Genomic DNA, 121,896 nt, shown 5'->3' with positions numbered 1-121,896 from the left:
TATAGATTCTTGCCGATCAAGGTCAAAATTATACAAATTTTGATATCGATAGAGTGTACATCCCTCTGCGAAATAAAACGTAGCATAGGATTTACAAAACACTAAATTAAACCAAGTATCAAAGTTCATTTTAAACAAACGACATCGCATGCATGTATTACCATTGGCTTATCGTCAACGCAGTCGAAAATAACCCAGCACTTTGTGAACTTAAGACTGACCCATCAATTCTGTTAATGACTAATGTTAGCTGATTAATGGCACTTTGACATTACAATGATAATCAAAATTCAGAACTGAAGAAATCGTCTTTGATCCTTTCGAACATTATTAAATCATCTTGAGCTCCGCAGTGTGATTAGGACACCGAAAAGGGTCAGATCTGAGGTTATATGCATACTATACACCGATTTGGGAATTACTTTATGGAGAAACACTATTTAATTAAAAAAATCGTATTGTGACTAGAACAAAAAATATTCGGAATTTTATTTGAATGGAAAAGACATCAAAAATTTGATTATGAATGTGTATGTATCAAAATGAAACTTGTATACCTTGAAAGGATTTTTATCAAAAATCATCAACCCTCCTTACCAAAAGGTAAATTCTATACCAAATCAGAGTTAGTAAAAAAAATTTAGCCGTATATAATAAGGGGTCACTCAGAAAACAAACTGTCAACGTAATGAAAAAATGAAAAGAACAGGTCCCCAAAATATTAAAAAAAAATCGAGTACCAAGTAATACTAATTCCATCGCAACACTGGCTAAAATCTAGCTCCTCAGAAATGGTAGGCAGCACCGGCTTCATGCAAGAGTACGAGTGACCCTGCTTCAATGTTTATTCAAGTACAAATGCAGCTATTGCGTCATATGTATGGAAAACATTAAATGATCGAGGTAAAGATAATTAGAATGCATCCGCGTTCATCTGTGACATAGATATTTAATTTCGGATTACCAGTTTGTAATGGCACCCGTTAAACTTATATATACTCCATAACAGGTGCCGTTGAAATTTGCGACATTATAACTCGAATTTTGGGATGTTTTTGAGTGATAATCATTTTTCTAGCCTTTTAACGAGGTTTCCGTTTTTTTTTTAAGTATAACAAATTTACCTGCTTATCTTCACTGAACACCTTAATTCACCCATAGTTTTTTTGCCTCCGTTTTGATCAATCTTTGGTTGTCTATGTAGTGTTTTGTGGCAATTAAAATATCAGCTTTATGTCGAACAATGTACATAATTTGAATGGAATCTTCATATTTATTAGAATATAACAACGTCAACTGCACATACAATAGCAGCTCATGTTAGAATAACAAATAGGACTTGTGTAAACTCAGGGGCAGCCAGTTGTGCGGGTTATAAACTAAAAATAGGATACACGAGGTAAATATTAGAGGCAGTGATACAACATTTCAAATGTGTACCATATGTTTTAGAAACATGATTAAACTGAACTTTTTGATGGCATTTTCCCAAATGCATTGTATTCGTTTACATAAAGAAATTTTCCTCAAATTATTTTAATGAAAAGGAAAAACATATGCAAAGGCGGTCAAACATTGTCAGAGGATTAATACTAGTACGTAATTATCAATGTTAGTTTGCATTAAAGGTCACCAAAGTTCATCTAAGACTAAATAAAGAAAATAAAAACAAGATAATCGCATGGCAAGATGGTAAATGAAACTTTTAATATCATTTTTTTTAAATTTATTTTCATCAATATAAAAACGAAGAGATGTGAGACGGTTAACTATTATCACGAGTTTTTGGTGGGGTTCGTGTTGCTCAGTATTGAGTTTTCTATGTTATGTTTGGTGTACCTTTGTTTGTGTGGTTTTATTTTAACCATGGCGTTGTCAATTGAAGAAAAAGGAGATATGGTATGATTGCCGATAAGACAACCGCCAACCAAATGAAGTGGAAAAACCATACCATATGGTCGACTAAAAAAGGGCCAAACATGATAAGTATGAAACAATTCAATCGAAAGAAGCTCCAACTGTCTTATTATAACAACACTATTTACGAAAAAAAGTATGACAGGCATGAACCAGCAGCAACCACTGAACTACAGTTTCCTGTCTGAAGAACATGCACATAAACAATGTGGCGGGGTTAGCATGTCTGTGAGCATAAATCCCTACATCTAACCATAGACAGTGGTGTAACAGTACAACATCAGAACAAACAATATCAATTGAAATAGGCTTAACTCGCCAGATGAACAAATAGAAATACATCTAACAAAAATACAAAGTTGACGTGTACGGGTATCTATACATCCTAAAACAAAGACAATAAGTATAGTTCAGAGAGTAAATGCCGTTATTGACAGCTACTTCAAAGCCAATACTTATGAAAAGAACATTTTGTATCGAAGGTAGTTAACGTTCGATTTATAAATATGAATGTTCCTCTGGTATCTTTGCCCTATCTTTTTCCGACAAATACCATCCGACAACCACTGCATAATAATACACTTTAAACAAACGTTAGTCATCTTGATAATGTTCTACCAATTAAAGGTACCTAAATGCAATAAATGAATGTCAAAACAGGAGAGGTTAAGCAGAAAAAAAAATCTTTTTTAAATTACTACATCATCACTTTAATCATAACTATGTTTTTTCTGTACCAAGACAGGAATATGACAGTTGTTGTCGTTCTTTTTTTATATGTTTTGTCATTTGAATTTTGCCATAATTAGAGTCTTTCCGACTTGATTTTCCTGAGTTCAGTATTTTTATAATTTTACTTTTTTCTATATATTCATTTATGAATTAAGAAACATTATTTCAGAGTAATTACTCCCCTTTATCTTCAACTACAGTTTCCCCAGTTTTTATGAGGCCAATCTGGATAACAATGTATGCGTAATCACCCCAAAAACAGATTGCCACCAAGCAAGCAAGCAGACCTCTTACTTTCGTATCACATGCAATTAAAAAGCTATCTCTAAAAAGTCTTTATTTTATTATGTTAATTATGTACAGCAACGGAAAATAGAAAATTATAGCTTTCATAAAAGGTAAAAACCCAATAAACGTGCTATCTTACTATATATCTCCATAACTAGGAGCTGTTTTTTTCAGAGCGAGACTGACAATTGCAAGTCTTTGATGTGCGTTTCTTTTAGCAGAATAATATCACTGTACAGGAACTACTATATTTGAGGTTTTTTTCTGATGTTATTTTTTGTCGTTCTATTGAAATCAATTGGTGTGTAATATAACAAAATGTTTTAACAGCAACCTAGGACTTTTCATTTCTATTTTGTTAGGGTGAAAGGATGTGCCATTTTAACAGGCTCAATATCTGCATTTGCACAAAATAATAACGAAGAGAAATTCTGGTTGTCTTCAAAGAATACCACAACCTTTACTACCATTCCTAAAAATGTATGTAATGACGCATTTTTTGAAAATTATTATATATATACTATTGTATACATATATGCTCTACAAAAGAACACTTTCAAAATAGCTTAGAAAACGTGATGAATAAATTGTTGACTTTGTAACCTGGGTTACATTTTGCCAATAGTCGTAAGCTGTGGACAGGAACGACGACATACACTGAAGCATGAATTTTTCATTTTTACCAGAAACTCAATTTTTTTAATTTTCGTTTGGATTTTCGCGATGATATCACAGCTGATACATAAAATTAGCTCTAAAGTTATCTCATAACACACTACAATAAAGTTTTAATATGTGATGACCATTTTTTACTGTGACAATTATAAACTGGTTAATGACATACAAGTGACATTAATTTTGAACTTATTGAATTCTTTTTGCAATATATTTTCCCACACTAATAAGAAATCTGTTTTTTTTTCTGTCAATGATGATGATTCTATCTGGAAATTAGTAAAATTGGTTAGCCTATTTAAAAAATGTAATAATCTTGTTTATTTCTCTTTAATAATGCCACATCAATAACTATAACATCAACTAAAGCTGGTTACTTCTTTTTTAAACATATTGTCTTGACAGGATACGTACAAACAGGTCAATTGCAATACATGACAAGTATGCACAGAACATAATTATAAAAGCTAATCAATTTATTAAACAAGAAACACACTTTATCCCTTTTAATCTGTATGCACGATGTTAGTTTTAAACACATTATTTTCCTGTCTCTGATAGGTGTGCGATAACACGTTCCTTGGTATTTTGTAGACTTTAAATGAACGTTTAATTGTTGTTGTATTTGACAATTTAAACCAGTTGAAAGCAACATCATGTGAAAACCTTAGGCGACGACACGTACAAGGAAACATGACTAAGATTCATACAGATGCTTATAATGTTGGTTCGGCTATATACAGGTATGTTAAACTAAATCTCCATTGGAAGTAGTTATGCATGATTTATTAAGTGTGAAAACATAATAAGTCTAAACACCATACATGAGTGTTTCGCATGAAGTTTAAATGTAGCGAAAGTGGATAATGCTGACTATCACACGTAAGTAATTTCGATTTCATTAAAATATCCTCACAGCCCTTCTTGAACGTTGTTTTGATTTAGAAGCACATGTCTCTGTTAATCTTATTTTTTAACGCAACTTAAATAATCAAAAGTTATTACAGAAAGTAGGCCACGAGAGTGAAAGACCGCCAATTTTTTTTAATTTATCTAAGTAAAAATTATAAGTCACCAAGGAAGATAAAAACTGGCAAACGATACCAGGTAGATGATTATTTATACGCCAAACGCACGTTTAGTCTACATACTTGTCATTCGTGGTGCTCGAAAAGTTTTCTATGTCATAGGTAAACTTTCAAATAACTCAAATTTTCATCAAATTTACGTTTCAACACAATTTCATAATAGAAAAATGCAAACAATGCTTCAATACCTTTATATTTATAACGGACATTCGTTTCAATGCGATCTATCGATTGATTTTTTTGTTTGACAAAAAGACAAAAAAGTGGGACGCATATACATGTTACCTTTTGTTCTATGGATTGCTTCTCTGTCTTGACTCGCAATAATTTCAAATTACAATGAAACTAATCTAATCGTTATTTCTGTAAAAATTTCAGTTTTGATATCGAAATAATAACAGTTTGTTCCTCTATGCTTTGCACTGGGCTCAGATGCAATCATTGTGGTAAGTTAAACACACTTCAAAACTAATTAGATTAATGTAAGGGGGATACTTTCAAATATTCACAACATTTTTAGCAAAACAATTCATAATAAAATTATGCGTTAAGATGTAAGATAATTGGACATGAAACAACAATGCTGTATTATTATATAGTTTTCACGTTCGAAAATCATATTGCAAAAAAATTACAAAATTGAAAGTGAGAGAAAAAAGTTTGAACGAAAGAGGTAACAGAAAAGTGTTTGTTTTATATTTTGCTGCCATTTTGATATATCAAAAAGGATTTAAAAAAAAGCGTTATAAAAATCAGGAGTTATGATTAATTATTCTATAAAAGAAAAAGAGTCCATAAATATATTCAGCATGTTATTAATCATCTTTTTCTTGTGCCAGTACTATGAAATATTATTGTTCATTTGTCTATTGAATGGAACACTTATAGTTATTCTAATTGATAATGGTATATTTGATTAAGGATATTTCAAAATCAATAGTTGCCAGTTTTGTCGAAATATAAGAATATGCAATGGTTAAAAACAATTTGTGGCACTTGATATATAATCAATTCTAGTGTGAATTACAAAAACAACATTCAAGTCTGGAGCAAATATCGAAAAGACTTGTAAGTAATTCAAGAAAGTAATTCAACAAGTATCTGTTTTGAAAATGTAGGTTAATACAAATAGTAATGTTGAGATAACATGTAACATTCTTCACTACAATGGCAACACTATACCAATGTCAATATATAATTATATGATTTAGAGATACAAACACACAATCCAATCTTCGAAAAACCATTAGGCACACACATGATGTGATGTTGTCATCAACTCATATCTCTTATTATATAAATATCATATTATCTGTTAAAACTAAAGCTGGATATCTAAAAGATCTTCACGTATCTCTGATGGTTCAAAAGTTGTTGTATCAGTCAAATCTAACACGAAAAGAATGCAAAACAAATTTCTAATTTGGATTTACAGTTATTATTAGATGCTTTTAATATAAATAAATTTAAGATGCCAAAAGTGATTTTCAATTGTACTTACAGTGACAACAACTACGCAAACTTCCCAACCAATTCTTTCAACAACGTCGATGACATTAACACAGCCGACGACGAAACAAAAAATACATGTGAAAACGATATCCACGACAGCTATAATTGAAACAACAAACACATCACCAGTATGTTTTTTTAAAAGATAAACAAATAAGCCACAGCATGAAGTTCAGAAAGCACAGCGATTTCGATATATTTTAATGAGACGAATGTTAACTATGATTATATACAAATTTTGTTTTTATTGATTTTGTTGATTTGTTTCAAAGTTACTCGCATTTGCGATTTTGTAAGGCATTTGGGAGGTGTACGTATGGTTATAGGTTGCATTTCTGTAAATATTGACAATGCAATTTCCAATAAGAACTCCTTTTACGGCTAAAACTGTACCACTTTTACTATGAAGTTTTGAATCTTATCCTAGAATTGAAAGTTCATATGCACAACAATTGTTTTCATAGGTCAAAATATAGGGCTGTGCGCCGCATATTTTCAACGTTTATATGCCCTGAACTTCTCGGAGTTTAAACTAGCACTCATTTTCTTAACTACCACTGCTCCGAATGAAAAGGTACCACAAATTTCAATGTAAATAATATGCACATGTTTATTTACTGGTTACACTCCCAAGTTATATCTCTGTGAGATTGAACACAGAGAGCATAACTGGGAACCAGTATGTAAACAAAACTAATTTTCTATGAATATTCAAGATACAGACATTCATTCAAAGAGAAAACTCTCTAAAATCAGTTTTTCTCACATTAATACTCGTTTATCAGAATTATAGTCTTCATAAAATCACTGCGTATACTCTAAGTCTTTCTTTACTTTACACTTTATATCCCCTCCCCTGTTTCAATTGTTTAAAGAATTTGAAAACAAACCTTTTTTATTTATTGCCAGCCTACCCTATTTGCATATTTTCTGATAAAAAAATGCCGAATACCTGCTTAAAACTGTTTTGATAACATATTGACAGCATATCAGAATACTATAAAATGTAATTTTTAGCAGTCAATCATTACAAAATTCAAAATTATATAAGTATCCAATCCAGCCTCTGTCTCCATTCCACATTTTACTGTATGCCTATTTGTCAATTAAAAAACACATTTTCTACCTCAAATGGTAAATTTATAATTCTTGTCACCACAGTATCATCGTTAACCATATATCTGACACAAATTAGTAAATATATATACTAGAAATGTTCAAACAAAGCCATATTTGCAATAGTTGTACCATATTTGCGGCATATTTTCAACGTTTATATGCCCCGAGCTTCTCAGAGTTTAAACTAACACTAATTTCTTAACTACCACTACCTCGAATGGAAGGTAACCACAGATTTCAATGTTAACAATATGCATATGTTTATTTACTGGTTACATTCCCAAGTAATGTCTCTGTGAGATGGAACACAGAAAGCATAACTGGGAATGTAATATATGCAATATTAGTTTTTTATGAATATTCAAGACCTCCCCAAAAGAGTTGTGTTTTGAGAAACAACTGTATTCACAAAGTGCAACCTATACCATGTTCTGACTCGTAGGGTCCGCAAACTGGAATTTGTTTGTGTTCGTTCAGTTGTTGCTCTGTCTACTTTTCATATCGTTAATATGTAACCGTTGTTGAAACGTCAAAACTTTTAGGTGAAGTGACATATAGAACCATAGAAATACACAAATATAGCAAACTATCAACTTTTGATAAACTCAAAATAACAAAAATACAGGCAACAGAAGCAAACTCAAATCGGGAAGTCACTTATCAAATGGTTAGATTAGAAGCTAAAACACATCAAACAAATGGAAAACAACTGTCATATTCCGGACTTTGTACAGATATTTCCTGTGTAAACGTGAATGACGAGGATATAAATTGATTTGTGGTATATAGGTCAAAATTGACGGTCGCTATTACTGAAAAAAAATATATTCAAACAAACAATTCTGAATGAAATTTTAAGCTTAACTTGTTTTATTGAAATTTATTTCTAATTGTGCCTGATGTTCATATGATGAAATCATAATCTTTCAGTCAGTTTAATTGAAGTCTGGAGCTGGCATGTCAGTTAACTGCTAGTAGTCTGTTGTTATTTATGTATTATAGTCATTTTGTTTATTTTCTTTGGTTACATCTTCAGACATCAGACTCGGACTTCTCTTGATCTGAATTTAAGTGTGCGTATTGTTATGCGTTTACTTTTCTACATTGGCTAGAGGTATAGAAGGAGGGTTGAGATCTCACAAACATGTTTAACCCCACCGCATTTTTGCGCCTGTCCCAAGTCAGAAGCCTCTGGCCTTTCTTAGTCTTGTACTATTTTAATTTTAGTTTCTTGTGTACAATTTGGAAATTAGAATGGCGTTCATTGTCACTAAACTAGTATGTATTTGTTAAGGGGCCAGCTGAAGGACGCCTCCGGGTGCGGGAATTTCTAATTACATTGAAGACCTGTTGGTGACCTTCTGCTGTTGTTTTTCTATGGTCGGGTTGTTATCTCTTTGACACATTCCCCATTCCCCATTTCTGTTCCCAATTTCAATTTAACGATCAAAGAAAAGGGAAGAAATTTAGTATATTTTGAGTCAATCTATTGGTTATGATTTATTACATATTACATATGTAATTTTTTTCGTTGTTTTGAAATCTTATCTAATTGATCCTAAATACTCTTCAACCACGTTCTTTTGTTGATGAAACACGTGTTCGGCTTGTAAAAATGTATTCCTAGTTTCTATGGCGACTTTATTTACAACCACATGTTCGATGCCATTGATAGCGCATATTTCTCCCTAGGGATATCACCAACCCAATAGTCAACTCTCCTGTGTTAACATGCATTATCATTATTATGGTAAAACCCATAAATTGACTGTTTACAATAAAAAAAAAATATAATAAGGATTTCCTTCTGCAGCAATTGATCACCTTGGCTTTTGATTTTGCCATTTGATAGGAAGTTTTTCGTTTTGAATTTACCTTGGAGTTTGGCGTAATTGTTTTTTATTCACATTGTCTATGGAAAGTTTATTTACAACCACCGGGTCGGTTGATAGCTCAGGCTTCTTCCCAGTGTTTTCACCAGTCCACTAGCACTTCTGTGTTTTCATTGTTTGATAAACTTAGGTTTTTCTCCCAAAGGAAAAGGTTTTCTTCCGCAGGAACAGATTAAAACTGAGCTTTTGGTTTTGCCATCTAACAAGGGAACTTTGCGTTTTAAATTTTCCTTCGAGTTCGGTATATCGTTTGTTTAACTTTTTTAAACAACCATTTAGAATTTTGTGTAATCAATGCACTTCAACTTACTTACCTAATTTGGCCTTTTTTTACTTGTTTTTATATTTCTGTCACTTATATGAGTCTTTTGAAGACTTAACTCCAGTATGCAGTACAAAATTTATTTATGGTTTCTAAGATACGTTTGTTTACAACAACTAGGTCGATGAAACGATCGATGTAGGTTTCCTCTTCGAGGGTTTCAGTAGATCAGTAGTTGCACAATTTTGACACGAACTATTGATTTCGACCCCAGTATTACCTTAGCTGTATTTGGCAAAATGTTACGGAATTTTGGGTCATAAACGCTCTTCAAGATTATTTTCATTTTTGTCGTTCAATTTGAAAATAACTTGCATTATTTATGATGAGTTTAATTACAAACACAGGTTCGATTTACTGCCGGTAGATGTTACCTCTACGAGGGTACTCTGAACGTAGTTTTGACAGGAATTATCATTCGTATGGTCATAGTTATAAATAATAGTAACCAAAGTAATTGATTACCTTAATGAACTGAATTTGACGAATTATTACAGACTTTTGGACCACCAACGCCATTCAGTTTCTTTTTTTTAGGGGGGAGGGGGTTAAGTATGTTTTATTCGAGCGTCACTAATGAGCAGCCCTTACGTGTCTAATGTAGATGAAACTGGTATACAAAAAAATCTGATCTCGAAACGTATGATGAGTTGACGAGAAGCTGACAGCAAAGTTTATTTTGTAGGTATAAGGTATTATCAAAGCTGATTAAATAGATTACAATTACAGAAATACAACGTGTAGTGTGTTGGTTCCTGCAATAAATCCCCTTTACAGTACTTTTGTTCTCCTGTTTTAGTCATGTGAACTGAATTTCCTATTAGTTGATTAGTCATGCATGATAAGTTTGGTTGATGATTTACTACTACTTTTGATAGTTTTTCATCAATATTTTTGCGTTTGTTGGAGATATTTTGTCAATGTGCAGTTCGGGAAATATCGGTTAACTAACTTCTCTTATTTCAACTGAACTCACGCTAATAATCAAAAATTAAAAGGCTTTATATATTGTTTATGATTAGAAAGAAGATGAAAACATCACGACTGCAAATATCGCATTAATAGCTGTGATAATAGCTCTGCTATTGGTGTTACTAATATTTTTATACAAATGGTAAGTTTTCTGTTATTATTTTTACATCGATGTGTGCACAAAGCAGAAATAATAGGTAAAATTGTCAAAATCGGGGTACAGCAGTCATCACCGTGTCACAATCTCAATCAGAACAAAAACAAACAAATAGTTAACAAAGAAGCACAAAAAGCAATTATCACATTTAAAAACCACATTCATTGCTTACTCATTGTTTTTTTTTTTAAATCAACCTATAAAGGATTGAAATATTAAAGTCCTGAGACTGAGTGGCTAGGTTCACATCAAATCTGGTGTAGAATTGCGTGTTTTACGTTTGACGTTTTTTGTTGATCAAAGTATTTTCAAAGTTATAATAGAACAATAACATAATGGCATTATAATAGAACAATAACGCAATGGTGGGATGTTTAAATTACAGAGCCACGTAAAAAGAAACACCAAAAGTCACACGTACAAAGTTCACCAGCAAACATGAAAGATAATACATACAACTGATTGACGGGATGCATAAGTACCGAGACACGTCAAATGGATATAACCAAAAACAAACTAAACAGTAAAAGTAATATTAATAATAAAACAAAGACAAATAAAAGAACAATATAACACGTTATAATATGATAAACAGCGTCAGTACTCAGAATATATACACCAAGACCCACATCTATAATTTATGAAGTTGATACGGTATATTTATCAAAAATGTCTTGGTACCTTCTGATGAACTGTTTACGAAAAGGACGAGCCGTTATTTGACATACCCTCAAATAACTAATTATACATAAAACTAAAAAGCCTTTTTCTACGCAGCAACACTGTTTCAAGGAAAAAATATATTAAATATTCCAATCACCATTTGGCAGATATAAAAATATGCTGATGACACATTTTTCTAAAATTCTAAATTTTACAACGGGAATAATGAAGTCACATCTTTTGCCATAAAATAATTTATCTTCTGAGGTTTGAATATGCAGTTTGAAATGTAAAGCATACACATCTGATGTTGTGGCATCTTAGTTAGAAAAAATGTAAACGCGAAAGATAAAAAACAAATAAAGCAACACGTTACATTTCGTGGGTTCAAAATGCTTTTCTGGATTAACGTTATCAGGACCACACAACATCGAATACTTGAAAGACAGAGATGTTAAAGAACCAAAATAGTTGAAGAGCTATATAGGCAAAAATGATATAAAATATAGTCCAAGGCATCTATGGTCAACTATTGCTTCATCGTAGTAAATGAAGTTTATAAATACTTATATTCTGTGTTTATTATACTAGTTGGTGTATTAGAGAAAATGATAAAGGGGTTTAAAATTCTTACAGGTGGAATGGAAAAAACAAAGTCGACGATCATAAAATAAGTTCGACCATAAATAAAGAATCGACAGAAAATAATGGACGAAAACAAACAAACAAACCAAATAATGATGAGAAAAAAGAACGTGAATATAAAGAGAATTCGGATTTAGGAAATAATGAAGTTGTTTCATCTAAACCCAATTCAGATAAACAAACAGGTAAAATCGTTGGAAACCCCAAAGAACTTAATGCTGATAATAATAAAATTCAAAGTGAAAAAGCCAACAACTCAAGAAAAACTAATAGAAATAAACGCCGTAAAACAGATAATGAATTTGAAACAAATGAGGACGAGAAGACAAAAAGACAACGAAACAAAAAAAGAAACAAAAAGGACGAAAAAGCTAATCACATGGACAAATGTGCTACAGTGAAAGAGATAAATGCGAATCATTCACATAATGAAAAACACAATAAAAGAGACGAAAACGGTAGTCACATCCACAAATGTGGAACGGAAAACGAAAGAAAGGAAAACCATTCTTATAAGGATAATCAAAAACAAACTGAGCCCTTTTGTAACAAGGAATACTCATCTGAAAAATGTGAAGCCACTCCTGATGACAAAAATAATGCCATAAGAAACAGCAGGATTCACACTGCCAGGGATTCGCGTGAAGCTGCTATCAGAAAAATAGAAATGAAAAATACTGATTCCGAGATTACTAGACCGAAATCTGCGCAAGACTCGAAGTATCCAGATAAAGGAAGTCTTGAATCACATGAAAACAACCAAAATCAAACTGCGCCCCCAAAATCACAAGTACAGACCCTTATAATGGTAGGTGAAGCTTGCTGACTTATGACATAAAAGTAAAAGAACATAAATATTTCATTAAGAAATAAGTTTGTACACTTATGTTTTGCTGTTTGCATATGTTTTATTTTACTAGCTTCATGCTCCTCAGATACAGTTAATACTAATGTATAAGATTTTTTAGATGTGCATATAATACGAATTCGATTGTTCCAAGAATCATATCTTACATGTCTGCTTAGTGCCGTTCACGACCCTCTAAATATTAGTGGGAACAACGACAAAAATATCTTGTGATATACCAAAAAAAATATATTGTCCAATCCTGGACTAAATCTTTCAGCTTCAGATATGCGTCAACGAATGTTTTGACTTGCTACTAAGCTTCTTTAAGATCAAGAATAGCATTTGAATAAAACTTCGATTTTTGTTTTTGTTTTTTAATAATTTACCTGATATTACGTATATTTCATATAACATCATTGTTCTCAATACAACTCTTGGAATCCAAAACGCATCAATTTTTGTATAAAGGATTCAGTCAATTTACGTTGATGATGAACATACTCAAATGTCTGTTTTTAAAAGTAAACATACTTCGTTGCTAAATATTTATCAGTAAACCAGTGGTAAAGCTGTCATTTCGAAATATGTCGAGTTTTTTTTTTATTATTAAACCTCGTCCTACGGAAAAATACCTGCGACAGACTTTTCTGACGTCAACATTGCAGAATGTAAAAAAATGAAAGAGTTTGAACCTTTTGAATTCGATAAACAATTATTTTATTTTTTTACAAATGAACAGTATATATTGAAATACAAATGTCCACGTTCAAAGTGACAAAAACATTGATTGCATCATTAATTGAGTGTGGATGTGGAGTGTAGAATAAATAACTGGACAAAGAAAGATTTTCATGGGATCATGAAGGAAAATTAGAGGAAAAAACATTCCCAATCTTTATCGGAGTCTGGGTTGGAATCTACCTTGAAAAAAGGTTTTATTTTGTATACAAATTCACTAGTTCAGTAAAGGAATGCATTCCACCTTGTTGTTTTCTGTTTTACAAAATGCAAGAGTCATGGAGGAAGATGCGAATGAATGAATGTTATTTAACCTTCTCTTGAATCTTTAGTAATGGAAAACACAATAAAAAAACACAAACGTAAGAATAATTCTAATAAGTTGTATGATGTATGTTGAAATAAAACATCAGGGATTAGTTTAATTGTTTTCCCTTCTAATCTTTTAATTGTGCAACCATTATAAGAATATACAGAACTTTAATGTACCTTTACATCATATTCTTTAGAAGCTTTATATAAACATGTTTATAAATATGAAATATTAAGATCAAACCACACTTTTAAACCTGTATTTCCTTCTTGTATATACAATTTGTATACATTTAAGTAATCTCTATCACTAGTTCGTAGTCATTCATTTGAATTTATCTTCTTTGACAAAGAGGAAGACGTGGTCTTTAATCTAAAATAGAAAACTGACACATTAATTAAGTGAATATATATGTACAAAAATAAAGATAAGATATCGAATGAGATATCCAAACCTCATTAAACGAAGAAAAAATTGTTTTAGTTTATGCACGAAAATTAACCCCGAAATACGATAAAAACAAACTAGTCCACAAAACACTACATATAAGGATATAGGAATCCTATCAAAACTGGTTTACAGTGATGGTTTGAAGTTCCTGCTCTATCATTGGCAGAGAGTAATATAAAAACATACGCCTATATTAACGTTTTACTAAATATAAAACAACTATACGAAACTGAAGAAAATATAAGTGCACAAAACAATGGTGTCTGATGTTTTCTATCTATTAGAATTTGATTTATAAGACTTTCAATACTGAATTCATTTGCAAGAACACGTTTCTGAAATTAATACGATGTACCTACCTTGAAGATGCCAATCTACTAAGGGGTTAGTACTTCAATTGTATAATATATGATTTTGTCACTGAACCAGCTGACATTACTAAATACAATTTCATCTGCAAACAATTAAAAATTATTTGAATTAGAGAATAATATGTCAGTGAAAATTAAAAGCAATGATGATCGATGCATGAAGAAATTTTGGCAATTGTACCCAATGAATAACAAAAAGAGTGAAATAACAAAATTACTGTACTCCAAGGAAAATGCCAAACGGAAAGTCTCTAATCGAATGGCAAAATCAAAAGCTGATCCATATCAAACGAATGGATAACAACCAGGAATCGAAATTAGCGCTGGTCCGGTGGTCTGGGACCAGTATAATGTGCGTCGGACGCAATAGATTTTGTCAGCTGGTGGTCCGGCGGACCAGTAGAAATTTGTCATAAAAATCACCGATTGCATTGCAATCTCCGTTTGTTTACAAAACAATTTACCTGTGATATCAATTACACGGTACTGGGGGTGTATTACAATTGATCTAGCTGCGGAACCGCCGGACAAAAAATTTCTCTCTTGTACTACATTTGCATCAAATTCCATTATACTGACAACGATGCGGGTCAAAGAAACGCGTATTGTCACTGTTACGTCATATTATATTTTGGGGAAATTATCTATTTTAAACCCATACATTCTTTATGAGACAATTATTATAAAAAATTAAGGGGTACTCAACACTTTGACTAAAATAGATCTTGCTCGTTTAATTTTCTTAAAGTTTTGACAAAAGATTAACTTTGACCTATTTACAAAAATATGAACATTTCTAGAAATTTGAACCGCTCATTTTACAGGAATAATTTGGTTGACCCATATTGCAGTTTGTCAAACACTAATTTTGATCGTTTAAAAGCTTAATTTCTCCAAACTAACAGTATAAGATTAAAACACTCAGCTGGTTAACTCCTGTAGGTGTTCTGTATTCACTTAATATGATTGTGTACAAACTACTAAAAAAATAATGTTTTTTGTATGTTTAATGCAAAGTAAAAGATTAAAAAAAGGTGAGTTCAATTAAAATCATGATACAAATAAACTCATTATGGAAGTTAAAGAGCATTGAGGACCAAAATTCCTAAATATTTCGCCAAATACAGCTAAGGTTATCTATTCCTGAGGTAGAAAAGCCTTAGTATTTCAAAAATTCAAACGCTTTGTAAACAGTTAATTTATAATATGAACATATCAATGATTATTAATGTCAGCACAGAAGTGCTGACTACTGGACTGGTGATACCATCGGGGCATTGAAACTCCACAAGCAGTGACATCGACCCAGTGGTTGTAAATAAAGTCATCATAGGTACCAGGATTACATTTTGTATAAACGCCAGACAAAAGAGTTTTTTCAGTGAAAATTTAACATATATATTGTTTTACTTTTATGAAGTATAATGAATTAAGTCTTAATAGTTTACTTACAAACACCGGTTTTGTCACAGGTTAGAAAGCCATCTTCTGTAATCGTATGACTGTTGACTTTTGACAAGGATTTCACTGCTTCTTTTTTACAATCTTGTTTGTAGAAAACTCCAAACTCAATGTCATGATTTTGAGTCATAAACTCCCATCTGTAAAAAAGTATGCCATGTTTATTGGTAATGAGAAGAGGTACCCGAAGTGTAGGTAATAAATAACGATGAAAAATCTATTCGAAATGTAAAAGTTATGATTGGTTTAATCTTATTTATATTACATAGTTAAGTCTAGGACGAAAAAAAGAACCAACAATGACTTTAACATTTATTTTCTATTCAGTGGTTTGACCTGGATGCATCAACTAAATGTCTATTGCAAAACTTTCGTACAAATTAAATACAAATTATTACCCCGACATTATGAAGAATAATTATATTACTATCCTAACTACATCCATAATACCATGGTTATGAAAATACCTTCAAGATATTCAATGTATTTGATACACTATCTGCTCATATCGCAAATCTTGTATTGTCAAGCAATTATGTATAATTGTACAATATGATAATCAAACAACAAAATAGGCAAAACTTTATTCACAATCGCAAAAAAGCAAAAAGTCGTATCGGGTCCTTTTATATCTGAATATGTGGTATAGGTTTTGCTCATTGTTGAAGGCGCTAAGGTTACCTATAGTTTTTAATTTCTTTGTAATTTTGTCTCTTAGTAGATTGTTTCATTTGGCAGTCATTTTACACATCTTCTTTTTGATATCAAACACTCTTCAATAGCATACTTAGGTATTGTTTATTTTTCATAAAGAAGTCATTTCTAAAAACCAAAAATATAAAAAGCATAGATGCTTGGCAAGTGGTACATTTTTCCATTATCTCTATCCTAGACATTTCATAAGAGATTACCGAAATAATTATTTTGACAACCTGTCCTTCTTTTGTATAGATCTTGTCATTTACCTGAGCGCACTACCTGGAACATCAACGATATATTCTTTTGACAATTTGTCCCCCTTTGGAATAGTAGCATTTTCCATACGATCAATGTAATCTGTGTTCAATGTGTAATATTCCTCTGGAACTGTTCCCCCTTGGCATATCTGTATGAATTATAGATAAACAGTACTTTTTACATTTTTCATTCGATAAGGCACAAAATTCCAATCACTTTAACAATACGGTATTTAGTTGGGTTTGTGTCGCTCAGTCTTTATTTTTCTGTAGAGTATTTTTTTAGGCTGCAGTTTGTTTTTGGTCTCTTTTCGAATATTGTCATGTCTTTTACGATGTATGAGTTTGTTAGCTTCCGTCTCTCTTTACAACCATCCTAATGGGTACTAGGCATTTAGCAATAAGTTTAATGGGTGTCATGCTAGTATACTGTTTTTATTATTTCATTACTATCATGTTTATTTTGTGAGCCATTTAGGTAAATCTTTAATTCAGAGTTCATTAAAATTTATCAGTCATTTCATATATGAGAATTTTGAAAAGTATACTTTTTAAAACTGTAGCAAATCAATACAAACACATTTGGTAGAAACATCATCAACGGCCAATAGTTTGTGCATTCTTCAAATGAGACATGTCAATACAATTTTGTTTTGTCGTCACCTGTCAACGGATTTTGCATAACGATCAAAATATTCGTGACCGTTTTCATTAAATATCGATTTATGCTAAAAGACATACGATATTAAAATGGGGGAGGGTGGTAGTTGGTAAAGTAGACATTAAACAGCGGTGTACTACTATTGCCTTTTTAAGACACAAATTAAAATTTACTATCAATAAATGCATATAACGACATTACTCAGAGAAGATTATTTCAAGAAGATCTTTACTATATATATTTCTGATTTGGTCAAGTAAAAATTCATGTTTTTAGAGGAAAGGCATGTTGAATTACGGTTTAGAATTAGGAACATTTTTAAATACGGTACCATTGTTAACCTGGTATTAAATAAAGAAGAAACCGAATACCTTTTATGGCTCAATGATATTCATTGCACCTAATTTCGACTACCATGTGTTGTTTCCCTTTAGAAATATACCTCTACGCTTATTCCGGTTAAATATTTAAAAGTGATTTTTTAAAAATAGATAAAAAAGGATAAACAGCAAATGTCTTCTTTATTTTCTATAACCTGAGATGTTATTGATTGACGATTAGTTAGGTTAAGGCCTAGTTTTTAATAAAATTTCAGATTCGACAAGAAGAATCACATAAGGTTACACGTAACACATAGGGAAAAGTAAAAGCACAAAAGTACTGAACATAGAGGAAAATCTAATCGGAAAGTCCATAATGACGCGGCAACATCAAATACCAAAAACAAATGGACAAGAACTGTCACATTCCTTACTTTGTACAAGCATTTTCAATCGTAGAAAATGATGGAATGTAATTACATTGCATGCACATTTCCATCAATTTCCATCAGGCTTTGTTAATGTTCAATCGTAACATGTAAAAAGGTACTAACCTTTGATGCACACCTCGGGTTACCATCAGGATCTGTTAAGGTTCCACCATAACACATCGGAAGGTACTCGTCATCAATATACTTCCTCAGTGTTTCCTGATAGTTTCCTGGAAAATTGATATTCCAGATATAGTTTTCAAGGCGACGTGTTCCCTCAGGTACATGAAATCAAGCATGATTTTAATAAATCAAACATAATCTCCGATGGGTGTACTGTAAAGCACTTGAAGATTGGCACTGCCATTTTTTTTTAAAATTTTGTTCAATTATGATTTAATAGATTAGTTTGTACTGAGATTTAATCTTGACAAAGACTAAACCTAGATTATTGAATTCAGACACATCATCAACATAATAAGTCAACTTTCTCACATACCTTAACAATCTTGAAATCCGCGTGGTATATATTAAATTATGTGTTCTTCTGAATGTAGCAATTTCATATTTCTTTTAATAAAATATAAATCAAAAACCATATTTAATGTATACATTTTTGCACTTACCACCAATAATTTCAATTTTGTTTTTAGTATCTTTGCTAATCAACGGTTTACAAAGCTTGTATAAGATAGGAAAGATCCCAGGAGCTGAAATACAAACATTCAATTTATATTTAAAACTGTGACTGGCTCAGTTTATGAGTGGAAATATCACTGGAGCTGAAATATTCACATACAATTTGTTTGTGATACTGTGACTTAGTGCATGTAATAGTATAGGCAATATCTCTGGAGCTAGAATATTCAGTAACCAGGTTCTAATATTCTTGCTGTGATAGGCACAATAATAAGATATAAAAGATCCCTGGCGTTGAAGTATTAAGATAAATAAATGTTTGATACGGTGAATGGATCAGCGATAGGATATGAAAGAAACCGGATCCGACATTTTGAGATACAATTAATTTTTGAATTTGTTAATGGCTCAGAAATCGGTTAGGATGTATCCTAGAGCTGAAACAGTCACATACAGTTCACTTACTTTAATAAGGATGTTATTCGATTATCTACCAAGCCACAGCCCCATTTGATATATATATATTCTTACATGTACTTTTACAAATTGAAATCAAACTCCTAAAGAATGTCGGCTGGACAATGAGGCCCAGTTTTCAGTGTTGTTATGAGTTATCTTTAATATGGTCATAATTATGACTTAACTGTTCAAAAATAAAAAGGATTTAAATTCATAGGAATAAGTTATCTTAACTGTATTTACCAAAATAATTCGGAATTTTGGGTACTTCAACTTCATACTTTATTTAGCTTTTTTGATACTTTTTTTCTAACGAACGTCATTGATTAGTCTTTTGTAGACGAAGTGCGTATTTGACGTACAAATATTAAGTCTGGTGTACAAGATACGTTCATTTATAGTATTATTTTTAATGTGCTTATTTAAAGTATCGCATTTGGTGTTATTAAGATATATTAATGTTCCTATTAATAACCAGTTTTGTATGATGATTTATTAAGTTATTTCATTACACGAATAATTAACATGTAAAACATGACACCTAATGATACCTTTCACACATGTAATGACTTATTGACAAGGTTTTCTGTCTGTGAGGTTGTCAAAGAATGTCTTCAAATCGGACAGAAGTGAATATAATCTCATAACAATCAACTAAATTTAAAAAAATACACTTTTTAAAGACTAATTCATATGTGAATAGATATTAGTAATTATTGGTCCTCAGTGATTACCTTTTAAACTTTTTTTGTTCGAGCATCACTGATGAGTCTTTTGTAGACGAAACGTGCGTCTAGCTCAAATAAAAAAAAATCAATCATGGTATCTATGATGAATTTAGCTATTCATTAGTGCTAATACTGATACATTTGTATCTGTTTTTAATGTTTGGAATTTATTTCCTGATTAAGTTAATTTAATCTATTCTATCATGCACATTTACCATTTATGACCAGCAGCCGTTTGAGCATCTCTGGATAATTGTCTTCTAAAATCTTCACCATGTGTAAGTACATCTGTATACCTACAATACAAGAACATGGTCCTTAGACTCTGAATTACTTGAGCATACAGCCAAATCCCCAAATGTTTACATGCAATATAGAAATATGCTAACCAAATTTCCCCCGGTACGACGTGGCGTATCTCCACAGTGAAGGGATATCCCTTTGGCAGATAATTCATACTTTATTTGGCTTTATATTTCAGTCAAATAATTTTATTTCTTCGCAATAATTTAAAGAAAAACTAATGAATTGTTTACCTGGGGTCCATAGCATGTGCCTTCCAACACCTTCCATGTCAAATATAACAGTAAGTCCATCAATTCTGGTACCAGTCTAACAATAAACCAATGAAAATTAAATGTAACCACAATGTCATCCAATCGTGCTTACGATCTAAAATATAGCATAGACAAAGCATAATAAGTGTTAGTAGGTAATCCTACGTTGGCTGTTTAAAGTCCTGTTGTTGATTTGACAGGAACTTTAAAGAAGAAAATAAAACAATTTGGATTTCAACTGTTTAATATGAAAAAGTTGGAACGAGAGAAGATACATTGAATAATTACAATGACAAAGGAAAGCTTCTAAAATGAGAATATTTGATTTAAGGCTATCCTTTTTTCAGAATGGGTTGCGTATACTACAGTTCTAACCGTTTTTCTAGTTTAGCCTATTTCCATGAGTTGGTCATATATCCACATCTTTTGGACCCTAATGCATGGTTGCCCTATTAACGATAATTCTTCGTATCTTTATATAAATATACAAAAATTCAAACCTGCTACCCATCTTAGAGTAATGAGTCGGCAAACTTGTTCCATCCATAAATATTCAGAATGTCTTCAAATGTATGAAATACTGGAGGGGTCTAGATAAATTTGTTCCTTTATTTGCTCTCTATTGTTAGTCCACACAGCCCCTGTTTGCATGTTGTATTGAAACACCACTGTCCCAGAATTAATCGGAGGGTAAGCCATTTCAAACATATTTAAACCCGTCGCATTATATTTATGCCTATCCTAAGGCAGGATCTTGTAGCTCAATAGTTGTTGATGGTTTTCATCTGTCATATTTGTTTTTCGTAAATGCATTGTTTAAACTGTGCCTTTTTCTCGTTTGAATTGTGTCACAATTGTCATGTCATGCATTTTATATACTAGTATCACCAATTGTGTCACCATTTTCATAGCATGTCTTTTATAGCTGTCGTTTCGATTTTAGTTTTCTGTTCGTTTTAATAATATTAGCCTTAGGGATGTCATTTGAATTCTATAGTGGATAAGTGCGTCATTGGCAATCAAACCACATCTTCCTATGTATACTTATAAATGTGTATTGTATGTTTCCAATGACCATTAATTGGGGATATAACTTTATAACTGTGATAACGAACGCATACCTGTTCTGACCGTTTCTTCCAGTCTTCTATATTAGCCTCGCAATGGAGAATTTTTGTCTTTTCAAGGTCAGATTTCTTTACCGAGTTCATTATACCTCTCATGTCAAGTCTTCCATAGAGTTCTACTCGTAATGTAGATCCATCTTTAGCTTGACCAACAAGACCACCAGCCAAATATTTATCAAGAACCTTATGAAAAAAACATTTTGCAATAATAGCACTTAATTTTACATCTATATTATGGAAATAGAACAACTTTCTTGGATAAATAAAAGAAGTATCCATCACAATATATTGTTTTTACCTTGATGAGTAGTGAGATTTATATCACTGAGCCGTTGTGTTTGGTTATACTTTTAAAAACACCAAAGAAAAGTATATCGTACTTTTATATAATCAGTAAAATAAGTGCAGTTTCCAGGAAATCTTTGCAGAAAATTATATGTTAATGGTACATAAGTCAGACTTATTTTAATGTTTTTTCTTGTTGTATAAGAAAACCCTAACAAAATGCATTATCTGTAAAAAAGGTCTTCTGGACAGACGGATGACAATATGATAACACATAATGAAAACTTCGTAAACCGTTTATCCGATTCACACACAAAAAAAAATATCCAATGATCGAGAAAAAATTATTATTTCCAATATATTTATTTAACAATGTTTTATTTTTTTAAATTTTATTCACTAATTCATTAATAATTTTAAACAATTACACATGTATGTCACAGAGTCCAGTTTGAAATTTACCCGTGCGAATTTTCATTTTTTTCTTACGGTTTTGTAAATCAAAGTCCCTTAGTGAATGATGCATGTGTAATTACGCTTTTCTACCAACCCCTTCATTATCTATGTATATAAAATTGTCTGTAGAGGATTATTTTGAGTTAACGTATCGTATCGTTCACCACATGAGTCAAATAATTCATGATCACACATTTCATATTTTTTTCAATGCATCAACACTGTAAATGGTCTAGATATGTTAAATAAAAAAAATATATTGTAAGCTGAGGTCACTTAAAAATTGCTATAAATGATATAAAGATTTACCTCAGGTAGTTTGTAGTCTCTTATAAGATCCTTCACATGATTCTTTTCCTTGTACGCCATGCTCTGTAGAAATGTAATTATTGATCTTTTAAGGAAATTATGAAATTATCACCTTGGAAACCAGTTGATATAGAAGCATTAAGTGAAACAAATCATTTCTTATATAATCATATACATCGCTTAGATTTTCAGTCGCTGTAAAATAAAGGTACAAAGTGACAATGTCAAAGTGACAAATATTAAATTTTCTAAAAACGTGTGACCAGTATGCCAATTGAGCAAACATATAACAATAATCCATCAAATATAATCTTTAATTTGAAAACAAAATCTACATGTTACAATAAAATCTTAAAAGAACAAAACATAACTCGACTTGCGCAAAATTGAGTACCCTGCTAGCTGACACAAACGGTGTAATAAGATGGTTCTAGATGGGTGGCGGTCCTCCATTTCATCCATTCCTAATATTTAGGGGCATTTTCTTTTTAAAGTTTATATATTTGTTTTAACTTTATATATTACGTGCATTTCTTTATTCTTGAATTTTTGGTGCATTTAGTGAATGGCTATTATCTATTTTGAATTTATTGAACCATAAAACTAATTTTTTGACTCTTCACATTGAATAATCCGCGAGGAGTCAATTATTAGTTTTATGGTTCAATAAAATCAAAATAAATTATTGCCATTCATTATAAATAAATTTCTATCAAACATTAGGCTCAAAGACCTTTTTATATTATTTACGCACATGTTGGCGTATGAATACACAACGTCAGAGTGGGCGTGTCTTCATCAAAATTGACAACATTGAAAATAAAACTAATAACTTTAACCAATCAGAATACAGTAAAAACACCAAATTCATTTATTTGTTTTTAACGTTATATATTATATCTGTTAAATATTTTAACAAATTACTTCTGATCACTATTGAATTTAACTGTTTTGTATGATTTCGTCATTGTTTTAGACCTTTATTTTGGTGTATGACACTTTTAACCTATTTCTTTTCTTTTCCATAGCTATTCAAGATACTTTTCCACTTCATTTTTCGTTAATTTCTTTTTTATTTCTTTTTTATTTTTCTCTATTAATTTTTTTTGCTATTAATCCCCATTTTGTAATACCCATAGAGACCCTCTTATATGCAGAGTTCAATAAAAAAATGACATGAAATATATCAGCAGTAATGTTTAACATGTTTAACAACCAAACTCTGTAATAGTAAAGACTTGTCTTTGTCATGAAGTAGTCATGATGAGAGAAAATATATATTTTTGTGATATTTATTTGATGATATAAGTCAGAGTTGGGTGAAAGTTTTATATATCAATAACATGTTACTTTTATGAAAATAATGTATTTTGAGCATATAAATGGTAACGAAAAACATAAAACTGTATCTTTGTCTCTCTTTTGATAGGATTCCAGAAAAGAAAAAAAACATAATGTTAACTTACATTTCGAAGCATTTTCTCAGCCTCGTCTATGTTATAACACCTTGCTAAATAAAACAAATAAAAACATAACCGAATGTACTTGTCAATTTTATAGCAATAAGTATTTCAAACAGTCCACGAATTACTAAGTTGTGTCCACGAGTTAATTATTCGTGGCCACGACTTACTTTTTCGTTGCCACGAGTATCTTATTCGTGGCCACGAATAACTAAGTCGTGGCCAAGACTTACATTTTTTTCTAGAGCATAGAATGACCCAAATAAGCTTTCATAGAAACGATACCAAAGAGGCTAATGAAAAACACAAGTTAAAGAAAAACGGACAATATTTAAACCAATATGAAAAAGATAGAAAGACAAACAGAGGTCCAGAATAACTCTTCTCAGAAAACTAAATGAAATATTGTTACGCCACGAACTGTCGTCTGTAACAAAAAAAAATCAAAATTAAATTAACAAATTATAGTGGTATCTGTAACACGTTCAACGAGGTGACTTCTACTTGCAATGTACCAAAAAATATTTCAACAGCTTTCATACAACCCTGTGTATAGAAAATAGACGGATGCAACGCAAGCCCTTTAATATTGTATAACATGGAAGAGATATACTCCATGAACCTTGTTACTGAAGTTTTAAGAAGTATATTGTCACCATCTTACGGTGTTTATATATCTCAACTTGTACGATTCGCTTTTGTATGTAAAAATGATTTAGATTTTAACGAGAGAAATTTATGTTTCACTGAGAAATTATTTCACCAGGGTTTTCGATATCACAAACTAGTCAAAACATTTACTAAATTTTATCATCGGTATAAGGACATCATTCGTAAATATAGATCAACATGCAGAATTCTTATGCATGTTATACGTTCAGGTATTTCACATCCATTTTTTTATGGAAATTATCTTTATAAAGCATAAAAATATCAGTATTCACCTCAGAAACTAACAAAACCTTTAAATACACTTATTAAGAAGAGATATAGTAACGATACTATTGGGAGGTCATTAAAGATTGCATATTTTGGCGTTTATATTGATTCACTTATACGGTCTTTGCATCGGAACTGAACACATTTATTAAAAAAAACAGTTGTTGGCATAATACGGGTTATGTTCTTCTCATATATGTTATGATGGTATGATATTAACCTCTAACGGGAAGGATTACGCCAGGTATTCATATGATGAAATCATAATCTTTCAAAAAGTTTAATTGAAGTCTGGAGCTGGCATGTCAGTTAACTGCTAGTAGTCTGTTGTTATTTATCATTTTGTTTATTCTCTTTGATTACATCTTCTGACATCAGACTCTGACTTCTCTTGGACTGAATTTTAATGTGCGTATTGTAGTGCATTTACTTTTCTACATTGGGTAGAGGTATAGGGGAGGGTTGATATTTCTTTAGGGGCCAGCTGAAGGACGCCTACGGATGCAGGAACTTCTCGCTATATTTAAGACCTGTTCATGACATTCTGCTGTTGTTTTTTCTATGGTCGGGTTGTTGTCTCTTTGACACATTCCCCATTTCCATCCTCAATTTTATTTGATGATAAATGAAAATTATAACTTAAAGGTAAATTGCAAGAAAATCCCTTTACTTGTAAAGTTGTGATAGTATGATTATAATCAATAAATCAGACACTTAATCAATTACTATTAATCTTCTTCCTGACATTTTATTGTCGGTATCTTTCATCTTGATAATTACATATCTACAATCACGCTAGGAATAAAAGACACACCTTACATTAATTTTATTCTGAGTTATCATATAGAATAAACAATCTTAAGTCCACAAAGGTTTCACCTTAAATTGTTCAAATTCGAGTGCGTTCTTTTTAGCCATGTGTTTGTTGTTTAATTGATACAAACAAAAGAAGAAATTCTGAATTTGATTCGTCACAACGTACATTGCATCATAGTGTAGAACATCTCGTCTTTTACGGGGTATGTTCGATTCATGGAGGATAGAAACTCATTTTAGGTCAAATATCAAGTTTTTAATGAGACCTGATCGCGCGAACTAGACGACTGGACATCTAATCGGATGCAACTTGTTGATATTTGAATTTGGTTGCACACTCACGTCAACAGGAAATAAAATTAAAACAAAAACACAAAAAAAAACTATGGGAATTTTTGTCTAGAATAATAAAAAAAAAGTATCTGAACATAGAAAAAAAGGACTTGATAAATGGATATTTAAATTGTTCATGTTAACTTTTATATACAAATTTAAAAAAACGTGATATTTTATTTCCTTTTGCTAGTATAACTTTAATTCCTGGAGGAGATTGTTGTTTCCTTGTTATGGAATATTAATTCTAGCTGGTTTGATATACCTCGCGTATTAAATAAGAGGTATTAGATTTCATATGAAAAGAATAAAACCAGTATATTGACATGAAATGTCTATTGTTAAAAATTGACTCCAAAAGACGTGTTTTGATTTTATTATGTTGTTAGCATACTATCTTTTTGCGTCTTATCGATACCACCTTTCATCTTAAAAACTTCTTCTCGGTGAACAAAATATATGGCTTAACATCTAGCCATCGTCATGAAGGACATAGGAATAATATGAAATATGGGTATATGTCATGGGGCAGCAATCAAACAACACAACAGAAAACAAGGATAACAACAAAAAAAGAAAAAAAACCATATACAATTGAAATATGACAAAAGACAATCCCTGACTATGTTTCTAACTTAGGAACGTCAAAGGAGATACTATAATAAAAGCTACTGGGATATTTAAATTCTGCTTTTCAGCAAAATGGTGGATACATTCACGAAACTTTATCTAACACTTCGAATATTGTTGCAGTTACAGCGAGTAATAATTATCCGTTAAGTGACATTCGATGTCTACATATGTCTTGGGATTACCTTAACTTTACAAAATTATTCGGACTTTAAAAATCAAAATACGCGATCATTTTAGCTAAACATAATTCAATTTAGTCACCTTATAATCTAACAAACTGACATTTGTTTCCAAAAACTAAAGAAAGGCCTCACCCTGTAGCCATTTTTGAAGTTCAAAATCATCAAATTCTGGGTTTAGTACATCGGACATTCTGGATCGAAGCTAAAATTTAAGACAAAGAAAATATCTTAACATCAACTTCAAATCCTCAACATATAACATATGAGTTTACTTGAGCATAATAATGATCGTGATTGTTGCGACACGTTTGGAATATTTATTTCTTATTTTCAAAATAAAGCTTTAGTCTTCGATAATAAAAAAAAATTCACGAAATCTTAATAAAAATGAATTCAGCTTAATTATTATGCAAAATGGTTTATTTAGTAAAAGTAAAATCTTACCACAGAAATTAACTCAGCCTTCGGATTTGTCATCGTGTATCATTCTGACATCTTCTTCAATTCCAAATCCTCTTACATACGGGTGCCACCATTAAGTGAAAATTATACTTCATAACACGAAAAAAATCAATGTAAGTATTGTGTAATACTTATTTACAGTTAAAATTAATAGAAAATAACCTTGATATTCATTGACAAAATGAAATGATTAATCGAGGAGATGTTTATTAATTTTAATCATTTCTTTTAATCACTATATTAATCTCGAAAAAAAATTGATGGCCAGTCTTCGAAATACAAGTACACCATTTTATTAATGAAACAAATAGGCAATGTCAATCAGATGTGTTGGCTTTACTTCCATTTAATTTGGACTTTTTATATTTCAAACTGAAATTTTCCGATCCTGCTTCTATCAAATAAAAGTGAAAACTTTGCGCTAAAGTTTATACTCGTATTATTGACATGTACTGTAGCAATAGCTAATTTAAAATATTTCCGTAAAATTCCATTGCCTTGTTTTGTAACTTCTCCCCGAAGCAGTTTGGTAAGCCTGTAAAGTCTTTTGATGACAAAATTGTACGTGGTGTATTCTTTCTTAATTTTCGGAACACGATTTATGAAATTTAAATGTGACGTCACTTTGGGCGTTGAATTGACTATGGCTAACAGGGCTGTGATTTTGTAATGTATTCGATTTTATTCTATAGCTAGTCACCAATTTAGTTTAATCATGTATATCTATTATATAGTAGTTTTATGAAATTTATTGTTTGGAAAACTAAGTATTATTCTTGATAACAATGGTGTTTTTTGTCCCATGCGGATAACCCTCGCCTCACAACTTTTTGGAACTTTTGGTCTTCCGCGATCTTCAACTTTGTAGTTGTTATGGCTTTCAAACTTTTTACATCTGAGCATAGTTTTGTGTGGACGTAGCGTTCGTCTAGCGTACACACATATTTTTTAACCTGTTACCTTTTGATGGCTATTTTTCGTTTGTTTCTCTTGACTATATTTTCTCCCATTTATCTGTTTATTTATTGTAACCCTGTCGTGTAATGTTGTCATTTTAATATTATATTTAAAACTGCCATTAAAGCGGGAGGTTTGGCAAGCCACAAAACCAGGTTCAACTCACCATTTTTTCATAAAATGCCCTGTACCAAGTCAGGAAAATGGCCAATGCTACATTACAGTTCATTTCTGTTTGTGTTACATTTCGGTGTTGTGTCTCTGTTGTCTCGTAGTTCTCTTATATTTGATACCTTTCCCTCAGTTTCCGTTTGTAACCTTGGTTTTTTTTCTATCGATTTTCAAATTTGCACAGTGGTATACTACTGCTGCCTTTATGTACGACATTTTAAAGCCGGAATCTTCCATGAGAGCTTCCTCCCACTGACTCAATGTCAAATGCTGGTTGATATTTACTCTCTGATCGTATCACTAGCCCAGGAAGCAAAACTTATATGCTTGCATGATATAGCATAGTTCACGACCTATTAAAAACCTACGACACAAAAGACAAGAGAAGATTTCAGATTACCTATTGTAAACTTACCATTTATATGATGCAACATTCCAGAATCGCGTGAACATAGAATGTATATATCTACATTGATACGATTTTTCAGAGTTTGAATTACCTATTATAATGACTTCTCTGATAGACAGTTGTTTGGTGTTTACAAGTTGTTCCAGTTGGTGAATATGCCGCTTTTAAAGGTAAACTGTAAACCTGTAACCATATCATTTGGCCATTGTTCTATTATAGTTCGTTTCTGTGTGTGTTACATTTTAACGGTGTGTTTCCGTTGTGTCCTTTGTTTTTCTTATTTTCAAGTGTAAATTCGCATAACTTTAAGACGTGTCACGGTACTTATCTATCCCAAATTCATGCAATTGATTTTGATGTTATATTTGTTATTCTCATAGGATTTTGTATAATGCTTATTCCGTTTCTGTGTGTGTTACATTTTAATGTTGTTTCGTTGTTCTCCTCTTTATTAAATGCGTTTCCCTCAGTTTTAGTTTGTTATCCCGATTTTGTTTGTTTTGTCCATGGATTTATGCGTTTTAAACAGCGGTATTCTACTGTTGCATTTATTTATAATATATCATGCAATCAAAAAAGTGTAGCTGTCATATTTTGATGTATATACTATTCATGTCTTGATGCCTTTGACTTTGATCGATTCTTTGGAACAATATTAATCCAGAAAATTCGGCTTTTTAACATAATTTCCAATTATAAACTACACAAAAGTCATATATATTTCAGTAATTGATTACAAATGCAGTCTTCTCGGAGGGATTTATGTAGGTATTTGAATTGTGTACATTTTTGGAAGTGTTTTTTTGATTGATGATCTCATTAAGAAATATTTAAAACTGTTCTTTACAGGTCAATATCAACTAAATAGTATCGCAAACATATAAATGTAATATACACAAGAGTTTGCAGCATAGAAAAAAAATGTTGTCTCTCAAGTATCAAAGTTTATCATAGAATTTTCCCTGAAAGACATATATATTCATAATCTGAAATTAGATCAGTGCACTAATTCACGTTCTATTGGTTCGATGTCAGTGTTATTGAGTGGATCAATTGTTGTCGTGGACCACTGTGTGTGTCCAAGATCGTAACCATTTACATGAACTGTTTGGCTATGGTGATTATTATTGTTTGTTTGAACTGGTTGCCATGGTATCCAAGCTGGAAAATTGGAAACGCTTTGAGGTTTTGTTCCTAGCATATGTTGCGTTTTGCTTCTTTGCTCTGGCTTTCCCAATGAATTTATAGAAATCAATTCCTTGTTGATTCCATTTTCTTTACCCCATTGATGATTTTTGTGATCATGGAATTTATGGCTATTAGCATGAATCTGATTGGTTTGATGCACTCCTGCATAATGATTATGAGTCTGGTCACTCCTGTTACTTTTGGTTGTGCGGTTTCTGTTTTGTTGGTTTTGATGGTGATCATATCTGGCAGTGTTACCGTTATTGTCTTGAACCCAATTTTCATTATGGTGCCCGTAGTCATTTTTATTCTGACTATTCCATGAATTCCCATGGTTATTGTGATTGCCATCATAATTATTGTGATTGCCATCATGATTATTCTGATTGCCATCATGATTATTCTGATTGCTATCATGATTATTGTTAGTGCCATGATAATTGTTGTTTCCATGGTTTTTGTTGGTGACATGATAATTGTTGGAATCGTAACCAATATGTGTTCCGTGATTTATACGTGTTCCGTGATTCATATTTGTTCCGTGATTCATATCTGTTCCGTGACCAATATTTGTTCCGTGACCAATATTTGTTCTCTGATTTATGTTTATTCCATGCCCAGTATTTGTTCCGTGATTTACGCTTGTTCCGTAATTTATTTTTGTTCCATGCCCAGTATTTGTTCCGTGATTTACGTTTGTTCCGTGAATAATGTTTGTTCCATGCCCAGTATTTGTTCCGTGATTTACGTTTGTTCCGTGAATAATGTTTGTTCCATGCCCAGTATTTGTTCCGTGATTCATATTTGAACCATGCCGCATGTTGCTACCATGATAATTGTTCATTGTATTCACATGATGATTGTTTCTATGATCCCTGAAGTTTTGAACCATGTGGTCCTTATGGTTGTGTCTGTTGTTCTGCTGCATCCAATTATTATTATTTCTTTGATTAGTATTTCCAGTTGATTGAATAATGCTATTAAATTCGTTGCTTATAATTGTATGATCCACTTGATTCATAATTTGTGGGGAACTGTTTGCATTGTTGTGACTTTTCCCTACACCTTTGATAAGTCCCCATACGTTAGTGTTTGAACCTATACTCTTTTTCGTTGGTATATTCAAACTTTTCCAAACATTGTAATTGTCCTGTTTATTAATAACAGAATTATCCACTTTCTTTGGGTTTGTCTCCTTTTTCTGTTTTATACCTATTGTATCCCATACGCTGTTGAGTTTGTTCTTTTCTTTGTTTGCTACTGGTTGCTTTGCTGTGTCTCTAAGTATGGCATTTGTATTTTTCGCAGTTTTCGTTTTAGCCATCTGACTTCGACTCTTTATGTCAGTTTTAGTATTAATCATCTCACTTCGACGTGGCGCGATCTCTTTATCCATTTTCATAGCATTGAAAGTAAAAATATCCTTACTTATAGTGGCAGTAAATTTTTCGTTTGGATGATCAGGAGAGGTGCAGGTGCACTGACAATCCATGGTTGCTACCTCCTTTATATATAATAAGCAGTTCACCAGAAAAATTATCACAAGAAACATAGTCAACACCTGAAAAGAAAACTACATTTGTATATAAAATTATCAAAGAAGAGTCTATTGGCACAATACATGTAATGGATAGATAGACATTAGCAAAATAGTCTATAGACACAATATATGTAATAGATAGAATGACATTACTAAAATAGTCTATAGACACAATATATTATAAGTTATATGGTTCTTTACTGACCCCCTACGGATCCATACAGGGTGAGTAAAATCCATAGTGGTTGAGGCCGGAGGCCGAGTCCCCTATGTATTTTATTCACCCTCTATGGATCCGTAGGGGGTGAGTAGTTAACCGTATAGCGAATTTATCGCACGCTAGACTTTTTCTGCTGCGTTTTGTTGTAAAATAAACAACAAAACACAACAACATTAATATATGACGTCACCATTACCGCGTCACGAACACCCTATGAAACTTACTAACCCCCTATGGTCTCATAGGGGATCACCACGTGACGGCGTTAAACCAATCACAACGTGATAATTTACCAGCGGTGCGATAAGTAATAGATTGAATGACATTACTAAAATAGTCCAATGGCACAATATATGTTATAGCTCTAACGACATCTAATTAACAAGACAGTCACTGAACACAATACATCAAATATCATTCACAGCCCCTTATAAATGCTGTCGATATGTTATAATTGTAAATATGCCTTTGTTAAATCTTGTTAACATGAAGACTGTTAATAGTTAAACTGCAAAATTGTTATTAAAATAGGGTATACAACGGACTTTTAGTTAGGATGGTTAAAATACCTATGCTTAAGCAAATGCATACATACGAAATGTAAACAAGCATAAAAAGGTATCATCAACCCTGTCTCAGTTTTCTAGAAAAGGCATAGTTTCTATGATTTAAAACATACTAATTCAAAATGGAATAAAAAAATCTCAGGCAAAGATTTCTTATTATGATTTTTTTTCTTTTTGTGTTCCTTCGGACGAACGAAATTTATAAGGGATTATTTTAAGTGGCGATTTTTTTTCATTCAAGTTAGTTTAAACAACTTCGTACTTTATTTGGACTTTTAAACTTTTTTGGATTCGAGCGACACTGATGAGGTTGTTGTAGACGAAACGCGCGTCTGGCGTAAATACCAAATTTAATCCTTGTATCTATGATGAGTTTATTTCCAGGGATATTTTATGATACTGCATACATAAAAAGATAACCAATGGTAATATTCTAACTGTATATAGATCTAATTAGGATTTCTTTCCATCATCACCTTTTTATTAGGAGCTACCAGATGATCGATGCAGATGTAATTTGTGTTATCTTGAATATAAAAAAAAGATGTGTTATGATTGCCAATGAGACAACTCTCCACAAGAGACCAAAGGAGATAGAAATCAACAACTATTCGTCACCGTACAGCATTCAACAATGAGCAAAACCCATATCACAAAGTCAGCTATATAAGTCCCCAAAATTACTGAGCACTATCAGCACTGTTGATATCAGTTGTAGTTTTTCATTAACAATTTATTAATACGAATATATATCACTTTCATTATATAAAGCATTTACTAAGTCAACATAATTATGACGTCTTGAAAGGGCATTGGACTATTTTAATGTCTAAGTTATTTATACTATCTTTTGGCAAAGTTCATGTTTCACGGTTTACAACCAGTGTATAATGATCAAACTATAAATATTTTTAATAACAGCATTACATTGGTTATTAGTAAATAAACTATTATTGTCATAACAAACATTAATAAGTTGTTTACTGTTTTATTCTCGTCACAAAAAACTATGTTATGTATTTTGATTTAATGAGTTGTATGTTGTCATTTATGACCGCGTAATATTAGTCCCGAAAAAAAACGATAACATAACTATTTCTTAGTTTTAGAATAATAGATTTGAAAGAAAACTTAAATTTGCAATCAGTAATTTAAAACAATGATGTTGAACAAAAGTTTGTATCGTCTCAGCTTTACCAATTATTTTATTGTAGTGCATTGGTATAGTATTTGCCGTTTTCCTTATTGGGAGAGATACGGTTCGTATGCTTAACAACTTTTACACCTTACAAAAATTTAAGCGTACTAAATTATATTCCTGGCACCTTTGATAACTAAGAACACTTTTCCACAATTATGTTCTCATGGTTTTGTATGATTTATTTTTTGTAAGTAACCAGGTTTGTCTCTTTGTTGGTGTATTAGCATTATGATACAAAGAGTGGATTAAATTTTCGTACTACAAAAGTTATCTTCTAGGACCACAATTTGCAAGTGTTGTTTTTTATTTATATTTTACCTACATTTTGATGTAATATTTGGTTTTATGGAACTTCTCGTTTTATATTTTTATTCCTGCAATTTTTGTGCTGTTTTCATATTTCTCATATTTCTCTTCACTAGTTAAATATCTTCTCAGCAAATGATTGATCGTAATTCAATTTTGATGCTATCTTTTGTTGATTTTTTCTGAATGTCATATTTTGACGTCACCTATAAAGAACGCATCTCTCTACAAATCTTTGAAATTTAGCTGTTTCGAGTGGAGAAATATCGTAACACACTTGTTGTAGCGATGGAATTTATATGTGCAAAACAATTTATTTCCAGCACTATTTAGAAGAACAAATATATTGTTTTATTTTATACCCGTAATAAAGTTCAGGTTAAACTCTTGTTGTCATGTGTTCCTTCTAATATATATCACTGACAATATATAGGCAGAAGTCTAGAACTCTTAAAATTAACGTTCATTGATACTGGCGAATTTCTTGTGAGAATTGCTATACTTTATGAAAGATAATTTAAACCTGTTGAAATATACAGGTTATTAACACGAAATTATTAAAGCTATAGATCGTCTTACTTCTGCCATACAACATAACATCCTCAGCTACCATTCATTCCAGCAAAATCATATGATTCGGTTATTCTGATGGTGACAATCATTAATACATTATGTAATAACATAAGTCAAAGGTACCGGCTCGAATGTTTAAAATTTAGTGTCATTAATGACTCATAATGCTGTGTTAAAATCAAAATGTACCGATATCATGCATATGGTGGTTATTTGTTGATTTTTCCTTTCCTTTTTATTTTTGAAGAAAAGAGGCTAAAGGTTTGAAAGGGACAATCAATATTCATTAGTTGAAAACCATGGAAAAGCATTTAGTAAAAAAAACACAAAAAGAAAAACACTAAATTTTGCCAAATAAAGGCAACAGTAGTATACCGCTGTTCGAAATTCATAAATCGATAAAATAACAAATCCGGGTTACAAACTACAACTGAGGGAAACACATCAAATATAAGAGAAGAACTACGACACAAAAGAAACACAATATTATAATGAAACACACAGAGAAATAAACTATAATATAACAATGGCCATTTTCCTGACTTCGTACAGAACATTTTTAGAAAAAATGTGAGTTGAAACTGGTTTTGTGGCATGCCAAACTCCCGCGTTTATGGCAATGTTAAATATTATATTAAATTGACAACATTACATGACAGGACTACAAAAAAATGGAAGAACATATAGGACAGCGAAAAACACACAAAGTGTCAAAAGAGCACACACTTTCATTAAACCTAAACCTCCCAAAGAGACACCATAGTTCACATTAATTGACTAATCATATTAGAAAAAACGTTTTTTTATCAATAATGATGTTTGTGGATTTTCAATATACTAATTTTACATGCTATAAGAGTACAGCAACATATTTCTATATAAGTCCGGTAAAAAAACTGAAATTTAAAATTTCTTAAAGAAAAAAACCTAATCTAAAATTTCCTTAATGATTATTACAATTATAGATCAAATAAAATTCTTACCACTTCACTTGCTCATAAGAACAAAACAACTTGCTTTATTGTTGTATTATTGAGACGAATAATTACTTGTTGATATGTCATATGAGTATAATGATTGGTCAATGTGACCAAATCAGCATACGATACGGAAGTGTAAACAGTTCACAGGTTTTAAAAATAACCTTCACCAGGGTCGGTCAAGACCAAACACTTGGGTATCAGAACTAAATCAAATGGATATAAACTAAACAGTAACAACACACTGACAACAAGGATAGAGTAATAAAGTTAATAAACGAGTACTTCATGTATAAGTATACTATATTCATCACAAAGGCCGGTTGTTCTAAATCGGAGGTGTCATGAATGTTCATAGATGGAGCTTTTTTAAAGTTTATTATCGTATATTTTATGTTGTAAACAAACTCTCCTGTTCATGATACTGATAAATCATTTACATAATGTCTCGTAAAATAAGTTTATATCTGAGTCGATGATCTTTATTTGTGATTGCCTTTTTTAGGCATTCGACATATGACTCATCTCATGCATTTTGGTAATGTAAATGGGAATTAAACAACTTGAAGCTTATTTTTATCCATCTGATGAGTGTAAAGCCCCTTTTCAACTTTAATACATTGTTCTTATGTTGTACTGTGATACCATTGTCCCAGGTTAGAGAAGGGTTTGGACACAGCTAAAATGTTTAACCCCGCCACATTCTTTATGTGTGTGCCTGTCACAAGTCAAAAGCCTGTAATTCAATTGTTCACGTTTGTTTATGTGTTACATATTAGTTTTTTGTTCAATATTTGAACATAAATTAGGCCGTTAATTTTCTCGTTTGAATTGTTTAACATTGTCATTTCGGGGCCTTGTATTGCTGACTATGCGGTATGGGCTTTGCTCATTCTTGAAGCACGTACGGTGACCTATATTTGTTGATTTCTGTGTCATTTTGGTCTCTTGTGCAGAGTTGCATCATTGGCAATTAAACCGCTATTTCATTTTTTTTTATATTAAGGGCATATCATTGTACAGTTGTCTTTTTAATACAATTATTCATATGTTTGATATTTCGTATGCATCACATGTTTGATATTTCGTATGCATCACATGTTTGATATTTCGTATGCATCATATGTTTTTTGATATTTCGTATGCATCACATGTTTGATATTTCATATGCATCACATGTTTAATATTTCGTATCCATCACATGTTTAATATTTCGTATTGCATAACAACACATTGACTAACTAACATATCCGAGCAAGTTACGTCATGATATTTTATACGAACAATTTCGACAGCAATTTATGATACATTCGTATTCATTATGATTATGATATTTGAGATGTTTGATACATCTTTAATCGATTATTTAAATGAATTTTCATAGAAATAGAAACTTGTTGATCGGATATTTCATGGTATGAATCATACTTTTATGGACTATAACTGTCTTTATTATGTTAGTTCCAAGTTGAATGATATTTCTCGAAATACTTTCTACTTAGAAATATTACTTTATATTGCAACTAGTTTTGATTATTTCCTTAATATTGTAACATATCTATATTTTGTGTCAATTTCATCACGGAACGCTTTCTCCACAATCAGGTATTGTATATGTATTAGTTCTGAATTGAATAAATGGTGTAAATCTTTTTGTTGCAATGATAGCATTTCTAATTACAAAGTCACTACATGAACGTCTGTTAGAGGGAAAAGATCTACGAATATAAATACCACCCAATGTAATATTAACTAGTAAATGATATTATTGACCAATCGTTAAATGTTATAGTTAATTCTCGTACTACACATTAATCAGATATGGACATTTAATCGACATTTTATACATGTGTTATAAACTCTTGTTATTAATATATAATATCTGTTAAATTTAATGTTTTCGCACCTATTGTTGACCGTGTAGATTGTTTTAGCAATAGTTGTCAGTTTAGCTTATTACCTATTTTTGTATAATGTATTCAACGTATACAGTTTTTCTTTATTAATTTCACGTTTAGTTGGTCCGGCATAAAAATAAGTCATTCTTGTTCTTCACACATAAAGGGCCCCCCATAAAGGCAGCAATAGTACACAACTGTTCAAATGTCATACATCGATTGAGAGAAAACTATTCAGGGTGTTTTGCGATTATAACATGTATTATATACCAAAAAAAAGACTATAAGAAATATAATCTTTAACTTAAGCGACGGAGATTTCCGAAGGAACATTCTTTGTTCTTGTGACTGTGAAAATTACTGGATTTGTTATTACATAGTTTTAACATTGTCAAAGACTCGTAGGTCGTTGTTTAGATAAGGAACCGAAATATCGTTTACCTTCTAAAATGTACTGCAAGGAAAATTGTTAAATCATCAACGAATTCTTATTATTGTTTTCAACCCCCGATTTTTGGTGGGGTCTTGTTCATGTTGTTGCTCAATCTTCAGTTTTGTATATTGTGTTTTGTAAAATGTCAGTTTTTTGGGTTGTTTTTTGTGCATGGCGTTGTATGTTCAATTTTTGACTTACGAGTCTGACTGTCCCTTTGGTATATTTGACACGCTTCCGTTATAAATAAGTCTGAAACTTGCAAAGAAATAGAAATGATAATAAATCTATCTAAATAACGACTAAAATCGGTCTAAGATCAGCTTTTCTGTAGGAAGTTGCAACAAGTAAAACTTATAGAGTTCGGTTCAAGGAAAGTTGATGAACGATGAAAACGCAACACACGGTACAACGTGTTCACATAAAGCCTACAACCAATATAAGGGAGCTCTTGATTGTAATGTGTAGTACCCTGATTCCTCCCGATGGACATACAAATATCGTCCACGGCCTTAGCCCAACAGGTAAGAGCCAATGTCAATGATATTCTCATCGGATTTTGTCTAATGCTTAGTTCGTTTTTGTGTGTGTTCCATTTAAATGTTGTGTCGTTGTTCTCCTCTTATATTTAATGCGTTTCCTCAGTTTTAGTTTCCAACCCGTATTTGTTTTTTTCTATCGATTTATGAGTTTCGAACAGCATTATACTACTGTTGCCTTTATTTACCCTACAAAATATTGTACATTCCTTGATACTTTCGTGTAGTACATCTTGTTGCAAATATTATGTTGTATACGGTTTAGTTGTATAAGTCTTAATATGATGAACAGTCCTTAAAATGGGGTGTACTTTGGAATAAATTGTTTTCTAAATGTTAGAAGTGTTAAGTCTTATGACTTGTGCTGGTAAAATAAAAGCGTGTACACTATACTGGCATCTGACCATTTGAATTATTTCATCTGGTAGATTATCTAGTGTAAATCTAATACATTTGTAATATATATAAAAGGTCAAAAGAGGGGTGTGTTCACATCATATTTTCTCCTTACAAAACAATGCAAACTGAAAAAATATGTCCATACCTGGTCTGGAATATCTATACTATAATTGATATAACGACTTATGAAAGAAACATATTCATATCACGGTGAAACATTTTGAAATATTCAGACACGACGATTTAATAACATGCATTGGTAAATGCAGATCGACTATATTAGCGATTTATTATAACGTATGCAATAATTAATAACGCCTGATCTATAAAATAGTTTTTGAATATACGGCTCATTTTGAGTGTGAATGTATCGTCATGTGAGCCAATTTTAATGTGAAAGGCTCCAAGCAAATGTGTAAACCACAATTCAAATTGAATGTCCATTTGAAGCTGAAAAATCTGTCTTCTGGGCATCTGGAATGTGAACTAGTGTTTTCGCACTTTAAGGACTTTTTCATTCAATGACCCAAAAAATGTAGACACTAAATAGTATAAGATGAAATGATCATATATTTGTGATATATGTTTTTCGACAAATAAATCTGCTTATGAATAAAACTTGCAGAAAGGTATGGTTTATACACTCAATATGGTAAATAAGTTAAGACACCTTACATAAAGATTACTTGTTTTAAGTGAATCGTTTTCCTTATACAGATTCCAATTAATAGTGCCCCTATTTTAACGAATGCACATTAAACTTATTTCAGTGAGAGGATTTACGTATAACTACAAATGACAATAAGCAAAATGCTTCAGTTCATAGCTTTACATCTGGTGATTTCATCCAACTTTGCCAATGGATTCCTGCTCAAAAATGAATCTGGTTTGGGAACTTTTTTTCAGCAAAACGGATGGCCTGATGGTTGGACAAAAATGATTTACACTGTTATCATTATAGCTTATAGAGACAAACGTGGACAACTGCAGAAGCTACATGCGAACAGTTCGGTGGTCACCTCGCGGTTATAGAAGACAACGATGAAGACAGTTTTATCGGTAGGTTTATCAAAAGGTCTCTTACATTGACAAAAAAAGATGCACAAGACTGGACATTTGATTATACCTGAATCGGTGCCTCCGATTTGGCAAAGGAGGGTAATTGGTTGCGGATAACGGACACAACACTCGGTATGTACACCAACTGGAGAGCACCAAGTCCTAATAATGGATTTGGACAGTTCGAGGAGGATTGTATGGACTGGAGTTTTGGAGGTTGGAACGACTTCCATTGTGCTTCTCGCTTGAATTTTGTTTGCGAAAAGAGGGCAATGGTAGACATTGACCCAATTTAGTTATTACAGTGAACCGAATATAGGCTTTATTTGATTAATCGATAATGGATATGATGGAAGTATTTCAAATGACGATTTACCTGAAAATAAACAAATAATTTAGTTTCCTTTAGAAATTTCGAAATATGTGATGATCACTTATTAGTAAAAAGATAATAAATTTAGTGGTTTTGCTTTCACACCTTCATTTTTAGCTCACCTGGCCTATAGGACCAAATGAGATTTTCTAATCTCTTGGCGTCTGTCGTCCGTCGTCGTCGCCCATCGTCAATAGTCGTCGGTAACTTTTACAAAAATCTTCTCCTCTGAAACTACTTAGCAGATTTAATCAAACTTGGCATAAACATCCTTAGGGTATCTTATTTAAAAACTGTGTTCGATTACCCTGCTAAAAATGAAAAAAAAGGGTAAAATTCAGTTTTGGGCTTATATCTCTGAAACCTAAGCGTTAAGAGCAAATCTGACGATTGGTAAACATGTTCATTAGGTTAAGATCTATCTGCCCTGAAATTTTCAGATGAATCAGACAATTTGTTATTGTGTTGCTGCCCCTGAATTGGTTATTTTATAGAAATTTGCATTTTTTTGTTGTTATCTTAAATATTATTATATAAAGAAACAAACAATATTAATGTTCAGCAAAATAAGATTTACAAATAAGTCAACATGACCAAGTTGTCAGTTGATTCCTCATGGAATAATTGCCCTTTATTGTCAATTTTTAACATTTTTTGTAATTTTTCTAAAGGTTTACAAAATATTTTCCTCCAAAACTAATGGGCTAGGATCATTATAGATAGATTATCGCGCGTTTCGTCTACGTAAGACTAATTAGTGAAGATCATATCAAAATGGCCAAATATTGCACAAAGTTGAAGAGCATTGAGGACCAAAAATTCCAAAAATTGTGCCAAATACGGCTAAGGAAATCTATGCCTGGGATAAAATAAAAAGCTTTAGTTTTTCGCTTTAGTCCTTTCTGAAATAGATCTAGCGATTGTTAATTTTGAAGATTTTTCTCATACGGTTAACTACTGACCCCCTATGGATATAACTAACCCTCTATGGATCCTTTGGAGTTCAGTAGCGAACCATATAACTTACATCGTATCGGTCGCTTCCGTTCATCATGCATTTTGGTCCGTGCATTTTTTGGCATCTCGATTAAAGCATCATTTTCAGATTGCAACGATCCTGCTGATTCGTAAAAATGTAGGAGTTCACTCATATACGAAGGTACAAGTCCATGCAAGGCTTTGAATGACTGAAGCAACAGTTTGTATTGGCATCGGAGTTAATATGGTAACCAATGAAGAGTCATAAGTGTTTGAGTTTTATGTTAAAACTTCTTTTCGCGGGTTAATAGTCTGGCAGCGGTGTTCAGAACACGCTGAAGTTTGGATAGATTCGAGGCATTCACACTATACATTCAATCTTTACCATAATCAAGTCAAAACATAACAAGAGAGCATACAAGAGGTTTTGCGAACGTCCTTCATTATATATGACCGAATCCGTTCTATATGTTACAGATCTGATTGAAACAGGATATGGTCAAATTCAGGAAATATGTTTTCGACTTATTTTCGTATGCAACCGGATGTGACGTTCTATGATTAAGTGGTAATACACCTACAGAAGACTTTTTTGTTGAATAAACTGAAAGTAACATTTTTTTCTTTGTAATACTGGTTATTTCGAGAATTCCTGTCAGCTTTTATCATAATTAATTCAATAGTTTGAGAAAAATCTAGTATAATGTTACACGAAATTTAAAAACGATTTGAGCAAAATTTCTGTGACATATGAAATCACTCAGGATAAATTGCGATAATCACGGTCAAGGTCGAGTGTAAATTTAAAACGAATCTATGGCTTCCATGACATTTCTTAATTTACGCCCCGTTTCAGAGGTGAACATAAAAAGCATCGATTTTAATGAATAGTCTGTTATTACTGCTTTAAAAACAAATCTACTAAAATATTTGTTAGGAAAAAGTTTCTATCATAACAGAAGAAAATATAAGGAGAACAAGTTCACCAAAACACTTAGTTTGGCTTGTTCTGTCTATTAATATGCATGGTATAACCTTATTGCAAAGATATTTTCTCATAAAATAAGTTTTGAAGGCTCAATCCACTCTGGATATTTCATTTTTTGTAATATTTCCCTTTAATAACAAGAATTTTGAACACATGAGAGTACTCGCAAGGTCAAATGTGTATGAATAGCTTCCATATTAGGTGTAATACCACCATTGATTTTCAACGATTTATAGTCTTTGTTAAATTTGCACTTTTCAAAAAATTAGGCAGAATTTATCTTTATTTAAAAAAAAAAGAATCACCTGATATGAGTAAAGTTTATCCTGTCCAGTACCATAGACAAAAGTTCACATAGTTCAATATAAGAAAAAAAATCATTGGAAGTTGACCAATCAAATATTTACCTCTTTTTCATCTATGTACAAGGTTAAGTTACCGTGGGATCTCAAGTTTCAAAAATATTTTATAGAAACACAAATAAAAAAGAAATAATGATAGTGCTTTGAAATATCCTAGATATATGTTTATGACCCAGAAATGCTTTTATGCGATGAAATGTAGGATTTATTACCTACAACTGCCAAATTCGAGGGAGTACTGTTTTCGACATAGTTTTGTATGTTACCTGATGTGACGTTCTATGCTTTAGTGGGTTTACACCTATAGAAAAAGCACATTAGCAAAAATGAAAGGCAAGAATACAAAAAATACTATATATCAATAACACGATAACGGGATGTAAAAGTACAGAGACAAGTCATATGTAACAAAGAAATACAAAAGGCATATAGGTTGCGCTTTGTAAATTCAGCAGTTTCGCAACCACGCCTCTTTTGGGGAGATATATACTACTCAGATATAACTAATTTTGATAACGTACTGGTTCCAAGTTATGATCTCGACGTAGCCACATAACTTGGTAATGTTACCAGTACATATTCATATCAGTCATATGGAACTCTGTGGAACTTCTAAAGTCAAGATAGGCGTAGTTTTATAAGTCATATGGTTTGCTATTACCCCCTATGGATCCACAGAGGCTAGGATAACACATAGGGAGTGAGGCCAAAGGCCGAATCTCCTACATAAAAAAAGAAGATGTGGTATGATTTCCAATAAGACAACTGTCCACATTGACAAAAATTACACATACTAGTACATTAACACCTACGGCCTTCAACAATGAGAAAAGCTCATACCGCATAGTCAGCTATAAAGGGCCGCGATAAGACAATGTAAAACAATTCAAACGAAAAAACTAATGATCTTATTCATATAAAAATATGAGCAAAAAAAAAATGTGTAACACATAAAACAAACGACAACCACTGAATTACAGGCTTTAGACAGAACATACTTAAATAATGTGGCGGGGTTAACATGTAAGCGGGATCCGAACCATCCCCCTAACCTGAGACAGTGGTATAACAGTACAACATAAGAACGAACTACAACAATCAGTTGAAAAAGGCTTAATTCATTAGATGAACAAAAATACAAGTTGACGTTTTTATTCACCTTCAATTGTCTGTAGGGGCTCAGTAGTGAACCGTATAACGAATATATCGCACGCGGAAATTTTCTGCTGCTTTTTGTAGAGAACTAATAAATAAAGCACAATCACATCCATGGACGACGTCACCATTAACAGTAGTTATGACGTCATGAACCCCGTATGCAATTTACTAACCCTCAACGGATCCATAGGGGGCGCTTTGTGACAGCGTTAAACAAAATTTACCTGCGTGCGATAAAGAATTTTAGTATAAGTTTAAACTCTTAGAAGTTTGGGGCATATAAACGTTGAAAATATGCCACACACCCCTATATTTTGACATTTGAAAAAATTTGAAGTGTTTAGGAACTTCACATTCTAGGATATTTTTTTTTTAAAACTTCATAGTAAAGTGAAATGTTTTAGCCGTAAAAGGAGTTCCTATGGGAAATTACACTGTAGATATTTACAGACATGCAACAAGGCACATTAGCTAACATGAAAGACACGAATACAAAAAAATGTAATTGTACAATAACAAGAATACACAGTCCTTAAACGAATCATGACAGAAATAGAAACTTGTAGATCAGATAGTTCAGGGAAAGTGTCATGTTTTTATGGAACATATCTGTCTTTATTATGTCAATTCCAAGTGGAATGCTGTTTCTGGAATATAATTTCTACTGGAAGAAATATTACTGTTTAATTCTTGGTAGAATAAATTGTATAAATCTGTTGTTCCTAAGTCTTTAAATGAACTTCTGTAAGGAGAATCACAAAATCATTAATAATGAATACCACCAATGCAATATCAATAAGTAAATCATACTATTGACCAATTGTAAAATATCATAGCCGATTTTCGAACCACACATCAATCAGATTTGGACATTAAATCGACATATCTTATATATGAACCCTTGTTATTAATATATAATAAAAGTTTTAATTCAATGTTTTCGCACCTATTGGTGACCGTGTAGATATTTATTCTATAAAATGTCAATTCAGATGGTTACCAATGTATGTATAAAGTATTCAACGTATACGGTTTTTCTTTATTGATGATAAGTTTGATTGGTCCTATATACCAAGGATAGTCATGTTCTATAAACTAGTTTGTTTGCGTACATACGTACTTTTATATTTTACAATAAAACTAAAACAATGAAAATGTATAGGCAAAGTTCCCATTTTATTTCAGTACGGTTAAAGGTAATGTTAGGATTGCTCAATCGTTTCTTTGTGTAGTGATTCGTGATGTTTGTTTGTTTGTAACCATCTTTTAACCATGGTGTTGACATATTTTCTAAAAAAGAAAAAAAGACAAACAGACAAATAATAGTACACAAGACACAACATAGAAAACTACAGACCAAGTTACACTAACCCCTCCAAAAAACTGTGTTATACGATAATGAACTGTTAATAATCAAAACGTGTTTAAAGAGACTAATTTCACTAGCCAGATTCCGATGTTTACATGCACACTGGTATTTATTTGTAGATAAAGTAAACTAGTTTATGAGTGACCCTATAGTATAAAACTAACATACTTATAACTGCTTTCTCCATAAGTAAATTGCCGTTTCAAAATACATGATAACTTGTGAAATGCGTCTGTGTATTACTCTAAACCTGATGGTTTTAATTGTTTTTGCCGAAGGCTTTTTGCTTCAAAATGGAACTGATCCAGGAACAGTTTTTCAACAGAATGGGTGTCCTTTTGGATGGACAAAATATTCACTTCATTGTTATTATTACAGTGTATCCCGGAAAACGTGGACGACCGCAGAAGATACATGTAAACAGTTTGGTGGTCATCTCGTGATTATTGAGGACAACGATGAAGACAGTTTTATCCAAAGTTTTCTGAATGTGTCGAAAACTTTTGCAAATGACTGGTCAAGTTCTTATACGTGGGCCGGAGCATCTGATTTGGCAGAAGAAGGTAATTGGTTATGGGTAACGGGTTCACCAGTCGGTGTGTTTACCAACTGGAGAGGACCAGGTCCAAATAACGGACATGGCAGTCATACCGAGGACTGTATGGACCTAAGTGGTGGAGGTTGGAATGATAATAACTGTGCTTCTCACTTGAGCTTTGTGTGTGAAATAAAAGCAAAAGTTGATTAAAACTGTAAATCAATTATCAATTATATGAATCTGTAATATGTTAGTATATAACTTAGTTGTGTTTATCTTTGCATCAAAAGTATTGCTTAAAATGTTCCAAAACTCGTGTTCTTATATCTGTATTGCGCTTAATAACTATCTATATCTTACACCGTACCAGTAGGCTATCAGAGATACAATTTTAACAATACGTCTATTATTGGCGACGATGAAATTCAAACAGACTCATCATAGCTACCAGGATTGAAATTTTGTATTTACGCCAGACGCGCGTTTTGTCTTCAAAAGACTCACCAGTGACGCTGGAATAAAAAAAAAGTAGAAGTAAAAGTAAAATAAAGTATGAAGGTGAAGAGCGTTGAGGACCAAACATTCGTAAAAGTTTTGCCAAATACATCTAAGGTAATACTAGTATATACCTGGGGTAGAAAAGAATGTAGTCTTTCGTTTTAAGATTGAACATTTAAAATGGTTCTTGTGGTTATACTGTTAATAGATACCATAGCATTGCATGAGTAAAGGCAACAGTAGTATACCACTGTTCAAAAGTCATAAATCGATTGAGAAAAAGCAACTCTGGGTTAAAAACTTATACCGAGTAAAATACATCAACTATAGAGGAAAACAATGGATCAACAAAAACACTGAAGTGCAAAAGAAAACCAAAAGCCAACATACTTAGGAATGACCTATTTGATAACAACTGCCATTTTCCTGACTTAGCACAGGACATTTTGACAGTATTACATGACAGGAATGCAGTACAAATAAATGCAAGATCATTCCGGACAGAAAAATAGATAAATACATAAATAATCATTAATAGTACTTTTATACATGTTAGCCAAAGAACAGCATTATAGAATAAAGAACTGTACGTCACACGAATATAAATGATATCTCATATCTAAATATATTTGGTGACTGTATTGAATGCATTTATCCTTGAATTAAACGATATATTAGATACAATTAATTTTGTCTCCTATCTTGACTAACATCTAGAAATTGACAATGAACGTTGGGTGAGAATTGTGAACTTTCCATTTCTATATACTAGTAAAAGAGGGACGAAAGATACCAAAGGGACAGTCAAACGCATAAATCTAAAACAAACTGACAACGCCATGGCTAAAAATGAAAAAAGACAAACAGAAAAACAATAGTACATATGACACAACATAGAAAACTAAAGAATAAACAACACGAACCCCACCAAAAACTAAGGGTGATCTCTGGTGCTCCGGAAGGGTAAGCAGATCCTGCTCCACATGCGGTAACAGTTTATCAACATCATCTGCATATGGATAATATATCTCCAAGTTGATGAAATATTACAGAGTTTTGGTTACATTTCATGATTTCCTTGAAAGAGAGTTTTTAATTTAAGATATCTATTGAACCAAAAGTTCCAAATGGTGGAGTTGAAATAATCCCTTCGGAAAATTTACGGTTGCCATCACTTGTTTTGGATGACCGTTTTGAAATGTCGGTTTCACAAATGATGACGGATATGTTACAATTGTTGTACGATTTTTTACCTACACGAACAACTTGATGTGAACCACATGTCAAGCCGGGTCTACTTGTGATCTGCTGGGTAGGTGTTGCGCAGTATTTTGTTTGTATACTCTGTTTTGGAAACTGTTGTTTGTTTTTTTTTGACGTGTTTCGTTTTCCCATCTGACTTTCACTTTATTTTTGACATACTATGGTAATGTCTGTTTTGGATCAATTTTGCAATTAAGAGCTTGTCTCACAGCAAGCCATGCAAAATAGGAAAAATCGTCCAGGAGGGTTTTTAAAACATTAACAGCTAAGTTTTTATGTCCTAAAAAGTGAAGAAATGTCTTTTAAAAAAGCTATATATGGTTGTTAGTTAGGGATCAATTTGACTCAAACTGAACTAACGATGTTAAAAAAAATTGTGTGTAGAATTATCCATGGAATTCCGAAATGAACACGTTCTGTCAAATGTACAAGTCTTCTGGGTTGGTTTTCAGTTGAAAGCATTATCAACAGATGTAAACTTTTATGTTTTGGGTAGACTGTATATGTTGAAGTTTTCTGCGTTACCAATACGAATAATGTTAAGTAGACTGATGGAATTCAAACCTAAACGCGTCCAGAACAACTTGGATTTATACCTGACATCTATAAAGCAGCCGTAAATACAACATTACAGACTACATTGTTTATTTTGCAAATACTGGTTCTTTCCCATCAAAAATCAAAAAAACTTTGGTCAGTTATTCATGTGGAGCAGGATCTGCTTACCCTTCCGGAGCACCCCTAGTTTTTGGTGGGGTTCGTGTTGTTTATTCTTTAGTTTTCTATGTTGTGTCATGTGTACTATTGTTTGTCTGTTTGTCTTTTTCATTTTTAGCCATGTCGTTGTCAGTTTGTTTTAGATTTATGAGTTTGACTGTCCCTTTGGTATCTTGTGTCCCTCTTTTATTGTAAATCGGAATAGAAATTCAAGAGAAGAAACATGGTGGTTTTACCGAATTTCATGCGATAATGACTTTCATATGTTTAGACACATTCATTCTGCAATCAAACCGTATAAAGCATGAACAATTGCGAAACAGTTTCCTGTACTTCATGTCTGCGTTAAATATGTGTTTGACTTGTGTTCTGTAGTACGTTATGAAGATGAACATTTACTTTGCGACAAATGTGGCAAGTCGGTGCTTTTATGGACAGTCTTTCAACACAACAATTATCTCATGTAATACCGCATATAAAAATGACGAATTAACTTTTTCTCTAAGACTCGTTTTCGTCCCTTGAAAAAGAAATCTGCAGAGATTTCTATAATCGATAGAAGGATGTGTTAAAAACGGAGTTATACAGAGAAAATACCCACGAAATTAAAACACAAACGAAAATTTTACCTCCATATAATATCACTTACATTTTTAGGAAACCACGTTATTAAATACAAATGAAATCTTATAGAAAGACAAAACCACGAAATGTAAACCCCACGAAAATTAATGTTTCTACAGTATATGCAAGTGCTGTTAATACTCAAAGGTAAATACAAAAGTAGGAAGTTCATACAAAAGAGGAACGAACGATACCAAAGGGACAGTCAAACTCATAGACCGAACAATAAACTAACAACGCCATGGCTAAAAATAAAAAGACAAACAAGAAAACTAAAGACTAAGTATACAAACTGATAAAATAAAATGTTATCAATTAATGGCACGAATAAAAAACAACTGTTATATTTCTGACTTAGTATATGCATTTCCCGAAGAAGATGGGGTTTTAAACTGGACCTGGCATCCAATATAGCGAAAACTCCAACTCCAACTTGTACGACATTTTTTTCATATTAACATCATAATCTGGGTATGAACCCGTTATCTTAGACAATTTACAAATACAAAAAGTATTCATCCAGAAATATTTGGCTCATGATAGCGGTTGTTATATATGTAAGACAAAATTTCCAGTTTTCACGTAAATCTGAATATCTTGTCTCCAGGGCATGTAGGATAATTATGTGTAATTCATGTCTTTCTCCAACGTGAGGGAAGCCATTATAGTTTAGGTATTTTCCACCTCGTGTGGAAAGTGCTTTTTGCACTTTAATTGTTTTTACCCCGATTATTCAAGTTATCAAGGCAAAATTTGGACGATCGATTATGAAGTATTACAAGATGACGCTCCGCAGGATTTCGTCGTCCTCTTTCGAAGTTATCTTCCTTTCATTAGTTTTGTTCTACGTGAGGTTCTACGTGATTTCTCTCTTAGAAGATGTCATTGCTTTATCTAAAAAAAAATAGGTAAATCTTGTCTTGAGGTATAACCATATGAGACTCCGAATGATTTCATTATTTTCTTTGAGAGTAGTATAGTTTTTAATTGCATTTTTCTTCCAAAGCATTACAGACAGAATAGATTTAAAATAATCAAGTGATCCTGAGTTAAATGGTGATAGTCCCATGTCTCGACTATTTCCTGTTCTCAAGTTTGGTATATACATCATTGTGACCTTTCTGGAAGATGGTGTTGTCGCATTAAAAAATCAAGAAGCAAACTAAAGTAGTCGAAGCATACAACCTACATAAGCAATTATTTGACATTGAACAATTGTGTTGTATGTGTATACCTAGAGTTATAATGTTGGTTAAACGTTTTACCTGTCGAATAGTTATCAAAGGTACCAGGATTATAATTTATTACGCCAGACGCGCGTTTCGTCTACATAAGACTCATCAGTGACGCTCATATTAAAATATTTATAAAGCCAAACAAGTAAAAAGTTGGTGAGCATTGTGAAACCAAAATTCCAAAAGGTAGTATATGCCTGGGATATGAAAATCCTTAATTTTTCGTAAAATTTAAAGTTTTGTAAACAGGAAATTTATAAAAATGACCACATTATTGATATTCATGTCAACACCGAAATGTTGACTACTGGGCTACTCAAATACGGACATAAACTTGAAATGATTATGACAAGTTTTAAGTGACCTGTTCAAATTCTAATGTTAAAGTTTACACTGTCATTCATTTGTAGTCAAGGCTCTTGTATGTCAATGCTAATGTCCATTTAGTACTGAAATAATAAATAGATTATCTCAGTGAGTAGATTGACGTCTATCGAGTTGAGAATATTTCAAAGATGTCTCTGTGTATTATCATAAATCTCGTGATTTTATTCACGCTTGCAAATGGATTCTTAATTCAAAATGGAACTGGTTCGGGAAGTATTTTCCAGTCGAATGGATGTCCTGACGGTTGGACAAGATACGATTTACATTGTTATAATTATAGTTCATCCAGAAAAACATGGACGACCGCAGAAAATACATGTGAACAGTTCGGTGGTCATCTAGTGGTTATAGAAGACAACGATGAAGACAGTTTTATCGGAAGGTTTATCGAAAGGTCTCTAAAATTATCAAACTATGCTGTTTACGACAGGACATTTAATTATACCTGGATCGGTGCTTCTGATATTGCAAAAGAGGGTAATTGGTTATGGGTAACAGGTAAACCAGTCGGTGTGTATACCAACTGGAGAGGACCAGGTCCAAATAACGGAAATAATGGCAGTCATACCGAGAATTGTATGGACTGGAGTTTTGGAGGTTGGAATGACAGTCACTGTGCTGGTCACTTGAACTTTGTGTGCGAAATAGAAAGTAACGGTATACCTTGAATTGAGACAAGAAATTCAAGAAAATTCGCTTCAACTTCATTATCCAATTGATAATAATAAGATTGTCAAAATAATATCTAGACTGAGAGTTGTCTCATTGGCACTCACACCACATCTTCCTATATCTATGAACGAAGACTTTTCTGTAAATACACAAACAATACCATTAATTAATTTGAAATTGATCAAGCTTCTACTACGGGGCGCCGAATGGGACTCTTGTGGTTTTGTACTCAAAATTCAATTTTGTACGGACAAAAGAGACTTTTGTTCAACAAAAATGAGTTCAGTTTAACAAAATTTGTATCATACTACAAATTTTAAATTTTGTCATACAAAATTATCTATCAGCGGACAAAAGTCACTTTTGTCATGACAAAATTCATTTTTGTTACACAGACTTGACTTTTGTTTCCTAATTTGAAAATTGAGCGACAAAAGTAAATTTTGTATTTAAATTAGTTTAGTTTGGTTTCTGTGAACTAATTTGCATACAAAATCGACTTTTGTTACACAAAAATGACTTTTGTTACACAAAATTGACTTTTGTTACACAAAATTGACTTTTGTTACACAAAATTGACTTTTGTTACACAAAAATTACTTTTGTTACACAAAATTGAGTTTTGTTACACAAAATTGACTTTTGTGAGACAAAATTGACAAAATTGACTTTTGTCTCAACAAAATTGACAAAATTGAATTTTGTCTCAACAAAATTGACAAAATCACAAAATTGAATTTTGTCTCAACAAAATTGACAAAATTGAATTTTGTCTCAACAAAATTAACAAAATTCAATTTTGTCTCAACAAAATTGACAAAATTGAATTTTGTCTCAACAAAATTAACAAAATTGAAATTTGTCTCAACAAAATTGAATTTTGTCTCAACAAAATTGAATTTTGTCTCAACAAAATTGAATTTTGTCTCAACAAAATTGATTTTTGTCTCACGAAAGTCAATTTTGTCTCACGAAAGTCAATTTTGTCTCATAAAAGTCAATTTTGTTGTTACAAAATGGAATTTTGTCATCACAAAAATGAATTTTGTCGTCACAAAATTGACTTTTGTCTCAACAAAATTGACAAAATTGACTTTTGTCTCAACAAAATTGACAAAATTGACTTTTGTCTCAACAAAATTAACAAAATTGACTTTTGTCTCAACAAAATTTACAAAATACACTTTTGTCTCAACAAAATTAACAAAATTGACTTTTGTCTCAACAAAAATGACTAAATTGAATTTTGTCTCAACAAAAATGACAAAATTGAATTTTGTCTCACAAAAGTTAATTTTGTTTCACAAAAGTCAATTTTGTCTCACAAAATTGAATCTTACCGTACACAATTGACTTTTGTGATTTAATTTCCATATCAGGTAACAAAAGTCAATTTTGTATGCAAATATGTTTATATTTGCATACCTTTAAGACAAAATTGACTTTTCTCATGACAAATATGAATTTTGCCTACAAAAATGAATTTTGTCTACAAAAATGAATTTTGTCTACACAAATGAATTTTGTCATCACAAAATTGAAGTTCTCACAAAACAAGTCTGTAGCACATAGTTTTGTAAGACAAAAATGATTTTGTTATGACAGAATTGAATTTTGTACAAAACCACAAGAGTCCCATTCGGCGCCCCGTATCTACACTCATGTCGTAAAAAAATAAGTTTATTGATTTAACCTATCCATATATTCGTTGGAGAATTTCTAAATTACAACGATTTTGCTTTTCTTCCATTGATTTTTAATGCATCATATCTCATTCGAGTAAGATTCTTACTAAAACATAAAAAAAAAACACGTGAAAGTACAACTGTGATCTTTATGAAGTGCAAAAGAAATGTTTCCGAATTTGATCAATTTATCAAAACACCATCGTTGAAATTAATGTCTCATCTGAATATGTTTTGAATATTCCCTATTGAAATATTTTTACTAAGTTTTGAGTCGTATTGAAGGAGAGGAGATAAATATTCAGCAGGAGAAACTTACATCATCATCGCAACTGATATTGTTTCGTTCTTTGTTCATGCCATTCCCGGTTTTTATTTCTTTGGTGATATATGATTTTTTAATGTGTTGTTATGGTGTCAACTATTTTATTCTCTAATAAAAGGCTTACTATTAAGATACGTCTTGTATTTCGATAACTGTTTTAGATTGTAGTACCAGCCTCTCAATGTGCATTCATTAATCCAAATGAGTTATAATAGTTATCAAAGGTACCAGGATAATAATTTAGTGCGCCAGATGCGCGTTTCGTATACATAAGACTCATCAGTGACGCTCTATATATGGGCGTAGTAATATGGGTTTAACCAGATCATATATCTGTGATCTTAAGATGTATGAATAAAGAGTTGTCTCGAATAAGTGGACATTACAAACTGCAGAAGAAAAAGCAATATTGAAAGATACATGCATTAAGTTTTATTTTAGAAAGCTTAAAAGTTGTTGGTCAGTTAAAGTTAAAGGTCTTCATATGTCAGTATAGGATGTAGTTCTGTTCCGATTAAGAAAGGTCGTAATATGTATCAATTTTACTTTAGTTACTTTACATTTTCTTAACATACCACAATAGCGTAGCTACATACAATTTTCAATTTTTATTATCGTATAAAGACCATTATGTCATTCAATATACTTGTATAGGATATCCTGCATTATCATGCTTTAACCAAATACATTCCGAAAAGATACCACTTGTGGAGTGCTTCACGAAAATTATTTCTAAATTATTAATACACATTTAATCAGCAATAAAACCATATTTTAGAGTTAATGTGAAACTACTTACGTTGAGGGGGGTGTTACTCATATTAAGAGTCTAAATGATCTGTTACAGTTCTTATAATCGAACTCCAATTTCATTTACAATAGTATGAAATAGTTAACTTATTTACCTTTCATTAAAAGATTCCACAATTTAAAAAGGTAACTTAGAAATAGGTTAACCAATTTTTTTCTAACAAATAATACCAAAGCCAAAGAGAGACAATTCATAATTAAATACTATTTATTGACCTCATATTTGTAAGGTTTGGCGAATGTGTTTTTTTCAAATTAGAATTGTCATGCAGGACCAACTGTGCTCCACATTTGGTGACTTCCTTCTGATTCATATGTGACAGACTGCACATCTTAACATGCATCAAGATGATCTAGAAACTGACAATGAGGGTCAGTTAAGGGGGTAGACCTGGTATATGGGAGACAACTCTTACAAATGTATTGAAAGTTATTAGTGCGTTTTACCATAACAGTAAATTAAACAGTGATCAAGCATTAATGTTGTTAACATTTGAGAATGATGCAGACAGATCTAGTAAGCTGTATATGTTTGACACCGCCAAACATTAAACTAAAGAACATTTTTGTTTAATGATGTGGATAAAAAGGTAGCTTTAAAGGCTTTCATTTTACAACATCTTTTCACAACACCTGAGATAAAACCTGTTCTTTTAGATTTGGTTGCTCATTCTTTGATATTTTTTTTGGTTTTTGTATACTGTTGTTTGTCCTTAGGTTACGTATAAATTTTTCAAGCTATGGCTTCGTCAGTATATTGTTGACTTTCGCATTTGAATGTCTCTTAGCAATTTTCGCCTCACTTTTGCATATATTCTGCAATGGAATGAAACACTCCTTGACTTTATCTGATATATTAAAATATACATGTTTTCAATACAAAAACATTGGACAATTAACAACGTTTTGTGGTATAGAACATTCAATTTATGTTGTGCCAAATGAGATTCAATTCAATTCCATATCATGCTTTTACAAGATTTGTGGTTTTCATTATGACAAAGCATAGCACAAGAAGTATGAAATTGATTTTTTCCTTTAGATTATTCAGTGTTTTCCGTACTGTGGCATACCATGAAAAGAATCTCAAAAATTAGATAGAAAAAAATCACAATCAACTCTACACGAAACTAGTCAAAAATGTAAAAGTTATTAAAAAAGTTAAATATTGAACCTGAGAAAATATTGGGATACTGCAAATCTCAAAACAGAGACCCATACATACTGTATCAAAAGTTCAAAGCAATGCCTTGTTTAGAAGTGAGTTGCTTTTTATTTAAGCCACGCATGAAAAACAGTGTCAAATTTTTAAATGGGGTTCAAATTTATACTGTAATCATCTTTCAATTTCCAATTGCTCTAATTTAATTTTTCAATTTTTTGTTGTTGTTTGTTGTGTTATTAGGAAAGTTAAAGATTTTTTTAGTTGCTTTTGTCATTTTTTTTTTAACTTTTTTTGTCATTATTACAAATCATGCCATTCATTTTTCCTGTTTGAATTGTTTAACTTTTTTTCGTGACATATGACTTTTAAAGTTCTCTACATATGTAATGGTGTAAGATCATTGTTGGATGCCTTAGAGTCCCTGTTGTTCCTAATTCATTGAGAGAAAGACAAAGTTTTTGCTTGTTTCTAAGTCATAATTGTTTTTTTTTATTAATTTGGTAAACATCAATCCAAATGTTTGCTTTTCTCGTTTAAATAGTTTCACATTTGTAATGCCATGGGCATTCACTAGCACTATATAGTTTGATTTACTCATTGTTGAATGCCTTACAGTGTGGTAGTTGTTCTTAACTTTAAAAAAAACCTTGTCTTTTTGTCTATGGTAAAATTGAGAATGGATATGGAGAATGTGTCAAAGAGACAACAACCCGACCATAGAACAGACAACAGCAGAAGGTCACCAATAGGTCTTCAATGCAGCTAGAAATTCCCGCACCCAGAGGCGTCCTTCAGCTAGCCCCTAAAATATATATACTAGTTCAGTGATAATGAACGCCATACTAAACTCCAAATTATACACAAGAAACCAAAATTGAAAATAATACATGACTTACAAAGGCCAGAGGCTCCTAACTTGGGACAGCGCAAAAATGCCATTGGGGTTATACATTTTTATGATATCTGAACCCTCCCCCTATACCTCTAGCCATTGTAGAAAAGTAAACACATAACAATACGCACATTTAAATTCAGTTAAAGAGAAGTCGGAGTCTGATGTCAGAAGATTAACAAATGAAAATAAACAAAATGACAATGATACATAAAAAACAACAGACTACTAGCAGTTAACTGACATGCCAACACCAGACTTCAATTAAACTGATTGAAAGATTATGTCTTCATCATACGAATATCAGGCACAAATAAGTAGTTGTTTCATAGCAATCATTCCACATCTTTTCCTTATAAAGTAAGGAATATGTTACAATTAAAGAGCATTATTGTTTGATAAAGCAAGTAATTTTCTCAATAATAGCACAGAAAAATGTTATATTTGAGGACTAAGTACATGAACATTTGGTGGTATTTACAAAAGGAAAGGGGTTCAAATTTGGTATTTAAATCTAAAAAAAACTTAATAGAAATTAGTGGAGGAATAATACAGGACAAAGGGAAAATATAGAAAAGACAGGAAAACAAAAAAAGAATCCATATTTAATACAATAAGCTTAGATCAAATGTAGATCAATCAGTTGATAGAACAACTATAGTTCTATGTTATAATGTTTACATTTTATGAATATCAATATGATAGAAATGTTGTTACAACAGATGTTTATTTTAGAGATAACTTTGTGTAGGATGAATGCACAGCAGCAGATGTTGACACTTTTCTATGCAACCAGCCCAACTTTATAAGTACTGTAATATCAGAAATTATAGCGAGCCTTTATTATTGGGATTTATTTATTTTTGTCTAAATTGCGATTTTCAATTTTTGCGATATTACAAAAAAATGTTTAATTCATAAACAAAAATATCAAAATGCGATTATATATAACCCTGTCACATTTTTGGAAATAATAAAAACATCACAATAATTTACGAATTTACAATACTCTATGCAATTTCCTCAAGTTTTTTTCTAATCTGATTTATCCCAGAAAAGCATGCATTTTAGATACAGTACACCACTAAACTACTGTTCAATATTTGTTTTTATTTCACATGAGAATACAAATTTGTTATTGTGGATCCATATAACTAATTTGTTTCTATATATAGATATAGGAAGATGTGGTATGAGTTCCAATGAGACAACTCTCCATCCAAGTTACACTTTATAAAAGTAAACCATTATAGGTCAAGGTATGGTTTTTAACACAGAGACTTGCCTCAAGTGTATTGTTGTTGTGTGAAGTACATACAGTCATTTATGATTTTAATTAGTTAGGAAATGAATTTCATTTTAGAAGGATTCCAATATGTTGTCTAATAATTAAAACTATGGATGCTTATGAAACATGTATGTAATGAAATTATTAAATAAAACATGTGTAAGTCATTACTTGCAAAGTTTAAATAATGTATTGAAATTACAGCTTCTATTCTTATAAGTTACGTCATTATGCATAAAGCTCATGTTTTAAATACAATACTAAATTCACAAAATATAGCAAATCATTGTAGCTAACTTGAAATCACTATGTGGTTGTTTACAATCTGTTTGGTTTGAATATATTCTGGTTACAGTCAGAATTTCATACTTATACACACATATAATGTATCCATAAAAACTGAGACATTGAGGTAATTTATATCTTTCAACAAGAGTTATGTATTTAGGTTTAAATTTCACCAATATAATAATGAGGTAATTTTAAATTGTGATTTCACAGTGACTAAATGATTTTCAAACAGAAAAAAAAACTCATAACTGACTACATGCATGATACAATATGTGAAAAAAAAGATAAGTGAATGACCATAATAAACAGTACTGGATCAGTTTTCATCCAAATAATAAATATTACTGACATTTAAATAATGAGACTGAATTTATAATTTTGTTACAGATAGTGGTCAACCAATGAACAAATCTAATAAATGCATTACTTCGATTGCAACCATAGTACATTTGCAGTAGAACAAAAACCTATGGATATAGGAGATGATGATACTCTTGATTTCTTTCCCATATTGTTATAGCAAGTAACCAAAACTAACCTGGTATCATAAACTAGATGAAAGAAAAAAGAAAGATTCTGATTTCTCTTTTAAGGTGGTACTCAACACTTTCACTAAAATTTTGGCTCGTTAAATTTTCATAAAATTTTGACAAATTATTTACTTTGACCCTTTTACAAAAATATCATCAAATTACACTGGTTATATATAGCAGTTTGACAAACACTAATTTTGATTATTGTGAAGCTTTATAATGCCTTCACAAGGTAACGTAATTAAGCGTTTAGCTGATATTACAGAGTAATCTCCCTGTAGTGTTAGGTACCACCTTTAAACTCATCAAACAAACCATGCTTATAATTTGGTAAACAAGACGTGTGTTTTGGCTTCATAAGATGCTCAAATTAAACACACTTTTTTTTTAAAATAAAAGCAATAAAAGTGACCAGCACAACTGTGTGTCAGATAATACAATAAGCATTTAATAAAATTGCTTGATTGGTTATTATCTTAGATTAAATATAACTCCAAATCTCTAATGCAAGATTCTGAATTTAAAATTAAATATGTAAAAATACAAAATGAAATCAACAGTTAAAATCATAAATAAACTTAAACTGAAAATTAATACAGGCTTTTTGGTCATATTAACTACCTTTTTTAATGCATGCAATTGCTAATATATTGACCAGAGTAATTATGATAATGCCCAGTATAGGTTACCAATATAGTATGTCTCCTTGGTTAATTGTTAATTAGTAACAACAAGCTATTTAAGAATATACATTTTGTAGTCCTGTTTGTGCACACAGAAATTCTTAAGGATGTTTGCACCTTTATTTTTTGAATTTTTGTCAGATTTTCGGAATCCTCTGGTTTTATCTATGCATTAACATTACAAAAATTTGCCCACTAACCCCTACTTATCTTTTCATATTTTATTACATATTGTTTAAAAGCCATATTTCCAAATCTTATGAAATCCTTGTTATTTTTTTTATAGTTTTTTTAAAGTTGCCAATGTTGAGTGAAAGAAAAATCTAGAGAGAATTATTTCCTGCCAAATTTTCAATGGTTCATAACTTGAAGACAAGCTCACGAACCCTCCATTTTTTCTGCTTTTTTAGTTTGTTTATTTACATACTATCAATTTATAACAGTCTTTTAAAAAGCTTGCTATTTTTAAACAGAGTAGCGAACATCCTTAAAATCACATGGTGTGAGTATGAGGCTTTTTTATTCACTTTACCATTAAAATAAACAAATTGAAGTTGTTTATAAAATCTAAGAAAGAATCAGAGTGAAAGCATGATACATAATACTATAAATTCAGAGTATTTTTGAAAACATAGCATTGTTAATCTCATTCAAATGCAAACTAAACATAAGAAAAGAACAATTAGTAAGAAAAAGAAGGAAAAAAAAACCTATACTAGCAGTTATCGTTTAATAATGCTATATAAATCAACACGTACATGGAAACTAACATTGAGAACGGAAACAGGTAATGTGTCAAAGAGACAACAACCTGACTGAAGAGCAAAAAACAACACAATATTGTGTAGAAAGTGATAGTATTAAAGAGACAGAGGCATTTTAAAGCACTATATTAATGTTTAAGCAGCAGCAAAAACAGGTATTGAGTATATTGTTATAAATATTTACATTATGACAACCTTACAAGTGCACATGTTAAAAGTATATCATTTATTTCGATGATATTTTTTTGCCTAACATCACTATGTCTTAAAACATCTGTATAACTTATCAACACTTATCATAAAATGAAAATATAAACTCAAGTTATCCAACAATCCAACATCTTGTTGGAATTAAATATTTTAGACCTCAAAAGATTTATCAATTTTAAACAAAATTTAAACTGACACTGTGACTTGCCCTGTTCGCTCTGATTAATACTACTGTTTTTGTTCATGAATCGAAGTGCCAACTTCTATACCAATTTATGTGGGTTTCCAAAAGAAGACCTTTTCAAATTTAACTTGAGATTTTTCTTAAAACTAGCTGATGCAAAAAGTTCTACATATCACTTATTCTTTAACTAGTTAATGAAACTAGAAAACCATTCATTCATATTACATGTGTTACATTATGTTACAAATTACAAAAAAAAGTATTTTTGGTATAAAAATCAAATCAAAACAAAAATGTCTAAGCACCATATACAATGATATAATCTAAGTTATAACATTTGACAAGAAAAACTTGACCTTAATAGTTAATAAATGTAATCTCTTCACAAATCTTGAATTGTTCTGTTTCTTTGCTGGTTAATTCAGTACACAAACGTATGGATCTGTTTTCTAGCTGACATGCTGGTTCTTGTCGTCCTGGTTTTTAAGCTACCGTTTGTGATTGGTGACTTTCTGAAAAATAAATGACATTGAAAATGAAGATGTGAATTATATAGCATCATCATTACATGTAGATACAATGTAAGAAAATATCTATAAACTAGTTTTATATGAACTCTCCATATCTTCTTGGGAATAAATTCAGACACTTTTTTAAATAATGTAAACTTTTTCTAAAGAAACAATCAGAATTTCAAAGGTACAAATTAAATGTAATCAAAATCAAACAATACCACTGAACTCTAACATGTCTAATGGTCATTTAACATTTTTAACAATTTTTGTTATCTGCTTTGTATATGTGGAGCAGAAACTGATTACGACTCTGAAACAACAGTTTGGTTTTTGTTGGATCACTAAATGTGATTAAAATACAGATTCTATGTCAAGGCAATGCATACATGAATCCTACAACCCCAAAAGGTCTTTAAAACAGAGAGAAGAAGGGGTCACTTTCATATACTTGTAAGAACAGCTTGACACATTTTTGTTACGATTTCTTTCTTCCCAATCTTTATTCTACATGTATGTAAAGTTTTTTTGTTAGCTGTTGTTTGTTGATGGTCATTTTCCTTGTTCTATCTAGGTACGGCATACAAAATCTTAGGAAGAACATGTCCTTTCTGTATGGGTTGGTATAACTCTCATGAAAACAAAGTTTACCATCTTGATGATCTAGAAGCACTGTCTAACAAACTTATTTTGATTCATTGCTATGTTTTACCCCTATACAGAACAAAATGGCAATACTGAGGCCTCATGAGATTGGTATCTCTGACTTTGGAACAAAACCTTACCTCCTAGAAGCTCTGTCTTGTAAAGTATTGGGTGTTAAGGCAGCGAGGGCTTTCATATTAGCTGTTAATGCTTCTACTTCTCTCTTTAGTCTGGTAGGGGTCTCAAACTGTTCCTGCCTACTGAAAATACATTTAAGATAAGAAAAGCACATAACTGTATGTCTTTACTTTTAAATTGTAAAACAAAAACAAAATTGAGCAATGAACACAATGTACTTGTTTTACATGTACAGCTGTCCTCAAACCTGAAACGGATCGGAAATAATCCATGTAACCTAGAAGATTAGAATATATTCATGAAAATGGTTATAACAAATGGACTGATGGTTTTAAGTTTTCAATTTTAGGGATGCCAATGTTCTTGCAGTTTAACGTTTAACAAAATGTTTAATATGTTAGAAAATTTTGAAAACTTACATGCACTTGTTGTTTTTTTTTTGTATTATTTTAAATACAATTCAACTTCATGTTCATTGTTGTTAATGTTCAACATTTTCAATTATGCCAAGTATGTCCTTTTTTTTTAAATGTATATAAACAAGATGAAAAAAACAAGATGAAAAAAACAAGATGAAAAAAACAAGAATGTGTCCCCAGTACACGAATGCCCCACTCGTACTACATGTATCATTTTTCTATGTTCAGTGGACCGTGAAATTGGGGTAAACCCTCTAATTTGGCATTAAAATTAAAAAGATCATATCATAGGGAACATGTATACTAAGTTCCAAGTCAATTGGACTTCAACTTCATCAAAAACTACCTTGACCAAAAACTTTAACCTGAAGCGGGACAGACGGACGCACAGACCAGAAAATATAATGCCCCTCTACTATTGTAAGTGGGGCATAATAATCATAGTACATGAACATCTATAAGTACAAAATGTATACATGTACAAGTATATATATGAATCTTCATATTTGAAAACCCAAGGATTTTTTGTTAATAATGGTAATTTCGAGATGTTTTGTATTAACAAACAGAACTCTGTGTATTTCTGTGTTTTTTATTTTCTATTCCACATTAGCTACATGTAGAGGTAAAGGGGAGGGTTAAGAACTTACAAAACATGTTTAACCTTGTCACATTTTGACACCTGTCCCCAGTCAGGAACTTCTGGCCTCTACATGTATTAATCTTGAATGTTTTGTTTTATTTTTGTCTTTTAACATGTTTTAAATTACGTACAGAAAGACGCTTTTTTTCCTCTTTGATAGGATAGTTATCCCTTTGACACATTCCCTGTTTCCATTTCCCATTTTATATATAATTGTTAAAGTTTGCTTTAAACACAGAGATACAAATGTATGTAAACTTACCATGCTCTAGACTGTGTGACTGTCTTGATTCCTTTGTGTTTCCTTGGTGTCTCAATGGTAAATGGCGAGTACATTTTAACATCTCTGTAAGCCATCTGATTGGCTGATTTCCCTGCACTCTGTGTTGTTTTCTTTGTCTTACGTAGAGGAGTTGTTGGTTTATCATCTCGTAACCTTTTCCTCTGTCGTGTTGATGATCGGAATTTCTAGTGTGAAAATAAAATGTAGAGTTATTATTATTATTTTTGATCTTTTACTGTAAATTCAGAAATTATTGCAATGTTTTCATTATTGTTTATTACATTGGTTGCAATGAATTACATTGATTTCCCAGTTAAATAAATCTGATAATTTCCCAGTTAAATAAATCTGATAATTTCACATGAGAAAAAAACGTGGTTATTTCACTCTCTGACGTCATACAACAATAGGCTTTGTCAAGACATATATACTTCGGATCAAAACAAATTGTGAATGCGTAGGAAAAAAATATAGTCATGATAGTTCCTGACAATGCCTGACATGTTTTACATTAATTTCATTAAAAATAGCCATTTGCCAATGTAATGGAAAGAATAATTTATTAAAGAATATGCACATTCGTGAATTAATGTATTGTTCAGTCACTCATTGAATATTTTAATTTTTCTATATAGATTTGAATTCTTCAATTAGTTATTCGATAAGTAATACGTACACAGCAGGCAAATGACAGGGCTTTTTATAATTGCAATAATAATAATTTAAACTTGCATTTTGATTATTTTCATATTAGTTAAACAAGGCTTTTCTCAATAACGCAAAAAAATATGGCATTTTAGTCTACAATGACAAAATCACAATAATAAATGCATGCATAATTTCTGAATTTACAGCATAAATACATGTACAATATTTACAATGATTTATAAGAAACAAAAAGCAAAGCAAGTATCAAGGAACTGTAATGTGAACAGTAATTCTAAATTCACTGTTAACTACTAAACAAAGAAGCAGGATAGCAGTAACTTTAATTTCAAAATAGGAGAAAAGATCCAGAACTATCATGATTATGAAAAGTAAACCTTTTTTACAAAAATTGACATGGTAGTTTCCTAATTAAGGTCTTTCCTCTATGCGAGGAAAGACCTTATTGTTTTTCTAATGTTGTTTTTTTTTTGTTTTTTTTTTCTTCCAGCATTTGTTTGGCACGCCCTCCTACCTCTTCTATTGGAGTTCTCAATACCAAATTTGAACTATCGATAGACCTTATCATGAACTGTTACCTGATGGACTTTTTTAGGATTTCATCACCCCCTTAAGAAGTTATCTCCCTTTTATTGATTTTTTTTCAACATGGCCCCCTCGTTGTTTTTAAAGATATCATGTCCACTTTTGGAGAAAAGGTACATATCATCATTATGTATTACCATATGAGGTTGAATAGGATTTCATCGTTCCCTATGAGAGTTATATCCCCTTGAAACAATTTATTCCCTTTGCATTTTTCTCAAAAAGTATTAGAGATAGAATCAATTTGAAAACGGCAACATGTACAAGAACAGATGGCAATGTTATTGAACATATACAATCATTTTGTTATTCACTCTTATAAGGAGTTATTCCCCTTGAAAAATTGTGAACTATTTTAGATTTTTTTATTTTCAGAACCGGAAGTCGTAGAGACTTGGGACTTTCACCAATAATCTTTAATTCATGTGACCTTCAATATGCACCCAAGGTCAAAGGTCACTGAGTGCAAAAAAAAAATACGCTGCAATATCAAGCCTACATATTAGGAAAACAATAAGACTTTGCTGCATACATACAGCGTATAAAACATTCCTCTCGACGAGCTCTACATTTTATAATAATATTATAAACCAAAAAATGTCCGACTGTCTGTTCAAAAGTTACAACGGGATGATTCTTAAAAATCTAGTATTTTGTGTATATCTTTTTTAAGGTAACAGATATCAACCTACTATATACTGCAAAGATGATCAGTAATTCAAGACCTTCAATTTGAGGTCAATGTTAGGTCATGATGCAATTTCACCTTGACCTTCGCATTATACTATGACCTTGACATTGTGATCTCTGAAAGGTCAAGTGGTCCTGAGTTGAATGGTGATAGTCCCATGTCTCTACGACTTCCGGTTCTCAAGTTTGGTATTGCATCATATATTTGATGATTAATTGTGACCTTGGTGAACTTTGAAATTGTCCCAATTCTTTTTCTATAATGTTGTCCTTCAACTGTAGATCATTTATCATTTAACAGATTTGAGATATCTATTGTCGTTATAGAGATAATGCAGTTTGAAGTTTTGCGAGCGGAGGCATGTATTTCTGAATCAACAAGAGCTTACCACTTAAAATGTTTTAGAAATTGAAGAGGTTAACATAGTTATACGTTTGACTAAATACCAAAAAAAATCCATGGAAAAAAACACAAAAAAATCATTTTGAAATTTTCAAGTTTTGCATTGACTTTGTACGTTTCATAACTTCTATTTATATCGTTGATATTGCATCATTATTTGCACTTTGTCAAATGGGGTCATCTGATATATCAAATTGAAGGTCTAAATAAACTCTACCTAAAAATTAAAATTTTAAACCCCCTTTTCATCCCATTGGGCAGGGTGGGGTCATTTAGTGCAAACATTCAAATTTCTCAGATGGTAAGGTTGTCGCATATCAAATGAAAGAACATAAAGCGTACATTTCAAATTTCAAATTGACGTCTCCCAAAAATGGGTTGGATGGGGTCATTGAGTGCAAAATATAAATTTTCTTTAAAGATAGGGTTAACGTTGTTGTATATCAAATTAAAGGTCATGATGTGTACATTTAAAATATCAAATTCCCAACCTCCAAAAATTAGTTGGATAGGGTTAAAGTGCAAAAATCAAACTTTCTAGAGCATGGCGTTGTCCCATATCAAATGAAAGCTCATCTACTCTGTGTTACATATATCATACTTCCGATCTCAAAACTGTAGGCGGATGAGATCATTAAGTGTTAAAAGCGAAAAGTTTGAAAAGGTATGCTTGTCGTATATCAAACAAAAGGTCGTACAAAGTACATAACGAAAACATCACTTTTACAGGAAAGACCTTTCAATTGTTTTACAAACAATTGAGATACTAGTTGAGCTGTGACTTTTTTCCAACATTTATTAACATTATTAAATGTGTGATTTTCATTTCCACTTATATATAATTACCATTTGATACACTTAAGCCAAGAAAATTGGCCATAATGGGATGGTTAACATTGTATTTTGAAGTGGCAAAACTAAATTACTTATTTATATACATTGTATGTGAATGACAGCTTGAAAATATAATTATGTAAGTTAAAATTTAAAACACTTGTCTAATGAGATGATTCTTTACTACACAATACAATACATGTAGGTGGAGGGACACTATAGTATATCTTTATTTGATGTCCAGTGTTTGGTTTTTATCCACTACCAAACTATCCTACTGATAACGTGAAAAGACTTAAGATGCCAAATATTGATATTACATGTACATCATACAATTAATGTCACATTCTTTAAGTGGTCTTAATCCAACAAAAACATGTTTGATGGCAATTATCACCTAGATCAATGTGATTAAATATAATTACCATGATTACAAAGAAATGTAAACATTTGGTTAACAACATGTATTATCTATGGCTAAGATCTGACCACTGGGTAAACATTACATTGTGTAAAGTGGTCTTTTATTGTGTAATTATTACATAACAAAACAAATTTAAACATTAAATTATAATTATTTATTTTTTAAATTGACAAAAAATTAATACAAAAATCAATTCAAACCGGTTAAACAACAGCTGGTTACATGTACATGTAGTAATTATTTTTTTTGCTACACACTAGGGAATATATAACATATAACTAGTGTTTTTCTGGATACAATTTTCACAATACCAACCAAAAAAGCAATTTTCATGTATAAAAAACAACATTGATGTTGTGTGAGGGAACAACAAATGCAGCTGTGACAACAGACTACTGTGGATTCATTTTTATTCGTTGGATACCAATTTTTGTGGGTTTCGTGGGTACAGGTGAAACACGAATTCAAATGTTCAATGAATATAATATTTTCAGTAGGCTTTGTATACAGAGATTGGCAAAACCACAAAATCAAATATCCACAAATATGCAAGTTTTCAGCAATCCAGGAAAATTGATACCCACGAAAAAAATTGAATCCACAGTACCGGTAATCAAATGTAAAAAAAGTACCTTATCAACCTACAAACATGTACATGTAGGGTTTATGTTCCCAAATCATTATTGTTATAAAAATAAATATAACTTAACTTTAAAAATATAAGGACCAAAAATAAACCTGTTCAGGAAAAACCACAACTTTCACACTCTCTCTACAATGATGTTCAAGGCTTTCCTGTCAGATATGTTGTCCAAAAGTTTTGTTCTAAATAACATATATATATACATTACATTTGTACAATGTACATTTTGTACATGATGTATATATACATGTAAAAATGTATGTCGCTTTGACACATTACCAATTTTATATACATGTGTTTTCATGATTTCTCTTTAATAAATGTATCTTTTATCTACATGTTTACTCTCATACAAAAATGTATCGATATTTCTGCCAATCAAGGCACACCCAAAGAAGTTGGAGAATAATGTCAATACACAATATCAATATAGGTATGTGTTCTAGAAAACTGTCATTATCTAAATATACATGTATAACCACCTCAGTGACCTTTTGATAGCTGACTATATGCGGTATGGGCTTTGCTCATTGTTGAAGGCCATACGGTGACCTATAATTGTTAATGTTTGTGTCATTTTGGTCTTTTGTGGATAGTTGTCTCATTGGCAATCATACCACATCTTCTTTTTTATATATTCAGTGATGAATACATGTACATTTGTACATGCCAGAATATATTGAATATATAATAAAATCTTTCAGCAGTAACAAATAAAAACATTCTTTCAATACACATAATATTTAAATGATGCTTTGACCATGTGTGTCCAAACCATGCAAGCCACAATTATGAATGGAATCTCAAATTAAATAATCTATAGAGTTGTGTCAAGAGATCTTTCAAGTTAAATACCCTTATAATTCCACGAAGCAACTGTACATGTATCCATGATGAACATGTTCATGCATTATGATGTTCACAAATATAATGAAATGTACACTAACTTACAAAATTATATATATTCATTAAATGTAATCATATGAATTTAAATGTGTTTCAACATTTCAAAGCCACTTTTATCGACTTCCTGCCCCAAATTGCTTTAAAATGTCAGCTTAGTCATAATGCATGAATGAATACACATTGAGAGCCTGAGTCATGACACCATTAATCTTATTTATTGCGACCTCCATTGGCTCCAAAATCTTTATGCACAGAACACATACTTCTCATTTGGGATTTTATGTCTAAAACGGGTTATTAACTTATTATATAATAATCTATCAAAATGTTGGCGGCTAGATTTTTTTAATTATTTTATTTGCATGCATGCTATAGACAGAAACTTGTAAAATAAAAAAAACATCAATAAATACTAAATTATTAATATAATTAAGAATAGATGCTCTAGGTCAGATGTGGTAAATTACCTGTTTTATTGTCCCAACAGCGTCTCGAACTGATCTTGTAAGACTTGTATTTCTTTTGAAGCGACTTTCCTTGTTATTTTGTTGAATGTTTTGTATCTGCCCGTCTGAACTTAGTCGTCTATGCGATGGTTTTGGTGTGTTGAAGTATGTGTTTTCCTTCCCTTCCAGTACATTGTATCTCTTTCCTGTTTTCCAGGGAAGTCTAAATGATTTTCTTAACGTGTCCATTCTATTTTTAATATTGGTATCCGACATGTTGACTTACTTTCTTTTTAACAAACCGCCAATTTGCGTAACCTACTTCTCCATTTACAAAAATAAACCGGAAGTACATAAAAATTAGATCTGTATCCGGAATAGCTAGCATTCCGTGTTTATAATTAGGATAAGAATTTACTGCCTTAGGTTATCCTGAGACAACTATATTATTATTTTATAAATAGACACAGTAGTCTCAGGCCGGGTATCGAGTTTTTTAAGGAATTAAAAAGAATGAATATTTGTTCCTTTTTTTCCTTGATTTTTTATTTACAAACATTTTCAACAAGATCAACAACAAATATATTTATATTTTTTACTATTTTTTTAAAGAAATATATGGAAATTTTATGTTTTTTTAAGACAAAGCTGTCATAAGTTCGAGCACCTAATCTGAAAGCAGTTAATCAGTAATATGAAAGGGGAAAAAAAGAGATAGATGAATATTTTTTTTTTCAATTTTCAGATACAGTCCAACGAGCCAAAGGTGTATGCAAAATCTTTAAAAAATCTTTGAGTATAGCCAATTTTCTATAACGAATTGGTTGCCGTCAGTGAATATCCGTTTCACAGATGATCGCGAATATGTTTCTTAAGAATTAGCTACAGGCCCGTTCTCTTGTCAAGGATGTCAGTTACCGAATTATTACCGGGTTTGTACTATCATTAACAACACGACAGGTGCCACATAACGAGCATGTACTGCTTACTCTTCCCAGGAGCTAGCAAATGAGATCATACCAGTTTTGAGAGTAGATCGTGTTGCTGTCTCTAGGTTTTCGATGTTGTTTTTTGTGTACTGTTATTTGACTTCTTTTTTAACCCTGGCGTTATTTATCATTTGCAGTATAAGATAAGAGATAAGTTAAGAGATAAGATATTTTATTTTCCAATTATGGGCCCCAAAGGGCATAAAAATTACAACATCAATAAAAAATTTTTCATAATACAATACAAACAATGAGATAAAAAAAAAAAAGTTAAACGAGAACTATTTAAGTTCTTAAAGAATACGTAGATAAAGAATCTATAGTATGTTTTTTTTTTAATACTAATGCATTTTATTGCAAGTGTGGTTGATATAGATAACAAACAAGTAGCCCAAAAAGAAAAAAAGAAAAATAGATATCCACATATGTATAGTACACAAAAAGTTGGATCAATTAAATATATAATAATTAGCCAAAAAGAAAGTAGAAATTAAACATGTCCATGACTCATCCTGTGTCAGCAGCAAATAGGAAAGCATTATGGTTTCCTAAAGGCAGCTGACACCAGGGGGCGATACCTTATGGGCCATAGGCATGTAAAATGTGTGTAAATGTCTCTTTCCTACCTGTATCAAAAGCAAACAAGGAAGCATCATAGGTAACTTGAATGCAGTTGATACCAGGGGAAGATGCCTCAAGGATATAAGAGAACATTTGAATAAATAATATATCTTAACAATTTTTTTTTTTTTTAATCGGCTAGTATGTTTGTGATATTCAGATGAATATAATTTTCTATGTCCAATCAAATGTATATACACACATAGATCTCCTTTAACTAATCTTCACTAAGGAAGATGTTTGTATATAAAATTACATATTATTTTAAGTAACTCAACATTTTCTACACTAAATAACCAGATAATTTTGCTTTGACTGTTCATATGATTAAAATAAGAATTATATTGTGCAATACTAGCTAACATACAATTTCTATCATCCTCAAATTTGTTACAATCAAATAGAAAATGAGCCTCATCTTCGACAGTATTGGAAGAACATTTATTACATATTCTGTTAATTCGGGGAATACCCTGATATCTACCTAATTCTATTTGTAATCTATGAGAAGATACACGTAATTTAGTAAAACTTCTTCTAAGTTCAAAATTCTTGATCAATGTTAGATATTTTTCCAAACCAAAATTTGTTTTATATAAAAGGTAGGTTTTCAGTTTACTGTCTGAAAATTTATCTATTTGTTTTTTCCAACAGCTAATAAACAATATTGATAGCTTGGTTTGTATATATTTCTTAAATTTGTATAAGGATTCACAAAATGGAGCATTTATGGAGTTTGTATAGTCAATACCAAGTATTTTAAAAACAACATTTATTGAACCATACCATGATGTTATATTCATGTGATGTAGTGTCTTTGATTGTGTATATGCCTCTTTTAATAGAGGAAAATTATCACCTAAATTCTCTAATCTATACCAGTACAATAACATTCCTTTTATAATATTAAAATATATTGGAAATCTTCCAAGTTCAGATAACACTGCAGCATTTGTTGTTTTCTTGTGTACCCCAAGTATAAATTTACAAAATTTTATATGAAGTTTCTCACAGGGTAAACCTGAATATAATTTTTCAAAAGATATATCTTCCTTCTTACATTTAGAGGAAAGAGAATTAAACATCCCCCATATTTCGCTACCATATAATAAAATAGGTTTTACAGTGTGGTCAAAAACATGAATACTTGTTTTTACATCAGGATTAAGTGATAAAAGATCTTTCCTTAATTTGAAATGAGCTTTCAGGGATTTTTTGTATAGTTCATTTTGAGCATAACTGAATGAACCAGATGAGCTTAAATATAAACCTAGGTATTTGTATTTTGAAACACATTCCAGATTTATATTCTGAAATGTGAATATCTGTTTTACATGTCTGCCTGCCTTGTTGAAAATCAGCACTTTTGTCTTATTAGTATTCACATTGAGACACCAATCTTTGCAAAATTTATCAAGCATTCCCAGCTTTTCTCGTAGTCCTTCAGCTGATGTAGATAATAAAACAATATCATCAGCATACATTAAACAATGTAGATCTTTGTCATTGACATTAACTGGGTCTCTAGTATCTGACAAATATCTGGGCAAATCATTTATGAATATCTTGAATAAATTCGGACTGAGGTTGTCACCTTGTTTGACTCCAATATCTAATGGGAAAAAATCACTTACTTGATTTTGAATTTTGACACATGATTTGCTAATTTCATACATACTTTTAATAATGTTATAAAAATAAGACCCAGCCCCAATATCTAGTAATTTAATCTTGATCCCTGTATGTATAACAGTATCAAAAGCCTTCTGAAAATCAACAAAACAGGCAAACAGTCTACCTTCTTTTGAATTACAGTATTTGTTAATAAGACAGTTTAAAATAAACATATGATCTGCAGTTCTGGCTTTCCTTGTGAATCCAATTTGACTATCATGTATAATATTATGTTCCTGAAGAAATTTGTCCAGTCTTAGACTTAATATTCTATTAAAAAGCTTTCCAATTGCACTTGTTATTGTTATTCCTCTATAATTGTTAGGGTCACTTGTATCGTTGCTTTTAAAAATTGGTGTAATATAACCTTCAGCCCAAGATGTTGGGTATATACCTGAAGACAGACAAGTATTAAACATCTGTTGAAAACTTTTTAAAAGGAAAGTCTGTCCATTCTTTATCATATTATTACTAATGTTATCCAAGCCTGATGATTTATTGCATTTTAAGTGTGAAATGGCTTTGGATATTTCAGACTCAGTGATAACGGAGTCCAACTCGTTGAAACATTTTGAGTTTTCTAACTGTTTCAGTTTTTCACATAGCTCTGTATATCTACTTTGAAATTCACCTTTCAGTTGTGACAACTTTTGGAAATGTGATATCAAAGTTGATGGTTGTACTCCACATTTTTTTTTAGTTTCATTTTTTTCCTGTAGTTCATTAATTAAGTTCCAATACAGTTTTGGATTCTCTTCGTGCAAGTAGTCCAGCTGACTAATCAATGATTGTTTGTATTGTTTGTATTTATATTTCCTTATTTGGAGTATTCACGATTCAGGTTATAAAAGTGATTTTTGATAATTGGATCATATGGAAATCTTGAATAAATTTTTCCATAATTAAGCAAGTTAGTTCGAGCTTGTTGTAAACTTGCATCAAACCACTTTTTGTTTTTTTGTTTGTTTGTGTGTTTTTTAAAGGTCGTTTAAGTGATAGATTTGCTGCTGATAAAAAGATGTTTGAAAGTTTTGATGATGCTTCATCTACTGATGTCTGAGTAAATTGAATTGTGCTGTTGTTGAATTCTAGTATGTAGTTTTGTAGTGTATCTGAAGAAAGTGTTTCTTGAAATTTTATTGCTGAACAGTCAGTCCAGATATAATTAGGTGTCATATTTTTCAACTGGATTGGAATATCATTTTCTCCAGGAACACAATATTTTGCAGATAATTCCCACTCAAGTTTACAATGACAATCAGATAATGTGGGAATAAATCTGGATACTTTAAAATACAGTACATTTTCAAGAATTTCTTCCGACACAGCAACATAATCAACCACACTTGCACCGTTGGGGGTATAGCAAGTAAAATTACCAAATGTATCACCAAGAACTCTGCCATTTAAAATTCTTATTTGTTTACTAATGCAAAAATCCAAAACTTCTTTGCCTCTTTGATCAATTTTTTGGTCTCGACTTTTTCTTGTCATAATGTTTTTGTCAGTAGGGTATGTATCAAAAATTGGAGTAAATTTTGAATCATCGTTTACTATAAAGTCATTTTCAGAGCCTATTCTGGCATTAAAATCTCCACATAACAAAATTTCACCCATTTTTTTTATACTGAAAGATATCTTTTTCTATGCATTCAAAAACATCAGAAGAGAGTTCTTGGGTATATTTAGACGTAACAGGGGGGTTGTACAGTACACAAATAAATAGGTCACTTTTAAATCCAAAAAAGGATTTTTCTAATTTAATCCATTGATAATCTGGATTACTGTTAATCAATATTTTGACATGAGGTTTAACGTGACTTTTCTGTAGAATTATTATCTTGAATGTCCCTGTGATATCTGTCGCCTCTCTTTTAAATGAATGTTGTAAAAGGTAAAGTTAGAAAAAGGTATCCATAGGATATATATACAGGCTTTCGTCATTGGACAGGAACATATTAAATGAGTCTGCTTGTAAGCTGAACTAGAATTGCCTTTGATATTTAGCATGTCATCCCTCTTAACGCTTCTAACTGAATAAGACATAAGTTGTCAGAGCAGAATGATAAAATTAATCCAAGGATATAAATGATGTATAAAATTAAAATACATGTCCCGCTTGAAGAGAGATAACTCTAGAGTGTTTCTATAAATAACGGGGAAATGAACTTACAACTTATAAATTGAAATTGAAAATTGTGAATGAGTCGAAACCAAATAGCCTGACCAAAGAGCAGAAAACAGTCCTAAGCCACCAAAGGATCTGCAGCACAGCGAACACAATCCCGTTAGGTGTCTAGTATCATACCATTATGGAACATATCAAAAGAACTGACATACCGTATCATGCTAACAACTGGTTTAAGAATAAATGCATTTAGGAAAACAGTTTGATGTATATGTACAATGCATTCCTCTAGATGAGATAGTATTAATCATATTTGCGTGGTAGAAAAAATCTATTCAATATGTCATGACAAAAAGTAAAAGTTAATGAAACATTTTGTCTCAACTTCACAAATTGTCTACACAGTGGGAAATTACATTGCAAAACATAACTCCTTTTCAATGGGCAGCATGGCAGGTGCCCGTGACTACTGGAGCAGGATCTTCTTACTTTCTTTTAGCACCGGTTATCATCTTCAGTGTTTATTAGTGTTCGTGTTGATCAATTTGTCGGTTTTTTTGTGTGTATTATTTTGTGAACAACCGAGAACTGGATATCTTTAAAGTTTGTCACGTTATCCGTCTGAATATTTAGATCATGAAGTAATTTAAAAGCATATCTCTTCCCATGATAGATCCAAGTGACAAAGAGAGAACAAATCTGTAAAATAAGAAACGAATCTATGTTTTAATTGTTTCTTAACTATAACCTATGGAATATCAAATTGGCAATCTTAAAAAATCGATGACGCTGGGAGAAAAAAAAAGTGACTCTTTTTATTATTAAGGTAGCAAAATAAATAAATAGTTCTGTAACCATACTGATTAAAAACTGTTTCTGAACCCTGATCGTACATTATAACAAATTGTAATTTTTACTGTGAAAGTACTTTTGTTCGCATGTAACTATTTTCATGGTTTTGGCAAAAGTTACATGTTCGTGGGTTCTTAAATTCGTGGATTTATATGTCCCAATCTAATTAAAATATTGATCTCTGATTACGTTATACTGCATATGCAGTATAACGTATCCCAATCTAATTAAAATATTGATCTCTGATTACGTTATACTGCATATGCAGTATAACGTAATCAGAGATCAATATTTTAATTAGATTGTATATGTCCAAAGGATAGTAAAAGGGAAGAATTAAAGCCTGCTGCAATTAAGATTCTTGACAAGAGCTATATGGTTTTTTTATAACGACTTGTGGGACATTGCTTAAAATATGTTCACCGTCGCTTACATATTCGTCTTACACAACTCACAACATTAATCAAAATTTGGATAAAATAATTGTTTTCAGAAGTTAACTTATTTATCATTGCTTACAATTTGAAAACAACACGATGGTCGTGAATTCACAAACATGTTAAACCGCGCCACATTCTTTATGTGCCTTGTTTCCAAGTAACGAGTCTGTAGTCCATAGGTTATCGTTGGTTCTTGGCACACTAGTAATTATTTTTGTAAATTATTTTGTTATGAAATAGCTAGGCCGTTAGTTTTCTCTGTTAAATTGTTTCATATATTTCATTTCGGGGTCTTTTATAATCCACTGTATATTCGGTATGAGTTTTTCTCATTTTTGAAACTGTTAGATTGCATATATACAATTTGTAATTACTACATTGTACCATTCATTATTTGAACTTTGTCGGATAGCTGTATATTGAATCTATATTGGCAATCGTTATTATATACCACATCTTTATTTTTATACTTATAAATGTAAGAGTTACTTCCCGTTGTACACAACAATCAGTATGAGTATTTACAGACTGTTAGCAATATTTACAATTTCTAACTTTAGTATAGTTCTTTGATGCATTTGTTATTTTAACATTTTGTTCGTATAAGATAAGATAAGAATTTTATTAATCTAATCAAGAACCCATAAACAAAAGGGCATCATTTTACAACACCGTGAATATAATTGGAAAAACCAAAACAGAAATTTACCATACTATAACGTTATGGACAGGATCGGAGCCTAACACAACATGTGTCTTATATAACTATTATACTAAATGTTATAACAATAAAATATTATATTATTTCATATATTTTGTTTACATCTGGATCTTATTTCTAAACCTTTAATAATGTAATTTCCTAGGCACATGAGAGTTGGTAAATGCTCATTTGTGAACAGCCCGAAATATTTCTTATCGTATATGTATATGCACTTCGCCCATAGAGAAATAAAATATAATCTGTTCTCTTCTCTTCTATACTGAGCAAATATTCACAAAACGCTCCTCACACCATTCAATTATTTTTACCAAAATTTCTAATTTGATTGTTTATAAAATAGGTTAAATTTACGAATATTCATAATTATTTTCAGATTAATTTAGTGTGTGGTTTTATGTCAGGAATCTTTTTTTATTTCAGTGGTTACTTCTCTCTGACTTATTCTTCTAAAAAGTTAGGCAAAAAAAGAAACGGTCCAGGATTTTGAAATAAAAGGGATAATTTTTCTTATCTGTGAAATTGAAATATGTTTGCCTTTAGTTTCTCTAATTTTGATTTTTACCAATTTATATACTAGAAGAAACCTTTTTTTTTTTAATCTTTTTTTTTTTTTTTATTAATAATTTTTCAGTTTATTGCACAATTGGTTGTTAACAAATACCATAAAAGGTACAACTATTCCAAAGTAGACACATAATGTCTTTGTCGGTTCAATAAGCAGATCACCATACGAAGGTTATGTTTATATTTCCACACGATATCCACTTGAAATTAAATCGTCTATGTCCAAGTTTATAAAAACAGGAAATACGAGATCACGTAAGAAATAATATTGCGGTTACGTAGACAATACTTCAGTCTCACCTCGGATTTTATAATCCCCATGTCTTATCTGATGTTTTCTTTGCCAATCCCTCATAATTTGTACTTTATAACGGATAAAAAGTCATAAAAATCAATTACGCTTGTTATCTCTGTGTAAAAGGTCGTTACTCGGTCATAGTTTACCTATTATTGTGTAAGCTTTTTAAATAAAGCCATTACCATTTTACACAGCAACCTTGTCCTTTTGTTGAACTCTTGTGTATTCAACATTTACATCATTTATGGAGGTTCATATTGATTACAGATATACATTTTTCTTTGTGACAGTTTACTGTATTGACATGTATTTATTTTCTGGATAATCATAACAGTTTGTGATAAAAATGACCATCGTGTTTTTGCGGAGGTCTTGATTAAATTATTCCAAGGTTTATTGTTAATTTTATCTGAGAGTTTGTGTTGAGTTATCCGCGGTTTTGTGTTAATTTATCAGGGGTTTAGTGTTAATTTTATCTGAGAGCTTGTGTTGAGTTATCCGAGGTTTTGTGTTAATTTATTCGGGGTTTTGAGTTTATTTTATCTAGTAAGAGTTTGTGTTGAGTTATCCGAGGTTTTGTGTTAATTTGTCAGGGGTTTAGTGTTAATCATATCTGATAATTTGTGTTAAGTTATCCGAGGTTTTGTGTTAATTTGTCAGGATTTTAGTGTTTTTTTTATCTGAGAGTTTGTGTTGAGTTATCCGAGGTTTTGTGTTAATTTGTCAGGGGTTTAGTGTTAATATTATCTGAGAGTTTGCGTAAGTTATCCGAGGTTTTGTGTTGAGTAATCCGAGGTTTTGTGTTAATTTATTCGGGGTTTAGTGCTAATTTTATCTGAGAGTTTGTGTTGAGTTATCCCAGGTTTTGTGTTAATTTATCCGAGGTTTGGTGTTAATTTATCTAGGGTTCTGTGTAAACTTTGTCCGAGGTTGCACTTCGGTTGTTAAATGATGAATAGATATAGGAAGGTGTAATGTGATGCCTATGAGACAACTCTCCATCCAAATAACAATTTAAAAAAAGTAAACCATTATAGTTCAATGTAAGGCCTTCAACACAGAGCCTGGGCTCACACCGAACAACAAGCTATAAAGGGCCCAAAAATTACTAGTGTAAAACCATTCAAACGTGAAAAACAACGGTCTAGTCTATATAAAAAAACGAAAAACGAGAAACCCGTATAAATTACATAAACAAACGACAACTACTGTACATCAGATTCCTGAGACTTAGGACAGATGCAAACATTTGCAGCGGACTAAACGTTTTAATGGATCCAAACCTTCTCCCTTTTCTGAAACAATAGCATAACACCACAACATAGAAAAACACACGATAAAATATCAATTGGCAGGCCTAACTCAATCAAAAAAGGTAAATTAACACATTATGAACGAATAAATTTGATCTGCGATATCTGAATGCAAATGCACAGTTAATAAAATATTAGGGACAAACATTCAAGGCCAAATAGTCAATTGATGTGACCAATGCTTTCGCTGCACAAACTCAATGTTTCTGTGATGTTGAAATAAATATCTTTTCAGCTTTAAAACATGAAATAATCATTATCTACTTTTATCATATGTAAATCAAATACACATGTGTATGTACGATGTACTATACTTTTACGACATTCGATATAGTTGTCATACTACATTTTCTTCCCGTTGAACTTGCGATTTATAAAAACAAAATAGCAAACCAATCCCGACGGTTTCAAGTCTTTATTGCTGCAATTTTTAAACAAATATAGGGCATTTCAGTGGCGGATCCATACATTTTCAAAGGACAGCCCCACTTACTTCCGAAGAGGGGCCGGGCCATCTCAAGTCATGCTTTAGTTATTTCTAAAATAATCAAACAAAATTATCCAATAAAAGGGGGCCCATGTACTAGTGTATATGTAAAAAAACAAATGCCCACAACAAAGAATCTTAATATCACTATTATTACAAGATATCGACCAGAACTGTCAATTTTCAACAATCAAACGTGGTTTTGTCTAAAACTTGAAAAATCGGAATGATGTATATTTACAATGTATGTTGATAGGGCTGTTTCTACTCTTTGGTCGAGTTGTTCTCTTCAACATATTTCCTATTTCCATTCTGTTTTGATTTCAGTAATTCTATCACCATAATGAAGCGGATACGTATAGAAAATATAAACGATAACACTCCTTATGTGTGTTAACTGGCTAGGTTTAAAGCTAAAATTCGAATGCTAATGGATTTTATTAAGTTGGAGCAGCATCTAATCAAATTGGTAGATGAAGGTTTAACAAATTTATGCGATTACAACAAACTATTTTTAAATCATGCTTACTATCGAAACATGCTTAGTCTATGCACATCTCTCCTCTAGCTAAGGCTGATATTAAAGGTCGTATGGATACGACTTGAAATGAGCTGAATTATTCACTTGCAAGTCAACAATACATCATCAATATTGTTAGCTTCTTTTTACCAAATTAAAACAAACATACTTTTTTTTAATAATTAATTTTCGAAACAAAAAAGTTATTATTTTTATTTTTTTATATATATATCATAGCTGAATAATGCATGTTGATTTTTTCTTCTCTTGCACGATGTCATATAAAGTGTTTAGAAAGCTTGACAAAGTATTTCATTTTAAATTGACAACATGTTTTATATTGCAGCTGTGTCTCAATTGACAGATTTTGCGAGTATTGCCCTTTTTTTTTTATTCGAAAACAACATATTTTCTATTTTGTACACATTTGTCTCCTTTGCTTTGTTTGACACATCTGTTTTGACATGATTTACTATAGCTCTTACCATTGCAGGATATAACTTTCCCCTAAAACATTGAATGCCGTATAGCGGGTTATTTTCACGGGTATACAATTTTGCGATTTTCATTGAATATGGTATTCGAATTATTTTGGCGGATTCACAACTTTTATCAATACCTTTGCATGTACACTTTTAAATTGGCGTAATTTATTTTAGCGATTTTAAAATTTGTTCTATCCGCGAAAATAAGCGAAAATTTACAACCCGCGAAAATAACCCGCTATACGGTATCTATAACGGGCGTCTTTTTTGACTTCTTCTATAATAATCCGTTTTATTATATGTCGGTATTCCTTTTCTATGCTGTTGGACTGTTTCTTTTTAAAAGCATGGATTATTATGGGCGAAACTCTGAAGTCTTATATATATATATGCCCTATCAAACATCTCTTTAATTTCATCAATCCTTTTTCACAAGGAAAAAAAAGTATCACTAAGAGCAGTTGGCATTGAGGTTCAATTATTTATCAGGGGTACCAGACGCGCGTTTTGTCTACATAGGAATCATCAGTGACGCTCAGATAAAAAAAGGTTATAAAGCCAAACAAGTTCGAAGTTTAAGAATATTGAGGAACCGAACACATACACGTTCAAGATCAATGTTGTTTACGCGTTACATCAATGTCGCCTTCGTGTGATTTACCTTATATAAGCATCGAAAGTTCATGTCAAAATATGTTCTGAGTAGGGTTATGTCACTTTAAACAGTTTATATTGGGACAAAAGTTCGATCAACGAGCTTGTCAAATGATACACGACAAATCGCTTAAAGGTTACAAGCAATCAAAAGCTGTCAAAAGATATAGCCAAGATATGATGATCTTGCTGTGGCAAGCGAAAAAGTTCGAATTCGTGCAGCCTCGATTTTTTCGTTCTAATGATAGTCTGTATACATAGTCTTGAACTGCTAATAGTGTCGCTTACACAGCTACTTTTGCATAGGTACTATTTCTGTACTAAAAATATGTAGTACTGGAAATTTGCTTTTCATATTTAGTTCTATTTCTTTTCTTTAAAATTATTGTAATATTTAGGTTCTTGTATTTACAGTACTTGATTTGTACTAAATATTTTGGTACAGAAATAATACAATATTCCATGGTTGAAAATCATAATTTAAGAGATTTGAAATAGAAAAACTTTCAAAATGCTGAAAATGTAACGGTAGTAACCAAAAATCTGAAGTACCTAAATTTCAAGTACAAATTAAGTACTATAAAATACAGGTACCTAAATATTACAATAATTTTAAAGTAACAAAACAGTACTGAATATTAAAAGTTAATTTCCAGTACTTCAGATTTTTTGTACAGAAATAGTACCTATGCAAAAGTAGCTGCGTAGTCTTTAGTTTTCTATGTTGTGTCTTGTATACTATTATTTGTCTGTTTGTCTCTCTCTTTGTTTAGCCATGGCATTGTCGGTTTATTTTTCGATCTATAAGTTTGACTTCCCTCTGGTATATTTAGCCCCTCTTTTATAGAAGAAAGTGATAAATAAAGGGTAATTGTGTTAATGTTAACTTTATGGTATAATCAAACTGTCTTAGTGGTTTGATGAGACATAGACCACCATATAAAATATTTCTGGTCAATGGTGTCCGAACCAAAATTTATAAACATAAGAAACGTCAAACACACAATAATGGCAACAGTAGTATACCGCTGTTCAAAATTCATAAATCGATAGAGAAAAACATAAATCCGAGTTACAAACTAAAACTGAGGGAAAACATCACACATAATACAAACCAGCTATAACACAGCTTTCGTTGGGACGATCACCTTAACCTTTAACCTTTAACTAAATTATTAAAATGAAAATGATGCTGCCATTTTTATGCAGAAAATAATGTTAACAACCTTGTATAGGGATTAAAAGCACAAGGTTGTTTACGCCAAGATGTAATTAAATGGAATTGGATATCCTGCATTTATCAAGGTCAAATTACAGAAATACTCCTAAATTATTGAAATATTTTATTTTCCAATAACTCTTACATATTGGCCTGGTGGGTGTATATATCTAATTCATGAATCCTTATTAATGGAATGAATGATTTCTTCTCTTGTTTTCTAATCTCGTCTTTGGACATCGTTCCATTTGAATTGAATTAAAATATCTTTTTGAGTTATATAATTTTCTGGATTTCGATTTTTAACTATAATTACTTCCTCAGGCTTTAATTGTTATTTCTAATAATCCTGTTCAATTGTATACTTATTCAAAACTCCTGTATAATTTTGCTTGATGAATGCATACATAAAGAATTTATTTATATTCACAACATCATAAAAAAGAAACTGTTAAAGACCGAGCGATGTAAGAAGATATAATATTATTTAATCCAATCATTTAAAGATTTATCAATTAGGAGGTAACTGACTCTCCGTGACCTAGGTCAAAATAACAAACATGGGATTATTGACGAACGAACATCGTCCTTCAGGAAGAGATGTAAATATAGTGTAACGACCTCAGATAACTGATTCCCGGAGACAGTTGGAAAGGGTGAACGTCTTACAATAATTATTTAATTAGATAATTAGGAAAAAAATAAACTTTTTTTGGAATCAATTTAAAAGCAGAAGTTGGGACGAATATTCTGATGTATTAGATTATTTTGAGGTAAACAGTTCAACATCAGACAACTATGAGAATTCCATTAAATGAATAAAATAGAAAACAAGGTTGATTCACTACTATTATATATTGATGCCATGCAACTAACAGACCAACAAAAGTGTTTAGGGCAGACATTCAGACTGAGTTTTGATTAGAAATAAAGCAAATTTAAAGCATAATTGTTTCAAGGATAGAAGAAACATATGCCATTATTAAGTTTTTGTCTCATATTTATAGTCCTTCAATAGAGAACGGGAGATATTGACAGCACTTGTCTGTCCGTCTATCTGTCTGCTATTGGTAGAGCTCTCACACTTACAGTCCTATAGGGTTTTTTTTGTTTAGGGGCCAGCTGAAGGACGCCTCCGGGTGCGGGAATTTCTCGCTACATTGAAGACCTGTTGGTGACCTTCTGCTGTTGTTTTTTCTATGGTCGGGTTGTTGTCTCTTTGACACGTTCCCCATTTCCATTTTTAATTTTATTTAATGAAAGACTTGTCTTAAAAAAAAGGATAAGACGATGTGTTATAATCTTTAATCTTAGAATTATCAACATCATATTCATATATATAAGTTGGTTTTATCAACTTTAATAAAGTTGGAAATTCTAAGATTAAAGTAGATAATTCCAAGATTAAAGTTGATAATTCCAAGATTAAAGTTGATAATTCCAAGATTATAGATTGTAATAACCAGATTAAAGTAAATAATTTCAAGATTACAGTCGACAATTTGAAAAAAAGATAAGAGAGGATGGCCCTAATACGATTCCGTAATAAAATGCCCCGAAATGACATATGTAAAACAAAACAAAAATGACACGCAGCATCAAAGGACAGCAAGCAAATACCAGCCTCCTGACTTGGGACAAGTACTCACATAAAATGGCAGGGTTATACACGTTTGCTGGCTCCAAAACATATTTAACATAGAACTGTGGTGAAACATGCAACAATAGAACTTTACGTTGACATTAGCAATATCTTAGCAGGCTTTAAATATCAGATCGAATCGATTATATGTGGGGAGATATGTCACTTTGGAATGTAAATAATATAAGAATCACACTCTTAAAGATCTCGTGCAACCATTTCATACCAAAAGTTTGAACAATTTTTAAAAGTATCACAGCAAATGATTAATTATATATAAAAAAAAATTCAGGACTGATCGACTATTCTATGAACTTGTGCCCCATGCAATTGTAAATAATTCTGAGACTATAAAAACAAAAAAACTCTCATGTTTGAGTTCGATTAAATTAATGAAAAAAACCTAGCTTACATTAGAAATATATAAATCGATTCAGTACAGATAGTATATTATTTGGAGAAATACGCTCCTTCGAATGTGAAATATAGAATAAAGAGATCAGAAATATATAAATCAAATAAAAGACAGTACCGATCAGATATCATTTTGCGAATTTTACTCCTTCGAAAGAAAAAATATATAGAACAAACAAACAATTTGACGTCTGCATTTCCCTGCGCAGTTTATTTGAATTTTAACCGTTTAAATCAGCAAAACGTGCACCTAGAAGAGAGTTGAAACATAGCATCGATATATTTCTATATAATGAATCTTGGAAATTCAAAAAGGTTCAAAAATGAACATTGCAACTACTCCAATACTTGAGTGGAGTTTAATGAAATATATTTCAAATGAACGTAGAAAATAAAATATTTGAAAAAAGTATAAATAACAATGAATTATAAACTTGAATTTGGATCTCTGTACAGCTAGTCTACGCATAGTTGTTCACTATTGTCCCTTGTGGAGAGTTTTTTTTTTTATAAATTGTGTTTAGCTTATTGGTCCTATAGAATATTATCTAAACGACCATACAATCAATTTTATGAACGCTGATTGGTACTATCGACAGTTCGTTGACCTATAGGTTGTTTCCCCCCGAGTTCATCGGAAGTCGAACTCAATATATGAACATTTACATTTCTTGGAAAACAAATTCTCGGAAAAACAGTATATCAAATCTTCAAAATGATTTATACAATGTATTTGAAAATTGTTAAAGATACAAAAACTCAGAAAGAAAAATCAGAAAAATACCCAACAGTATTTTGTATCAATTTCAAAATTATTTTTTAAATTAGAAATTAAATATGAGAAGTAAATAATTAAAACATGTGTATTATCTTTTAGTAGGAAATAAGGATTTACATGCAGAGGGAGGATGAAATCAATAAGAATTTTTTTATGAAACTTTAAAAAAAATGAATCATAAAAACATCTCTGGTCATAAAATCTGGTCCAAAGCTTCAGTGCATCAGAACTTGAGACATTGTCTTCATAACTTTTCTTTAGATATATTTTTTACACGACTATGAAAATACGAATATTGCGGTTGGATTGGGACTTCTTTGACAAAATATGCCTTGAATTAAAAAAATATCATAAAAAATATACAAAACAAGAAGGTCACATCTGGTTCTTAAAACAAGATAAATTTAAAAAGTCTTAAGTCGGCACATTTTGATGATATTGTCAAACTTCGATGATTTTTTGCATTTTTCGTACATAAATGCTCTAGGGAAAACTGTTGCCCCTAACATACTGTGAAGCCGCTAAAATGTGCCAAGGTTTACATAGATTTTCTAGACCCTAAAACAACTAGATAACTGATGTCGGGCAAAGCAGAAAATTCTAAACACATAGGTATAAACTTTGAAAAAAATTGGAGCAAAATTTACGTTTTTAAGGACCATTCATCCCTCGCAGTTTCAAAATTTTAGAAAATATTTTAAACCTGGGAATATATCCTCTTCATGTAAAACTCTATTCTGCATCTTCATTTTTTTTTGTTTTATCAGACCTTCTACAATAGTTTAATATTTGTTTTGGATTCTCAAACTTATTGGCCTCGAGCATCACAGAACAAAAATTATTGAACAGCGGTATTATTTGCTGCGGTAACATTGGTATCTTTAAGGTTATTTTTCAAGAGTTGAACGAACTTCACAGTCCCGAGTTAATTATGAATGAAAAGACATTGTCACAGACTACAAAAAAAGATTACATTAACAACTATAGTATAGATCGATCAATGGAAGTTGTGTTTTCCCTGTAATTTGACAAGGTTGATTTCATTGATATTGGAGAGTTCATTGACTGACGGGTTATACATCTTCATCCTTGATCATGATGACCCCTTCTTCAATAACTTTATCTAGTCATTGGTTTTTATAGGACGTGATTATTGTAAGATAATTAAAAATATTGCTTCTGACTCAAAACGTGTTTAATAAAATAAGTGGTTGAATTTGATAAATGCCTTTGTGTTTTTCTTTATTACATTTGTTTGTTTTCATAGTTATTAAGATGATTACACAATGTTGACTGCTCCACCCCTATTTTTTTTAAATTGTTACCTATTGTGTCTGTTTATTTTGTTCACGCATCGGTTTCAATAAAACGGAATTTGATGCAACTGTCCTACAAGGGATATGTTTAGCAAGCTGTAAAACCAAGTTCAATCCACCATTTTCTACATAAGTCAGGAATATAACAGTTGTTAGCCATTCGTTTGTTGCATTTGAGCTTTTAATTTGCCAGTTAATTAGGAACTTTCCTTTTTGAATTTTCCTCGGAAAGTAGTAGTTTTATCCATAACATGACAAGAACACTGCGTAAATTCAACACTTGTCAAAATAAACTTGTTATACATAGTACAGATCTAGCAAGGTCCGGTTTCACCTTGTCATGTTCATTTTACTGACATGCAGTGCTCATTTTACTTGACTTGTCTACGATTAGGTTTTGATTATTTTATAAAAAGATTTTTTTTCTCTCATAAAAATAGTTTAATTTTAAGTACTGTTATAACTTCGTTTTAATTATAAAGACAACATCATTTTAATTACGTTAAATTCTTTTAGAAATATGTCTGATATATTTGTTTCATTTAAATGCTGAGGTTTAAGATGAAGTGTTTTTTTATTGACTTTATATTTAGCTACAATTTTAGCTAGTATAGTATACAATTATCTATGATAAATAACAGGATATTTTTTCCGAGAGTTCACTGATTCTTCGGTCGTTACTCCTATCAATACTTCTAACCTAGGTTATCACGACCTTAGATTGACCTATAATTGAAATGGGCAAAACGAGAAACTAAGAATTGGATTTACAAATCTCTTTTTCATATTAATGCATTTTTTAAGTCAAACGTATGGTATCTTTGCCTTAAATCCCAACTAGTCTCAGCCACTTCCTTCCTGTAGAAATGAAGATAATACTTGTGCTTCAACTTATAAACTGAGTAATTTAACTTAATTTCTAGTTATATAATTCGGGCAGGTATAAATAGTTATCAAAGGTGCCGTGATTATAATTTAGTATTCTGACAATTTTCAAGCGATATCATGAATTAATGTACCCGTGGACCACAATTTTATATCGAATTCGATAGTTGTAATCTTGTCATATGAAAGAAGATTTCAATTTAAAGCGCATTTCTGTTAAATATTTTTAATTTGATCTATATTTCTTTAATGTAAATGCTGAAGACATAGGTATAAAACTAGAGTGTTGTATTGCTATTATTTGGTCTACATTTGTATACAGTACTAAAGATACGACAGGCTATCAAATGAAAGAGAATTTTTCATATTTTTTTTTCGCGAGTTCACTGACTCTTCAGTCATTACCATAGTCAATAGTCATGACCTGGTTATCCCGACCTTAGATCTACCTTTTATTGAATATCTGTCACAAAACGAGAAACACACAATAATATCAAAAGATTTTAAAACAACATTGGATTAATACATCTTTAATTCATATCATAATTGTTTTTTTTTAACCAAAAAAAATTCATAGGAAAAATCCTATTGAACCCAAGTCACCCCTTCCTGCTTAAGAAAATAAAAATAATAGTGATATTTTAGATTAAAAAATAATATCTGGTTAGAAACTTTTGCCTGCTACAAAAAGAATTATGTCAAAACTTTTTACCACATGGATATACATTTATTATCAATATATATGTTACTGGATAAACAAAAGATTCGGGACAGAAACAAGACTTGTATTCAATCTCGAATTAATTAATTAGAAGAATTAACATTGTCACTGACAACAATTCAACCAGATACATAATCCACGAGGATAAAGACCAATGAGTATTTGCATTAATCAAGTATTTGCTGGCGTATCCGTATCGACGTATCGTATAACACGTATATGAGGAAAAAATAAATTAAATCAAGGTGGTCCCGATGAAAATATTGTATAATGCATTAAATTTTAATTGAGATCGGGGTAAAATCATTATTGTAAACAAATCTGTTCGATACGTATACGTCGATCCGTGCAGGTATCTTGATACGTGAATAATGCAAATGCTCTAGTAAAGGCATTTTAGGATAAATTATACAAGGACGAATTCAAATAATAATATTTCAAACTATTCTTATACCTGTTAAACTATCGCACGCAAAAAAATCTTATGAATTATGAATGATTGTATTCATGTACCATAATTCTATATGGAATTCACTAGTTGCATACTGTCACATGAAAAAAAATATATATTTGTAACCACATTTCGGTTAAGTATTTTAAAGTTTGATCTATTATATCTGTTTTATGTAAATGAAGAATCTTATGTAGACGAAATCCGCGTCTAGTGTACTAAATTATAATCATGGTACTTTTGATAACTATTTACACCACTTGGTAGATTCCACTGCTGGTGGACGTTTCGTCCCCGAGGGTATCACCAGCCCAGTAGTCGGCACTTCGGTATTTACATGATTATCAACTATGGGGTCATTTTTATAAATTTCCTGTTTACAAAGCTTTGAATATTTCGTAAAACTAAGGATTTTCTTGTCCTAGGAATAGATTACGTTAGCCGTATGTGGCACAACTTTTTGAAATTTTAGATTCTCAATGCTCTTTAACTTATTACTTGTTTGGCTTTATAACTATTTTGATATGAGCTTCACTGATGAGCCTCATGTAGACGAAACGCGCGTCTGGCGTACTGAATTATAATCCTGGTACTTTTGATAACTTTTGAATACATAGAGTGTTGTATGGATATTGTTTTGGGCTTATTTTTTTTTACTTACAGTATTATCACTATCGATACGATAGGCTATCATAGAAAAAATTTACTTCATAAATTTTTTCGCGAGTTCACCTACTCTTCGGTCAATACCATAGTCTATAATCATGACATAGGTTATCCCGACCTTAGATCTACCAATTATTGATTATCTATCACAATACAAAATACCAAATGATTGTAAAATAAATATTGGATAAATAAATCTCACATTCATATTAGTTTTGTTTATTTTTTTGCGAAAATCCCAACTAACATAACTCTTTCCTTCTACTGTTTCTTGATTTAAATAAAACCCAACATTTTTGTTCTGGTAAGAAACATTTCCCTGAAATAAAAACAAATATTCAAAAACTTTTTTACTCAAGGATTTACATGGGAACAGTGTATAATATTATTATATTAATATATATTTTACTGAATATACAAAATATTCGGTGCCAGTATAATCGATTCAGACTTGAAAGGTTATATTTTTGGAAAGTGTATACCGTTCAGCACTTTTTTGTGCTGACATGAATTATCATTGATATGGTTATATTTATAAATTACATGTTTACAAAACTTTGAATTTTTGAAATACTAAGTCTTTTCTACCTCAGGCGTATATTACCTTAGCTATATTTGGCAAAACTTTAAGGCATTTTGGTCCTCAATGCTCTTCAACTTCGTACTTTATTTGGCCGTTTAAACTTTTATTTTATTCGAGCGTCACTGATGAGTCTTTTGTAGACGAAACACGCGTCTGGCGTATTTACAAAATTTAGTCCTGGTATCTATGATGAGTTTATTTAGTATATTTATCATGTATTAGTAATTTTGCATTGAAGCAGTGTATTGCACGTACACGTTTACTTTTGTCAAAATATTATAATAAAAAATATACGAAATACGTTATATAGCCTTTCAAACGAGGAAATTGCTGAATTTCTACTAGGTTTATTCTAGACATTTTATCATACCAAAGTAGAGCATAACAGATATGGAATAATTGTCAATAAGACAACTTTTCACAAGAGAATAACGAAAAACGATTAATTAACTAAACTAAGTTTAGAAAGGAAAAAGTATTAAAGACACCAAAACATGCATTTACAAACTGTTCCTACAAATAACAAAGTATAACATGTAAAGATTTGATTGAAATGCACATTTCTCAATAGCATTATATAGAATATAGAATGTTTATCATTTCAATCAAGGGCACTTGATGGACAGCTTGCCATGTATACAACCAAAACAGCACAATGTGATTTCTAAAAGAGATATATATTTATTTTCTTCAGATCATTAAAATGACAGGATTAAATGTTCAAACGGATGTGATGATAGGGCTACATATATTTCTTCATTTTATATAAGTCATTTACATATAAAGCCAAGCAGGAGTTATAAGTATTTTCATGTTTTATCTTTTGTTCAATGCTAAGGTTCAATATCTAGAGTGTTATTTGTCCATATGTTAAGCTAGCTTCATTTATAAACACTGTCACCCATGATAAATGATAATGTATAGGAAGCTTTTCTTCATAAATTTCTAGAGAGTTCACTGACTCTTCGGTCACTACTTTACACAATAATCAATATCATGACCTAGGTTATCTCGACCTAAAATTGGCCTAGTATTGAATATCTATACAAACAAAAAAAGAAAGAAAGACATAAATACCCAGATTACCATGAAAGTATTTGATTCACACATCTCTGAACATATTATTAAAGTTGTTTTAAATACATGCAACATGATACCTTTGACACCCTTTGGTAAATTGGAAAAAGAGGGAAATGGTACATAGGAATTATAACACTTTTGATTTTCAAACCAGTATTATCAAAATTTATTCTTGACCTGTTGATTAATAAACATATAAAGCACACGTGCTATACACATTTTAACAGTATACTAAACCCTTTAGTTATATTAAGAACACATTTTGTTAAGTGTGCTTGATTTTTTTTTATATTTTCTTTCTCAACTATTTCAAGGATTTATTTTTATTGGAACAATAACTTTAAAAGTTTTATATATGTTGGATTTGAAACAATTGCATTATTTAACGTTTACATGAAGTCACAAATATTGTTTCAAATATATATTTCTTCTTCTTCTTCTTCTTCTTCTTCTTCTTCTTCTTCTTCTTCTTCTTCTTCTTCTTCTTCTTCTTCTTCTTCTTCTTATTGTTATTATTATTATTGTTATTATTATTATAGCAAACCATGATGAATTCATCAAAATTTTAAACACAACTAAAATGTGCAATAAAATATCATGACGTACAAAATCTCCTTGTACAAATGACTTCCCCATATGGTTATCTTAACTTTGTATAGAACAAGGTGACCCTTAGATCGTTGACCTAATAGGATAGATAATTATATACATAAATCCAATGCATGACAGGCGACGTGGGATGTAGGTTTAAACGTAATTAAACTCTCTCCTGTGAAGAACATTCTTTTTTAACTGTTTGTGTAAAACAAAGATTGTTAATAAAGTCCATGCCAGAAAAAAGTGCGTGTCTTACTATCCAAAATCTATGTGACCTTGCAATAGCATAACATTCATGCATGTGACCTTGTGATAGCAGATAAACTTGTCATATTCTATTTCATTGAAAATGTTTGTTTATATTTACACGCATGTATTGCATATCTTCATTATCACAAATAATAATATGTTGTAATTAGAAACAAATGCATATGATATGAAATATGCACATATTCATATTATTTAAAATAAAAAGAAACAGAAAGTTGATTGACTGCTAAGAACCACAACATTAAAAAGATAAAGCAGCTATAGAAATAGGACAGTACACATCTACCTTACGTGTTATAATACAACAAGGAATATATTTTTTCTGTGACAATTAGTTCAACGTCCTCTAGGTCAGCATGACTTTTAACAAGAACACTTTTAAACCTCTAAATAAATCAATCATTTAACTTTGATAATCTTTAGTTTTTAAAATTTAGTTTTCAAAGAAATATGATGATGTGTGGATTTTAATACCTTTTTACCTTTTTATGACCAACTCAACAATACTCAAATGTTTTACAAGTGCATAGATTGATAATAACAGACTTTGATTTATGTTTTGTTCGCAAAGATTATGGTTTTCAAAAAAGAAAATAGAAAGATTGACTGTTTTGCATTCGGTTATGCATTCATACACACATTTAAAATATACGTTGTACCGCAATAAACCCATATGTTTCTTTATATCTAACCCATACGGGAATGCATGCTTTAACCACGACATAACATGTTTTTTTTTCAGCAGACAAGGTCTCAAACAATATTTATATTGAGAATGGAATAGGGGATATGTCGAAGAGACAACAACCCGGCCAAAAAGCAGACAACAGACGAAGGCTACCAATGGGTCTTCAACGCAGCAAGAAAATCTCTCACGCGGAGGTGGTCCTCAGCTGTTTTCATCTGCTGAAATAAACATTTTATTTTGCTAGCCAAGGAGCTTCATAGTTAATCCTGGAATCATACAAATATCTCATCCACAAAAGACGAGATTTTAAAAGAAATTCCATGCCAGAAAAAGTTTATTGACGACTGAGACTCATTATAACATAAATTGTGGAGCAAAAGGGATGGAACAATGTACGTGCCATACTAGAATATCTACCACACACCATATTGGTATGTATCTGTGACAATAAGTTCAATGTCCTATAGGTCAGCTCAGCCTTCCCTAAATACACTTTCCAAACATCTAAATTTTTTAAATACTTAACTTTGACAATGCAATTTTTTTTAACAGTTATATTACCTTTTTTATGACCAGCCAAACAGTATTCGATTATTTTACACAAAGTGTATGGCTTGATAATTCTAGACTCTAGTATGATTTGAAAAATGTTTCAGCAATTTTTGTGCTGACATGAATTGTCATTGATATGGTTATATTTATAAATTTACTGTTTAGAAATTTTTAAAAATTTTGAAATACTAAGGCTTTTTTACCTCAGGCATAGATTACCTTAGCTGTATTTGGCAAAACTTTTAGGAATTTTGATACTCAATGCTCTTCAACTTCGTACTTTCTTTGGCCTTTTTTACATTTTTGGATTCGAGCGTTACTGGTGAGTCTTTTGTATATGAAACGCGCGTCTGGCGTACATATTAAATTTAGTCCTGGTATCTATGATGAGTTTATTCACACCCACAATTTTCTTGTTTTGTAATAACATAAGGACAATGAAAACAATTTGTAGAAAAAATCTATGCCAAAACAAAGTACGTGCCCCACTATACAGAATCCTTTTTGACCTTGTAATAGCATAACATTCATCTCTATGACCCTGTGATAGCAGATTAGCCTGTCATATTCCATTGCAATAACAAATGTTTACTTCTGCACAGACAAATGCAATACAACACTTATAATTGCAGGCAATGGGGTTCGTGTTGTTTATTCTTTAGTTTTCTATATTGTGTCATGTGTGCTATTTTGTCTGTTTGTCTTTTTCATTTTTAGCCATGGCGTTGTCAGTTTGTTTTAGATACATGAGTTTGATTGTCCCATTAGTATCTTTTTCCATCCCTCTTTTATAATTGCAGGCAATAGTTGTGATTAGAAAGAGATGATGATATGAAATTTGCAGGGTTTCATTTTTTTTTTTAAATGAAGTATATTGATTATGTTTTGTAATTGGAGAGACAAAGAATTATAGAGAAAGGAAAGTGTTTATCTACCTGACTTGACATACGAATATGTCTACTTCAAACAATATCTGAGACGATTAGTTCGATGTCCTCTAGGTCATCTTAACTTTTTCCTTCAAATAAACTTTCAAAACCACTTTATCATTAAAGCATTTAATTTTGATAATCTTTGAATTATATATAGTTTTCAAAGAAATAATGTGACGAAGTGAACTCATTACGCAATTCACAAGTTTCTAACCTCATGTTGGGATGCTTACTCTCCTATTCACAACAAATATGTTGTTGCTCCAGCAAATAAAGCCTCAAACAAAATTGATGTTATCTGCTTAAACAATTATTTGATTGAAATCGGAGAGTTTGATAAAAAAAAATATTATTAAAGCTATTTTCCTTCTGATTTAATCCTTAAAAGGACAATGACACACTTTTCTTCTATACTAGATACCAAAATTCACAAAAGTGTGTATAAAATGAAAGGATAATGAAATTATGATATAGCCAGCACTTCATGGCGTTCAACGGAACATCACTCTAAATCTCTTACTTCCATTCTTTTAAAAGTAAAGAGAAAAATAACAAGAATACCGAGCTCCGGGGAAATTGCAAACGGAAAGTTCAAAACCATCAAATGGCATAATTAAGAGCCCGAAAACATCAAACGAACAACTTTTAATCCCCGACTTGCAACGTTTTCTATGTCGAAAAGAAAACGCTTAAAAGTTTTTCAATTTCAGTTTTCGAATCTTTGATGCTATAATAATATCAAGCCACATATCATTATGTAGATGTATTTCTCATAGAGAAGAAAAGTTAGGAATACTACAGATCGAAATTAATGGATACGTGTTTCCCTGTTGAGACATTTGAAGGGTGCGACAATTTAATTCATACTGTGGAAGGGGTATGCCAAGTTTAATGAGGTCAGATTATTTAATTCCAACATAAAGGGGGGCAGACTATCTATTTTCACTAAGACCAGGACCAGATTATCTATTTTATACTCATCCACACATCAACCTTTTGATCTTTAGTCAAAAGTAAAATCACAAAAATACTGAACTCCGAGGAAAATTCAAAAAGGGACGTCTTTAATCAAATGCCAAAATAAAAAGTGCAATCACATCAAACGAATTGATAACATAAGTAATTCAACTTTTGAGGTGCTAATAAATAAAGGCAACAGTAGTATACCGCTGTTCAAACTCATAAATTCATGGACAAAAAACAAAATCGGGATAACAAACTAAAACTGAGGGAAAATACATGAATTTGGGATAAATAAGTACCGTGACACCTTTTATAGTAATGTGAATTCACACTCAAAAATAAGAGAAAACAAACGATTCAACGGAAACACAACGATAAAATGTAACACACACTAATAACCTTTTTTAAAGGATACACATACAACTTCAAACAAAAAGAGCAGTCAAAATGAAGTCTAGAATATATGTTATATTAACACGAAAATAGATAAGTATTATAATTAGGGGGTGCATAGATTCAAGGTCCACTGAAAGAATGGTATTATAATCCAAAATGTAAAAAGTCTAAAGTCAAAATTGTTTTAGAAGATTTCAAAGACAAAATACAAGTTAATGCATGCGGGCCAGAAATATTCATTTCCATGTGTAATAAGATCAGATTATTCAATTTTCACCAAAAAGGGGTTCAAATATTTATTTCAAAATTTTCCCCGTAACAACCCCTACCAATTAAAATTCCTTAGGTGTCACCTTAACATGGACGTGAATGTGGAAACTCATGAAGAGTAAAACATGCACTGCAGTAGATAATAACATTGTCCACGATCCTTATCTGAAAAGTCGATCCCTCGTGGTCTTTTTAAAACTTGATTTGTTTATTCTAAATAGATTGAACAGATAAATACCTCTGTAATCAAATGTTGACTTGATTTTACAATGAAAGGGACTTTTATCTTTTAATTTATTATCGATAAGAACGAAATGTAGTACTTTTAACCTTTTTTAATGTATACATAAAAGAATCATAGATATCAGGATTAAAATTTTGTATGTCAGTATTTCAATCAGGTTTGATAGTCAATTAATAGTTTACATAATGTAAGTCATTCAACTTTGACTCAATGCTTTTTAAATGTAAATTATCAATCTTACACAATATAAAAATAGGTCGTACCTTTAAAGTGCAAATCTCAGTCACAAAGCGGATTGATTTGGTCATAGCTTTATTAAGAGTTACTGTGAAACTACTTTCTCTGGGAAAGTAAAATTGATAACGTAAATTTATACGTAATCCTGGTCTTAGGACAGATTGAAATGACAGTTTTTACATGTAGAATACAAATATCTTGTACAAATCATTCTTTGTATTACACAAATATTTCCCCCACTTTTAACATTTTTTTGTATCTTAAGGTTCATGTGGAAACCTCAGAGAAAATTTTGAGGTGAAAATACGGCCATTTTAGCCATAGGGTCCACATGAACCTTAAACTCTCACCATTATAAATATCCTTGAATTTGTTTGATTGATATATAAGTAACGCATGCTGGATCCTTTACTAAAATCTGTGCCTGACCTTTGACGAATTCTAGAATTAAGGGCCGAGTAGTCTCAATAGTTACTACTGTAATCACTAGCCTGTCAACACTGAGGCTGTGAGTTCGAACCCTGTTCGTGCGAAATCACTCGTATCTGTCTGTTTACGGGCACCCCGGCTTCCTCCACTAATACAAACTGGCCGCCATGAAATAGCCCAAACGTGGTGCCTAAAGTGGCGTTGAAACACAGAGAATCAAATCCAACTAGAGCTAGAGTCATGATAATATATTTAATGCGTGCTTTTGTCTACAGAAGAAGCCTCATCTGTGACGCTAGAATTAATCAAATTAAACGTCAAAATAAAGTTGCAGAGCTTTAAGGATAAAAAATTAGGAAAGGTTTTTACAAATACAGCAACGGCTATATCTTCCTGAAAGTTGAATATCCCAAGTGTGGCAAAGTGCGTTTCTGTCAACACTAAATGTAAAAAAAAAAGTGATTTAATTAAAAAAAAACTATACCTAATCCAGAAGGTTCTAACTGTGACGTTTACTGCTTTAACATGAAATTATAACAGCTCCAAATCAATCATAGACAATTTTATATTATCTTAGAAGTCCTCTTTTCACGTTTGACAGCTTCCGACCTCCTTTTCTTCCACACTAAATCATTAATGTACCACACACTGTTTTAAAGCTGAAGTCTCTATTGGTTGATATTTTATGCATCACACATGGAGAACTGACTTTGAAAAACGTTTGTCAAAGTAAAAGGAGAAATGCATTGGCTAGTCAAAAATTTAGAAATGGATCGACCTTCATCGTTTACATAGTATACATACAAAAGAAGATAAGGTATGATTGCATAGTGCTTCTATGATAATCTTATCTTTTAAATTTGGTTACCCTTTAAATAATTACAGTTTATCCTTTTTTGAAAACAGAAAAATCTAATTTTGGGATTACTACGCATACAAAAAAATATTTGTAGACTCCATACGAAAAATCAGACTATATGTGTTCCAAACATAACGCGTTCAGTAAATGAAAGCAAAAATTAGAAAACAACAGTTTCGGAATATCAAGTACACAAATGTTAATGGAACATGCTATGACGTCAATTTCTATATAACTGTCTTATATCAGTAGCAGTAGAATAAACGAACGGTTCATAGATGCGTAGTTCATACTGGGTCAACCTCAAGTTCAGTGTCCCTTAGGTTAGCTTGACTTCATCTAGGTTGTGGTGACAATATGTCAAATTTATTTAAATAGATCAATTAAATTTGATATAAGAACATAACACATTTATAACTGAACATGCATAAACTTTATACATTTTTCATAGCTTTTGCTTGCTGTTCTTCACATTTTCAATTTATAGAAATGCCTACTGTATAAGCATATCTAAGTACATAGAAGATTAACCTTAAAGTGCAAACATTGAAACGTTTATGCAGATTAACTGTAAGATGTTTTAAAGAAACAAATGACTGATATACGAATCATTCTAACTTTCATTTAATTGGTGAGACAAGACTTTACAAATCGTGGAAAAAATACATTTCTTGGAAGCAGAAAGTAGTCTCAAACACGATTTTTGGTGGTGTATCGTATTGCTCTGTCCTTTCCCTTCATGTAGTGCTTATGAGTCAGATGTTTGTCTATTGTTTTGTTTTTGTCATAGCATTAATTTTTTGTCAATTCTTTTTCCCTTTATGAATTCAAACGTCTATTTTGTGTGTTCCTCTGTTCGTTTTAAACACGTGGGTCATTTATCACATCGCAAGATCTATTTCATTAAAAGGCTTTTATTTGCATTTCTGCTTGCTTTAAGTCGGCTTTGTGACATCTGAAAACTGATTATTTCAAAAAGTACCATTAGAAATCTCTTTATTTGTTCAATATATATGAACGCCCATTATATTTTTGAGGATAATAGATATAAAAAGATATGAAAAGAGTGCCAATGAGACAACTCTCCGTCCAAGTCACAATTTGTATAAGAAAAACCCTTATAGGTCAAAGTACGGCTTTCAACACGTAGCCTAACTGTTAGCTAAAATGGGCTCTAGAAATGACTAGTGTGAAACCATTCAAACGGGAAAACCAACGTTATTTCTCCTTATCCTTGTAACACCTCATTCCTTGATGATATGGTGTAATATACAGTCCGATCGAATGTGTCTTAATTTACGCGCATGACATCAGTTTTATATTAAAAAAAAAACACTTAGAGGGGGTCTATGGGTAATTTGACGTTATGTTACGGGAAAACATGATAAATGCAGGATATCATTATGATGTAAATTAGGATGTAGCATGTTAATTTTGACGAAACATTAATATCAAATGAATATTATATTAATACAAGTGAGGAAGACTGTCCGTACATTGCACAATCAAGCTCAAAATATTACTGTATACTAATTCTTTTGCATGTTATCGTACTTTTGTTTTAGTTAAAAGGAAATATTCCTTTGGTCAAAATATATAACGCGTTGTCAATATTGTACATTGCACAATCAAGCTTAAACTGTTACTGGTGTACTTATTCTTTTACATGTAGTCATACTTTGGCTAGAGGTATAGGTGGATGGTTGAGATCTCATAAATATGTTTAACCCCGCCGCGTTTTTGCCCCTGTCTCAAGTCAGGAGCCTCTGGCCTTTGTTAGTCTTGAATTTTTTTAATTTTAGTTTCTTTATTTTATACTCTTGTTTTAGTTAAGAAGGAATATCCCTCTGATTATAATATATCACTGTTTGTCAATATTCAAAATAAACATGTACTTTGTTGTCATAGACAAATAAGTTGGCTGTATTATGTTTTGAGAAACAGTACGTTTATAGGATGTCAGTTATTTCGGTCAGACTATTTTGTCAAGTTTACGCAATTGGGAATGATTGATCTTTTGTCATACGACTTTCTCTTATCTAATTCGGTCGGTAATCTATAACATGTTTAGTAACGAAACGAACTTTACAACATAGCTTTAGGCCATTGAGTACAGGTTCAATTTGCAGCGTTTGTTTGTTTCCACAATATTTACAAATGAATCGTACTGTGTTAAGAAGTAGAGTGAAATAAGATTGACAAAATAGATTATGAACGCATCTTTTTAAACCCACAAAAGTAGTTTAATATCTATACCTTACTTTTGTACAAAAACGTTACTTTGAATGTTGTAATGATTTGTGCTTGAATATGAATTCTAACAAAAATGGTATTGATATGCAACAAAAAATAAATATCTATCATAAGTTTATATCAAATAAAGATGCGTGTTAGTATGTATCTAAATATAAATATCTAGGCATCCGGATTAATGTTCTAGATTCATGTTTGGTTACAAAAATATATAACACTTAAAGATGTCGAGAACTACTTCAAATCTGCACATCAAGAAGAGTGTGAACATGATTTTTGTTAAAAAATATGAATTTTTTTGACTAGATTGTCAATGTTATATAAAAGAACAATAACATCGTTATGAGGACAAAAACAAACAAACCTAATTAACGTTATTTACCATACATACTTCCTTTATGAAATCGAGCACAACCAATTAACAACAAATAAATTTTAGAATATAGGTTTATTCATTTTTAACCTATCAAATGCAAAATTTTATGCAATAACAACATGAGCTGAGTCTTCCTGACGTGATTTGATTGAATTGTCATTGAAGTGACGTTTAAAATCAGGTTTAATCCACGCTTTTCTACTTGCCTGTAAAAATTGTTTTCCATTCGTTTGATGTTTTCGAGCTGTTGGTTTTGAAATTTCATGAGTCTTTCCAATATGAATTTTTCAAGAGTTCGGTTTTTTTTCTCATAATTTTATGACGAAGTTTTTAACTTTAGCAAATTGCAGCCAACCATATAAATGTATATGTATAAAGCACAAGTTTCGTCACTCTCTTGTTTTGTAAGATAGTGAATAAAAATGAAAACATTTGTTGAAAAATGTCAAATTTTAGGGGACTTCCTCATAAGTTGTTGTCAATACAATGGAATTTTATGCAACTGTCACACCAGTTAGAGATTAAGTGAGCTATTTAACCAGGTTTAATCTGTCATTTCGGCAGTTGTTATCTTTCTTTTGTATGTGCTGGAGCTTTTGATTTTTGCATTTGATGACACACCTACTGTTTTAATTTTCCACGGAGTTCTGTATTTTAGTATTTTACTTTAGTTTATGATACATTGTTCTATGTAATTAACATTTGGTCAATTAACGATCTGCTACATCTCCTTTGAAAGAAATTTAAAACTGATGTTCGATAATCCCAAAGTGTATTTGAAAAATGTATTTGATTACTTATGAAAGACAAAACCGACAAAAATTATGCACTCTATTTTATTCTTCCTTCGTTTTTGTCTTACAAATCACAAAGACGCATGTCTAATTTAAAGTGCAGTTCCCAAATTTGATAAATGTCACGTTCTTTCATTAGTACATTGTAGATAGTTATCACAGGTACCAGGCTTATAATTCAATACGACAGACGCGCATTTTGTCTTCATAAGACTCATCAGTGACACTCAGATCAACATAGTGATAAAGCTAAAAAAGTACAAAGATGAAGAGCATTGAGGACCCAAAATTCCAAAAAGATGTGCCAAATACAGCTAAGATAATATATGCCTGGAATAAGAAAATTCTTAGTAATTTGAAAAATTCATACTTATGTAAACAGGGAATTTATAAAAAAAATAAAAAATGATGACCATATAATTGATATTCATGTCAACACCCCAAAGTACTGACTACTGGGCTGGTGATACCTTAGGGGACGAAACGTCCACTACATGGACAACTATTTTATTTATAGTCATTTTCATTTGTAAGATATAATTAACAAAATATTCTGGTATGTAATAAATAAAATAATCATATCATTATTGTCTGTGGTCATTAAAAACATTTAACTGACTCTTTTCAAGTTTAAATTTCATCATGCACTTCAATGCCCCTATTCTTTTAATGTATAAGACTATGAATCCTAATTTCTTTTATTCAATTTGATTCACCATTGATATCGTGTCACGTCATGAAAAATGCCCCCAATAAAATTTTGAATAATTTGTATTCCTGTCTTTTGGACGTGACTTATTTTATAAAGTTACATGTATTTTCATTGACATGAATCCCTCTACCCTTTGTATGAATATTTTCTTACTGTTTGAATTGATGGCTATTTTCATTCTAGCACTATTTGAGTTGACAAAACGCTTTTTGTGTCCAAATTGCAAACCTGATCTCCGATGACCTTTGATGAGTTTTAACATTGCATGAACTTGCACATTCAGCTGATTAATAACATTAAATGTACTCATGCAATCACTTGAAAATAATATACGAACTGGATATATGCCAGTGTCTTACGGTCGATGCCCTATCTGCACTGAAACTAGTTTTTTTAGACTGGTTAAAATAACATATATACATCCTTCTATTTAGATATCTTTGCTGATATTGCACTTCGATTCGATATAACATTTGATATCTTGAAATCGTTGGAGCAACATAATGTTTCAAATAGTGACACATATTTCAGAAAAAAGAGTGAATAGAAAAGAATTCAAAACGGATAGTCCCTAATTAAATAGCAAATCCAAAAGGTCAAACACATCAAACAAAAGGATATCAACTGTCATACTCCTGAATTGGAACAGGCATTTTTTTATGTAGAAAATGGTGGATTGTACTTTTGTCCAAGGAATTGTGTTAAGTTTAATTCGTTTTAATGTTACATTTATTTAAAACACGACAATGAATATTGTCACAATGCGGACATAATTTTTAATTGGTCGACACAATGAAGATTTCAAACTTATAAATGTATGTAAATATAGCACAAGTTTTGTCGAGCTGTTTTTTGTCAGAAAATTAATAAACATAAAATCAATTGTTACAAATTTATAGAATCAATATTCCATTCTGGATATGATAGAAAATGTCAAATTCTAGGACTGAGTCGCACATCGTTGACAATATAATAGAATTTTATGCGACTGTCAAATAAGTGAGAGGTTTACCGGGCTATTTAACCCGGTTTGATACCCCATTTTCTACATAAAAAAGCTTGTATCAAGTCAGAAATACGGCATTTGTTATCTATCTTTTGTATGTGCTTGAGCTTTTGATTTTTGCATTTGATGACGCAGCTTACTGTTTTAATTTACCTCGGAGTTCTGTATTTTTGGTATTTTACTTTTTAATTTTTATGATACATTATTGGTCCGTGTAACACTTATCAATTCAAAGTTTTAAAAAGTTTTGAAAATTTAGATTTTTGGAATTTTGATCAAAGTTTTAAAATATCAAAATTTCAAATTGTGTTAAAGTTTTGAAATTTTGAAATTTTAACCAAATTATTAAAATATCAAAATTCTAAATATCGTTTATAAATTTGATATTTTAGAAACTTGATCAAACTTTTAAAATACTAAACCTAATGTGCAATTTTGATTATTTCACTTTTTGAAAGTTTAATTTTTTAAATGTTTGCTTAAAATATCAAAAATATAAAGGGGCGACAAGAGGGGTACCTGTAATAACTGATGTAAACACGGCTCTGATAAGAACTATTCTTAGTTATAAATAAATAGCATGAAATATATCAAATCATTCTTAATAACAAAATAAATAATGAAAAGAAGAAGTCGGGTTTTTTTTTTTATGAAACATATTAGACATCACATGGGATAACAGTATCCTGAAATTTTAAGGTTGTGCATCTATAAAAAAAAAATATAATTAAACCTATTTAAACCGGAATCAACTACGTTGATTTAAATCTCTTATATAAGGTTAGCGTTTGAGATAAATAATTCAAAGCTATTTTGTGTTCCCAGTGCCCAACATTTAGAAGTATCAGTGAAAAATTACCAACTCGCAGTAAACCATATAGTATTATTCGCCTTTTTGACGTTCCTGATGAAGGTAGATCCAGAAAAAGCTCCTCGGTGGGCTGGCATACAACTTAAAACGTTTTCCTTTCTTGTTTATCGATTGCATGATGATAATATATTGCCTTTTATGATGTATTTCAGTTCCAAGAAATGATACGAAAGGAATACTTAAATATAGCGTCGCAATAAAAGTTGTTCTAGGCGTATTGCAGCTGGCCCCTAGACAAAAAAGTGTACTGGTTCAGCGATTATAGACGTAATACTAAACTCCGAAACATAACAATGAACTCAAATCAAAATCATACAAGACTTAGAAGGACAGAGGCTCCTGGATTGTGACAGGCGCACAAATGCGGCGGGGTTTAACATGTTTCGTGAGATCACAACCCTCCCCTATACCTCTAGCCAATAAAGAATGAAAAACACACAGTGATACCTACAGTAAAACACACTTCAATAGGAAATACAAGTCCTATGTCAGAATAGGAAACAAACTAAGAAACTAATTAACATGCATGACAATGATAATAAAATAACAAAGAACTACTATACATAAGGCTAGCAGTTACTGTCATACGCCAGCTCCAGACCTCAATTAAACTAATTGAAAGGTTTTATATGTCTCCATTATGCACACTCTCTCCCTGTTGCATTTATTGCTAATTTGTTCCAGAACATTCATGAAATATTTGTCACTGGCAACAACAAAAAAACGATAATTTAAAATAGGTTGTTTACATACAAATTACGAAGAAACGTAAGATTCAACTTCCGAGGACAAAGTTGCTCTTTGGATGGAGAGTTGTCTCATTGGCACTCACACCACATCTTCCTATATCTACTTATAGATGGATTTAAATATGTTTTAACTTCACTTTGGTCAAACACCTCTTTAATTGTTTCGTTCTTATTTGCTTGAATTTCAAATTTCAGTTTCAGCGTTCCGTATGTGATTTCTTTACTTCAAATTCTGCGTTTAACATTGTACTGGTTTTTCGAGAGTGACATTGGTTTACGGCCAAAAATGGAAAAAATCCATCATGCAGCTGACAATGTGGCTTCTCTTTGCACGCCCCATTCTGACTGGGTGTACATGTGAACTTTTAGTTTGCTAAAAGTCGATTGTCGTACGATAACTTCAAATATAAATACCCAAATAACAAAATGCAAATACGTGACAGTAATATCCTTTAATACAAAAAAATCTATTCCTTTTGTTTACTATAATAAAACAGTGGTTGATTTAGAACCTATAATGGAGCTACGTGTATGATAACCAGTCCAAACGTTGTCTTTAAGATAGCAACCATGTAACTTTAAAAGTGGGGTGAGGTTGTTTTGTCGAAGCGCTAACAATTTTATTACGTTTTTCATCGCCATTAATCAACTTGTCTGGTTCAAAATTCAACACTAAAAGGCATTGATAATTTTTCTTTTGTCCTCGTCTGGCACAGAATATTATATCATCAAATTAGGGATCAGAATATTTTAATGTACCATTATCGAAGCCCCTAGTGGTAGTATCAAGTAAAAAACAGGGACTATCTAAATATTGGTTCTCCAGACGATTACCATTTATCGCTGATAAAAACCTTTGAACACAATTTTCAACTTTCAAAATGCCGACACCTACAACTGGATAGATGGGTGCTTAATGTAGTACAGCGGCAACTATTACATAAACATGAATGCAAGTTGGGATCCTTAATGTAGTACAGCGGTAATTATTACATAAATATGAATGCTCGTGAACATAATGTTTATGGTATACGTTTATATATGATATGAAAGGTTTTAACTTTTACAAAACCAGAGCTATACGTTGGATTTAAAAGTTTACTTTATTTGGCCTTTTCAATTTCATTTGACTTTATTTGCCTTTTTAACTTAATTTGGTTCGAGTGTCAATGATAAGTCTTTTGTAAACGAAACGCGCGTCTGGCGCAAAAACCGGCAAAATTTATATTCCGGTATCCATCTATGATGAGTTTTTGTAGATACCTTGTAACAGTATCTTGGCTCCAATTTGGTGATATTGGATCTTAGTACCGTCTTGATTTCAGCGTAAATAAGATTATATTAAAAACCTCCCATACTGTGGACTAGCACAACCTTAAACCATGCATTCAGTATCATGAAGCGCTTTTCTTGATCGACCTCCTTACGGAACGCTTAAAGCTGAATATTTAGGGCAAACAACTTACAAAGAACAGATAAAACGTTTAAGATGATCTTTCATTCTGTACATGAAATGATATATTCTTTAGCCAACATGATTGCAGAAAGTAAGAACTCGTAAAGCAAAACAGAAAAAAAATTAAATCAAAAGAGATAATACATCGTGTATTGGGCCTTTTTATGGCTTAGAGTTTAGTAGAAAATGTATATATATACATGCTCAACATAACCATACTATTTGACCTACTGCGAGTTGTTCAGTTTTTACTGTTACTCCTGTTTCTCCTAAAATATGGGTGCCAGAAAAACCAGCAGGTAAAATGGTCAATATCAGAGCCGTACGTCTGGTTTTTAAATGAATTATCTTCTTTTAAGAAATATTAATTTTGTCATCAAATTTTTCACCGCTTTCAACTGTCCGTTTTATTTCATACATAAACTTTTAAGTATCAGTATGTTTTTAATTCATATTGTTTCGTTTCGTTTCGGTTTTATTTCGTTCGCTTTTTCGGGTATCCCTCTTATTGCCCCTTTTCTATTTTGATATTTTAAGCAAACATGTAAAAAATCAAACTTTCAAAAAGTGAAATAATCAAAATTGCGCGTTAGGTTTAGTATTTTAAAAGTTTGGTCAAATTTCTAAACTATCAAATTTATAAACGATATTTAGAATTTTGATATTTTAATAATTTGGTTAAAATTTCAAAATTTCAAAACTTTAACACAATTTGAAATTTTGATATTTTAAAACTTTGATCAAAATTCCAAAAATCTAAAATTTCAAAACTTTTTAAAACTTTGAATTGATAAGTGTTACACGGACCATTATTCTTTGTACTTAATATTTGGTCAACTGTCGATATATCTGCTCTTTCTTCTTTGAAAGACGGTTAAGACTGATGTTCTTAAATTTAAAATAAGACGGATTTTTTTGTAAATGGCATGCAAAAATATCCAATATTAATTCTTATCGTTTGGATAACGCTGTGATTTTTCCATGTCCTGATCAAATTTGATTGCAACTTGCCACTCCTCATTATATCATTCTTATTGTTTATAAGACAATACAATTCTGTGAATCATGGCAAGGAAGAACATGAAGGATGATATATACGCCATTGTTTCTAATGTTGACAGCACTTTTCTAACATTTTGTACTGTTCTACAACACTGTGGTAATGTTAAGTATCTATACAAATATTTGTTTTGTTGTTTTATTGGTTACTCTCATTTTATGATATAGTATGTTTTCTCTAATATTTCATATTGCTATAATTTCATGCTAATTTTTATTCTAAACAATAATTGCATGTTAACTATCTTTTTTTATCATTTAATATTATTGCATGATTTTATGCAGTTTAAATTAATGTATGCTTACGTTTTGCTTTGTATATTATAACTATTGTTCTTCATTCATATCATTAAAAATGCACCATTTTGTCGCTCAAATAAACAATGAACTGATTCATTGGGTTATATTCAAAGTGTAGTTAAAATATGCATTTGCTTACTTCTGAAAGTAAAAAATGGACAAAAAATGTGTTCTCTATTCCATTCTTCCTTCGTTTTTAAGCGTCAAATAACGAAGACGAATGTCCAATTCACAGTGCAGTCCTTAAATTTTGATAAATGTTCACGTTCTTTCATCAGTACATTGAACACATGGACAACTTTTTTTTATTTAAAGTCATTATTCTTTGTTAGATATAATTAACAAAATATTGTGGAATGTAATAAATAAATAATCATGTCATTATTTTCTGTGGTCATTAAAAGAATCAAACTGACTCTTTTCAAATTAGATTTCATCATGCACTTCAATGCCCCTATTCTTTTAATTTGTTAGACTGAATCCTAATAGCTTTTATTTAATTGAGATCAACACTAATATCTTACCATTTGTGAAAAATTTCCTAATAAAATTTTGGTAATTAATATTTCATGTCTTTTGTACGTGACTTATTTGATAAAGTTAAATATCTTTTCATTGACATTTATCTCTATACTCTTTGTATGAATATTTTTGTATTGTTTAAATTGGTGACTATTTTTATTCTAGCGCTATTTTAGTTGACGAGACGCTTTTTTGGTGTCTAAATTGCAAACCGGATCTCAGATGACTTTTTAAATTGCTAAAACTTGCACATTCTGCTCATTTATTTATATCATTTAATGTACTTATATAATCACCTGAAAATAATTAATAAACTGGATATAAGCCAGTGCGTTATCGGTCGATGCCCTTTCTGCACTGAAATTTGTTTATTTTAGACTGGTTAACCTGACATACTTCCCTCTATTTAAATCTCTGTCGATATTGCATTTCGATAACATTTGATATATTGAAACTGCTAGAGGAAGAAAAGTTTTTTCAAATAGTGATACATATTTTAGAAAAAGAGTGAATAGACTATATATTTTTCCAACATACATTGCTTTAAGTGTTTGTTTTTTCTTCAGTTCTTACGTTTATAAATCTAACACACGGCCATGCAGAGTGTGACAATGCGGACATAATTTTTAAATAGACCGACAAAATGTAGGAGGAAATTTGTGCATCATATACTTCTGATAGTAGGCACGTTAGAAGTAGGGGTATAATGTCCACTCATCAGTTTGTTGTTATTATAACTTGGAAGCAAACTAAGAAAAATAAACTCATTAAATATACAATATAATTAGTGTCTTGGTCAGATTATGTTGCTTAACTTTGTGCCAATCTCCGATCTTTTATAGGTAGTATGATATATTTTTTTTATCATATCATGTTAGCATTACCATACTGAATTATATATAAAAAAAAAATATTTTGTTAACGTTCCATAGTTATACTTTAATTACTAACGTTCCAAAGTTATATTTTATTTGCGCAAAAAGATACATATTTTGAGTAGGGGCATTAAGGCCCGGTATTGGCCCAGGAAAATTGAATATTTGACAACTCCTTCAAATTTGCACATAATGTTTGGAAATGCATAGGGTCAGCAAGAAATGTAAATGAGCTTTTTTTTTTATATCTGATGACGTCACAATTACGTCATAAAATGTACTGTTTTTACATAAAAACGATGACAAATACAGAATGTATACAGTTGTCATCGTTATGTGCATTGTTGAAACATCGTGCGCAGCAAAGAAACAACAAAATAATAAAAGAGAAGCTATATTATAAATAGAGACATGATCTCTCCAAATATGAAGTTGTTTTTTGGGTGCGCACATACTTTGCAAATCTAAAATATACTTCAAATTTGATGAAAAACAAGGAAAATCAAGACACTTTACAAAATATGCAAAATTTGTCATGGTGTGTTTCAATGGCAACTCGTTAAAATGTGAAATTTGTTTTTATTTTCTGAATACCTTGTACCTTAGGCTCCTTTGGGTAAATTAAAAAATATGTATGATAACTTTAAATTTGCAGTAATACTTGCGCCAAATAATAGCCTTATGACCCTTATTCAGGCATCATAAAAGACTATAAATTTTTCAATGTTGTATTTAGAAGCCTAAAACAAATGTTAATTCCAAACTGAAACAAACACGGAGTTCAGAATTTTATGCGATTTTACTTTTGACAGACTATTCAATATATTAAAGAATAGAGGCAATTATATTAGGTGGAAACAAAAAACACTGTGACAACTAGATAAAGGCATACATATCCATAATGTCATAATGCAAACACAAGTTCGAAACATATATATTTAGTTTTGAACTGTTTTAAAATCTTTCGCAATTTATCCAGGTTGATATCCTATTTCCTTTTTTTATTGTTATGCATACACGTTACCTTTTATTGGCGCAAATAAAATACAAGTTCGACGCAGCTTTGTACATGTAGACAGTCTTAGTTTTATATTTTCTACACTAGAGGCGATTTTGAGCTTGGTTTGTTGTTAAGACATACATTTAGTTAGACATGCCCATGTGTTTTCAATATCAATCGTTTTTGTCTTAGCATTCATTAGTTTATTTTTAGTAAAAACACTTTGTTGACCACTTTGTGACCATTTTTTCAAAATATTAACCTGGTATTTATTTAATTCATTATATATACCAGGATTTGAACGACAGACGTGTGTTTCTTCAAACAAATAGCCTTCCAGTTAGGCTCGAATTCAAAAAAGTAAAATAGCTCACAAAGTCCATCAAATATTCTTAAAAGTATTTTCGAAAAAAATAAAGTTAATTTATCATGTAGTTTTCGAATATTTCATTCCTTTCTCGTTTTATTTGATCAAAATCGTAACTATAATTACTAATCTCATTCTATTCTTTTTTTTTCTTTTCGTGTCTTGTTATTACAGACAATTCGTACCTATCTGATCATATCTTTATTTACTTGCCTCATCATATCTGAACTTCATTTTACCTGAATTTGATCTTTTTATCTTATATTGACTTTGCGGTTTTTTTTCTCTTAATATCTACATTTTCCTTTTCCTATCGCATGATATTTTACCCTTTTCCATGACACGTCACATAAGGGTCGTCTTTTTCTGTTTCGTAAAATCGAAACTTTCTTTTCCTGTCTCGCTGATTTTCATGTCTTGATTTATCTGGATTTGTTTTCCACGTCACGTCATTGACCAACTTGCTTATATTTTTCCGTCATATTTTGATTTTATTATGTTTTCTTGTAATGTATGAGTTTATTTTTCCGAACTCGTAAATTAAAGAATTTCATTTCCTGTCTTCATATTTTGTTGTCTCGTTATATACGATATTTCGTTTCCGGACTCGTTATGTATGGGCTATCATTTCCTGTCTGTTTTTATTTTATTGTCTCTTTGTTTACGAATTTTCTTTTCCTTGCTTTTTCTGTATGGATTCTTGTTTCATATCTGTTTTTATTTTGTTGTCTCGTGTAGTGCGACTCGTCTTTTCCTGACGCATTATGGGTGGACTTTCGTTCCCTGTCTGTGTATATCTGGGGTTTTCCTGTTACATTATATCTGGTCTCATTATATCTGAACTCTTGTTTTCTGGTCTCGTAATATCTGAAGTTTCTGTTCTTGTCTCGTCCATACATGCTTGCTGTTCTTGTATTACCTTATTTTATCTTAAGTTTTCTGTTTCATTTTATCTGACATCTCTTTTCCAGTTTCACTTAAGCAGGATTTTTCTATGTTTGTCTTATCACATCTTCACTGAATCGGAATACTTCCCGCTTATTTATCATGAAAGAAAAATTAAATTCGCCCTACACTAATATTCCTTTAGTATAATCTACATCGTAATTGTAATCGTAATCGTAAAACATTGTAATTATAATGTATCATCGTGCGTAACGTTTATTTAGATTGGATAACGTCAGAAATTTTAAAGGCATCAATTCACAATTGGTGATATGAAAATGAATACGCAGACGACGTATGGCTGATTTAAATGATTGTATGATTTCCTGTTTCAAAACTTTGGATTCTTCAAAAAAAATAACGATTTAAATAATAGATAACCGTGGCCGTATATATGGCACAACGTTTTAGAATTTTGGGTCCGCAATGCTCTTCAACTTTGTACTTGACTGGTTTCTTAACAATTATGATCTGAGCGTCACCGATGAGTCTTATGAAGACGAAACGTGCGTCTGGCGTATTAAATTTTAATCCTGGTAACTGTTTACACCACTGGGTCGATGCGACTGCAGGTAGACGTTTCGTCCTAGAGATTATCACCAGCCCAGTAGTCAGCACTTCGATGTTGACATGAATGTCAATCATATAGTCATTTTTATAAATTTCCTGTTACAAAACTTTGAAAAACTAAGGATTTTTTTTCCCATGAATAGATGACCTTGGTCGTATTTATCACAACGTTTTTGGAATTTTGGGTCTTCAAAACTTTATACTTGTTTGGTTTTATAACAATTATGATATGAGCGTCACTGATGAGTCTTATGTAGACGAAACGCGCTTCTGGCGTAAAAAATTATAATCCTGAAACATTTGATAGCCGTTGACTAGAATGAGGTTTATGTAGACGAATCGCGCTTCTGGCGTATCAAATTATATTTCTGATATCTTTGATAGCATTTGACTTTGTTTTCTGTCATTTTCATTTGAATGGATATAACACAATTGTATTTTACTCTCCGACGACACAAATGATTATTTGACATTCGCAAATACCAGTTAAAATTAATTTACGACCATCAAATCACCAATTGCTGCCAGCACAGTTTAAAATACATTACAGTAATTTCCTAATACCACAATCAAGGTCTGAAAATTCATCTATGTGAAAAACCACACCGATTCCAACCCCAAATACACATAAAATAGTATACAAAATTTGCCGACCTTTTGATGAACAACATATATGTTGAGTTTGGGGGCCTGATATATCGACAAACAATCAGTATTCCAATGGGTACATGATGTGTGCCCCTGCTAACTGACTTGTTGTGCCCATGTAAAAGATACCAGGCGTATAAAATACAATACACAACACGTATTTTTTATTATAGTGAAATTTTGTGAGACAAAAACATTTATTTAGATATATTAATTAAATTACACTGTGAACACCGGTATAGGTAGGTCACTTTTAATAGATAAAAAGAGAAGTCAACAGACCTGCAAATGTACCGATTGTGTGTTATTCCCGTTGCGGCATATTGAAAGTTATGCCTGCATAGTCAGATACATTTACCCTATTGACGTACCCAAATTCTATCCTTTGTTTGGGATCATTTAATTCCCCTTTATCTTGATTCGTATCTGCCTATTGAATTTATGAGATATAAACATCAGTACACTACTGTTGCCTATTATTACAATATCATTCGTAATGTGAGTTAATTTTCTGACTTAAACAAAAAAAAACACAATAACCCTATAAGGATTCAAGATTTTCCGTTCGATTTGAGACCCAAATAATACCATTCAAAATACAAGGTAAAAGTCCGAGTCAGTCTCTTCCCGCAATCTTTTAAAACTCAAATATCCCAAAAGGCACCTTATTTTGTTTGTATGCTCTTTCGACTTGTAGCATCAATTTAAAACACTTTTATTTTTTTAAATCAACTAGGTATATCCTTAAAATCTGAAAAATTAAGACTAGTGAGGATGGTATTAAGGTTAAGTTTTCTAATCTCCTTTTTAAAATTGACACATCTTCGACTTTTTACTTATCTCAACGAAAACTAAATCTTCTCTGAAAGCGTAGAATATAAAAAGAAATTGAAATATCTTCGACATTTGAAACCAGAACCTTCTCTGTAAAGTGTAAAAAAAGGCAAGTTTATGCTAAGTTTATAAAAGTCAGTTAAAGATTTAAAAAACAACACCTTCAAAACTTGCATTTAAGAGAAAAAGTGGCGCGTTTGTTTGTTTAGCTGAGTATAAAGCTTCATACTCAACCTTGAAATCTTTTCGAAGAGAAGATGAATGTTTATTGGCATTTGTCATGTCAAAAACGGTTAATCTTGGATCATTTTATCTTTGATGATTTACGTTGTTATGTATTTTCGTATGGATTTGGACATACTATTGATCTTCCTCTATCTGAACGATTCTATTAATGCGAATAATTATTACTAATGTATATTGAAAGTCGCATCTAATTGTTTACTAATAGAAAAACATTATTTCAAGGATGTTTCTGTTATAACAACTGACTCGTTTAATTATAATAGATAATTTCATTACAAAACAATGCAGGTGTTTAGCTTTTTGTGTATAAAAAAAACTAAATTAAGAAACGATTTCAGATACTAAACTGTATAAGATGAAATAAATGATGACTGAGGTATATAAAAACAATTAACTTCCTCAAAGGAAATCTATATGATATCAGTCACGTTATACTTTGAAATCACTATCATTAAATAGTATCAAGAACCCATGTAGATTTCTTTGTAAATATACTTATCATTGATACCAGGATTGAAATTTTATATTTACGACTTTGAAATAGAATTGAAATATTTGCCCATTATACTTGTTGATCCTTTTGTTATTTTCAACAATTTAAAAGAAATTTGAAACTGCCCTTACGTTTGAAGGTCTTTTTTTAGAACTTGCGGGGTCGTATATTTAAAGTAAAGCATTTCCTGTTTGTGAGAAAAATATTACATCCTGACCGATAAAACATTTTTACTTCCTCCTTTTAGTTTAGTACGCGCTACATTTCGCTAGACAGGTTCTGGGTAAAACGATAATGAACGTATGGAAATGAAGGCAACAAGACATCGCTTCCTCACTGCAGTCAGCAGAGATGCAGATTTGGATGAATATTATCAATTTTGCTGATATAAAAAGTAATGATGTCGTAAACGATGTTTTTTTTCACTGATATAACGGTTTCGGGTCTGTCATAACCTCATGCATCTAAATATGTCTGCTTACCCATTCGGAGCACCTGGGATCACCCCATATTTTGGGTGGGGTTCGTTTTGCTTAGTCTTTAGTTTTCTTTAGCATTACTTGTGTGTTTTCTTTTTTAGCCATGGCGTTGTCAGTTTTGGTTTCGATCTATGACTGTGAATGTCCCTCTAGATCTGGTATCTTTCACCACTCCTCTATACTTATGGTGACGATCTCTGGTATCTTTCGCTACTCTTCTATACTGATGGTGATGATCTTCCTAAAAATTATGTATCTTCATTTTGATAGTAGCTCGTAGTTAAACCTAAAGTATATTCTAAATTAAAAAAGACTACGCACCATAATGAATAAACACATGATAAACATTGTGCGGTTGTTTTTTTACTTATGAACTCTGAAAGCCAGGGGTGCATTAACGATACATGTATATCTATCATAGTGCATATTCAAACTTGATAAATCTACTTACTTCTTGAAAATAGAATTGACTCGATTTAAAGATCAGATGTGTTTTTAAACGTAAGATGAAGGTAATAGTCGTTTATTACCGTGTGCAAGTTTTTAGGGTATCGAATAGCACCGTGTAAATCATATCTTATCACAATATCTAAACACTTCACATGCTGGTAAAAAAGAAGATGATCAGAAATGTCACCACCATTAACAAGTTATATGTCTCTATATCCTTCTGTCTGTTAGATATTATAGGTATCAGTGTTTTCCTTACATGCATCCAATTATATAGCTTACCTCTAGCAGAAAATTCAGTTCTATAAAGACTTGAGCAGATCAAAATAGATATAAAATGACTGTTTCACATTGAAAGCCTGATACAACAGCAAACACTTGGTTAACAGATTGGCACAGTAAACCACTGGCTCGTATCCGATTATCATTTATCTTCGATGTTTCCCCATGTATTCAACACTCCATTCGTGGAGCAGGGCATGTCAACCGCCTCCCCCTTGATTTTGGTGGAGGTTCTTATTGTCCAATCTTTAGTTTTCTATGTAGTGTCTTGTGAATTATTAATATAATGGATATTTATTTAAAGTTTTCATTTATATATTATGTGAATTATTGTGTTCTTGTTGGATCTGGAACTACATGGAGATTGTTTGTAATTAGTATGAAAAAAACTTAGATTCATGATTATTCATCGTTTTTCTACAGTATTGTGAAATCTAAAAAAAACCACCAAAAATACTTATTCAACTGAATATAAGAACATGAAAACAATCCCTTCTTTGAAAATACTTGCGTCAATTTTGATCTTATTGGACATACCACATCTTCCAATATCTATATATGAAGTTTTCAACACATGTTCATTTTCCCAACAAAATATCTGTTTTGAAGCCTTAACCATTCAAATTAAAAACAGCAAGCGTTGGATAAAGTAAAAACTGTGGTCGTCAGGACTTTACAAATATATATCACTAATCTTGTGCTGGATGTGCATGGCATATCTTCCAGAATCGATATCTACTTCTAATGGATTGTTAGTCTCCGAGGATATTACCAACTCAATAACCAGTACTTGGGTACTGACATGGAAATAAGTAATTGAAATTTGCAGTTAAAACACTAGTTTAAACAAGATATAAATATACACCTGCATCACGCAAAGCCCTGATTCCATTTTTAGTTTTGCTATTTTTGTCCTGTTTAATTTTATTAGCTTTTTTAAAAACTTTATTAAAATTTATGTTTTCAATATATTTGCTTCGAGCATCGATAGACATTTATTGTAGAAATGTGCATCTCGTCAACAAAATTGGTACCATTAATATCATCTCATTAGACTTTAAACTGATGTCAAAATATGAGTAGCATATCAACAACAACAAAAATTTTATGTTAATTTGTTCAAGAAAAATTACAAACCTTCCTTGAAAGTGTGTACAAAATAAAGAACTGTATAATCAAATAATTTAATTTTGGATGTAACGCGTCTTCTGATTGGCTGACGTTATTTTGTTATCAACCTATTTACATAATTTAGTCATGTGACCGTGACGTCATCAACGTTTTTTTCATGGTTTTCTACGGTTCTACGGTTTAAAATGGAAATAAGAATTAAATTACGCGCGTTTTTCAGTGTGCACCAAATGTTTGATGTTATTTCTTCATAGACAGAAAAATATTACAGTCATTCCTTAAATTTAGGTATTAGGTGTAGTCTTCCTATTTTAGATGGGTGTAAACCACAAAGATGTGAGAACACTACATTCGATTCACAAATACGTAGTGTATATTTATGTTATCCTTTCTCTTGTTGTTAAAAGGTTAATTTTTTTATAACACAGAAATAGTTATATTATTTTATCTTTCCTAGAAGCAATAGCTATTTCAGAAGATACTTCATAGTCTATTTTTCTGTCTTAAAATGAATACCTTATCACTGTTCTTGTGTGGCAATATAAATGGCTGTGCCTATCTTTTCTTTTGTCTGGTTTAATAGTCAAAACCTAAACTTTTTGTTAATAAATGATAACACGTCTATGTAAATAGTTGAATAACAGAAAGTATAATAACAAAAATATCGAACTCTGATGTAATTTCAAAACGCAAAGTCCGAAATCGTATGGCAAAATTAAAGCTCAAACACATCAAACGAATGCATAACAACTGTCATATTCCTGACTTGATACAGACATTTTTGGTCGACAAATATCGAACTCTGATGTAATTTCAAAACGGAAAGTCCGAAATCGTATGGAAAATTAAAGCTCAAACACATCAAACGAATGCATAACAACTGTCATATTCCTGACTTGATACAGACATTTTATGTCGGAAAATATAGACCTCCAATGAATATTCAAATTCTTTATCCTCGGGTCTTTATCAAATGACAAAATCAAAATCTCGAATACATCAATCAACTTATGTACTAGGACTTACATCGATTAATGCTGCATAACATTATGTAAGGTAAATTGCACAACTACGATACGCAGTTCCGTGTCCTTCGTTAAAGTCACATGATTAAATTAATGATTGAATTAAGTATAGATATGTCAACTATTCATAGGTTAGTAAACCTAAAAAAGTTTTTAATAATGTATGTCATAAATCATAATTACATGCGTGTTTACAATAGGAAGTACATTTTTAAATATCTTAGTTGTTAATGCTATTTGTTAAGTTATATATTAAGATACATGCATTTTGTCAATTCCTTTATAAAATTCTTAACCTAAGTGCAAATTTAACCCTTATATATTTTTTTAAATGTTTAACATCCATCATAACTTAAGAGCGTATATGAACATCAAGAAGTTGTTAATGAAATTCATATAAATATACACGTTTTATAAAGGTTTACATTCTTTGCCTAGCTTATTACAACGATCGACATATAGTGTTATGACAACCCTGTTCATACCATGTGACCACACGTTTGCAATAGCATTTGTTATGAAATATTAAAAAACATTATGAAATCATTAATAGTAACCAAAATTTATTTAATAGATAAGAAGAATCTTTTAAGATTGACAAATGCGAAAACATTTTCCCTTGTGACAACAACACACTAGAAAAGTTCATAATACCAACTTACAATAACAAATATATCTTCTGTCATAGTTTCATTAAGACGACCTGGAACAGCAAACCAAGTAAAACTTACAAATAAAGCTTACCTCCTAGTACCATCAGAGACTGGAACAGTAAACGAAGTAAAACCTACAAATACAGCTTCTCTTTAGTGCCATAAGAGACTGGAACATCTAACCAACTTACACTTAAAAAATAAAGCTTCTTTCCAAGCACCATCAGAGACTGGAACAGCAAACCAACTTGAAGTATAACTTACAAATCAGGCTTCTCTCCTAGTTCCATAAGAGACTGGAACATCTAACCAACTAACACTTACAAATAAAGCTTCTCTTCTAGTTCCATAAGAGACTGGAACATCTAACCAACTAAAAAATACAAATAAAGCTTCTTCCCAAGTACCATCATAGACTGGTACAGCAAACCTAGTAAAACTTACAAATACAGTGTCTCTCCTAGTTCCATAAGAGACTTGAACAGGGTTTCCCCTGGGTCATTTTTTTCGCCATCTCTTTCGCCAAAACAATATATTTTTCGCCACTTTATAATTTTTTCGCCAAGTAACATCAATAAATTTTTCGTTAAAATTTACCTTTTTTCTACCCCTTTCCTTTCCCTTAACTAAGATTATTTTGCCCTATTGTGCCTAAGGTTATTCTCTCAAACTTATTTTTAGAGTCTACATTATATTACAACTAAACAAAAGCTTTAATCACATGAAACTGATCCCTCATTTCATGAGTAATCATTACATTGAAGGGCTACTCTCAATTGTGGGACTGTTCCCAACCTTTTGGATAGATTTCTTCATAAAGACAGTTTTCTTTTCTTGACCACGGGACGTTTGCGCTTTTTCATAGGACATTTGCGCTTTTTTTTGTGGACACTTGCGCTTCAAAACATAGGACATTTGCGCTTTTTAAAAAAAGACATTTGCGCTTTTTACTTAGGACATTTGCGCTTTTTTTTATACATACACAATGTATATCTATGACTTTCCTCCTCTTTTATCCGGGCTTGGGACACATTGTTGATATATGTTTAAAAGTTTATGTACAGCTAAAAGATCGAGTTTCTCCTTCTCAATTCTTGATTGGGGAGCCTGTTCATCAATGTATCGAATCTTAATATAATTTACTGACTGTTGTTCAATAATGCTCTTCAAAAATATAAAAATTACAGGATGAGTCGTGTAAAACTGTGCATTGTGTGAAAATCTCGATTCAACTGTAACATAATTTCTGTCAGGTAGTCTGCAAATTTGGAATATCTCGGTTCTTTATGTGCTTCAGCCATCATATCTTCAACAACTGGGTCTTCAACATCTGAATATTAGAAGTCTCATTGTCCGTTTTAATTCTTGCACTACAATTTTTAACGGTACACCTCCATGATTAAAGGTCTCCAATGTTTAGGGTTTGGTCGAAACGATATAAAAATCCATCATACATTTTTTTCCTTTACTAGTCTCTATAACTTTAAACTCCATGTTCAAGACTGTGTAAATGTGAACTAACTAATAGCAAATTTAAGTTAAATTTATTTACGTAATGGTTACTTCTCATGAAGATTACAGGTAGTCGACTATAGGTAAAAAGCGCAAATGTCCGGTCAAATTAATACAGGTGAATCAAAATTAAAAGCGCAAATGTCCATAGTATTTGAAGCGCAAATGTCCTATCGTTTTACAGGTCAAAAAAGCGCAAACGTCCTGTGCCCCGTAAATGAGACGTAAAACTATGCTTGAAACACGTGTCACTCAACCAACTTAAAAGTAGTCTCCCTAATTAATTACCTATATTAAAGTCAAAGAATGGTTAAAGTTTTAAATCAGGAGTTTTCTTGCTTTCGAACATTTTTTCTCACAACATTACAACGGCTTTCTTTTCTAAGCTGTCTTTAAAAGGAGAAGAGACGTCAAAAGTTTGCATCAAACACTTGCGTCGCAAACTGGTAAATAAGTTCTTTATGTGACATTTAGCGAAAGCCATTTAACAATATAATTTTGTCAAGCAATTCAATCAACACCTTTATTAATTAGTCCTTTGTTGTCGATATCTATAAAATGCAATCAACTAATTATTGATTTCTGTCCAAATCTTAATGAGGTCAAGGTGAATTCCGAGTATTGTCTGATCGGTTAAAGTTGAACTTGAAAAAAGTAAATAAACAAGATGGTGGAAAATAAATCGTTATATATATTTCTTTCGCCAAATTCTTTCGCAAATGACAAATATTTATCGCCACAATGATATTTTTTTGCAAAAAAGGCGACCGCAAGCGGAAACCCTGGAGTGGAACATTTAACCAACTAACACTTACAAATAAAGCTTACCTCCTAGTACCATCAGAGACTGCAACATTTAACAAACTAACAAATACAAATAAAGCTTCTATTCTAGTACCATAAGAGACTGCAACATTTAACCAACTAACAAATACAAATAAAGCTTCTCTTCTAATACCATTAGAGACTGTAACATCTAACCAAGATACAGATAAAAATAAAGCTTCTCTTCAAGAACCATAAGAGACTTGAACAATTAACCAACTTACACTTACAAATAAAGCTTCTTTTATAGTACAATAAGAGACGGGAACTTCTCATCAACTTACAATTACCAATAAAGCTTCTCTTCTAGTACCGTAAGAGACGGGAACTTCTCACCAACTTACAAATACAAATAAAGCTTCTCTTCAAATACCATAAGAGACTGTAACATCTAACCAAGATACAGATGAAAATAAAGCTTCTCTTCAAGAACCATTAGAAACTGGAACAATTAACCAACTTACACTTACAAATAAAGCTTCTCTTACAGTACCATAAGAGACGGGAACTTCTCATCAACTTACAATTACCAATAAAGCTTCTCTTCTAGTACCGTAAGAGACGGGAACTTCTCACCAACTTACAAATACAAATAAAGCTTCTCTTCAAATACCATAAGAGACGGGAACTTCTCACCAACTTACAATTACCATTAAAGCTTCTCTTCTAGTACCGTAAGAGACGAAAACTTCTCACCAACTTACAATTACCATTAAAGCTTCTCTTCTAGAACCATAAGAGACGGGAACTTATCACCAACTTACAATTACCAATAAAGCTTCTCTTCTAGAACCATAAGAGACGGGAACTTCTCACCAACTTACAATTACCATTAAAGCTTCTCTTCTAGTACCGTAAGAGACGGGAACTTCTCACCAACTTACAATTACCATTAAAGCTTCTCTTCTAGTACCGTAAGAGACGGGAACTTCTCACCAACTTAAAATTACCAATAAAGCTTCTCTTCTAGAACCATAAGAGACGGGAACTTATCACCAACTTACAATTACCAATAAAGCTTCTCTTCTAGTACCGTAAGAGACGGGAACTTCTCACCAACTTACAATTACCATTAAAGCTTCTCTTCTAGAACCATAAGAGACGGGAACTTCTCACCAACTTACAATTACCATTAAAGCTTCTCTTCTAGAACCATAAGAGACGGGAACTTCTCACCAACTTACAATTACCATTAAAGCTTCTCTTCTAGTACCGTAAGAGACGGGAACTTTTCACCAACTTACAATTACCAATAAAGCTTCTCTTCTAGAACCATAAGAGACGGGAACTTATCACCAACTTACAATTACCAATAAAGCTTCTCTTCTAGTACCATAAGAGACGGGAACTTCTCACCAACTTACAATTACCAATAAAGCTTCTCTTCTTGTACCATAAGAGACTGGAACATCTAACCAAGTAACAGGTACAAATAAAGCTTCTCTTCAAAAACCATTAGAGACTGGAACATCTAACCAACTTACACTTACCAATAAAGCTTCTCTTCTAGTACCATAAGAGACTGGAACATCTAACCAAGTAAAACTTAAAAAATAAAGCTGATCTCCGAGTACTATCAGAGACTGAAACAACAAACCAAGTAAAACTTACAAATAAAGCTTCTCGCCAGTACCATTAGAGACTGGAACAACAAACCAAGTAAAACTTTCAAATAAAGCTTATATCCCAGTACCATCACAGACTGGAACAACAAACCCAGTAAAACTTAAAAATAAAGCTTCTCTCAGGTACCATTAGATACTGGAACAACAAATAAAGCTTCTCTCCAGTACCATTTGATATCGGAACATCTAAGCAACTAACAGTTACAAATACAGCTTCTGTCCGAGTACCATTAGAGATTGGAACATTTAAATAGCTAACGCTTACAAATGAATCTTCTGTCATAGTACCACTACTACTAACTATCCGTCAATGTCTTAATGTGCTGTAATAAATTTTTTTATTCTTGTCTTTCATTCTAGATTGTTTGCTTTGTCTATCCTCCGTTTTGTGTTTCTATGTTACATATTTGTTTGTTTTTGTAGTTATTTAGATTTAAACACAACTTTTAATGTTGACTGTTGTGTCCCTATTTTGACATTTTTAAGTATTATATCTGTTTGTTTTGTTCATACAACGTAGTAAATATAATGGAATTAAGTGCGATTGTCATACACATGTTCTATCATAGTACTATTGATAACTTAAACAGCTAACTAACTCACACTGTCGAATACAGATTATCTGCATATACCACCAAAAACAGCTTAACAACTGACACTTACTAAAACAGCTCCTCCCTTAGTACCATTAATGACTGGAACAGATAACCAACTAACGCTTACAAATGCAAGTTCTGTCATAGTACCATTATTGACTGGAAAAGCTAACCAACTAACGCTTACAAACAATGCTTCTCTCAAAGTACCACCAAAGACTGTAACTTGCACTTACAAATACAACTGCTCCTCTGGTACCAGTAGAGACATGCACAGCTAACTTACTAACACTTACAAATACAGATTCTGCCATTTTACCACTATACTTGAACAGCTAACTAATAAACACTTACAAATACATATATAAAGAGGGTCTTCAGATATACTGTGAAACTGTTTACTCACGTAGTGGTATTAACCATATGTGGATTCTGAAAAACTCTAAAGAACTTCTTGATAATTTTAAATCTCGGTCTTTTTCTGAAATTAGTTCTATTAAAACTTTTGATTTTTCAACCTTGTATACAACCATTCCCCATGTGAAATTGAAAAACCGTCTAAAAGAAATAATCCACAATGCTTTTCATCATAAAAATGGTAGCATACGCTATAAATTTATCACTTTGGGATACCATAAGGCATATTTTGTTAATAAGGAACAAAAGAGTAAAACATACTACACAGAGGAACAAGTGATCAGTATGCTGGAAT

At 31.4% G+C, this 121,896-nt stretch overlaps 6 protein-coding genes across 7 annotated transcripts; 3 read left to right on the top strand and 3 right to left on the bottom strand.

The window, feature by feature from the left end:
* The first annotated feature begins 4,305 nt into the window (after nucleotides 1-4,305).
* Nucleotides 4,306-12,808, top strand: LOC134727431 (myb-like protein X). Its single transcript, XM_063591813.1, has 2 exons — nucleotides 4,306-4,355; nucleotides 11,974-12,808. The coding sequence occupies exons 1-2, from the start codon at nucleotides 4,306-4,308 to the stop codon at nucleotides 12,806-12,808; spliced, it is 885 nt and encodes a 294-aa protein (XP_063447883.1).
* An 843-nt stretch (nucleotides 12,809-13,651) lies between these two features.
* LOC134681715 (retinal-binding protein-like) lies at nucleotides 13,652-24,598 on the bottom strand. The gene is made up of 11 exons (XM_063541350.1): nucleotides 24,560-24,598; nucleotides 23,094-23,156; nucleotides 22,038-22,226; nucleotides 20,896-20,971; nucleotides 20,575-20,655; nucleotides 19,160-19,243; nucleotides 18,657-18,763; nucleotides 17,131-17,270; nucleotides 16,157-16,305; nucleotides 14,693-14,787; nucleotides 13,652-14,255 (listed from the first exon to the last, which is right to left on the bottom strand). Exons 1-10 carry the CDS (start codon nucleotides 24,569-24,571, stop codon nucleotides 14,711-14,713), a joined length of 978 nt encoding a protein of 325 aa, XP_063397420.1. The 5' UTR covers nucleotides 24,572-24,598; the 3' UTR covers nucleotides 13,652-14,255; nucleotides 14,693-14,710.
* A 5,857-nt stretch (nucleotides 24,599-30,455) lies between these two features.
* On the bottom strand, nucleotides 30,456-32,138 carry LOC134727430 (GATA zinc finger domain-containing protein 14-like). Its single transcript, XM_063591812.1, has one exon. The coding sequence runs from the start codon at nucleotides 32,136-32,138 to the stop codon at nucleotides 30,456-30,458; it is 1,683 nt and encodes a 560-aa protein (XP_063447882.1).
* Nucleotides 32,139-45,797: 13,659 nt separating this feature from the next.
* Nucleotides 45,798-46,336, top strand: LOC134727429 (CD209 antigen-like protein E). The gene has a single exon (XM_063591811.1). The coding sequence runs from the start codon at nucleotides 45,800-45,802 to the stop codon at nucleotides 46,334-46,336; it is 537 nt and encodes a 178-aa protein (XP_063447881.1). The 5' UTR covers nucleotides 45,798-45,799.
* A 4,642-nt stretch (nucleotides 46,337-50,978) lies between these two features.
* Nucleotides 50,979-51,518, top strand: LOC134727428 (perlucin-like protein). Its single transcript, XM_063591810.1, has one exon. It carries the CDS (start codon nucleotides 50,979-50,981, stop codon nucleotides 51,516-51,518), a length of 540 nt encoding a protein of 179 aa, XP_063447880.1.
* Nucleotides 51,519-59,272: 7,754 nt separating this feature from the next.
* LOC134680678 (uncharacterized) lies at nucleotides 59,273-68,957 on the bottom strand. 2 transcript variants are annotated; one of them, XM_063539817.1, is made up of 4 exons: nucleotides 68,611-68,957; nucleotides 62,972-63,177; nucleotides 61,650-61,766; nucleotides 59,273-60,864 (listed from the first exon to the last, which is right to left on the bottom strand). In XM_063539817.1, exons 1-4 carry the CDS (start codon nucleotides 68,863-68,865, stop codon nucleotides 60,774-60,776), a joined length of 669 nt encoding a protein of 222 aa, XP_063395887.1. In that variant the 5' UTR covers nucleotides 68,866-68,957; the 3' UTR covers nucleotides 59,273-60,773. The 2 variants fall into 2 exon arrangements, with proteins under 2 accessions (XP_063395887.1, XP_063395886.1); XM_063539816.1 differs by having other exon boundaries at nucleotides 61,650-61,769; nucleotides 68,611-68,955.
* Nucleotides 68,958-121,896: the final 52,939 nt, after the last annotated feature.

This window comes from Mytilus trossulus, chromosome 8 (genome assembly GCF_036588685.1).
Source record: "Mytilus trossulus isolate FHL-02 chromosome 8, PNRI_Mtr1.1.1.hap1, whole genome shotgun sequence".
NCBI lineage: Eukaryota > Metazoa > Mollusca > Bivalvia > Mytilida > Mytilidae > Mytilus > Mytilus trossulus.
This window is presented reverse-complemented; position numbering and strand designations above follow the sequence as displayed.

Bases quoted from the DNA above. Each gene is read 5' to 3' on its own strand.
- LOC134727431 (XM_063591813.1), top strand. From the start codon at position 4,306: ATGACTAAGATTCATACAGATGCTTATAATGTTGGTTCGGCTATATAC. The intron at 4,356-11,973 runs GTATGTTAAACT...AAATTCTTACAG, and splicing joins GTTGGTTCGGCTATATACAG to GTGGAATGGAAAAAACAAAG.
- LOC134681715 (XM_063541350.1), bottom strand. The intron at 18,764-19,159 runs GTAAGTGCAAAA...TCAATTTTCCAG, and splicing joins CAAAATTGAAATTATTGGTG to GAAACTATCAGGAAACACTG. The intron at 16,306-17,130 runs GTAAATGACAAG...ACTTTTTTACAG, and splicing joins GTTCCAGGTAGTGCGCTCAG to ATGGGAGTTTATGACTCAAA.
- LOC134727430 (XM_063591812.1), bottom strand. From the start codon at position 32,138: ATGGATTGTCAGTGCACCTGCACCTCTCCTGATCATCCAAACGAAAAA.
- LOC134727429 (XM_063591811.1), top strand. From the start codon at position 45,800: ATGATAACTTGTGAAATGCGTCTGTGTATTACTCTAAACCTGATGGTT.
- LOC134727428 (XM_063591810.1), top strand. From the start codon at position 50,979: ATGTCTCTGTGTATTATCATAAATCTCGTGATTTTATTCACGCTTGCA.
- LOC134680678 (XM_063539816.1), bottom strand. From the start codon at position 68,865: ATGTCGGATACCAATATTAAAAATAGAATGGACACGTTAAGAAAATCA. The intron at 63,178-68,610 runs GTAATTTACCAC...TTTTCACACTAG, and splicing joins CTGTTGGGACAATAAAACAG to AAATTCCGATCATCAACACG. The intron at 60,865-61,649 runs GTAAGGTTTTGT...TTTATTTTTCAG, and splicing joins CAAGACAGAGCTTCTAGGAG to AAAGTCACCAATCACAAACG.